This window comes from Carassius carassius, chromosome 18 (genome assembly GCF_963082965.1).
Source record: "Carassius carassius chromosome 18, fCarCar2.1, whole genome shotgun sequence".
Classification (NCBI taxonomy): domain Eukaryota; kingdom Metazoa; phylum Chordata; class Actinopteri; order Cypriniformes; family Cyprinidae; genus Carassius; species Carassius carassius.
The window spans coordinates 27435066-27579244 of record NC_081772.1 but is presented as its reverse complement, the minus strand read 5'-3'; the positions used below and the strand labels follow the sequence as shown (position 1 = coordinate 27579244).

The 144179-nt window shown below is 39.2% G+C and overlaps 3 protein-coding genes, 1 long non-coding RNA gene and 14 other non-coding genes across 20 annotated transcripts; 17 read left to right on the top strand and 1 right to left on the bottom strand.

Annotated features, from left to right (window-relative positions):
• The first annotated feature begins 10718 nt into the window (after positions 1–10718).
• LOC132092766 (transcription factor Maf-like) lies at positions 10719–21173 on the top strand. Of its 2 annotated transcripts, none has more exons than XM_059499153.1 (5): positions 10719–10886; positions 12405–13154; positions 16978–17253; positions 19356–19571; positions 20725–21173. In XM_059499153.1, the coding sequence occupies exons 2-5, from the start codon at positions 12567–12569 to the stop codon at positions 20872–20874; spliced, it is 1230 nt and encodes a 409-aa protein (XP_059355136.1). In that variant the 5' UTR covers positions 10719–10886; positions 12405–12566; the 3' UTR covers positions 20875–21173. The 2 variants fall into 2 exon arrangements, with proteins under 2 accessions (XP_059355136.1, XP_059355135.1); XM_059499152.1 differs by having other exon boundaries at positions 12399–13154.
• A 7628-nt stretch (positions 21174–28801) lies between these two features.
• LOC132092761 (sentrin-specific protease 6-like) lies at positions 28802–62253 on the top strand. 2 transcript variants are annotated; one of them, XM_059499145.1, is made up of 23 exons: positions 28802–29241; positions 30473–30566; positions 31205–31268; positions 31961–32058; positions 33577–33726; positions 34230–34291; positions 34388–34473; positions 35521–35926; positions 39076–39317; positions 39604–39741; positions 48381–48414; positions 48525–48713; positions 49990–50177; positions 50266–50489; positions 54716–54832; positions 54979–55101; positions 55189–55281; positions 55402–55595; positions 55679–55752; positions 56402–56490; positions 56813–56881; positions 57059–57209; positions 61768–62253. In XM_059499145.1, exons 1-23 carry the CDS (start codon positions 29211–29213, stop codon positions 61963–61965), a joined length of 3114 nt encoding a protein of 1037 aa, XP_059355128.1. In that variant the 5' UTR covers positions 28802–29210; the 3' UTR covers positions 61966–62253. The 2 variants fall into 2 exon arrangements, with proteins under 2 accessions (XP_059355128.1, XP_059355129.1); XM_059499146.1 differs by lacking the exon at positions 30473–30566 and having other exon boundaries at positions 28803–29241.
• A 25248-nt stretch (positions 62254–87501) lies between these two features.
• LOC132092768 (uncharacterized) lies at positions 87502–88516 on the bottom strand. The gene is made up of 3 exons (XR_009422255.1): positions 88421–88516; positions 87760–87859; positions 87502–87579 (listed from the first exon to the last, which is right to left on the bottom strand). It is a non-coding gene; the product is annotated as an uncharacterized LOC132092768 (long non-coding RNA).
• An 815-nt stretch (positions 88517–89331) lies between these two features.
• Positions 89332–92541, top strand: LOC132091988 (coiled-coil domain-containing protein 106-like). Its single transcript, XM_059498036.1, has 4 exons — positions 89332–89604; positions 90339–90530; positions 91165–91347; positions 92228–92541. Exons 1-4 carry the CDS (start codon positions 89427–89429, stop codon positions 92539–92541), a joined length of 867 nt encoding a protein of 288 aa, XP_059354019.1. The 5' UTR covers positions 89332–89426.
• Positions 92542–97670: 5129 nt separating this feature from the next.
• LOC132092931 (small nucleolar RNA U3) lies at positions 97671–97881 on the top strand. The gene has a single exon (XR_009422310.1). It is a non-coding gene; the product is annotated as a small nucleolar RNA U3 (small nucleolar RNA).
• Positions 97882–99368: 1487 nt separating this feature from the next.
• On the top strand, positions 99369–99579 carry LOC132092935 (small nucleolar RNA U3). Its single transcript, XR_009422314.1, has one exon. It is a non-coding gene; the product is annotated as a small nucleolar RNA U3 (small nucleolar RNA).
• Positions 99580–101529: 1950 nt separating this feature from the next.
• On the top strand, positions 101530–101740 carry LOC132092874 (small nucleolar RNA U3). The gene has a single exon (XR_009422259.1). It is a non-coding gene; the product is annotated as a small nucleolar RNA U3 (small nucleolar RNA).
• A 1975-nt stretch (positions 101741–103715) lies between these two features.
• On the top strand, positions 103716–103926 carry LOC132092992 (small nucleolar RNA U3). The gene has a single exon (XR_009422362.1). It is a non-coding gene; the product is annotated as a small nucleolar RNA U3 (small nucleolar RNA).
• A 1950-nt stretch (positions 103927–105876) lies between these two features.
• On the top strand, positions 105877–106092 carry LOC132092939 (small nucleolar RNA U3). Its single transcript, XR_009422318.1, has one exon. It is a non-coding gene; the product is annotated as a small nucleolar RNA U3 (small nucleolar RNA).
• A 1954-nt stretch (positions 106093–108046) lies between these two features.
• Positions 108047–108257, top strand: LOC132092914 (small nucleolar RNA U3). The gene has a single exon (XR_009422295.1). It is a non-coding gene; the product is annotated as a small nucleolar RNA U3 (small nucleolar RNA).
• A 1944-nt stretch (positions 108258–110201) lies between these two features.
• Positions 110202–110412, top strand: LOC132092991 (small nucleolar RNA U3). Its single transcript, XR_009422361.1, has one exon. It is a non-coding gene; the product is annotated as a small nucleolar RNA U3 (small nucleolar RNA).
• Positions 110413–112363: 1951 nt separating this feature from the next.
• LOC132092910 (small nucleolar RNA U3) lies at positions 112364–112574 on the top strand. The gene has a single exon (XR_009422291.1). It is a non-coding gene; the product is annotated as a small nucleolar RNA U3 (small nucleolar RNA).
• A 1948-nt stretch (positions 112575–114522) lies between these two features.
• On the top strand, positions 114523–114733 carry LOC132092917 (small nucleolar RNA U3). The gene has a single exon (XR_009422298.1). It is a non-coding gene; the product is annotated as a small nucleolar RNA U3 (small nucleolar RNA).
• A 1956-nt stretch (positions 114734–116689) lies between these two features.
• Positions 116690–116901, top strand: LOC132092938 (small nucleolar RNA U3). The gene has a single exon (XR_009422317.1). It is a non-coding gene; the product is annotated as a small nucleolar RNA U3 (small nucleolar RNA).
• Positions 116902–123171: 6270 nt separating this feature from the next.
• Positions 123172–123384, top strand: LOC132092926 (small nucleolar RNA U3). Its single transcript, XR_009422306.1, has one exon. It is a non-coding gene; the product is annotated as a small nucleolar RNA U3 (small nucleolar RNA).
• A 2338-nt stretch (positions 123385–125722) lies between these two features.
• On the top strand, positions 125723–125933 carry LOC132092884 (small nucleolar RNA U3). The gene has a single exon (XR_009422268.1). It is a non-coding gene; the product is annotated as a small nucleolar RNA U3 (small nucleolar RNA).
• Positions 125934–136306: 10373 nt separating this feature from the next.
• On the top strand, positions 136307–136517 carry LOC132092918 (small nucleolar RNA U3). The gene has a single exon (XR_009422299.1). It is a non-coding gene; the product is annotated as a small nucleolar RNA U3 (small nucleolar RNA).
• Positions 136518–138460: 1943 nt separating this feature from the next.
• Positions 138461–138671, top strand: LOC132092989 (small nucleolar RNA U3). The gene has a single exon (XR_009422359.1). It is a non-coding gene; the product is annotated as a small nucleolar RNA U3 (small nucleolar RNA).
• Positions 138672–144179: the final 5508 nt, after the last annotated feature.

Sequence of the window (144179 nt, the reverse complement as noted above, 5' to 3'; positions counted from 1 at the left end):
GCAGGTACTACTGATGGTTCTTCTGACCACAGGAACATGGGGGTTGGTATCCAAGCACACACTGAAATGGGGTGAGACCAGTCGAAGAATGGCTTAACGAGTTCTGCACATACAGTACTCTGCCCATGGTAGAAACTCTGACCAATGATGCTGTTCACAACTACAGTATGACCGTAGATACCTGCAAATTTCCTGGTTCCGTCTTTCCACTTGTCCATTGGACTGAGGGTGATATCCAGATGTTAGACTGACATTGATGTCCAGTTGTCTGCAAAAGGCTTTCCATACTTGTGAAGTGAGCTGTGTTCCTCTGTCGGATACAATGTCTTCAGGTATGCCATGAACTCTGAAAACATGATGGAACAGTGCTAATGCGGTTCTCTTACGAGAGCTCTCTCGTACTGCGTCTTAGCTAAGACGCTACGGGAAAAGTCTCTTTTCACGAAATACTGAAGCAAAAAATTATCCTTAATTTTGTATTTTTGTAAAGCGCATTTGCAGCAGTACACAGCCATAGGCGAGACGGCTCGTTCGCTCATTGGCTTGTTCTGCGGCAACTGCACAGCCTATCAAGCGCGGGCTGATGCAACATCAGACCAATAAGGGCGCTTCGCGCCCTTCTTGCCACTTCCCGCCGAAACGGGTGTGGCCCAACCTATAAAAGGAGCTCGAAAAGGCTGACTCACCTGATTTTTCATCTCTTCAGCGAAGCTCACGCATCGCTGGATCACGGAGGAAGCAAGCGCCGTCTGAGAAAGCACATCAGCAGGACGAGCCATTCTGAAGCTGCTGGCATCGCCGCCTTCCATTGCCGTTCCTGCTGCGCTATCCGGCGCCTATATCCTTTCAATCCTGTTATATACAAGCTGTTCTTTATGTGTGTGTGTGTTCGCCCTGCGACACACACTAGTAAAAGAGCTCGCGTCTTTTTTAAGATGCCTTCCTGCGGCTCGTCAGAACCCCACTCAGCGAGGGAGACCGGTACGTCATCTGTGTCTCCTGCCTGGGTGAAGATCATGCAGCGCTCGCTCGCTGACGGCGGATGCCCCCACTGCGAGCTGTTGCCATGGTGACTCTGAGGACTCGCCTGGCCTTTTTCTCTGAGCCTGCATTCTCCGCTGCGCTGAGGCGCCATAAAAGCATCGCTTCCAGCGGATTCTGGAACCGTCTTCAGCTCAACCGAGCTCGCCGGTTCGCCCTGCTTCACCGGCCCCCCCTGCATCGCTTCCCGGTGGGCAGCGCCCGCTGTTTGCCGGCGCGTCGTCCGAGGAAGTCGATCTCAGGGCCGCGTCGGGGGAAGAGGACACGCGCTCTCTGCTAGCTTCGGGCAGTGAGGGCTGGGCGAGCTCCGAGGATCTTCTGCTCAGAAGCCCAGCAGACGAGCTGACATCGAGAAGGAGCCGGGGCGAAGGCTCGTGTTGGCCGCGATGAGTCTCGGCCGCGAGTGGTTTGCACCAGCGCCCCCCCCCTCTCGTTCCCGGCTGGATGGTATTTCCCTTTCGGATGAGCGTACTTCTCAAAGCCCGCCTCATTTCTTCCTGAGCTTCACGAAGAGGTGGCGAAGGCTTGGAACGCTCCATATTCAGCACGAACTCGTTCGTCTGTCTCACTAGCATTCTCCACACTGATGATGCTAAAAACAGGAACTACCACTCACTTCCGCCGGTGGAACAGGCGATAGCGACGCACCTTTGTCCGCCCTCTGCTGGACGGCGGCAAAAGCGGTGTTGCCATCTAAAGCCTCCTGTGTGACGCTGCGTCGGCACTACTAACGATGGCTGCTTCATCGAAGCGCAGGTGTACGAGTTCCGCTGTGGCCGAGCTCTCACCCAAGCGCACCGCTGTTTCAGTTCCAGGAATTGTGACTGTCTCAGCGTTTTCTGCAATGCGCAAGCCTGCACAGTTGCCCGCTTGCCTGCACACAAAAGCCGTTATCACAACAGCTTCAGCAACGCAGCTCGAGACCCCCGTTCTCGCTCTACTGGCCGTCGCCCCGCGCCGCGGGGACCGCGGCAGAGGATTACGGTGAGGCCGGGAGCCCCGAAGCCATCCTGGGAAAGCCATCTACGCATGCTGCATGACGCTGCGTCGGCACTACACACGATGGCTGCTTCATCGAAGCGCCGGTGTACGAGTTCCGCTGCGGCCGGGCTCTCACCTAAGCGCGCCGCTGTTTCAGTTTCCAGAGATTGTGACTGTTTCAGCGTTGTTTGCAATGCGCAAGCCTGTACGGTTGCCCGCTTGCCTGCACACGAAAACCGTTATCACGGCTACCCAGATATTTCCCGAAAAAGGTGTAATTCCTGGTGTCCCGGCCACGGCCGAAGGTGCTATAAATGTAGTGACGATGCCCACTGCTCAGTGCCCATCTCCGCATATAAGCACAGCCCTTCACACAGGGCTCGCGCCTATAAAAGCGACTCAAGTCGATCACGCGCACTACATAGTAGACGTGCCCACTCCTCAGTGCCCACAATCACTATGTCACACGCGTCATGTGGTTTCTGTAAAAACGAAACCCGTGCACGTTCGTCCGGCCACGGCCGATGGTGCTATAAATGTAGTGACGATGCCCACTCCTCAGTGCCCATCTCCACATGTAAGCACAGCCCTGCACACAGGGCCTGCGCCCATAATGTCGACTCAAGTCGGTCGCGCACACTGCATAGTAAACGTGCCCACCCCTCAGTGCCCACAATTACTATGTCACACGCGTCATGTGGTTTCTGTAAAAACGAAACCCGTGCATGCTCGTCCGGCCACGGCCGATGGTGCTATAAATGCAGTGACGATGCCCACTACCCAGTGCCCGTCTCCACATGTAAGCACAGCCCTGCACACAGGGCTAGCGCACATAAGATCGACACAGATCGGTCGAGCGCGCCGCATAGTAAACGTGCCCACTTCCCAGTGCCCACATACACTATGTCACATACGGCGCGGGGCTTCTGTAAAAACGAGGCCCGTGCACGTACATTCTGCACAGGCAGACAGCGAGTTGAAAGTGGTAAAAGTGCACACATGCAGCCCACGGTTACTCGCAGATATATCGAGTCCCACGGGACCCGCTCAGCCTCCCTCCAGTCGGTTAAGCGCCGGAACGGGGTCGAGGAAGAGCGATCTGCCCGCTGTGATCAGCGCGCTCCCCGCCTCAGATGCGCAGCACACTCGAGCGCCGCCGTTGCCCAGTCAACAGAGCGCGTTTCGCATCCAGCCCTTAGCCATTCATGCAGATGCATGGTCAGTGCTTCCAGGGGTTTCGGATTGGGTGCTAGGCATTATAAAGAGAGGCTACTCGCTACAGTTTTCTCGACGCCCACCGTGCTTTTCAGCGCGCGTCGAAACTACGGTCAAAACAGAAGTAGCACACATACTTCGGGTCGAAATATCAAAACTGTTGAGCAAAGGGGCTGTAGAGCCTGTGTCTCAAAGCGAGGGGGGGCTGTACAGCAGATACTTTCTGGTGCCCAAGAGAGACGGGGGTCTCCGGCCCATACTGGATCTAAGACAGCTGAACAGGCATTGATGAAACGCAGTTTCAAAATGCTCACGACCAGGAAGCTCCTCGCGCAAATTCGCAGAGGGGACTGGTTCATGTCAATAGATCTGAAGGACGCGTATTTTCAAATACAGATAGCGTCAAACCACAGGCGATATTTGAGATTCGCCTTCGAGGGCCAGGCATACCAGTTTGCAGTCCTGCCATTCGGCTTGTCCGTAGCTCCTCGTACGCTTACGAGGTGCATGGATGCAGCGCTCGCTCCTCTTAGACTCAGAGGCACACGAGTGCTGAATTATTTGGACGACTGGCTGGTTCTGGCCCGATCATGAGCGGAGCTCATGGACCACAGAGCCGTTTTACTCGATCACCTCGAGAAGCTCGGCCTCAGTGTCAATTGGGTGAAGAGTTCGCTGAACCCCAGTCAGACGATCCTGTTTCTGGGTATAGTTCTGAAATCGTGTTCCATGACGGCGCGGCTGTCACCACAGCGCGCGATGGGCATTCAGCGTGCAGCGAGTTCTTTCCGCTGTGGCGCGACTGTGGCGCTCAAACACTGTCAAAAGATGCTGGGTTTCATGGCCTCAGCATCTCCGGTTCTGCGGCTGGGCCTGCTCCGCATGCGCCCCCTGCAGTTCTGGCTGAAGGCTCGGGTGCCGCGCAGAGCGTGGGCGTCTGGCCGGCTGCATTTCAAGGTCAATCAGAGCTGTGTTGCGGCTCTAGCACCTTGGACAGCGAACGGCTGGTACCGATCAGGTGTAAGCCTGGGGACTTCCCCGAGTGTGAAAATGGTGTCGACGGACGCCTCCACTTCGGGATGGGGAGCGCTGCTCGAAGGCAGACCGTCCTTTGGCCTATGGTCAGAACGGGAAAAGCTCCATCATATCAACTGCCTGGAAATGCTGGCAGTGGAGAACGCACTGACGCGCTTTTGTCCCCATATCAAGGATCACCACGTCATAGTCCGTTCGGACAACATGTCCGTGGTGTCCTACATAAAACGCCAGGTCGGTCTCGGGTCCCGAAACCTGTGCAGGCTGACGGAACGCCTCCTGATTTGGGCTCAGCGCAACGTGCGCTCGCTGAGAGCAGTGCATGTGCCTGGACTGCAGAATCTGGGTCCAGACAGGCTGTCCAGAGGCAATGTTCCTACGGGCGAATGGTCTCTACACCCGCAAACAGTCCGGCTGTTGTGGGAGAGATTTGGCATGGCGGAGGTGGACCTCTTTGTGTCCCACGAAAACGCTCACTGCCCCGCGTTCTTTTCCAAGAACGAAAGCGCGCTGTCACGGAGATGGCCGTGCTGCCCGCTTTATGCGTTCCCTCCCGTCTCCCTCCTTCCGCAGGTGATAGAACGGGTGAGAGAAACGAGATGTTCAATACTGCTTGTAGCACCTCTTTGGAAGAACCAACCATGGTTCCCAGATTTGATGCAGTTAGCAGATGTCGCCCCGTGGCCGGTACCGTTGAGGAGAGACCTCCTCTCGCAGGCCAGGGGCTCGATTTGGCACCCTCAACCGGAGTTGTGGTCCCTCTATGTATGGGCACTCAATGGTTACCCGCTGATCTCGCAGTGGGAGTGCTAAATACCATCACTCAGGCTAGAGCTCCGTCGACACGACGTCTGTATGCCTCGAAGTGGTCGGTGTTCTCCAGCTGGTGCACAGCTCGAGGTTATTCACCCCTTAGTTGTGAGGTGACGGAGGTCCTCTCCTTCCTTCAGGAGCTGTTGAATAAGGGCAGAGCCCCATCCACGCTCAAAGTTTATGTGGCTGCCATCGCGGCGTTTTCTGAAACGGCGTCCGGTCAGTCAATAGGAAGGAATGATTTAGTCATCCGGTTCCTCAGAGGAGCTAGGAGGCTGAATCCTCCCAGACCTCCGTCAGTCCCTATGTGGGACCTCGCGGCGGTTTTGGAGGCCTTGAAAGGTCCCCCTTTCAAGCCTATCCAATCGATTAGCCTTCAGCATCTGTCGTTCAAGACAGTATTCTTGTTGGCTCTCGCTTCTGTGAAGCGTGTGGGTGATTTGCACGCGCTCTCGGTGAGCCAGTCGTGCTTGGAGTTTGGGCCCAATGACTCAAGAGTCATACTCAAACCTAGGCACGGTTATGTGCCGAAATCCCTCAACACACCGTTTCGGGCTCAGGTTAGTGCCCTGTCTGCCCTGCCGGTGTCAGGGGAGGATGGAGACTCGAGTCTTCTTTGCCCTGTCAGGGTTTTAAGAGCTTATGTGTCTCGTTCTGCTGCCTTTCGGCAGACGGAGCAGCTATGTGTCTCGTTCGGTGGGCGTTCCAAGGGAATGGCTGTTTTGAGACAGACTCTATCCAGATGGATAGTTGACGCCATAGCGTTAGCTTACGCTTCCAGGGGCCTTCAGTGCCCGTTGGGCGTCAGAGCACACTCCACAAGAGGCATCGCCTCGTCGTGGGCGTGGTCTACTGGGATCTCCTTGCAGGATATATGTATGGCGGCAGGTTGGGCCTCGCCGTCTACATTTATCAGGTTCTATAACCTGGAGGTTCCCACCTTGCAAGCAAGGCTGCTGTCGGTATAGGCGAATCAGGGCCCTGAGGGGAATTCTGAGTTCACGAGCGCTATGCGCTGCCGACTGTTATATGGGCAGTATTGCGTAAGACCCGCATTGCCACATTGGTCAGGCCTTGCCTCGGCTGTGTGACGTCATATTGCCGCATCTACGGATGCTGCTAGATATGGGACGGAGGGCTTTTTCCCTTTTCTGTCCTGGACTCTCTGTGAGTCCCTCAGGTGACTGTGCACTGTAAATCCTGGGCGTTGCTTCAGGTTTATTGGTGTGTGATCCCTGCGCGCACGGCGTTTTACATTGGGTTCCCGTAGCGTCTTAGCTAAGACGCAGTACGAGAGAGCTCTCGTAAGAGAACGTACTCGGTTACTAAACGTAACCTCGGTTCTCTCTAGAAGAGCGAACGAGTACTGCGTTCTCTGCCGTGCGCACGATTCACTCTGGTTCGCTTCGGCGATGAAATAAATCAGGTGAGTCAGCCTTTTCGAGCTCCTTTTATAGGTTGGGCCACACCCGTTTCGGCGGGAAGTGAAGTGACATTGGTCTGATGTTGCATTAGCCCGTGCTCGATAGGCTGTGCAGTTGCCGCAGAACAAGCCAATGAGCGAACGAGCCGTCTCGCCTATGGCTGTGTACTGCTGCAAATGCGCTTTACAAAAATACAAAATTAAGGATAATTTTTTGCTTCAGTATTTCGTGAAAAGAGACTTTTCCCGTAGCGTCTTAGCTAAGACGCAGTACTCGTTCGCTCTTCTAGAGAGAACCGAGGTTACGTTTAGTAACCGAGTACGTTTCCATGGCCGTGGGGAGGGCTTTCAATGGGATGAGATGGCAGGCATTAGAGAAGCGATCAATAATAACTAGAATTGTAGTGAATTCATTAGACATAGGTAGATCAGTGACAAAGTCTATTGAAAGGTGTGACCAAGGGCGTTGTGGAATGGGCAAAGGCTGTAGCAAACCAGAGGGTAACTCTTTGGGTGTTTTGGACAGGACACAGACTGAGCAGGACTTTACATAGTTAGCCACATCTTTAATCATTGATGGCCACCAGAACGAGTTGAGATGGAGAGTTCTTGAGATACCTGGGTGGCCAGAGCAAAGCAATGTATGGACCCATTGCATGACTCTAAACTTAAGATTTCCAGGTATGTAGTGCTTGTTGGGGGGACAACCTTGTGGTGTTGGTTCATTCTGTTGCTCTCTTTGTATCTCATCCATCAGGTCCCATAAAATGGGCGCAAAAATTACCAATGGGGGTAAGATGGATTCTGGCTGGGATTCTGTTTGAGGATGATCATGTCATCTAGAAAGTGCATCGGCCTTACTGTTTTTACTGCCTGGTCTGTATGTGACTGTAAACTGGAATCTTGCACCCAGCGTGCTTGACGAGGGTTCAGTCGCTTTGCATTCTTGATGTACTCAAGATCTTTATGGTCTGTGATTACCTGGAAAGGGTGAGTGGAACCCTCCGGCAATGTCTCCATTCTTCAATGGCAGCCTTCATGGATAAGAGCTCCTTGTTGCCGACATCATAGTTGCGTTCTGCATCAGTAAGTTTTCTCGAGTAGTAGGCATATGGGTAAAGCTTCCCTGGCTGTACATGGCATTGAGAGAGCACAGCACCAATTCCTCTATCTGAAGCATCAACTTCTATGACAAAAGGCAGGTTGGGATCAGGATGCTTGAGAATGGGCGCAGTAGTTAAACTTTCTTTGAGTTTGGTGAAGGCTAGAGTGGCACTTCCAGACCATTGTAACTTTGAAGGTTTACCTTTCAGCAGGGGTTTCAGTGGAGCAGCAATCATGCTATAATTATGGATAAAGCGGCGATAGAAGTTGGCAAATCCTAAGAAGCACTGAAATTCGTTGATTGTGGTAGGTTGGGGCCATTCATCGACTGCCAAAATCTTTGAACCATCAATTTCCACACCTTGAAGGCTGATGTTATACCCCAGGAAGGAAGTTTGCTTGACATGGAACTCACACTTCTCAGCTTTAACAAATAGTTGGTTCTTTAACAGTCTGGATAGCACAGTCTTGACATGATCTTGATGTTCCTCCTTTGGCTTGGAGTAGATAAGTATATCATCAATATATGCAATGACATACTTGTTCAAGATGTCTCTGAAGATCTCATTGATGAAGGATTGAAATACAGCTGGAGCATTTGCTAACCCATACTGCATGACCTGGTATTCATAGTGCCCCCTAGTGGACACAAAGGCTGTTTTCCATTCATCACCCTCTCTGATTCTGATGAGGTTATAGGCACTCTGGAAGTCTAGCTTGGTGTAAATTGTGGCTTCACGGAGTTGATGTAGAGCAGCGGGCACAAGGGGGAGTGGATAGCGGAATTTAACTGCGACATTGTTTAAACCACGGTAGTCTTTGCAAGGCCGAAGTCCTCCAACCTTCCTTTACACAAAAAAGAAGCCAGCTGCTGCTGCAGAAGTTGATGGGTGGTTGAAACCAGAACTGAGAGCTTCTTCTATGTATTCCTCCATTACCTGAGCTTTTGGGTGTGATAAGGGGTAGATCTGACTCTTGGGGGGCATCACGTTGGGTAGGAGATCTATGGCGCAATCACAGGAACGATGAAGCAGAAGCTGGGTGGCTTTAATCTTGCTGAAGACTTCTTGATACTCCTGGTAGCACAATGGAATGGTGATTGATTTCGCATCTGGGCTTTCAATACTTGTAGAGAGACAAGACTTGGTAACTTTGGGGCGCAGTAGGAAAAGCAGAATTGTGACCGTTGTGTAATCTCACCATGATGCCAAAAGACGGATGGGTCGTAAACAGACAACCATGGGTAACCTAGGATTACTTTATGGCGTGGGGAATCAATCACAAAGAAATAGATGGTTTCTATGTGAAACAGTCCTACTTGCAATTGTATAGGCAGGGTTTGCTGGATGATACCACTTCCAATAGGTTTGTTGTTAACAGCATGAACTCTGTGTAGCGGATCACAAGGTTGCGTGGGAATGTTGAGTTTTTTGATGAGGTCTTGATGGATCAGGTTCAGTGCAGATCTAGAGTCAATCAATGCTGTGAAATCAAAATAATTATTTTCAATGGTAATCTTGACTCTGACAGTGAGAGATTTCATAATAGGGAGAGAAAGATTGTCAACACTCACCCGGTTGGTCATTTTGGTGGTCCTCCAAATTTATCAGGTAGAGCAAAATTTACCTTCTTAGGCATGGTGGGCGGTAGCGGATGTACTGTGTAAGATAGTCTTTAGCAGCTTGTAGTTTCCCCAGCTGTTCCTGATATCCTTTGAGAATGTTGCTTTTGTACGCAAATGCCGCTTGCAAATTGGAAACTTCCGCTGGATCCATCGGGGCAAAGTGTTATGTAATGAGGCTGAGGCCGTGTTTGGATCCATGTGCAGATGTTTATTAAAATCAACAGCGACCAAATCCAAATCAGTAGGCAGAAAGTTTCAGATGTTTCCACTGAACATAGTATAATAATTTTCAGTCCCTTTTACTGATTGATGTGCTGTTATGTATATAAAAAAACATATAAACTGTTAGATATATAATTTTATTGTAATGTCTGTTTTAAAAATTCCAAGATCCACTGAGAAATTCTCACATGTACGCTTGTGTCTAATGTGTGTGTCAGAGAGATTACATTTATCACGGTATTACTCCCAATGTCTAAATCAGAATTACTCAGACATTATTACTGTGTTGATTCCTCAACGAGACATTATTACGACATCAGATTAACAACTTTAGCCCCCCAGGATCCCTAAAAGTGCTAGTTTGGCAATTTTTGCCCACCACTTAACCTCTGCAATTACACTGAGTTTAACACACCAAGCCACAAGACAATGTATTATTACTGTATCTAAATTACTGTGAATTTCAGGGTACTTTCTGATGTATATATAATTCCACAAAATTACTAAAAATAATAATAATAATTCTGCAATAGGCAGAATTTGTAATTATATTACAATAAAGTCTTGCTACAGGACAGTTTTAAAATCCTGAATGATTTCCTTTTGGGTATTGTTCTAAAAGATCTAGTTATATAATATACAATAAGAAAATCTAAATCATTTTTCTACTATTACAATTTTTGCATACTTTTACTGACCCTTTATCTAATTTTTCCTGACCATCATTTTGAAAAGTCAAGAGTTGATGTTTCAGTCACTGCACTAGGTGGCAGCATGTAATGACTCTTTGATTGCTGTGAACCAAAGGAGCTCATCAGTCTGTCTGTTGGCTCTATGAATATTATAATAAAACCTGGTCTTGTCAGACATATGTGTATATACATGCAGGTGTGATGGGTCATGTGGTTACTCCAAAGCACCTGTAAATTCATGTATACATTTCCGTTTTCAAATAAATTTTCTTTGTTTTAAGTTTTGTATGTCAACTTTTTAAATCCTAAAGTAATGGATTTGTAAAAGTACTTGTCTGCTTTATTGAAAAACTTTTTCTATTGGTAGTTTTATAATTAGATTTCTTATTTTATCATTTTACAGGAGTAAATTTTAGATTTTTTAGTATAAGTTGATTGGTGGAAAAACTACAGGAGAGAGAGAGAGAGATCTATAGATAGATATAGAGATAGATAGATGGGATGGATGGATGGATGGATGGGGATTTAGAGCGGGGGGTCAGAGGGGGAGGGCTGGGGCACTGTTAGTGGCAATCAGCACCAAAGTGGCTCACACACATTCACACCAAACATATGCTCTCACATTGACACACACACACACACACACGAACACACACACTCATATACACACACTGGCAGGAATCAATCTGTCAGTCAATACCTCAGGATGTGTATGAGCTGTCTACATGAACACACGGTAAGAAACATGGACATATTAAAACAAACGTTTTCTTCTGTTGTCTCTCCATTTCTCCCTCTGTCTCTCTCTAGTCATGCTAGTTTTATCCTGACACTCTTTTTTATTCTCTTTTGTTCTCTTTTGTATTCCACTCTCAAATCCTCTCTTTTCCCACTTCATCTTCTCTTATATTCTTCCTATAAAATTTAAGAAAAAACAATTGAAGATTAACTGTTCTCTCAGCTAAAATAATTATTTGAATAATGATTGTTAAGACTTAAAAACTATTTTATAAGCTTAATGACAGGCATTTTAATGCTAAGATGTCAGTTAAAGTTGGAGTTATAAATGAATGTTTAATAATACAATGATTTTAATCTATTAAAACTAAACACTTTATATTCAAGTCTGTAGATTTTTAGTAATTAGCAGTGTTAGTAGATTTTAATATAGCCTCTTAAGTTAAGGTTGTCTACTTGGCTTAATATTAAGTGAAACCGATTTTTTCATTATTTAAATTTCAGTACATATTCATTTCAAATAATTCATGAACGTTATCAGTTATTAAAATTAATTCCCGCCTAATCTCATGATGTTACTGTCTTTTCTTTTTAAATTTTTTTGTTATTTTTTATTATTTATTTTAATGACAAGATGTTAAATTGTTTAACATAAACCTTGGCAATATTGGAATTTAAATTTGGAATTATTTGAAGTTGTAATTACTTGAAACCTAAAATCTTTCTTTATTATTTTATCTTCATATTTATACTTTTTAGTAGATTGAGTTTATGGTCTAACCATTTAGGTGTGTCTCATTGCTTGCTACCATATGAAGAATATGTAATAAGAATTTTTATTTTATTTTATTTTTTTATTTCAACATACGTATTCTCAGTTCCTAAATATGTAAACTGTGTTGTCTCATGATGCATAGTCTTAATTTTTTAACACAAAATTATTTGAATGTTTCCTTTTTTGGGTAAATAAAACGTGTTTATTTTTGCCAGTGTCTTTAGTGAATACTTTGATCTGTATTTCATCAGTCCTAACATTAAATATTATTTGAGTCATACATTATAACACTTATGTTAAGGAGCAATTGTTCAGTGGAATAACTGGATTGATGGTTTAAGGTTATGGGATTGGATTTAGGCATTTCCACTATTAATCTGAAACTGTTTGCAACCCATAAATCAATGGAATACATAACTAGCCAATAAATGAACAGCCGTTTATCACAAATGTGCTGTAATGTTACATAAAAATGTATGTGTTACATTGTTTATTTTATGTATTAATTATTTAACAAAGGTGTCGTTATCAGCCTTTGCTGTAATATCAGGCCAGTCTTTGGAATCTTCATGTCTAATGTGGCATAACCTTCTAGTTCCTAGTATGTTAGTCATTACCTGCTAATGTAGTCCCACTGTTATTGGTTGCAGATTACCATACAGTATATATACTGTATTGCTGGAGAAGACTGTGGATGCCTAATCACTATTTTTTCTCTCTCTTTCTCTTTGCCAGTTTCAGATGATAAAACTGGAAGCCTTCAGTTCAAAGAAATAGGAATTTTAACAACAGAGTCTAATCTGGCACATTATTGTTTTCATCTCTGTTTAAAAACTGAAGTCTGTTGTTGTTCGCCTTGAAAACTCAAAGACAACAGCTTCCATACTTCCTGTCGACACAGCAATGTCTTCATCTCTTCCGCTACCCTCTTTGCCCCCAAGCCCCCTGGCCATGGAGTATCTCAATGACTTCGACCTTCTCAAGTTTGAAGTGAAGCCTGACACACCTCCAACCTGCCTATACCCCAAACCAGGCATCCATCAAGAGTCGACCGGTTCTCCGTATGCTCCTCGCCCTCCTCCTTACTCCAGCCTCAGCTCCAGTCCCTACACCTCCCTTCCTCCATCACCCACGCTCAGTGACGGACACCCACCACCATCTGCATCCTCCTCTTCATCCTCTCTCTCTTTTCCGTTGTCCATCTCCACCGGGTACATGTCAGGCCAGAGCTCCGGCTCTCAAGAAAACCTGGACGAAAGCCCAGCCACTGGAGGCCCCACGGCGTGTTCAAACCCGACCTCCTTGGAGGATCTGCTCTGGTTGGCTGCATTGCAGCAGCAGTTCGGTGGGGAGCCCGGAGGTGCCGCGTCTCTGCTGGGAGCTCTTGGAGGAGTGCAGGATCGAGGGGACCGGGATCGAGGAGGGTTCCTGGGTTGTGAGGATGCAGTGGAGGCTCTTCTAAACTCTGCTGCGGCCGCCGTAACTTCACAGGTAAGATATTTGGAGCATGTATTTGTTTGTGTTAGGCCCAATCAATTGAACACTAAGACTCAATTTTATACACCATTGCAATTTTAAAAGTTGTTGAAAAACACAATTCACTATGTGAGAACATGTTGCATTCTTAGCATACAGTCAAATGTGTAGACTTTCGAAGTAGGGTTGCACGATTAATTGCATGTGATTGCCATGCGTGTCTCATAAAGCTGGTTCTGTGATTATCAGCAAATGTCTATCATCTGCTTTCAAATGGAGCGGCACTTACTACACAGAGCCGTAGTTCACTGACAAGCTAAGCAATATCGCATCATAATCGCAGATGATTCCTATTCGGTTATGAACACAATATTGAATAGCTTGTCAGCAAACTATGGCTCTGTGTAGTAAATGCTGCTCCATTTAAAAGCAGGTGATAGACATTAACTGCTAGTCACAGAACCGGCTTTACTGACGAGACATGCATGACAATCACATGTGTGCCCGAATGCAGGCGGTCCACATATGCACTCTAGACAGGCTCATCTTAGTTCAGTGTCCGCACTATTATTCTTCAGAAGTTTCGTTTAGGATTATTCACAGATGAAAATGTTTTTGTATTATTTTAAACTAAAGTTGAAGCCCTAACACAAGCGCTTGTCAAAGCAGGTGTCTATTGTTGTTGCAGTCTCTGGTATTTTGTTGTTGATGTTGCTTTGTCTTTTTAGTTTTGGCCCAGGTCAGTGTTACCATCTTGTGAAATAAATGATTAGTGCTAAACAAGTCCAATGTGCATGTGCAACTTGTGCGTACAGTGAGTGTATGTATGGTTATGAAATGGTGACGAAATCTGCGTCGTGTACACTGTACGCGGAAGTATGATTTGGGCTTTAGCATTAAATTAGCATTAATCATCTTCTTTGGTCCAACTTCTTAGTAGGGTAATATACTGTTATGGCAGAGCAACAGTTTGAAAAGAATCTTTCAGATACACCCCACTGTGCAAAGTTACGTCCAGTGGACGTCTTTTTATGTCTTTGCAGATGTTGAAAAGACGTCCACTGAGGAGCCAGAATGAAAGTTTTTATGACGTCTTTTTTTGACGTCTTCTGTACGTCCGATTTAGACGTTCACAGAACCTCCTTACAAGGTTAAAAACTAGTTCAAAAGTGGTCAGCGGAAATATTTCAAACATCATTTAAGGTTCATTTAGGCATAATTTATACTGTTTCTGGACCAAATCAACACTCTCAGGATGCGTTAGATTTAGATGTTATTTCAATGTAATTTCCAGACACTGTGTTTGTCCTAAAATCAAGAAAATAAAATAATCTTCATGAAATAATGAAATAACTGATGATTGAGACATTAAATCTCTGAAGATCTCAGCAGAGGAGGATCAATTTACATCATTTACATCAACATCATTTGAAGTCACCATTGTGGTGGACAGTGTTTGGTTTAGTTGGGATCTTGGTCCTCATACTTCTTGTGTTAGCTTGTCTTTGGCTGTTGTAACTGTGTGTTATAAAACACTCTTATTGTGGCAGATAGCAGTGAGCTCAAATGCTAACATCTTGCTTTTAATGGTAATTAAACTATAGCACAATAAGTTATTAATGTTTTGTTGCAACTATGTATTTATTTTCATGGACAGACACCTTGTAGAAATAAAGAATGTACTTATTTAAAAAAAAACACATCATGTAGTCACACAAAGACATCAAGATTGTGGATATGCATCACATCAATGGTGACAATTAATACAAAAAAGTCTGGAAAATAAGGATGAGTTTGTGCTATGAAGCCGTTTTGATTGTCACCGTTGTTGTGATGCATATGCTAAATCTAGAAGTCTGTGTGTGTGAGTACATGATGCTTTTGCTCAAAATATTTCAAACGCATGCATTTGGTCTAACTTCAAAATAAGCATTTTGCTCTTGGTGACTGTACTGTAGAGTCAAAAGGTTTAGGAGATATATACAAACAAAACAACACTTATTTCATAACCTCAGATACTTGAAATGTGATGACTTTATCATTACCAGCAAAGAGCTGATAATACCTGAGCTCTCTTAAATTTGTCTTTCTTTGCTACAACAACAGTGTTTCACAAACACACAGTTATAACAGCCAGAAACAAGCTAACACAAGAAGTATGAGGACCAAGATCCCAACTAAACCAAACACTGATCACCACAATGGTGACATCAAATGAATCAAATATCAACATTTAAACCTCTGTTAATTCTCAATAAGAGCTTCTCTAGATGTCTCACAGAAATAAAGTCAATCTAATGATTCCATGTTTGTGGAGATGTTTGATCCTCCTCTGCTGAGATCTTCAGAGATGTAATATCTTTGATTTGCAGTTGATTTTACCACATGCTCAATCATCAGTTATTCCATTATTTCATGAAGATTATTTTATTTTCTTGATTTTAGGACAAACACAGTGTCTGGAAATTACATTGAAATAACACGAGTCTAAATCTAATGCATCCTGAGAGTGTTGATTTGGTCCAGAAACAGTATAAATGATGTCTAAATGAACCTTAAATGATGTTGAAATATTTCCACTGACCACTTTTGAACTAGTTTTTAACCTTGTAAGGAGGTTCTTTAAACGTCTAAATCAGACGTACAGAAGACGTCAAAAAAGACGTCATAAAAACTTTCATTCTGGCTCCTCAGTGGATGTCTTTTTAACGTCTGCAAAGACATAAAAAGACGTCCACAAGACGTCAACTGGACATAACTTTGCCCAGTGGGACAAGCTTCTCTGTCTCCCCACTGAATATAGAGGTTTGTCGCCTCTACAGCAATGAAAAAGGAAGTATTTAGTAGCTGTGTACAACAAGGCAGTGTGTCTTCAAGGCATTCCTGTTGCATTATGTAAATCCTGCAGTTTTCAGTTCCAACACACCTGACTGAATTTTTAAGTACTCCTGAAGACCATGTATACATATAGAGTTTGCTATAGAGCTTAGCACTAACCAAGCAAGCACACTTTAACCAGTTAATCATAATCTGCCGATCATAAGGTATGTTTCCATCCAAAGCTGTGAATTTAACCTTTGTAAAAAAAAATTTAATTAGCATAACAATTTGTAAATAAAGGACCATATCCATCCCATGTTTTCATGTGTGAAACTGGCTCAGAGTATTAACAATAAAAATGTAAGTGCAACCAGTAAAGCATGTCGCTATTTTTTTTCTACATAGTGAATTACTTGCGCCTCAGACGAAAGTGTGCAGATGAAACACAATAACAAACTGTGTCATGTTATCTTGTGTTTGGAGGCAGATGATGTTTGGGAATGCAATCTTTGTGAGACAGTTCTGGAAGGCAATTATACAAAATCATTTTGATATTAAAAGAACATTTGTGATGAGATTGGTCTACTGGTTCATCCACGCATTCAATCACATGATCTGTTAATGCAAATCACATGAGTTTTTTCTTCCACATCAAGGAACTTATTCTGTAAATGTATTTCCATCGTAGGTAATGTGCATGTTTTCTTATCTTATAAACCAGTGGTTCTCAATCATGGTTCTGGAGCAATAGCACACTGGTCATTTTGAATGGTCTCATTTATCTCACACCAATTTCAAGTCTTGGCGTTTCTACTAATGAGTTAATGACCTGTATCAGGTATTTTTGAATAGGCTAATATACAAAATGTGCAGTTTTTTTCTCTAGGAACAGGGTTGAGAACCACTGGCCACAAGAACCACTGGCCAAAGTATTTTGCCTAAATGTGCCATTTTCATTGCAATTTCCTTCAAATGTGCTCTTTTGTAATCTCTTTGTATCTCCTCCGCTCTTTCACAGTTCCCAGTTTTGTCTCAGAGTTCAAGCAGCAGTCACATGGGTGACTCCAGCAGTGACAGCGGTGCTGATGTTGTTCTTAACAAGCCGTCAGACATGTGTCACCACCCGATACTAGTCGTTTCTTCCACCCCTCAATCTCTCTCCAATGTCAACACATCGACCAGTCCCTTTTCACAACCCCTCAGTCCACAGAGCCGCCTCCATCACCCACACCATCCAATGCAAGGCCATTATCATCATCATCTTCATCATCATCATCATCTGCAAGTCACCCAGGTACTTGGCCATGAACATGGCCATGAATGTGTATTTACTTTATTTACACTTAAGTGGCCTTTTATTTCATTAATGGTGTAATTCACCCAAAAATTACAAATATGTCATCATTTACTTATCCTTAATTTGTTCCAAACCCTAGTTTCTTTCTTCTGTTGAACACAAAAGAAGATATTTTGAAAATCTTGGTTTTCAAACAATTGCTGGTAGCCAAATATACAAAAAAATGCTATGGAAGTCAATGGGCTATACCAGCAACTGGTTACTAACATTCTTCAAAATCTTTAAGAAAGATATTAATTAACATCAGGGTAAGAAAATTATGAAAATGTTTTCATTTTTGGGTGAACTGTACCTTTTTAATTTTACATTATCCGCATTTTTTTTTTCTTTAAACATAATTTGAAAATATGAATACATTTCAGCACACTTTTTCTCCATAAAAGTTTGCATAAATTCAGTAAGAATGCCTTGTTTCACATTTTGATCTACAAATGATTAGTAAAGTTGTTTTGAAGCATGTTGAAAGCAATTTGATGGATGCCTATTTCTAAATGTGGAGCAGTACGATCAGATTATGGTAATATCTACTATTATTGTGATGTAATCCTGATCACTGTCACTTACACTCAGTCAGATTATGCTGTATGAAAATGTACTGTCAAAATCACTCAAACTTACACAATCACACACACACACACACACACTCAAGCACACAGTACACCTCTAACATAGGCTAATCTACAAATTACACACAAAGCTCATACGTTTTTTGATTTATTATTATATTATCCAACGTGTTATGTCATGAGAAGAAACAGAACAGTCATAAAGAAATGTTAATTATTTAGTTGCAAATACTTAGTGTAGTATTATGAAGCTTTATGACTTTTGTGTCACTACTGGAATTGTGTTCAAACCACTTGATATCAACAACATGTACAAATTCATATGTATGTATTTTCAGTGAAGTAGTGTTGGTTGCAATTGAAATTGTCAGGAATTTACAAGATTAAAGAGTATAACTTTATAAGAAGTTACTGTTGTCAGAAATTTACTGTGAAATCAATGCATGCTGGGTCATTTTCTCACAAATGACTGTGAATGAATGGCAGAATGATGCTAACATCATAGTAATTTACTGCTCTTGTTTTACTGTGAATTCACATTAAAAAGTTATAAAACCACTGTGAGAAATGTAAATGTACTACTGTAATTGTTTTGAAGTCACCATAATGGTGATTAGTCATTAGAATTTGTTTGTGCTCTTTGGCCTTGCATATTCAAATTTCTGATCTAGTCATGTCAGAAGTGTGACAAATGAAAACATTTGTTAAAATGATGATAAACTTCAATATGAAATAAGACAATTTCCTGACTCTAAGATAGTCTAACTTTACTAAGCAAGAACATGAAGATTATTATAAAATAACCAACACAAACTGCTACCAAACCAAAAACAAGTTTAATATCGCAAATAAAACTAAGAATTAAAAACTCAAACAGACAAAGCTTATAAGCAGAAGAACACCAACTCCATGGTCAAACACCAGTCCTGTTATGGGGGTGCTTTTTCTGTTACAGGAAGTGGACATTTTGCACCAAATACGACTTTTGGGGTTGAATAATTTTGAACATGAATGTTTAGTTTTTTTTTTCTTCTACAATATCAGAATCACTCAAATGGATATATTAGTAAACATTCTCTAATAGTTTATTGATGCCTTTGTTGAATCGCTTTAATAAAATATTGTTATTTTGCAGAATAATTTTGATTGCAACTGTATATCTGATCATATATCTGTTGTTGATATCAGCTGGTTTGAACACATGCCTAGTAGCACCAAAACAACAACAACAACAAAAAAGCCATGGGGCAAGACAAACTACACGGACAAACAAACAAACTAAATTAATCATACTTCTACATGACTGTGGTGTTTTCATCTCACTGTACAATACATCAGACATTTCAACTGCTGTGTACTAATCATTTACCCATTTCATACATGTGTGTTTGATGTAGCTTTGATTATCATGAACACAGGTAGGGTCCATTCTGTGACAAATCTCTCAGACTTATCTTTTATTGTCTCTTTCAGTGTGGGGTGGATGAGCGTTTTTCAGATGAGCAGTTGGTAAATCTGTCAGTCCGAGAGCTGAACAGACATTTGCGTGGGGTAAGCAAAGATGAGGTGGTCCGTTTGAAACAGAAAAGACGGACGCTGAAGAATCGCGGTTACGCCCAGTCCTGCCGTTACAAACGACTCCAGCACCGACACGCGCTTGAGTCCGAGAAACACATTCTCACACAACAGGTACACTACACACACACACATATATCAGGAACTGAAATTAGACAAATACAACAACAAACAACAAAAGTCAATTATAACCAGTGCTGGGGAAAGTTATTTTGGTAACACTTTATTCTGATGGTCCCTTTTGAACATTCCGTTGACAATAAATAACATTGCACCTACATGTCTACTAACTCTCATCAGAGTATTAGTAGACTGCTTAATATCTGCTAAATCTTTAGTGTCATGTTCTCCCAACAGATATTCTACTAACTATAAGTAAATTTGCAAGTACATGTCAACTTATTCTAACCCTAACCCTATCAGTCTGCTAATACTCTAAAGTGACATGTAGGTGCTACGTTACTTATAGTCAACAGAATGTGTTAAAGGGACCATCAAAATAAAGTGAACCCATTACTTTTAAAAGTAATGGATTACAATATTACGTTACTCCCTAAAAAAAAGTAACTAATTGCATAAATTTTTTACTATTTATGGAAAGTAATGCACTGTTTTACATTTGCGTTCCTTTTTTTTTGTTGTTCATCTGGTCTGGGCTTGCTTGTTTATTTTAACATAAAAAAGTAAACATTTTGGCAATTGTAAATGCTCTTTGACACCAAAAGTGAAATTAATAAAAAGCTCAAAAAAAGATTCTGGATTGCATGTAGAATAGGACACTAGAGAAGAACGTTCTAAAGAATAAACACAAATGCGATGTTTATCCAAAGAAATGTTTGCTTAATAGTATAGTTGAATTGGATCATACATGTTTTGGTTCTATTGCCCGTTTTTGTTTTCTGATTAACTAGTCATCACCTGTTCATCATTTGACTTCTATCACCCTGTGTATCGTTCAGTTGGTTTCTGGTATTGTTTGTGTGTAAACACGCTGTTATGTTGCCTTCTCGTATTCGAATTCGAAAAGTAATCTGATTACATAACTCAGAATTCTTTTAATGCGTAACTATAATAGTTACTAGATTGCTGTATGTAACTCATGTTTCTTTTAATGCGTTACCCCCAGCACTGATTATAATACAGTAAACAGTTATAACAGAACTGTCTTCCAAAACCTAGTGGACAGCATTTCCAGACATTATTTGTAGTAATCAAATAGTTTTTAGTATTTCAAACCTGTGATTTCTCTCTGTTTTGGTTCCTCTAGCTGGAGCAGCTGCAGTGTGAGCTGTCTCGTGTGTTGAGAGAGCGAGACACATACAAAGCCCGTTACGAGAAGCTCATCAGTTCAAACGAGACTCAGCCTTCTCATCCCAACACCTCGCCTTCTCCTACTCCTCCGGATTACTTGTTGTGACAAAATGAACATTGGACAGAAGAGAATTGAAGGAGAGCTGATTATTGTGATGGGTGAACGTAAATTCAAAAGAGCTGTGGCTACAACTCAACTTAAAATAAGCTATTTACCAAAGCGGGTTGATTGTGAGGTGGACCTGGATTGTGAAATAATGGCTCTGTGTCGTGCTACTGCTGATGGGATTGCGTTTTTGCCCATTGTGAGCTTGTATAGCACCAACATGGTTTCATTAGCATTCATAGGTATTCATACCTAAAGGGCTTCTAACACATTTATGTACATTTAGATAGACACTGAAATACAAAAAGCATTTTACATATGTACAATGAATTATTTGAAGATCATAGAATATTGAATTAAAGGACTGAGTAGGGTTGTTTTATAATAAATAAGATTTATTAAATATGTTGGCTGTTTATTTATTTAACACGTTTACAGTTTTTTTGGTGATCAACTTTTTTTATTGTTTTTGATTCAACAAAACCACATTCATTCAAACAAACAGAACAAGGAGCAACAGACATATCAATATTTGTACAATCTGAAATAAAACAAAACCGTGTACAGTTCTTGAAATTATAATGGTTTCATTCTGTTCTCTATGAATCAATAAATAAGTAGCATTAAATACTTGTTTATCTTTGATGATTCAGCCACGGAAAGCCTGCATATGACTTAAAGGGCCATCATTCTTAAACATATATTCTTTTGTATTCAGAAGAACATACAGGTTTAAAACAACTTCATGGCGAGTTAATGATGACAGAATTTCTATTTTTGGGTGAAATATCCCTTTAAGAGTTAGGATTACTTTTATTACAGATTTCGCCCATACAGATTTCGTTTACGGATTCATTTGACATGAAAAAGGGATTTTCCTTCATTTACCAGTATGTAAAAGTCAATGACTATAAAACTTTTTTCCTATGAAGGTTTTTCCAAAGGGAAAAAAAAACATTTACATTCTAGATGCTGTTAATATTGATATTGTACAGCTTTGGTGTCTAAACGCACAAAAAAAGTATGTGTGAGCATTTTTTGCTAATACCTATGAATACGAATGAGATCACCCACAGTAACACAAAAGGCTCGCTTTCTCACTGTTTGTCATGATGATTTTAGTTCTTACAACAGTTTCATTAGCACATTTATTTGGCATTCACCAAAATGACTGTTAGAGATATAAATCTAAAACTGCTGATGTTTTGAGCAAGAGCGTAACACATATGGAATCTCTGATTATGTGTATAAGCCATATTTGCACTGAGTTCTGGGTTCATAGTAGCCTCTGCAACTCACTGCAAGACAACGCAAACAACATCCAAACACAGACCAAGTGGAAATCATCGCAGAATTTTGAGTGACTGTGTCTTTGGAAGTTGCATTTAATGATCAAGTTAAAGTCAAGGGTGTAATTTAATTGTGACTTCCAATTCATTTAGCAATTCACAGAGCTGGTCACTGTGGGTGTTAGTAGACGCCTATTCAGATGCAGACTTTTCTAGGTTTACTTGGCTCGCCATACTGTACAGGTAATCTGGCTATTTTGCTTATTTATTTTATAGTATTTATTCATTGTTTGTAATGTGATCATTCATCATTCATATTTTCTAGCAGAGTAAATATAAGAAAGATTATATTCCTTGTGATCTGTAGTGGTTTCTTATGAAATAAACATACTTTTACGATTGCACAATTTGTCGATTGTACAACTAACTCATTCATGATGTGTCATACTATTTATTTATTCATTTATCTGTTTCTCCTGAGGTCCACTTATAATGTTCATAAAGTTGTTTGCACCAGTAAAACATAAATTAAGAAGACAATACCATTTTGAACCCTGTAGAGGCCGCTTATCTTTTAAAGGAAGAGTACACCCAAAAATGGTAAATGTAGTCACCCTCAGGCCACCTGAGGTGTACAGGAGTTTGTTTCTCATGGGACCATATTTAGAGAGATGCAGCATTAAATCACTGTGTCATCAATGGATGCTCTGGAGTGAATGGGTGTCAGGTATAAATAGTAGTTGATCTGTTAATATTTCTCTCCTGATTCAGATGAGACCACTTTTTCACTGAACAACACACAATATAATGGATAGAGGACTCGGAAGCAACAGTTTGAAGTTAAAAATGTCTTAACGATGGATTAGTTTCCTACAAACATGCAGCTTTTGGCTTCGGAAGACAGCAAGAATTCAGAGTATAAATTATACATTTCATAATATGGTGCTGGTTGCACTCTTATGGAAAGACTGTGTTAATTATGACTATTGATTGATTTTAAATAACCCTGAACCCTTAACAGAAATGATGTAGAAATTATTAAATTGTGAACTATGATTGATTATAATCTGAATTTCTCTGGCAATGTGGATTTTATCTGTAAGAAAGCAAATCGGAGGTTATATCTGCGAAGGAATCCGAGAGAATTTTCTGTTAGCCAATGTGTTTTACAAAGTGTTTTATGGTATAATATAACAGCTTGGTTTGGGCAAATAACGTCTGTAAATAAAGTAAAATTAAACAGGATCATAAGGATGGCAGGCAAAATCCTAGAGACAAAAATCAGTTGATCAGCTGTATGATATAGCAGTTAGGAGGAAAGCTTTGGCTATAAGTGGAGACTGAATTATAGGACACTAAAGCAATATATAAACTAACCTTTGTGCCATAGTTTTCTTCAATAAAGGGTAGGACTGCAGTGTTTTAGGAGAGGTGAATATATTAAATATTTATCTGATTGTGTAATGTGAATATATTGCATTGTCTTTTGTATGTAAAGCAAAGCCAAAGACCAATTTTCAGTCAAGGTTGATCAATAAAGTTTAACTAAACTAAACTATAAAACATTAACTGATGGACTGGATTGGTGTGGATTATTGTGATGTTCTTATCAGCTGTCTGGACTCTCATTCTGACGGCACCCATTCACTGCAGAGGATACGTTGGCGTGTCCAAATCTGATGAAGAAACAAACTGTACTGGGTGAAAACCTACTCACGTTGCTCAGTGTATAAAAACTTTTTGTACTTTTTTACAAACACACACACACACACCACCTTGTTGCACTTTCAAGAGTTCCAATTCAAAAATTACTGGCCTACATAAAAAATAAAATTAAAAAAAGTTTGTAAATCTTATTAAGAAATATTTTTACCAAATACTGTATTCAGTCTTTCTATTAGCTAGCACAGATATTTCTTTCTTTTTGGAACTGACTGTAGGCTTCATGCACCTCGGTCTTTGAGTGAGCATCTCCCCAAAAAAATAATTTATTTACTTATTTATTTGTCTGTTTGCATGCTTGTTTAAAATGTGCTTGTGAATCTCTTATTATGCTTTATTATCATGAAATATTGGATTCAAACATTTTATTATCATGTTTTCTTTCATTTAGGACAGGTAGGATTTATTTTTGGAACTTTTTGGCCCACTGTTTGTGGGACAATTTGATCTAAGATTTTGAGTAAAATAAAATTAAATTAAAAGGAAAGTCATTTTTGATCAAGAACACCAGGTAAAGGATGTTCAGCACAGCACAGCACAACATTATTCCCGTAACAAGTACTCATTTTAAGGTACGCTATAGTGAACCTCGTTTTCACAAGGGATAAGCTGACAGCTCTCAAAAGAAAAACTACATGAAACCAGCTCTGCTCGGTTCCATCTCTCCTGTGTTAAAGAGGTGCTCTTAACCTTCTTAAAGAGACGCTAATCAGATTAACTGCGGCCATAACATGTTTACACTAAGAGATAGATTCAATAAATTCATAAAAATGAGTAAAGAAGAAAATAGTTTAAGCAAATCAGAAATACTTTATTAAATTAATTAATTAATTAGGAACCTTAAACGATTCTTATCTTGTCAACTATTTCTACTTGTGAGCAATGCAACATGAACAAAGCACCCGGACCAACCAAGAACACACTAGCATTATGGTCCAACAAGCACATTCATATATATATATATATATATATATATTGTGTGTGTGTGTGTGTGTGTGTGTGCGTGTGTGTGTGTAAAAATGTAGTTTCAGTTGGCCCCAGTTTCTGAAAGCTTTATTTCCTGTCCAACTCTTGCGTTTGAATTGAGTCTCTGTGATTGTTTCTCTTCCACCAATCTCTCTTTGTGTCTCTCTCTGTGAATCTGACCCTGGATGAGAGTTGTTTAGGATGAGCTCACGTTTGTCCCTCCTCCCTCGTTCTCTCGTTCTGTCTCTCTCGCTCTCTCTCTCGGCAGAGCACAAAGCCACGGGGATTATGGGTATAATAGAGCGCAGGCCGCTCTCTGCCGGGCCTCATTGTCTATGAGAGGTGTATTGTGGACAGGACATACACACACTCACCCCACTGCTGTGCTACACACACACACACACACACACACACACACACACACAGACACACACACACACATATCTAAACAACCACGCACAAACACAATTTTTCAATAATTATATTTACATCTACATTAATAATACATAGCAAGATCTATTTTTAGTAAGCTTACAATAGCTTGTATGCTGTACAGAAAAAAATGGTAGAAAGCTGGGGAAGTACCCTTAGGTACAAAAGCTAAAAGGTACATCTTCGTTCCCAATTTACCCCTAAATGGTGCATGTTAGTAACTTAAAGGTAAATATCAGTACTTTGAGACATTTGTGAAATTTCAGCCTCCAAATAAACAGGAGAGTTTTAGGATTTTGAAAAAGGTAAAACGAACATGAACTATTTCGGGGCCCTTTTTTTTTTTTTTTTGCAATAAAGGTCGGATTTCCTTGCATAATTTGAACTGATATCAGATTAACAATCTGAGTGAAAAATATTTCAGAATTTCTTGATTTTTCTATTTTATTTAATTAGTATTTGTTCAAATCCTTTCATTATCACAGCACCCACTTGAGCTGACTGAAGCTGATGATCATGTTATCCAGCATGCAAGGAAATCTGATATTTTGTTCAAAAGACTTACAGTTAATGACACAATATGAATCAGTGACCAAGAGCTGTTTTTGTATTGAGCATATCATATTATTAGAGGTGTTCGAACAATATAATAAAATATATAATTTATTACAATAATTATGCTAATTATTATTTTTAAATTGATATTTTTAGCTAGGACACATTCAGCTGATCTAAAACGACAGTGCATGCTGTAAATATTTCTGTCAAATAGGTCTAAATGGTGTTCTTCAAACTTTGCTCATCCACTGTATTGTGGCTTCATTAAGCAGCACAACCATTTTCAACATTGATAACAAGAACTGTTTCTTGAGCAGCAAATCAGCATATTATGATTTCGAAGGATCATGTGACACAGTAATGGTGCTGAAAATTACATTTAAATTAGGCTACTTAAATTACATTTTACAATATAGTCAAATAGAAATCTTTAACTTACTGTAGTTGACTCTGTTTATCTCCAGATTGGCAGCGCCCTCTGCTGGAATGTCTAATAATGTCCTTCTTAACCAATAGTGTAATGGAAGAATAGGGGATGAATTGGGGATCTAAGCACCGAAGGTAGGCTACTGGACCCCATCATATTCGTATTGTTTTACATTACAAGATTAGATTAAAGATTGCTGTGAATACATGTAGGGTGAGTGTGAATGTGTGGTGTATATAGTATTCTAGTAAGTTACAAAATAATATTACTATGTTAATTATATCATAATTTGATTTTGCTGGAATTGTAATAAGGCACAGTATGGGTCTGGATGGAAAGAGACACCTGTTAGGTGCACAACAGCAAAAACATTTAAAAAAATAATTAATACTGGTGAAGAGGAGAAAAAGGTGGAAACGGATAGCATCAATAAGAAGCTGCGGACAAGAAGCTGGATCCAGCCTCCTGGGAAAATTAAGAAAACATCAATTACAAATTAGACACAATCAGAATAAACAAAGCATTGGCTGTGAATATTAACAGCTAATGATGACTGTGATCAAAAGAGTAATTAGTAATGAGTGAAGCTGGTAAAGCTGTTTGAGTTGTTTCATCCTCCTCTGCTGAGATCTTCTTATATCTTCAGGCTGTGACTGAAGTCAGTTTGTGTTTTTATTACTCTTTCTTTCAGCGCGTGTGAAGAGCAGGTGTGCACTGTAAACATGTTCCTTCACACTGAGGCCCAGAATCACTTTCCAGGACCTTCACCCTCTCTGTTCCTCTACAGTGGAATGAGATACTAACCTAAACCTGAACTGCTGAACCCATCACAGCTTGCTTCAGCAACTTAAAAAATTCTCAAGTTATTTATCAGTGTGAACAACATTTTAATAATCTAAAGAATCTTTTGTGGTCTGGAAAGATTCTGTGGATGTTAAAGGCACCACTGATACAAATAAAGAAACTTGTAAAGAAAATAAAGAAAGTGTAATATTTGGCCAACTAATTGTTATTTTTGATTATGTATCCATTTGATGTAAAATGGAGAAAAGTAAGATCGCATACATAATTATTTGCCCCAGTTTATAAACTGAAAATTAATCTTATAATTAAAGCACTTTTTTATTATTTTTTACCTTTTTTTAAACAATAATGATACGTATTAAATAATCAAAGCAATCTCTTAACAGTTTAACAATTTTTTTTAATTATTATTATTATTTGCAGTGTGCACAGAACTATATATATATATATATATATATTTATGTATATATATTTACAAAAATATTTTTTTTTAAATTACAAAAGTATTTAAAGATTAATAACAAAATAATAATAATAAAAAAAACAACACTACTATTTTGCATATGATCCTTAAAAAATGGCATGTAAGACAGGAGTTTTGAGAATAATGTGTCTTAAATCATAGCTGGCTGTTAAGCAAGCCTTTGGTAAATAGAAATATGCATTCACGATTTACAGGTTAATATTCCCCCTAATTTCAGTTTGTTTTCTACTTTGTGTCAATTCTTGAAATAGTCTTATCACATATGTTTATGAATAGTGACTTATCTATTTCTGTAATTTTGCTGCAACTTGGACTTTTAAGGTTAAGTTTTATATAAATCACCATAGCTATCCCCAATATTATATATGACATGGACTTATTTATTAACCCACATGGAAAGAACCTATATGCTGCATATATGCCACATATAGGCAAAATTGAGGTCCATATATGTGCATATACAGGAAATATAGGTCTCCTGTATTGCTTCTTCATATCCAAATATAAGCCCTATACATACAAGATATGTCTTCTATATAGCTAATGGCAGGATCTGGTCATTTTGTAGCTCATATCTCATTTTTGACTGTCATACATGATGCCTAGCTCATATTTTTTGTTTTGTACTATTTGATTGATCTTGAGTAAATAAATGATGTACATTTCTACATTTTGGACTTTTATTTATGTTGCCTAGCAGCTATGGATTTTAATTTTACTATTATAGGTGAGCATATAGGTGCATATATACGTGCATATATGTACCTATATAGGTATATGTATGCACAAATTACACATATGTGTAAAGATATGTGTGCATATATGTATACACACACACACACACACACACACACATATATATATATGTGTGTGTGTGTGTGTGTGTGTATATATATATACATATATGCACACATATCTTTACACATATGTATATATGTGTGTGTGTGTGTGTGTGTGTGTGTGTGTGTGTGTGTGTACATAGATATATATGTACATATATGTACATATAATATAGGAAAATGGCCAATTTTATATATGTCACATATATTAAAAACCTATATCAAAACCTATATTGAAACATATATGTTTATATAGGTTTTTCCATGTGGGAACAGGGTCGTTCACACCATATGATGTTTATACTGTAGATAAATACTTACATTTAAGCAGAATATGCGCTAGCAAATAGATTATTACATTTAGGGCATTTGACAAATATTGCACAAAAGTCTTTGACGGAAGTGACTCAATAGCGCTTCTTGTTCTTGCTGCAGAATAATGCACTTGTTTTAACCGCTCAGAGTTTGACAAAATCTGTAAAAATTTCATGTTTTATTACATGCACTTTAGTCTCCCACACTGATCGCGTAATTATCTGCGCGAGAGTAACGATAATCATCTCTCATCCCCGCAGACAGACAGAAGACGAGATTTGACTTCGGTCCTGTTTTCAGAGGGATTCCTGACTGAACAAGAAGGACTGAAAAACACAAAGCGACATCATTTTACATAGATTGAACTTGAGTTCCATTGGGATGTGAACTCTTGAAATCAGATGTGAATTGTTATAGTTGTTCTGGGTGTTGTGTTGAAGTGACAGAAGTCGCTTAAGTACAGTGCGCGAGGTTAAACTCGTTTGAAGGGATGGACCAATATGAATCATAAAAAGAGTCTGTTTTTTGAAGGTAAGACACGAGCGTTTGCCTTTAATGCGCTGTTTGCCTTGTGTTAGTGTGTAAATGTGAATATGCATGTAATCCGTCAGATTTCATCGCGTGTGTGTTAGCGCGCGTGCTAACCGAGCAGCAGCATGCACGCTGCAAAAATAGAAACATCTGAGCCGATTAAACTCTAAATATACTATAAATATATATATATATATATATATATATATATATATATATATATATATCAAAGTGCATTGTATTACACGTGTGTAGTTTGAAGGTCTGTCCCCTTGTTAAAATATCTGTTTCCGTGTATGGATGCTAAAGCAGGCTGAGGCCTGATGCTACGCGATATAAACAAACTTCAGAAATCATTGATTTTTTGTTAGTTTTAAATCTTAAATCGCCCTAAATTTACTCATTATGCCTTGTCATGAACAATAAACAATAAAACTATCTATGAAGTCATCACCGCTGACTTGAGATTTTTTAGCTGGGTTTCTCCTTGATTCATCGTGGGCCCTTCAACCTCATCCAGTAATATCAGAAAATACGTACAAATATTATTTTCCAATCTTTTACGAATGAATATATTCGCATGTTTTCATCAGCAGCATTATCATATTGCCATGAAAATACATAAAAGACATGAATGAAATGTTCACATTCATGTCGACTGTACTTGCAGAATATCCTAATTCAAATGGGATCACATGTTATTGTTTCTAATCTATATGCAAAATGTTGATGTTGCTTTAACAAAGGCTGAAAAAATGGACAAGTCACCTTTCTGAATTTATATGAAGTGCTTTATACAATAGTGTTTTTACAGAGATAGTTAAATGGGTAAATGCAGAGACTGATAGGTAGAGCTGTAAATTAGAAAGAAATGTACACTTTTGTCCATCAATCTAGCATTTAATTGATCAAAACTAATAATAAATAAAACATTAATGTGTTATTAGTTTTTAATAGAAAAAAAAATGTTTTCCATTTTCAAAAATCTAAGGATCGTTTGCTTTGTTCTGAAACAGGCATTAAAATTATTAAAATGTTGCATTTTTGGTTTGGTTTGGTTTCACTAGGCAACAATTGAAACATACCAACAATCTTTTTCTTTTTTTTTTTCTTTTTTTTTTGAGTAAAAATGTCCTCTCATTTGTCAGAGTACAAAAATGTATACAATCAAATGGATATGATGAGAGTTCCTTATGATATTCCTTGTGGCCATGTTCTGATGTGTTGATAGCTCTGGGTGAATGTGAGGGCAGGAGAGATGGAGGCTTTAAGCAGACCTGGAGGTGTTCTCTCTCAGATGATAGTGAAGACCACCGCAGACATGAGTAAGATCACTGAGCTCAGAGCAGCTTACAGCCCACTCAAGCATCTCTGCATTCTAACATGTGCTTTGAGTCGAATGTTATTATCACCGTTTACAGAGGAACATTTAGGCCAAAAAGAAGTTACAGAAATGAACGGTGCTCCAATCAGTATTTTTTTGGCCGATCACTGATTGTCGATCACAGGAAGCACTATCTGCCGATACCGATATTTTAGAAGCGTTGCTTTTATCATCTACAATTATTTATAGCCAGGATTTTTACAGATATTAATTCAGGGCCTGGATTTCATTTTTGAAAATGGGTGGATTATTTATTTTTTCTGAAATATAGAATTATCTCACCTAAATGTTTGATAGTGCAGTGTGTATGCAGTCCATTGAGACGGTGGCGCTGCATGCCATGTAAATACTTTCTAGATGGATATCATAGATCATTGCACTTGCATCTTTTGTCTTGCGTCTGGCATGCCATTCTAAAAATGTGCTCCTCAAGTTAAAAGTTGTTCAATTAAAAAAAAAAAAAAAAAAACTTCAAGACCTTGGATTTTTCCCCCATTCAAATGCTCAATTCTGGGGTTTTTCACAGTAAAGGATGTTCTGAGTGAATGGGCTCTAAGTGTCTTTCTCCTGTTCCACTAGCGCTGCTCTTGTGACCATGGAGCGAGTGAGTGGCCAGCAGGAGCTTTCCCCCGAGGGAATGAAGGTATCCGCAATCTTTCTGCCTCTCTCATCTGCTCCATTATCTTTCATTTTCTTTTATTATCTCTCAGTGATTGAGTCTCTCTCCTCCCTGTTCCGGTCTGGGTTTATACTGTAACAAAGATGTATACCTTGATTATGTCTCATGGTGCAGTAGCAGCTATCATGTAGTATTATGAGACAACTCCATGTGGCCCATGATTCCAGTGCGAGTTATGCACTCTCGCCAAATCTCCTGTTATAGTGACTGAAGATGTCTACAATGCAAAACGAATAATGAGAGCATTTACAAAAGTGCAGAATTCAGTCAGTAAGTGCATGCACTTATAATAAACACCTCTGATTGGCCATTGCATTCATTAGCTCAAAAGAAACATGATTGGTTTCCAGCGTTGGCATCTAATTTGTGCTAATTGTCATAAATCTTTTTAGCTTACTTACACAACAATGCATTTTTTTAAAAAAAGCACACCGTTTTCTAGAATTTCGTTGTGTGATGCAACATTTAAAAATGACTTAAGTAGACAAACATTTAATTAAAATGCAAATGGTATCATACCACATACTTCTGGCCATATAGAGTAACTGTGGTCAGTTGCATGTTAATGAACTCCTGTTTGATGGTTGTTATGGCTGGTCTGCTGTTATGTTGAGCTGTGATCTTCTAACCTGAGCACTCTGATCTGTCTTTGGCAGACTCCATCCATGAAGCGCTTCAGTGCTAATGGGTCTATGGAGACTCATGAGCGACGTCCAAATCAATTAAGGCAACTCAACAGAGCTGGCAAGCTTAGGTATTGAAATTGTATTGTTTGCGTATTTATATGTATGTATTAGGGCTGCACAATTAATTTCCACTTCTCTCAGTTATTTACGCATAATCATGTGAGATATGGTATATTCCCACTTCTTATTTTTACTGAAAATAATTCCCTTAAATTTTGTTATCTTACATTAGTAACAAGCTTCCACTGGCTTTCATGCTTGCGTTGCCAGATTTCAAGAGTTTACATCCCTCAACCATTGCTTTTCTCTTAACCTGATGAACTGTAATAAATGTAATAAGTGATTCTGTTATTTTATATTGTTTGCGCTTGTGGTTTCTTAATATAGCAGTTCATCTTGGTTGTTGTTTTAATAGAAAAAATAGGGCTGGGCAAGTTAACGCATTCATTGATTAATGCTGATAATTATTTTATGTGTTTTTTTATTATTATGAAAGTCCGTGGCTCACTGGCTCTGAATACACATACAGACAAATCATGTGTCACAGGAGGGGATGCTCCCGATCAAATTATTAAGGCAAAGCATCAACATTCACAAACTACTGTCCACTGTTATTTTTAACAGAAAAGAATGCAACGAGCGCATAATCATGACTTCATAAATGGGAAATAGGATAGCATCATCACGTGTTGTCCCGCACCGCACTCTGCTGCGATGGGTCCCGCGATCGTGCAGGACTCATAGGAAGATGCCTGTTGTAATGTTATGATCGAGGCTCTGGACTCTGAGCATAACTTTTTTTTTTCTATAAAAAATGTTTTTAACTATAAAATATTTTCTGTAAAAACGTTTGTCCTGGCAGTGACAAATAGCTTGTTTTATATTTCATTTAATTATGTTAAGATTTACAATAAATATATTAACTGCTATTATGTAAAAGGAATACTGCTGTAAAAAAGCACCTTATTTCTTTAGTGTTTGCAAACCAAATGTTAGTGCACTTTTGTTCATATAGCAGTACTTTTAAATGAAAAAGGGCACAATCAACTACTTTTGAATGCACTATTAGTTTTTTGCATAACAATGCAATTAATTACAGACAATAATCAGATTAATTGCAATTATTAAAAAAAAAAAAGTATCGTTGCCCAGCACAAAACAAAAAACAAAAAATTTAACATTATTTGTAGTTGTTGGAGGAATTATTGTTAATATTAGAAATTTTACTGGTTTAGCTATTCATAGAAGCTTCTTGTATTAATTGTAATGTTAAGAGCATATTCATTTATATAATAAATATTATACATCAGGAAACTAGATGAGGTAAAAAAAAAAAAATTATGCAAGTTGTTCTCTCGATTTGAAAGTGCAATAATTCTGCTATAATTCTAATATCGAATCATAATTAATAATTGTGATTGCAGTTCAAGCTAAATAATCATGTTTGTCATTCAGCATAGGAATTCACCCCTTTTTTTTTATCAAATTAGTATTATTATATATATTTTTTTGTCTTTCTAAATGGTCTAAATGCCTGTATTTGGATTGAATGTATATGCTCACTGTTGTTGTTGATGGTCTCCCAGTGAGGCAGCTCATTCAGTGAGTGCGTCTCCGCTCCCCAATCGAACCAGCTTTCTGATAATGAGTCCAGCGCCGTCCCAAGGAGTTATGGTTCAGGGGCGGCTCTTCCAGCACGCACAGTTCGCTGCTCCAATCAGAACGCTGGAGCAAAGGTATGGCACTGCATGAGCTGACTTCACCAAATAAAAAGTGTCCGATTTAACTTCAGATGTTTGATGTCAAGTAAATCGAGTAGAAACATGAGCATTGAGAGTAATACTGCCTTGAACTTTAGCCTTAGCTGTGTTTATGTCTATAGTTTAGGTCAAATAAGCTACATTGACATTTTTGGCTGCTCAAAAAAACTTTGAAATCAGACGCGCTCGACCTTCCTTTTACTAAAACTTCACCCAATTCTATTCTGAAATGCATTGTGTGGCTTATTGTATGCCACATACAGTGTTGCCCACATTGTTGGTGTGATGAAATGTTTACCAAGTTAAGCTCTATCTACAGCATTTATGGCATAAAGTGATAACTGCAGAAAACATTTTTTCTTTTCAAGATGATTATAAATAATGCCTAATTTTCACTGAACATCAGCTGTGACATTTTTTGAGCGGCTCTGATGCGTTTCATAATTCTTATGCTGTCTGAAAATGTGTCTCTCCTGCAGATCCAATATGGTCCAAAGAGTCGAGCTGGACAGCATTCTTCTCACCTGTCCCGAGAGTCCAGGTAAGCAGATGGAGCAGAACCAATGAGTTTAATCATTTTCAGAATTTACAGAAAGCGGAGATATCTAATGGTTGTTGTTCTACTGTGCGTCACTAGATTCAGCCAACAGTGTTAAGAGACGTGTCCATCAGAAACGGCGGCCGATGAACGATAGTCCTGCTCCTGTGGGCAAACCAGTTGAGGTGAGACATACCCTGTACTTCTGTGTTACCCCAGTCTAAATACAGTCAAATGAGGGTCTTAAAAAGATCTTCAATCCGATCAGAATGTCTTATATACATGGCATTACATGTTGCACGCATTGCAAATCTTCCTCAGTATTTTTGTCTTGCTTTTTAAAACAAATATCCAAATGTCCTTAAAGGGGACATTAGATGTCCATTTTCCACAAGTTGGTATGATTCTTTAGGGTATTCATGAAATGTCTGTAACATACTTAGGTTAAAATTCCTTATTGGTCTTTTAAAATAACACCCATTTCACCTTGTCAAAAAGAGCTCTGTTCACAGTGAGCCGTTTCGATGCATGTCTCTTTAAATGATAATGAGCTACTGCCAACACAATACACGTGAATATATCTGTATATGGCTCAGAGGTGATTTAAATAGCTAGTTATCTACATAGAAACCAGCTGCAAATTGAAACCGCTCTCTGGATGACAGAGTTTCAGACTCGGACAGCACATAACAAACTGGCTGCACGTTTTCTTTTCAGTTTTTCCGAGCTGGCAGATATCCAGAAACCTAATAAATTGAAAAAATAAGTGAACATTTAATCTGATGTCCTCTTTAAATTAAGATCCATTTACCTAAGAGAATGAAGTAATGAAGTCTTGTTTTCTGAGAAATTGAAGAAAATGAGTGTAAGTGAGCTTATACTTTGAAACAAGAACAAATAAATGTTGAGGGTTTTTTGCACAGTCGTTAACCAGAAATATAAAAAACAGTTAACGGTTGCCGACCCCTGCTGTGAGGGATTGACTTGAAGTCTTTACAATGACGTGCACTGTGTAAAAGTCCTAGATCATGTAACTTTCAAAACTGTTTTATGGTGTTTTTGTCTATTGAATTTTTTTCTGAAAATGATTTTGTCAGGTGAACAATCATCAGTCCGTTTAACGCACTGAACTTCAGTTCCTCACAGTCTTATTTTTATACCCGTCAATAATTAGATATGGTTCTACCCTGACCAAGGTGTTTGAAGTGTTTTTCTGGCTTTCCCGCACCCAGCAGCCCCTTCAGCCTGATGATTACCTCACAGTTTGTGGTAAATGTAGACAGCCAAGTGAGGACCATGTAAGATGTGACCACTGTGGATATATCCTTCCTGCTGAGACTCTGCCCCTTCCTGCTGTGACATCAGCGTTGCCCCCTCGCCCGTCCATTCGCTCGCAGCCGCCCCCTGCGCCGCCCAGCCTTCAGATAAGCAAAGGCTTTTACGAATCCACCTCTGGGGGCTGCTCTCAACAGATAGATGTGGTCATGAGCCCATCGGTGCGGATCCCACATGGAGGTTTGCTGCTCCCGCACAATGGGAGACTCGTTGCCACTTCGGGAAGCTCAGCGTGTAATGGACTCAAGCAAGCTGGAGGCAAGAAACAGCGGATCACCAAACCATGTCAATTAAATGACCCCAGTAAGTACACTACACTTCACACTTTTACATCAGATTGCAAATGATCAGCACGTCAAACATTTGTTGGCTAGTTTTCAGTTGGACTGCCCCATTAGCAATACCTTATTAACAAGGACTGAAAGGCACAGTAGAAGAAATTCATGACTCGCTGGCCACTTTATTAGGTGCACCTTTCTAGTATTGGTTTGGACCACGTTTGCCTTCAGAACTGCTTAATTCTTCATGGCATAGTGTCAGCAAGGTGGTGTAAGCATTCATCCAAATTTCATGTTGTCCATATTGACATCATAGCGTCTCACAGTTAATGCAGATTTGCAGATTTGCTCCCGTTCCACCACATCCCAAAGATGCTGGACTGGGATCGGGTGATTGTGGAGGCCGTTTGAGTTTAGTGGTTTGTTAGAAACCAGTTTGAGATGATTTGAGCTGTGTGACATGTTGTGTAATATTGCTGGAAGTAGCCATCACACTGGTACACTGTGGTCATAAAGGGATGCACATAGGGCTGGGTAATAGGTCCAAAAAAATTATCACAATCACATATTGATCTTCATATCAATAATTAGCACGATAAATGTCACATTTTTTTTTCAAGTTTAATATGTATGTCACTCCTATTTTCTTTCTCTGCTAATGTCTCCACTGCTAAAATGACATACTACCATAACAAAATTAACAATTCGTCTAACTCTCGCTTGCTTTTTAAACCATTTTCCTCACTTCTTTGTCTTCCTCCTCCCCCTCCTGCTTCATCTCTAATAGCTGACGACTTTGCAACGTTTTTCATTAATAAAATTTAACACATTAGTGCACAATTTTCCACACCACAATCAGTCAAGCTCATATCACCAGCAAACTTACACTCATTTACATCCTTCTCTTCACTCTCTGAGGCAGAAGTCTCAAAACTCATCCTTTCTAATCACCCTACAACTTGCCCGCTTGATCCTATTCCATCTCATCTCCTTCAAGCCATTTCTCCTCCAGTTGTACCTGCACTCACTCACATCATCAACACATCCCTACACACTGGTGTTTTTCCCTCATCATTTAGACAGGCACGTATAACTCCACTACTTAAGAAACCTAACCTCAACCCATCTCTTTTAGAGAACTACAGACCAGTTTCCCTTCTTCCTTTCATTGCAAAAACACTTAAGGGGCGGTGTTCAACCAAGTCTCTACACTTCTCACACACAACAACCTCCTTGACAGCAACCAATCTGGCTTCAGAAGTGGACATTCAACTGAGACTGTCTTGTTCTCCGTTGTTGAAGCTCTAAGACTGACAAGAGCGGAATCCAAATCTTCAGTACTTATCCTGCTTGATCTGTCCGCTGCTTTTGACACGGTTAACCACCAGATCCTCCTATCAACCCTACTTGCAAAAGGCATCTCAGGAACCACACTTCAATGGTTTGAGACTTACCTATCAGATAGGTCCTTCAAAGTATCTTGGAGAGGTGAGGTGTCCAAGTCACAACATCTAACTACTGGGGTGCCTCAGGGCTCAGTTCTTGGACCACTTCTCTTCTCTCTCTTCATGGCATCATTAGGTTCTGTCATTCAGAAACATGTCTTTTCATACCACTGCTATGCTGATGACACTCAACTCTTCCTCTCATTCCATCCTGATGATCCGACGGTAGCTATTCGCATCTCAGCTTGTCTAGCAGACATCTTCCATTCTTTCTGGATGATGGACCATTACCTTCAACTCAACCTTGCCAAGACGGAACTGCTTGTGATTCCAGCAAACCCATCGTTTCATCACAATTTCACCATCAAGTTAGGCACATCAACCATAACTCCTTCAAAAACAACTAGAAGCCTTGGAGTTATGATTGATGATCAGCTGACTTTCTCAGACCACATTGCTAAAACTGTCCGATCCTGCAGATTTGCTTTATTCAACATCAAGAAGATCAAGCCCTTTCTTTCGGAACATGCTGCACAACTCCTTGTTCAAGCTCTTGTTCTGTCCAGGCTGGATTATTGCAATGCCCTCTTGGGAGGTCTTCCAGCCAATTCTATCAAACCTTTACAATTAATTCAGAACGCGGCAGCAGGATTAATTTTTAATGAGCCAAAAAGAATACGTCACACCTCTGTTTATCAATTTGCACTGGCTTCCAATAGCTGCTCGTATAAAATTCAAGGCATTGATGTTTGCCTACAAAACTACCACTGGCTCTGCACCCCTTTACCTAAATTTGTTACTTCAGACTTATGTGCCCTCTAGAAGCTTGCGTTCTCCAAGTGAACGTCGCTTGATTGTGCCATCCCAAAGAAGCACAAAGTCACTTTTACGGATTTATAAATTAAATGTTCCCTCCTGGTGGAATGACCTACCCAACTCAATCTGAGCAGCTGAGTCCTTAGCCATCTTCAAGAATCTGCTTAAAACCCATCTCTTCCATCTTTATTTGACTCTCTAACTTTAACACTCACTATTCTAATTATATTCTTAAAAAAAATCTAACTACCTTTCTAATCTTTTTGTATTCTATTTTCTTTTCATTAATTATGCAATTGTATGTGTGTGTATGTGTAAAGACCTCTAACACTAGCTTGCTCTATTCTTTTTTTTTATTCTATCTGTTTTCTTTATATTATATTATTTAAAATCCCATGCTACGTGTACTGTGTTAACCTAACTGAGACTTGTTATAGCACTTATATATCATTGCTCTTTTTGCTGTTTTTGATTGCTTCCACTGTCCTCATCTGTAAGTCGCTTTGGATAAAAGCGTCTGCTAAATGAATAAATGTAAATGTATTGGATAACATATCTTCACTGTATTTGTCTTTAGTCTTCAGTTTGTTTCATTGTTTGTGGGACAACACAAGTCATGATTTATTGTTTGATATAAAATCAAATCTGGCTTTTTGTCTGAGTAATTGAGGATATAATCAACACAATGATCGATTCATTGAAATAATGGAAGGGAGCTTCATGATGCATAACAAAAGAAGAGGAGCATACTATAATGTTACTAATATGATTAAGCATCACAACACAAATATACCAAATGAACATCACAGAATTAAAAAGCATTTTTGATCAGGCTTAACCAAGAACTGAGGGATACTAGGTGACAGCAGTAATTCAGATGCATGTGTCATGTACGTGTTTTGATGAAATGCAGTTGTGCTGTCCAGCGATGAGGATGAAGAAAGTGATGATGTCAGCAGCACAGGGACCGGTAACCGCTTGGACAGCGTGTCGCCGCGGCCCGCCGACTCTGCCCACTCGTCTCCTGCTCCCTCCGGTGGACGGGTGGAAGCGGCCGTTAAAGCAGCTGGTGAACATGAGGACCCCAGCAGTGACTTTTTCACACAGACAAGCCAGAGAAACCTGCTGCCCAGAAGGAATCGCATGAGAGATCCAGTAAGCAGTGTTTTTGTTGTACTGTTGCTACATTTAAAAATCAAGTAAAATCAAGACTCAGTATTTCATATTTTCGCCAACATTTTACTGACCAGCATTTATTTTGTGAAATGTTTTTTTCAAACATTGGACAAATGTGAAAATCAGCAGAATTTTCAACAATGTACAATATTTTTTTCCTGAAGAATTGAGAATCAGTTTGAATGAATGAATCTGTTCACTAGAGAGTTTGTTGTATTTGGAGTGTGTAAGTTTTTTTGTTGTTGTTGTCATTTTTCTCATGTAGTTTGGGAACCCCGTGTGTGAAGATCCGTCTCCTAAGAAGAGGAAAATGGTTCAGGTGCAGAAGTTGGGCAGCATTATTCTGGACTGCAGGAGCGTAAGGATTGGCACTTTACGCAGGATGGTCACCAAGCCTGTTGTGGTGAGATCAACCAAAAACCTGACTAATATCACCTTCAGGGTTTAGGAATTGAGATTTTTATTATGATTTATTATGATTTTTTTTTATTTAAATGCTTCATTTGAATGATGGCGTTCAGTTCTGTTAGTTCTTGAATAGGGCTGCTCATTTTAACCGTTTAACCATTAACCAAAAGTTATATATATATTGATTAATACTATGTTTAAACCGTTTAAAAGTATTTTTCTCCTCTAAGTATTTCAAGTAAGTTTGCTGGTTGGTGAAAGAAAAATATGCTTTACATATGTTTACCCACGTGTAAAAAATAAACCCAGGGCATCGGTTTAAAAGTATTCCGATTCTGTGGAAAAAAAACATGGACTTTGCAAACCTGCATCCAAACCCGAGCTTGACTGATCACGGGTCGAGAGTAGGATAGATGACTGACAGTATTTGCTGCTCAGCAGGTCCTGAACTCACTGACAAATATCTGATCTTGTGAGATTAGATGTGCTCCTTTACACGGAGTGCGTGTGATCGCAAAATCTAAGTTAAAGTGAGCAGTGAGCGCAATTCAAAAGCGATTTCAATACCCGCTTATTGATGGAGCAAAAATTATAGTCAATATAAGAATGTTTGCAGGAGCGGCCACAAAACACACACATTTCACTAGGGCTGTAGCTATCGAATATTTTAGTAATAGAGTATTCTACCAAAAATTCCACCGATCAATCGAGTAATCGGATAAAATGTGTTTTTGCTTAAAGTGCAATATTAATTATGCAAGAGAAAATAAGACTCCTGGGTCTCTTAAAATGAACAACTAAGTTTCTTTTTTTTTTTTTTTTTAAATGCGTAGAATGCAATGCATACATCAAAAATAAACATTTAATTATAACCCATTGTTTCTCTGTCTGTACTTGTACTGTGAACAATGTCAATAAAGTTGACAGATGTGTTAAGTGCATTTAAGTGCCATTCGGTTGGGGTTTTAAATAAAGCATTTTCTGAGATGCACATTAAACATTAAACATATAAAACATTAATTTAATTCATCTTTTAATTATTGAAAATTAAGCAAACTTAACTTTTTGGTAAACAAAGGAGATTTACTATTAAAAATAAAACATGGAAGAAATGTTGTGTGATTAAACCTTAAAATAAATAATGTTAGATTTGTTTTTGTAGTAGGCTTAGGCATGTGACGGTATCAGATTTCCATGCTGCGATTAATTAAGGTTTTGTCACGATATACGGTATTATCACAGTATTCAATTATATGAGAAATAAAGGTTAAAAATATAAACCAAATTCAGTTCTGTCCTTTTAACAACAACTTTAATTACTTTATATTTACTTGTTTAATGTTTGAGGTACTCTTTATTATTTAAAGAAAGCAAACAGTAATGATGTATAAAGTGAGCAATTGTATCAGACAAAGTGCAAAAACAGCAACAGAACAACTTTTGTAAACTGCTTTTAAATATATTTATATGTAAAAGAACTATAAAGTGTCAACAGTAAACATTTTCTATCGATTCCTGGTATCTTCTGGGAATTCCTTCTGTTCTTTTATGTTTTAGTCCTTCAGATTAAAGTGCAAAAATGTGAGCATGTTCACTTTTTCTGGCTTGAGCTTTGCATGGTGAGGTGAGAGGATTGTGTCCACTGGCACTAAATACCCTCTCTGAAGGAACACTTGTATGCAGAGAAACTTCTGAGCAATGGTAGCTAGATGAGGTAACTCTTCAGCATGGAGACTCCACCACTGCAATGGATCTGCCTCTGATTTTATTACTGGCACAGAAAGATACACTTTTACCTCTGCTTCAATCTTTGACTTCAGGCTCAGGGTGCTGCTGCCTTCACCCTCCTCTGCCCTCTGTTGCCTTGTGGAGGTGATTTTGTTGAGGAGGGTGGCCAAGCTTTGGCACTGTTTTTCAGAGGGTATTGGGGAGGTTGTGCTGGTTTGCTCTGTCTGGGCAGCTCGCTCACTCAGTGTTGTCATCTCTGTCAGTTTTGAAGCTTCCTCAGTGCAGAAGTTGACTGTGGCTTCAACGTCATCAGAAAAGCTTCCCTTAAACCGTGGATCAACAAAGCTTATCAAGTCCACCGCCTTCTTTGCATCATCAGTGTACCTGGACTCGAGATCTGTCTTCATTAACCTCTTCAGGTTTTTGGTAAGGGCACCGTCTTCATTTTTCACATCAAGAATGTCTGAGATGATGTGACATAACACTGGCTTCAGGGCTGACAGGCTTACTCTGCTCTCTGAAGCCAAAGCATTAGTGAAAGCACTGAGTGGATCAAGGATTTTTAAGACTTGTTCAATGACTGCAATATCTGCATCCTTTGGCATCAGATGCCATGCCCCTCTCTCAGTTGCCAGTACAGCACAGACTGCCTGCTGTTGTTCAATAAACCTCTGCAGCATTTTCTGAGTCGATCCCCATCGAGTGACTACATCATGGATGAGCGACCTCTGAGGGATGTTTAAGGCCTCTTGTTTATTTCTGAGCTCTCTTCTTCTCTTCCAGCTTCTTGAAAATCCCTGCACCAAATGTCGACAAGCTCTGATTGCTGTGTGATTTTTCAGAGCTTTTGTAATGGCTAGATTCAAGTTGTGGCCAAAACATCCAGGGCAAGGTGGTGTCACTCTCAAAGGCCTTTTTCATATTTGTAGCATTATCAGTTGTAACACTGACAAGATGCTCTTTGTTGATGCCCCCCTCTTGCAACATGTTATCAAAAAACTCTGATATTGCCAGCAGTGTGGTCTTCTGGAAAGAACTGTGTTTCCAGGCAATTTGATTGAAGTTTCCAGTCTAAGAGGTAGTGGATGGTGAAGCTGATGTATGGATGTCCGCTTCCTCCACTGCTGGTCCACAGGTCAGTGGTTGCTGCATACCATTTTCCCCGGGTTATACGCTTGCCAACTTCCTCTTTTAGACTGTTGTACATTCTGGAAAATTCTGTTTTTGAGAAAAACTTCTCTGAGGGAATTTATGTAAAGAAATGTAAAAAATGTAAAAAAAAAAAAATTGTGTAAAGTGGAACTGTGGTCTTCATCAGTTTCTGAAATCCTGGTTTTGATACAGTGTGAATTGGTATCATGTCCTTAGCAATATAATTTGCTATGGCATGATTGATTTCTTTGGCCCGGTGAGATGAGGGTCCATATGAAGCCTGACGCTGGAATGCCTCTTTGACTGTTGGCTGAACAACGGCTTCAGCTGAAGATGAACCAGCACTGCTAGATGCATGACTACTCTGTAAATAGAGAAATACAGGGGAAAAAAGAAAATGGAGAAGAAAAACATTACTTTATAACAATAACATTTGAACATGTCTTGACATTTAAATGGGCATTCTTGATGCATAGTAACTTGTCTGTACAATAGTACTAAAATTCATTTTATTATTATTATTGTCTGAATAACAAGCCAAGCCAGTGTTTTTATAGATATCTAACCATTTATATACGGCAAGTTGACTCGCACTTTGTAACAGTGTACGTATTTATTTTATTCCATCAACGTATAATTAAAATAATTATTCTGGCACACTGTCATTTTTTAATTACTCAGCTTACTTTTAGCTTTAACTTTTAGCATAGCTAGCCTAGTAGAGCTCTAGCTTACTCGTAAACTACATTAAAACAAGCTAACATTACATGCAAATGAAAATAGTCTGTGTATCTGTGGCATCTTGTCAAATAATAGTTTTTATGTGGTATTCAACACGGAAATGAGACTAAGTTTTATAAACGTACCTTTATCTCTCTGAATTGGACTGAATGGTTGTCACTGAGATTAGCGAATATGTTAGACGTGTTCCCGTGTTTCGCTGCCACTTTCCATCCACATGTCTTACACAAAGAGAAACTGTCTTCAACCAGCAATCCCTCTTCATTTTTTTTGGAACCCAAAATATTTCCAAACCTCTGACTTCACCCTTTTAGAAGTGGGATAGATCGTCGGCAGCGTTCCTCCTTCCGCCATGGTTCCTCTCCATTCGGGTACTGTTTACATCGGAGTGCGCACACGTCTTTGGCTCTGCAGCGCACACACACAAACACACATACACTGCATCTCCACGTGGGGAATGGGATTGTTTAGATCAGAGTGCGCAACTGCGCATGCCTACGCAGCATACACGCAGTTTACTTTTATCTAGTTGATGGAAAAACAAACTAATGCACATTCTAAAAATCTAAATTTTGATTTATATTTTTCCCCGGTATTTTAAATACTGTGTATATTCATAACCATGATTTATCGCATTACCGATTTATCACATCTCTTAAGTAGGCTATGTACATTCTGCTGAACAATAGTAATACATATCTGGCAAATACTTGTCTTTAAACTAAACCGGACTTTTATTTTGACGGGTTGACTTACCTTTACAGTTCTGTGTTTGGGATACTACAGTCTATGATGTGATATATGATGCTAGTTTTACTCAAATCAAGCGGTCAAATGCTCATGAAGTGACCGTCAGAGCAGTTCTGGAGATGTTCATGTGTTCACGTCCTTATTTAGTGAGGCAGCAGACGCTGAAAACTGTAAATTCCGTTTTTATGACTGGATTCCACGATTCCCTCCGTTTTCTGCATCGCGGAAATCATAGGGCCCTAGTTGTGGTATGCCAGCTCTATCTTGCAATGGACACATGCCACGACGTTCTCTTTTTTACGTTTGCCCACGCCCTCAAATCAAAACACTGCTGACTCCTTGCAGTATGCGATTTCGGACGCAGCGCTTGTGTCTCCTTCCGCTTTGTGGGTGACGTAAACGCGTTGTTTCACATTAAAAAAATAATTGCGAAAGAACCTGACATGAGATTTAAAATAAATTAAAAGAGGCTTCGAGGCAGAGGTGTTTGCCTCGTTTCATCCCTACATTTCACTTTAATTCTCTAGCACTGGCTAAACCGAACAAAAACTAAGTTAAAATAATGCAGAACTTTATTATATGAACAATAATGATGTAGCCATGGGTTGTAACTAAATGAAAGTAAATACAGAATTTTAAATATATACATAAATACAGCATTCTTGAGGACATTTCCAATACAGTATGTTCATGGCAGATGGACACAAGCCAAAGGTGAGTGACACTATGCATTTAGCTGCTTTTTTCTGCATCATCATTAACTAGCACCAGAGATAAACAGCTGCAGCTTTGATGGCAGGAACTAGGGCTGTGCAATTAATCGAAAATGAATCAAAATCGCGATTTGAGACGTTGAGATTTGCTTATCGCAAAAGCCTGCGATGTGACGCGATATTACTCCGTTTCAGGGCATATGCATGACTGCCAGCCTTGAGTGACAGTCTTACTAAGCAATAGAGTGAGCGCACCTCCGTTCTCCCCAATCAGCTCTGTTCTAGCCAACTGCATAAACGCCCACAATTTAAAAAAAAAATTAAATAAAAAAAAAACGAAGTAGGATTATGGCGTCTAAAGGGTCAGGTCAATAGTTAGGCAAATTAAAACTAAAGAAAAACGTTATGTAACTTAAGCTTCGAAAAGACAGGCAACAAACACAAAAGATAATTTGCAAGAGCTGCATCACAATGCATATCAAGAGCATCTCTTATTGCATGTTCGCTATTCCCAATTCAGAAGAGTGCACACACAGCCTGGTTGCATCTCTGAATGCTTCTCACACTCGCTCCTCTCTTCCCCACGCGGCGCGAATCCTTCATCACAGACGAGCCGTTCACACTCGCTGCACTCATGCAGCCTGTTTCGTAACGCTCAGTTATATTCTCGCACGGCCTGACAGCGCATCTGTCAGTATGGATGAGGCTTGACGCACGCGGGCAACCTGCGTCGACTCGCGCCTGGCTCCGCATTTAAAATGCATGAAATGAAATATTTAGCACATTTTCCACTTGTTCTTAAAATCCCAGATACAATGTACCATGAGTTACTTTAATAACTGACTAAATAAATATATATTTTTTTAATATAAAAAATACATATTTCCAGTCAAATTCATTAAGATAATTCTGTAAAAGTACTTATACCATTATAGTCTTGTCTGCTGAGAAAAAACAAAAAACCCTTCCAAAATACAATTGAAAATTGAATGGATTTCATTTATAATGGGAATTGTATTGGTTTTAATGTAAACAATAATGGTGTCTATTTGATAGATTCTAATGTAATCTGGCAGATGGCAATCAATAGAACAACAGTAATTCCTATTGGAATAATGCCAAAAACAAAAATAATTTTTGTAATAGTTTAATGGAAACTGCAACTGAAACGTTTTTTTTTCAGCAGGGTAATTATACTCATATGCCGCGTTTCCACCGAAATTACCCGGAACATTTGTACCAGGAACTTTTTTTCCCCCCAGACCTGTTGCTTTCTGCGTTTCCACCGCGGTGTAAAGTACCGGGAAGATTAGGCAAATAGACTGGTGATGTAGCTCTGCGCGCGTTTCTCCATACAAAGTACGCTGATTTTGGATGTGCATCCTCGGTAGTTCAGACTTTGTGCATTCGTCTCGGGATTGTGATGTCCGCGACGAGCAAGTTCGGTAAATCTGTAAACAGCAGTGTACTTGATAACTTCAGTCAGCTGACAATGGCTAGTACTGCATTTTTCCTCTATGTATATTTACAATAAAAAGAAATAGGATATCAAATACCACTGCCTCCTTTCGTTTTCATTTTAACACAAGAACAGCTGCAGAAATGTACTTAGTTCAGGGATATGTGTATACATATATATACAGCCATTACAATGAAACGAAATATTATATAAATTTGCCTTTATTTTCATTTTAACATATAGATAAATTGAATACAGACCAAAGAAAACCTGTTAGATTTACCCCGCAGCTGAATTATATTTTATGTTTAACCACTAAAGAGACATCCGATCCAGCGGCACACATCAGAAGGTCTAGCCGAGGTGAGGCTGCTTCTCGGCGGATACATGATGACGGAGCTCCCGCTGATCGCGTGGAGCTCACCGTCTCTGAGATCGGCGAAACACATTTTTAAATAGGCACTGTCTTTATAAATAAACCACAGATTTGAGTTTTAAACAACTACATTCTCGCCTGAAATACTTTTAAAATTACATTTCATGACACAATAACACTAATATTTTGAAAATGATCCGAATAAATGCTTCTTGAACTCAGCTGACCATGGCTACTGCAATTTTCCTCTCAGTATATTTACAATAAAACGAAATAGGATATCGAATACCACTGCCTCCTTTCGTTTTCATTTAAACATAATAACAGCTGCAGAAATGTACTTAGTTCAGGGATACGTGTACGTTATATACAGCCATTACAATGAAACGAAATGTTATATAGATTCGACTTTTTTATTTTCATTTTAGCATATAGATAAATTGAATACAGACCAAAGATAACCTGTTAGATTTACCCAAAACGAATTATATTTTATTTTAACCACTAAAGAGACATCAGAGCCAGCGGCACATATCAGAAGGTCTAGCCGAGGTGAGGCTGCTTCTCGGCGGATACATGATGACGGAGCTCCCACTGATCGCATGGAGCTCACCGTCTCTGAGATCGGCAAAACACATTTTTAAATAGGCGCTGTCCTTATAAATAAACCACAGATTTGAGTTTTAAAACAACTACATTTTGCCTGAAATACTTTTAAAATTACATTTCATGACACAATAACAGTAATATTTTGAAAATGTTGATCCGAATAAATGGTGGTTGAACTCAACCAATGCTGCGTGAACTCAACCAATCAGGATGTTTAGCGCCCAAGCCCCGCCCCCGAAAGTTCCAGAACTTTGAAAAAGTACCACCTCGCCAGCAGGGACTTTCTGAGGGGCATTTTTTTTACCCGGAACTTTATTTAATTCCTGGTTCCTGCGGTGGAAAAACACAGAGTACCAGGCCAAAGTCCCTAGTTCCTGGGTAAAGTTCCTGCGGTGGAAACGGGGCAATACTGCGCATTATTGACAATATTGAGCCGAAGCTTGACTGCAAGTTTAAAATTGTGAATCAAATCTCAATCGCAATGTGTCAAAAAAAATTGCAATTAGATATTTTTCCCATATCGGACAGCCCTAGCAGGAACGTACCAAACAAATACAAACAGACCCAAAAAATATAGTATAGGGGTAAAGAAAGCAATTGTAGTATGGTTCAAACCAAGCAATTGAATCAAGTGTGAAAGCACCCTTAAATACTTGGGTCTGTATAAGCCAGTGCTGGCCACAGAGAAACAGAGGATTATTACAAAGAAAAACTAGGTGTGTATGATAAATATCGGCCGATAATTAATGCACATCTGGTCAGTAAAGCCGGTTATCTAATCAGCGGTAAATTCCATCAGGTGCGTGATGAAGCAGCTGTTAATACACAGAGCCGTTAACTGACAAGCTGTGCAAATCCACATTCCTTATCTATGCATTAATTATCGGCCGATATTTATCTTGCACCCCTAAGAAAAACCTTTGCAAACTATTGCTGTGGATTTTATTGTCTCCCCTCTGATATCCGGTAGTTGCTTTTGTTTGAGATTAATCCGTAAAACCAGTATGTCAGTTGACCTCTACCATAAATGTATATTAAATCTAGAGTATGTTTTGTTTGTGAGAATTTTTGTGCTCGTTTTTGATTGTGGTATTTTTTTTTCTTAGTTTTCAGTGGAGAACATATTGCTGGAGACAGAAGGTAAGATGCTGTAGAAAGCAATGTATTATATATTGTTCATTCAGGCACCATTATGACTTTCCGGGAAAATAAGACTTGTAAGATCTGTAATTTCTTTGTTGTGATTGAAGGCCCTGATGTGAATGTGTTGGAGAGCGTTTATTTGCAGTCGTCAGAGCTGACCAGATGTGAGTGGTGTACCGTCAAGAAGCTGCCGGTCCTTTTTCTGCAGACCACTGATGAAGAGTGCCAGCGATTACAGACTCAGCTGCAGATGTCTCCGGACGAAGAAGGAATATGGTACGACTGCAGCGGCAACAGTGAGTATTAGAAATCCCATTACGCTCCTTACAACATCTCTTTAAAAACAAGTATGCAGTTTCTGCACTACTAGTGTAATCTAGCAGTAGGGGTGGGTGAAATAACCTAAAAATGATATCACAATATTTCAAGAATATTTGCGATAACCATATTTATGAAAATATAGAAAAAAGTCAAGTTAAGCTTTATTGTCAATTCTGCCACATGTACAGCACATAAATACAGAGAATTTAAATTGTGTTACTCTCAGACCCTTGGTGCATACAGATAACACTAACAGTAAAGCAGGGGTCAGCAACCTTTTCGGCATGACGTGCCATTTTTAATTTTTCTAGTTAACCACTGTGCCAACACAACCCCAAAAATGTGAATAACAGATACACAGTGTGCCGTATGTGTGTGTGAGACAAGGCCAATGCATTAAAACAGTTCCGTTTAATCACCGTTAATGCACTGCTTTAATTGAATTGATGCTTATTTAAGCCTTACTAAAATAAGGCTTTGTCTTATATAGTGTTTATATAGTGTTATATGGTATTATATAGTATTATATGTGAATTTCACAAAGAAATGTGCAGCATTTTGCCAGGCAATTATAAAAGATCTTCACAAATCAGTTTCACTAAACTGAAGTCAAATCATTCAGTTTTTCCCTTAAATTGAATCTAATTTAGATTAAAAAACTGCTCATGTTGCATGTATGCAGCATCTTTGGATCATGATTAAATGGTCAGTGGTTGCCTCTAATTTTCAGACAAAAGACAAAGCCTTATATTTGTATGAAGAGATTTATTTGATTTGTGTTATTTATTTTATTTGGGGCTTGTTTTAAAATTTCAATTTATTTTTGTTATTTACATTTATATAAAAATGTTGTCATTTAGGAGACACCTATCCAAAGCGTACAAATGAAAACAATAGAAGCACTCAAAACTAACAAAATAGCTATAATATGCAAGTGCTATATTGGTATAATAATAATATAGTGTTATATTTTAGTTTCACAAAGAAACGTGCAGCATTTTTTCCATGCAATAATACAAACTCTTAAAACTGATGATACTTCCTTAGTGTCACTTAATGAAGCATAACAGATTTTTAGATCTAAATTATTTACTTATTGCACTGTCCAAAACTCTCTTTTCAAAACTGGTAGTGATTTTGTTTCAGGGCCACTTTATGCTCTTGGTTTCGTGTTTGTTGTTGATGTTACTGCTCATATTTGGACTAGATCTGACCTCTTACTCCTCTCCTCCTTCTGTCTATGCTCTCCAGATGATGAGAAGTATATTGTATTGATTTTTGAGAGCGGCCCCACTTTGCAAGAACAGATGATTCTGGAGGATATCCTTGCTGAAATCGGCAGAAACAACAATCTACCAGATTTCCCTAAGAAGATCAATTTTGATGAAGCCAACGGTCGACTGGTTGAGTACAATAATTCCTCCAAAGGAAAAGAAAAGGTGATTTATGTTGTGCTCAAACATGATAATTAGGACTTGATATGTTCATCTGTGTATTAAAGGTGCCAGTATTTGTTCTTCCTCTCAGGTTAAAGAGGTGAAAGCTGTAGTATCAACAACACCTTCATCTTCAACCGTATCCGCCTCAGCATCACTTTCGGTTGTGACAGTTACAGTGGCAACAGCAAATACAGTCCCAGCATCCCCTGTGACGAGTGTGCAAACACGCATGTCTGCTCGGCTCCAGGAGTACTGTGAAGAGGACGACGAGATGGCAGAGCTGCAGCCAACCTTCACTGGTCCTGTCATAAAGTAAGACTCTAACCAGAAACATACATTTGGCAATGTTGTTGGGTATAGGGCTAAAAAAAAAAAGAAAGAGAAAAAATATTGCCTTCAGAAGTATGCATTTCTTCTAATGATTTTTAAAATAATTAGACCTCAAAAATGTATTTACGTTTTCTGTATTTTCAATCCATTTTGTTGTCCAAAAAACACTTTGTTATTGCCTACAGTGATTAACAAATTTATTAAAACACATTTATGTAAGGTTTTTAACCAATGTTCTAAGGTTGTGCCACTGCTGCTCTTAACTAACAGTATTGGTAATTACCAAAATCATTTTTTAGCTTTCTGTATTGGTTAGTCCTCCAATATACATAAGCTTTTTAGATACAGAAGTGGCCCATTTCTAATGCTACAATATAATCATTGCTGTTATCTATGAAAGAAAAGCAGAAAAAATAGTTGTGCTTTTTTTTTGTTTTTTAGACACACAATTGGTTAAGTACACAATGCCGATTTTTTTTTAAATCAGATTAATCGATTAATTCGAAAAACAAATCGGCCAACTAATCGATTATCAAAATAATGGTTAGTTGCACCTTGAGTAATCTGTGAAGGTTACATTTCTCTCTGAAGGCGAATCCAGTCTACTGTGGAGACGAGAGCCAGCATCGTGATTTCATTTTGCAGCCGACAAGAAAACATTAGTATATTAATAAATAATTAAAATGTCTCCTTTACATAATTATTAGGCTATACTTCTGCCTGTGCTTGTGGCAAACTTAATGCGTGTGCTTGCGCACGGAATATATTAAGGCTCATTTTGGATTAGTAGACTTAATATAATATAAAAGTGTGATTAGTTGAATAAAGATATAAACGAACTAAAAGTTTTTAAAGCATTTTGTACGCATTGACATAAATTCTGCTTTCAGAACGGTCACGTCAGTAACGGAGAAATGTCACATCCATAACAATTTTCCTCTGAAACACAAAAACAGAACTTTAAATAAAATTGATATTTTGTGTTTTTCCATTCTGCAGTTATTGTTGCTTCTGGTTTGTTCATTGTAAATCACAGAAAGTCTACAGAATCCTCCCAAAAAATGTCTCCTAAAACCTCAGGTGTTTTTTTGTCGCGTCCGTGAGATTTCCCAAATCTAAAATAGGCCTATAAAACACGTTCATTGACGGATATTTTTCTGGACTCTGTTTTCAGGGGTTTAGAAAAATATAAAGAGATGGTTCAATATATTGTTAAATTATACATTCTCTGAGAATTTATATTTCAGGTTTTGACTGCTAAAGTCAGACCATAACACTGGAATTGCCCAATAATGAAACTAAAAATGATTAGGCCTACATGAAGTCTCTACATGAAGTTTCTTATTACTGCAATATATTTTTACATTTGTATTGCCAAAATAACCGTTTTGCTGCCAAAAGTGTTGCTGCCAAAACAATGCAAAACTGAAAATGGTACAATGCAGCAAATAAATTAAGAACAAAAGTTTGTGTCTTTCTGGAAGATGCTCATCTCTCACATAGAATCTGCATCTGCTGAGATATTTTTACAAAATCGGTTTTCTTTTTAACATCCTCCGACCGTCCACTCAGGACTCCCGTAGTTCTGAAGGGGCTCAACCCTCCCTCTCTCAAAAGTTATGTCTAGCCACCAATAGCATGTCTTTTTTATCAATCTGTCATCCCTGATATACAGTGCAATGCAATACAAGAAGAGCTATCATTCTTTGTCATTTACCAGTGAAATTTGTAACTGAGACGAAATGATAAAAAAAAAAAAAAACAACAGGATTACATTTAATTCTGGAGAGAATTAAGTATTTTATATATATGTATACTAGCCCATCATGCATCTTACCATCCAAAGTGCACACACCGCATTAAGAGCTGGTAAGATTAAAATTGGCAACTCCTGACAAGTGTAAATATATTTCCTAGTCTATATTTCCATCTTGTAATGCCTGTATGCATGTCAATTATTTGTAAATGGAGCAGATACTGTCTTAACTGTGTCGTGCCCCGCTGCGCTAAAAGTGTCTAAACTTGATGACATCACACTACAGTTGCAGATCATCTGAACGTAGTGTTAGTACATTTCGTCGAACGAGCATCAGTTCACTGATGGGGATCGTGTACAGTGTATCCATCACTGGGTTCTGTTGTCTTTTCAGGGGTGTGATTCTTCCGGAAAAATCCGGAAATCCGGCTTTTCCGACCTGAAAATGATGCTCTCGTAAATCATGCAAAAAAAAAAAAAAAGTGCGGGTGGGGAGAGGGGGGTTTTAGGGGTGTAGGCGGTTGCGATGGGTTGGGTATTGGTAAACATAATGATCGCTCACCGCTGTCAACGTTTTTTGTATTTTTGTAACGTCAATTGCCTTTGAATCATGTCGTCATGTCACACTCCGCAAGTAGTCCAATAATTTGTCACGATTGAAGTTCAAAGTGTACGCGCACCATTATGAATGCGCGCTCACCCAACCATCTACTCACGTGAACAGCTTCAATTGACTGACGAAGACCGTGAACACGGGTGATTCATGTAAGCAAATCCAATATATTGTCTTTCATTTTTATATGCAGGTCTAGTAAAATGTAACCAATCAATTGATCGCTTTTGTCATGCTTCCATAACATTAATGTTAAACGATTCTGGGCTAACTTAGCAAAGTAACGGCATGTTGGTTATTGCTTACTTCTAGCTAGAAAGTTTAGCAGCTTCTACAAGGCTCGAAATTGCCAACATTTTTGTCGCATATGCTCCTGAAATTTAATCTGTGCGACCTAAAAATATATTTGGTATAATATAATGTTATATGCGCGGAGCATATGAGCATATCTGTCCACTAATGACTCGTCCGATTTGCGAACTAATGACTCCTTTGAACCGATTCACTTTAATGAATGCTTAAATCTGATCTGGGTCGAGTTTCCCAATAACAATGTATCTTAGCTCTGAAGAGCGCTCTCAACGTGCAAGGTTATAAACGCTCGCCGCAATTCCACGCGCTTTTCCCAAAAACGTTACTTGACATGAACGCGTTCTACGTGCTACTTAAGAGTCGCTGTCCATTCGCGAAATTCGTGCTGAAATATAACCTATGGAATCGTATTCTGAACGTTCAACCTAAATCATCGTCTTCTGTTGTGACTTAGCATTCATAGAAGTCTATAATAAAGCACTGACAAAATGGCTAAACAAAAACACAAGAAAAGATACCTTTCAAAAATATAAAGGCAAGTAGAGATGTTATTTTTAATAGATGTAAAGGACACCATAGAAATAAGTGCACTGTATAGTTTGCTTCTTTTTTTTTCCTTGTCGATCACACCTATGCTTTTGTCGGATCACGCCACTTTTGTCTGGTGTAGACCTGGCATGCGTTTCTTAATGGGTTATGTTACAGACTTGCTTGTTTTTAATGTTTTTATGAAATATCTGTATTGACTGCATGGTCATATCATCGTATTATTTACTGCCTTGGGAGCCACAAAAGTAAAGCTTGGCACGTCGTGCAACGAGTAACACTGCTGTAGGTTGCTTTTTTGGCGGGTGTGCTTGTGCTGCCGCGGTCTTCATTTCATAGGGTGAAACATCTCTCAATCGGCAGCATGTCTCTGTGGCAAACGCACGGTGGGAGGGTGAGCCCAATCAGAACTACGGGAGCCCTGGAAAAAAAAAAAAGATTTTCATTAAAACAACTACACATTCGAGTTAATCGATAAAATTGATTTTAAACCATAGGACCTCAACCCTGCTCCCAGGGACCCACTGTCCTGAAGAGTTCAGCTCCAACCCTAATCAGACACACCTGGAGCAGATAATTAATGTCTCAGGATCACTTGTGAAGTCACAGGCCAGGTGTACTGAAGCAGGACAGTGGGTCCCCAGGAGCAGGGTTGAAGACCTATGCACGAAACCATTCAAATGACAAGATGTGAAAATGAGCTCGTTTCTGTAAAACACATTAGTTAGTAAAGCTAGAAATTCTTTCATTGGTATTGAAATAGATTTTTGTAATTTCACTATTATCTAAAATTGTGGTGTAGTTACAGCCTTATTTATAACAATACAAGGTAGCAGCATGGGTGAAAAACTGCCCTATTTTGGCAGGCAGGTGCAAATCTGAGCCTACGAACCGACAGACAGTAGAAGAAATATTCCTTACATTTACAAGACGACGAAGACGCATTGAAGTTCTTACGGCTGTTCTTGTGTTTTTGTGTAGGTTGTTAGTTTACCCCCCGCCGCCTGCTAAAGGAGGAATCTCGGTGACCAATGAGGACCTTCACTGTCTGAACGACGGAGAGTTCCTCAACGACGTCATCATCGACTTCTACTTAAAGTCATTATCTTTCATTCAATCAATAATATCTGTTGTGACCCAATACAGTGCTTTTTAAAAAATAAATATATGTAGACCTGTTTTTTTTTTTTTGTTTTTTTTTTGCGTCTACATTTTTTCATTTTCTAATCATCGTGTGTTTCTAGATATCTGTTTTTGGAGAAGTTGAAGAAGGAGGATGCTGTCCGCAGTCATGTGTTTAGCTCATTCTTCTATAAGAGACTCAATCAGAGAGAGCGGAGAAACGCAGTCGACACGTCCAACTTACCGTGAGCTCAAACATTCGCATTTTCTTGGAGCTTAGTTACTGTGCTGTTGTTTCGTAGTCTCATATGTGACGTTCTGATGTGCTGCAGCATACAGAAGAGGAAACACAACAGAGTGAAGACATGGACACGTCACGTGGATCTCTTCCAGAAAGACTTCATCTTTGTGCCCATCAATGAGTCGTAAGGCTCTGTTTGTCTAGTTGCTTTTTTTATTGATTTATTTTGGTTAAATTGCCCTCCTTCAGATGCTTAGTGGTTCATTTTAAATCAGATGCCTAATCTGATGACCTGTCTGTCTAGTGCACACTGGTACCTCGCTATAATCTGTTTTCCGGGTCTGGAGAAGGCTCATGTTGAGCCAAACCCGCTGTACCAGCCTCAGACTCAAGCCCATAGCACTGCTGTCTCCTCCAGCCCAGCTGCTGATGGAGGTTCAGAAGAGCTGGACGCTGTCAGATCTGCGGCTGATGTGAACAGACAGCCGCAGTACACAGGTGAGCACATGCAAGCCACACGAGTGACCGGAAACAGACTGCCGCTGTGTCACTGCTTGATTTCTGCTTGGTTTCGTTTCCAGATGGTTTACACAGAATAATCGAGTGTTATGGAACAGAAGACCCCCATCACTCTGATGACCAAAGCTCGTGTCAGGCAAGTCTCCTCAGTTTGGCTGATCTGTGGCTTCCAAATTGACTTTGTAATGTTGCCGTCAAAATGAGTGCACATTGCAGGGATGTAATGATTTATTCGTTTTCTCTGTACAATGTTACAGATGATTTCTATTTTAAATAAATGCTGTTCTTTTGAATTTTCTATTTATCAAGGAATCCTAAAAGAAAATGACCTGCGTTTCCACAAAGCACAAGTGTTAGTTTGTTAGTGTTATATTGATGATAGGAAGCAAATGAAGGGAAGTAATGATGCTGAAAATTGATGGAAATGGTTTGCAAACTGCTGGAGACAAGGCAACAATGGAACTATTTGGGGAATTGTAATAAAGCTGTTCAAGAGTTCATTTTCATTTACATATAAGATTGAGGTCATTCAAAACTAACTAAAAGTAGTTTAGATACAATTCAATTTGTGATATTTGTATACTTGAATACATAATTAAATTTATTAAGAAATCCTTACTTTCGTAATGGATTATCTACAACAGTTTATTATCATGGTGTGTGTGTTGTGTATGTTAGATTTTGACTGGTAATGTGGCGTGCCATGGGTGTGTTTGGATGATGTTTGGGAGTTTTGTCGGTGTCTGTCTCACATCATATGAACATGTTGTTATCTGTGTTTTCAGGATGAGTGTAGTGAAGATGACAGTTTGGTTGATGACTGTGGGAGCTTTGTCAAAGCAGAGTGGACGTCCAAACCCACCATCTGCAAACAGTGAGCGCAGATACACTCCTCACATACTGTGAACATATCTTTGCATAGTTGATACATTATATCCAATACGGCGATTCAATTTTATATTTTAGAACGGAGTTAATGAGTTACATCAATTTAGATGAACAGGTCAAAAAAATGAACAATGTTAACATTATAATTTCATTCGTCAGCTTTCTTAACAAACATTTGCACTTCGAAAGCTACAGAAGAGTTTGTGAATTTTCAATTCCTGAATTTGAAATAAATCTGCTTTCATCTGAAGTTCTGACATGTATAATTTTTCAGCACTCACTCACTGTCATTGTGTCAAAATCCTCAGACCTTGTATTCTGATCATGGACTCGCTGCGTGGACCAACCAGGTCGACTGTTGTAAAAACGTTACGAGAGTAAGTTAGTACTTCCACACAAACTAGTGAAAGTAAAACCTTGTGAATTTCTGATCACAAATATTTTAGCATAGAGTTGTTTTTCTGTAGGTATAATGGAGAATCATGAGAGTGGCTGTAAGTTCTCACTTACGTTGGTATCTGTATTAGTGAGTGTTTGTCCCGGTGTCTGTGCAGGTATCTAGAGGTGGAGTGGGAGGTGAAGAAAGGCTCCCAGAGGAGTTTTGGGAAGGATGTGATGAAGGGTTCGAGTCCTCGTGTGCCCCAGCAGGATAACTTCAGTGACTGTGGAGTTTACGTGCTGCAGTATGTGGAGAGCTTCTTTGAGGTGAGAGGACTCATGGGAACTGTGTATCCAATGGAGGACTGGACATCATTGGTTCCCCCTCAATAAAGTCACTGACATTCTGAAAGATTTAAAAAAATATACATAAATAAGTATAATTAATGCTTCCTCATATTCTGTGCTTTCATTCACACTGCACAGAAAGCTTTGTAAAGATGAATGACTTTGCAATGTGATATTTTCACATTAAATCTCATATGCAATTTTGGTCACACTTTAGTTTGAGGACCAATTCTGCCTGTTATCTGTCTATAAACTATTACTTTTGCCTCTAAAAGTTTGCCTCAATAAAAATTAATAAAATAGAGCACTTTAAGTACATGGAAGTGTAATTTTATTATTCACCTGGGTACCAAGTAGTATCTTGATACCAAGCAAACTGAGAGATATATACATATTATATACTACATATGTATTTCACATATTTTTTTGCAACGGATTAAGAGCATTCACACTGCACACAGAGGCAGCGTGTAGCTAGAGCAGAGCAGAAGCGGCACCATAAAATCAAATAAGTGAGCTGTTCTGTGTTTCCCAACCACCACATGACATTCAGTGCTGTAGGCTCTGGAGTTTTTGCCCACATTTTAAAGGTTTGTTTAAAGGATTAAAACTAAAGCTTATATGCAGGGCCGGCACGTGCCTATAGGCAAACTAGGTGCAGGGCTCCAAACTGCGACTAAAACGGTCGCATTTGTGACCATAATTATTAAAATGCGAGTGAAGTTTTTGCTGAGGTCGCCACTGGGGACTAGGCCTATGTGTTTACATGCTATCTCTTAAAAAATATCTGCTATCTCTTTTTTCCTGATTGTTTTGCATTCACATCTTTTGTTATGTTCGCGCATTGAGAGAATGTGCATCGAAGTTTTAGTGGGAAAAAGAGTTTTAAACAGTGCTCATCTGCCGCGCAGCAGCGCTGACACACGCCTGATAAACGCGCGAGAGAGAGAAATGATGGAGACTTGAAGAGAAAGTGCAGAAAAACAGCGTCTATTTTGTTCATAACTTGAACCAGCTACAACAGGTAAAGCTGTCATCTGTGTGGATATTGGTAATATCGTTAACAGTTCTTGTTTATAATCATAAGGCTTCTTCTTAACAAGATCTCAGTCCATGCTGTGTTCTGTTAATGCATGAACTTCATTATTTGAAGTGCACTTGCCGTCCAGTAATCGCAAAAAGCTTTGTGCTTTGTTACTTTTTAATTTACAAAGTATCAGCTTTAAAATTATTCCAAATTCATAACAAAATTCAAACAATAAATACAGTTTTGGTGCTCTTTAAGGGGCCGTTCACATATCGCGCCTAAAAACGCGTGAAAAACGCTAGGCGCGCCGCTTTCTGATTTTTTTCCAAAAGTCTTCGGGCTCTTGCGCTCCTGAGGTGTCTGCCGTTGGTAAGCAACCATGACCTGTTCTCTCCATGAAGACGCGTAAATTTCAGCAAAGGATAAATGGATTTGCAGCACTAAAAATCGCTTGCAGTAGCTCTGTTACTAAATTTATTTAAAAATGTCTATCCATATACAGCTATGATCAGCTGTTCCTTCATCTTGGCTGAGCTTTCAACGTTGGTACTGGAAAGGATGAAGCTGATTGGTTGGTCCTTGTCACATGACCTGTGGTGCGCTTGCGGGATTCTGAAAAGTTGATGTTTTTAACTCGATGCGGTGCGAGCGCGCCTGGAAAAAACGAGCGCGTCGCTTCCATTATGAGCACGCACGCATACCGTGCGCCTACATCTGAAATAACGAACTTGAGCGCACAAAAGACGCGACATGCGGCAGGCGCGATCGCGAGTTGTGCCTCAGTTCAAGCAGCACGTGAACCTATCATACCTTGCTCTTTACTACTAGAGTACATAGTGAACATGAATTAACATCAAAAGGTAGGCTATTTTATAAGAGATTCTACGGTACAACACTTTCAAACTGCGGAAAACGTGTAAAGCTTGTAAACATTGCAATGTAATATTAACCTCAGTAACCTTTCGGTGTCCATAAGCTCATCAGTCAGCTAGAAAAATAACTATAAAGAGGAGCATTTTGCTATATTTATGAGCTATTGAATTTTAATATTTTTACTTAACCTGTTGTCTACATGATTCAACTCCTCCTATAAAATTTAATTTTACTAATTAAGAAAAACAGACTGAAAGTGTGAAAGACATGCACTCTTAAAAATAAAGGAGCTTAAAAGGTTCTTCACCGAACAATTTTGGTTCCACAAAGAACCATTCAGTCAAAGGCTCTTTGAAGAACAATCTCTTTCTGACCTTTTCATAATCTGTTATTGTCTTCAAATGTTAAAGGTTCTTTATGAAACCATTTAGACAGGAAAAAAGTTTCTTCTATGGTATCATGAAGCACCTTTATTTTTAAGAGAGTATGAGAACATTTACAGGATGCATTGAGGATGACGCCAAACTATACTCAGGGGCCAAGTGATGCTTATGGTCCATGATATTGGTACAGATTTTGTGTAATAAACAACGCATGACCGTATGTTTCAAGTTGGAAAAGACATTTAGCTTATTCCCAGGTCAACTACAAGATGGATTAAAATGCTGATAAAGCCAAAAGGTGAAAACGCATAAAACATGTTTATTCTGTGGCACCTAAAAAAAATCATTTGGCACCTAAGTTTTTTTTCTTATAGGAGCCAATGGCTCCTTACTCGATTTTTTTGTTTGGAGCCCTGAGGTGGCCACCTAGGGCGGCAGCTCAGCCAGGGCGGCAAGAGAGAGAGAAGGCGAGAGAGAGAATTATTAATTTATTTGTTTGTTTCACATTAGGTTACAATTATCACACTTATATCAACAGAATGTTTTTAGTATAAATAAAAAAAAAACATTTACATTTCGAATAAAAATTCCCGCCCGGCGGCGCCCTATTAGTAGGTCTATATGCATGCAAAATACTTTAATGTATATTCAAAAATGTCGAAACGAATAAAATTATCTGGTCATGAGTAGGCCTACAATCGCCTCTCCATGGAAGAGCGCTTTTCGCTGCTTAGACAATGGGCGCGTATTTGGATTTTTATATGACATCGCATCTCTCAAAGAAACGGAGAATACAATAGTTTTTCAGGATTGCTTAGGACTGGAAAAGGCCATGACCCATGGAGACTCGTGGGATGTTGATGGGCATGAATTGTTTAAAGAGCGGAATGCTTTGGGCTGTGAAAAAGGGATGGAATAAATTTCTGCTTTTAGATCTTTAGGAGACGATCCTGGCGCTTGCTGGACTTTCTTGGACGCCCTGAAGCCTTCTTTACAAGAATTTAACCTCTTTCCTTGAAGTTCTTGATGATCCTATAAATTGTTGATTTAGGTGCAATCTTAGTAGCCACAATATCCTTGCCTGTGAAGCCATTTTTATGCAACGCAATGATTGCTGCACGCGTTTCTTTGCAGGTCACCATGGTTAACAATGGAAGAACAATGATTTCAAGCATCACCCTCCTTTTAACATTTCAAGTCTGCCATTCTAACCCAATCAGCCTGACATAATGATCTCCAGCCTTGTGCTCGTCAACATTCTCACCTGAGTTAAGACGATTACTGAAATGATCTCAGCAGGTCCTTTAATGACAGCAATGAAATGCAGTGGAAAGGTTTTTTTGGGATTAAGTTAATTTTCATGGCAAATAAGGATTATGCAATTCATCTGATCACTCTTCATAATATTCTGGAGTATATGCAAATTGCTATTATAAAAACTTAAGCAGCAACTTTTCTAATTTCCAATATTTATGTAATTCTCAAAACTTTTGGCCACGACTGTACATGCCACAGTTAAGCTGTGCGTGACAAACGCTGCCAGTGTGGAAGCACAATGGCCGTGTGCTGTTCCCGCTCTGCATATACACTGGTTCTGCGCTGCCTCCGATCTGTTTGCACAGTCAGTTTGAAACCAGCATAAGGCGCAAATTCTACACAGCATTTTGCAACCCTTGAGGGCAACAGGACAAAAAAAATTTTTTTTTAATTATGTGCAGGCACAAGTGTTCAAACATTTTAGCAACTGCCCCACAAACTTAACACACATTTACGGTAGAACTGTAATTATGATACTACCGTTTAAAAAAATAAAGTGGCACAACCAGTATTTTGGAGCCTTAGTATCGCGATACTACCGTAGTACCAGTAAACCGTGCAACCCTAGACTGCACTACATCCTCCCACATCTGTGGACTTAAGCTCCGCTTTCAACACCATCATCCTGGATATCCTTTTGAATAAACTGACCCAGCTCTCTGTACCCACCTCCATCTGTCAGTGGAAAACCAGCTTCCAGACAGACAGGCGGCAGCTAGTGAGGCTGGGCAAACTCACATCCGACACCTGCATCATCAGCACTGGCGCCCCTCAGGGATATGTGCTCTCTCCACTGCTCTTCTCTCTCTACACAAATGACTTCACCTCTAAAGATCCCGATATTTGCAGATGACACTACCATCATCTAAACTGTTGTGTTTAGACTTTGTAACTAATGCAGTAACTGATGCTGAATATTTATCTATTATTATTTCAGAATCCTCTTCCAAGCTTTCATCTCCCGATGAATTTATTGGATTGGTTTCCCCAGCGACGGATGAAAACCAAGCGGGACGAGATCAAGGAGCTCATTCTGAAGCTTCAGACTCAACAGCAGCTCAATCTGGAGAGCTGCCACAGCCCCTCTAAGGATACCTTGGAGTCAGCTGATCTCATTCCTCCAATCAGCTCCTGAGCTCCGCCCATGCTGCTACGCTTCATCACATGACTTATAAACACTAAAAGCCAATCAGGGCCTTGAGTGATTGTACGCTGCTGGACAACTCTGCCGTTATTTCTTATGATCTTATAGTTTTGATGAAATGAAATTTGAAGAGAGTGGTTTGTTTTTTATTTGTATCGAATACATTGTGTACATAAGCTAGGCTTCTTTTCTGTTTTGTGCTTCATTTTCATCTCATTTATTGTTGATTCGTCATTTGTTTTGCACCATCTGTAAAATAAAAGTTTGTGTTCATCTTGATTTATTTACTAAAATGTGCCTAGAGGGTTATATACAGTACTGTTCAGTATTCTGTTTGAATTTCATGCCTCTGAAGGAAATTAAAACATTTTTTTGTATAATTAGTATCTAAGCAAAGAAATCATTTTTCAATGTTCTGCTAATTTCCATTCAGGAGTGCACATTTGCCTTGGTACAGTCTAATACAACAACATGAAGTGTCAAAAACTTTGCTTCTTTGTGGGTATCTTGTTTTCATATTTGAATTGGTTCACCATATTTGGAGCCTCAAGGCACTTTCACATGATTTGTGTTTTCATTCCATAAAGCATAAAGTCGAGAAGGTGTGGTAATGCAAAGCTCTTAAGACCCGTCCGATGTCATTGTGACTGTTTGCTGTAGACTTTTTGAACTGTATCCAGTGGAGCTCAAAGCGTTGCATGATGTGTTGAAGCCCTTACTAGAGTCATGTGAGTTTATTTATTTATGGGTTTATTTTAGGCATCACTTCTTTTCTACGTATTTTTGTCCATGTAGTCATCATCCGTTTTGCAAAATTGCATATTTACTCCAAAGGGATAAATATCAAAATTGGTTTACACATAAAAGGCCATTTTACAATTTTAACAAGCTTTCAAAATGGAATACGACAAAGGTTGAAACATATAGCATGTGTGTGAACATCACCTAGAATCATTAAGTCATTTTGATGTATTGCTTTTATCAGTTCTTGTTGTTTGATGGCAGCTTGGCAGTAAACAAACACATGCCATATGAACAGCGCTTTAGACATGAGGGAGCACTGAGGAATGATAGCAGTGTTTTGTAGAATTTGAGCTCACTTGTTTTTTACATTCTGTGGCCCTTAACAATATTTAGGCTTTGGTGCTAATTAGCAGCCACAAATACAGCAGTTCTCAGCTGTACAAAGATCAGTCTCCTAAAATGCCAATAAGAACCTCATCAAGTGAGTGTTTTTAAGCATTTTTACATTTATTCCAAAATAATAACTCAAGGCAGTAACAATATATTTTATTTGTGAACTCATGTTCAGCTATTCTTTTTAACTCAGCCGGAAGCTACCGGAGCCTTATGCCAGTCCCAAATGTGAATAAATGAGGATTCTTTTTCATAGTTAACTTTTCTATCTCACAGTTCTGTTTTCTTGCAAATGTAAGTTTATATCTCCCAGTTTTGACCTTATTGTGAGAAATCTGGAATTGCAAGAAAAGATCTGATTTTTGAATTATAAACTCAAAATGACCTTTTTTATTCTTTATTTATGGCTACCGTAGACTGCTACTTGCCACCAGATAAGATCCGCACACACACTGTATACCCTCTATGCATATATACACAGAGCTGAGTAGATTACTTACAGATTGTAATCCGTTACTGATTCCAAATTACATGACAAAAACTGTAGTTAGTAACATAATTCATTACATGAAACATATAATCTGATTTACTTTTAGATTACTTTTGACCTAACGTGTTTATCACATTGATTTAAATATGATTAACAGGTAGCATATTGTAGCACATATATATAAAAAATACAAAGAGAAAGAATAATATGTAAAATATATTCAATTCGTTAAAGTGCATTAAACATGATTGTCAACGTTTCCCACACTTTAAAAAAATTGTGCCATTAAATAACAGTAATTAACTGGCAGCAGGGTTGCTGTCACACATCATAAGAAGAATGGCATCTACGATAAATTTCAGAGCCAGTCTACGGAGAGCCTACCCACTCCTATTGTACCGAATTTTGGTTGCAGTTCCACCATCGCCATGAGTGCAAAATGAATGGGAGTCTATGGGGCTAGACGGCTAAATTTGTCCCTTTTACCCGATTGCCGTTGAGAAATCTCAGATCTGATTAAAGGTTTTGCAAGTTCAACATGGGTTATAGGTCAGAAGTTGAATGAATGAGTACTTAAGTCCTTTCGATTTCTTACAGGTTGAGTTGTTGTTGCCCATAACACGATAGCTTTCTGCTAATGAACGCTGATTGGTCAGTGAAGGACTGATTACGACCAGAGATACCGCTTGATGGCATCAGAATGTTAAAGGTCCCGTTCTTCGTGATCCCATGTTTTAAACTTTAGTTAGTGTGTAATGTTGTTGTTAGAGTATAAATAATATCTGTAAAATTCTAAAGCTCAAAGTTCAATGCCAAGTGACATTTTATTTAACAGAATTCGCCTACAAAAAACGACTCGTTTGGACTACATCCCTCTAGTTCCTGCAGGGATGACGTAACACAGTTTTTTGACTAATCTCCGCCCACATCAATACCAAAGTCCTTTCAGGCAAGTCGTGCCACTCATGAAATATACTATTTCAGAATAACAAGACCAGCTCCTATCTAAATGAATGGGCAGAGAGTCAGAACTGCACTTTCACTGGTCACCGAGACATAAAAACAGCTTGTATAGAAACAGCAGTGAAATATGATAAAAATCGCTGAAAATTTTTGATGACTTTGCCCCAAAATAAGTTATAAAACGCCTTTTCCCCCACAGGTTATACCTTTACTACACATGCGCAAGGGTTCCTCAACTGTGCGCATACGTCAGTGGAACCAGAGGATAGGCTTAAACGTTTTCCCGGCTTGACTGTTAAAAGCAGATGTGACGAGTGGGGCGGGGCCGAGGGACGTGGGAGCGAGGTCGGTGGAGTGATTGGAAATGAACTACACCTGTTCGACCCGCCGGTCTCGAGGCCCACGGAGGAGATGGAAGGATATAAAACTGGAGCGACGACAGTGAAGGACGAGAGAGGACCAGGCCTGGGCTTTTAGTTGTGTTTTGGTTTTTATTTGAGCGCACCAGTCGTCCGTGAGGGGCTGGTGCGCTGTTTTGTGTTTATTTTGTATTATTAAAATGTTATTTGATTGTCCGCCGGTTCCCGCCTCCTTCTTCCGGATGAATACGAAGTTTTTATCATTACAGCAGATGATTGGCTTTCCAGCGGGAGGAGCGGGACATGTGCACACAACTGCCATCTTTGCCGTTACGGGTTTTCCTTATATAGTTGTATTGAGTATTGAGGATGTGGCATGTCTCTTATAAACTGTCTCTGTCAATACACAAAAAGGGGGGCGTGGCCTTGCGCTCCGACAGAGAAGAGGAAGAGCTGCGTTTGTGTTTGTCGTCGAAACGCTGTTATTCTCATCTCGGAGTCCAATCATCTTTGTTTGGCCTTCTCAGGGACGCTGTACTTAGAGACTAATGGTTACAATTTATGTTTAACTCGGTCAATCAGTTTAATGCTGGATTCGCACAAAGATTATTCTTGAAAGATGGAGCAGTTCCCTCTTTGTCTGGAGAAAGCATTGTTTATGGACCACAACTGGTAAGTGTATTTTATTATTTAAGTTGGTGCGTTTAACAGTTTCTGTAACTTATTACACAAAGGGCAACACTGTTTAGCTTTGTTAACTAGATAGTAGGGCTGTGCAAAAAAAATCTAATGCGATTGTCATGCACATCTCGTCAGTGATTATAAGTACATCTCCAGCAGTTTTCAAAACAAATCCTGCCCACTTGCTTCTCAAAACTAGTCCAATCGCGTTTCCAGGAGGGCAGTGAGGGTCCGTGTACCTTCGTATAATTCATTTTTTAATTTAATATTGAAATCTGAAAAATGAAAAAACTGCATACTTTTCATTTTTCATTCTTCTAAACAAAACGAAAAATCAAGAAATCTGCTTAATTTTTTCGTTTTTACGTTCAGGGACAGAAAACTAATAAACAACTTGAATATTCGATCTCTACACGTGGGCGGGAATGAAACGCCCCTCTCCGCTGATTGGTCAGCCGAACATTAAAACATAATAATAGTCAGTCCTAAAACATAATAAGAGTCCTACGCTTCCACGGATTCTAAACGTGTTTATTTCTACTACATTTTCTCTTTCTCTTCATTAAACATCCAGGGCCGGGTTTCACAAAAGCTTCATAAGCCTGAGAAGCTCGTAAAAATGATCGTACGACTGATCTTAATATTACGGTCTGTTTCCCAAAAGCATTGTAGCTTAAGTAGCACTTCAAAATCATTGTAGATCTACGAGTGCTCTGGAGTAATCGTTAAGCCCATAATGCATCGTAAGAAAACAGATTTATGTGATCACCTGCAGGACAATCGGCAGATTACACCTTTAACTCGATTCAAGTGGAATGTGATTATAATATAAGGATTTGATTGTGCTTTATTGTATACTTTGACTCATTTTCTTATTTTTGTTTCATTAATTTATAAATTAAATAATTAAAAAGGGCAGAAATATCGAAATACACATTTAAATTAAATGGCTGAAAAAAAAAATAAGTAGGCTAATGTAGGAAATGTTTCAAAGAAAATGTCAATGACTTGCTGAAGTGTACGAAAACCAGCTATGTATTTGATCCGAGATAACATTTCACTCTCTCTATACTGTGTATAAATAAATTAATTTAAATAATTTTATGCATTTACCAGACGCTTTTATCCAAAGCGACTTACAGTGCATACAGGCTAACATTTTTTTACCTAACATAATATATAAATATAGAAAGTATATTATATATTATTATGTAAAGTATAATATTATAGACTATAATATAATATAATATAATATAATATAATATAATATAATATTGTATTGTGTTATAGTTATTATATCCAAGTTGTCTGTCTGGAACACAGCATTAGGTTAACGTAGTTTACTACAATTAAGAGGCATTCTATAAGGTGAAATTTCAGCACTTGACATACATCGTAAATAGCACTTAAAGCACAGCTACGTGCAACTGTGTTAAGTTAATTGTTGTGAAACGCACGTCGAACATTAACGAACGATCGCAAAATTACTCGTAGAAAACGCTCCCGTAACGATTGATCTTATCGTTTAAGAGCGTTTTCTGCGAGTCATTTTGCGATCATTTGCTATTGTTTCTCGTGCATTTCCCAACAATGCACTTAACATAATCGCACGTAGCCATGCTTTAAGTGCTACTTGGGAGTTGCTATCCATTTGTCAAGTGCTGAAATATCACCTTAGAATAGTTCGTAGTACACGCTCGGTTACTAAAATGTTTACCTAATGCTGTGTTCCAGACAACTCGGATGTAATATATATATATATATTATAGAGAGAGAGACATTATTTCGGGGTCCAGTAGGTTGCTGGTTTCCGTGCAAGTCAGCAAGTAATTGACAGATTATCAATGTATAATTTTGAAGTATATTTCCTACATTATTTTATTCATTTTGTTTTTTGTCCAATCATTTAATTTAGATGTGTATTTCTTTTTAAATTATTCTTCATTTATAAATTTCAAACAACAACAAAAACGAGTAAAAAAAAAGTAAAATAAAGTACAATCAAATCCTTATATTATAATCACATTGCACTTGAATAAAATTAAAGGTTTAATCTGCTGATTGTCCTGCAGGTGACTGCCTAAATCTGTCTTCTTACGATGCACGCTATTACTCTTTATATATATATATATATATATATATATATATATATATATATATATATATATATATATATATATATAAATTAAATAATTATAAAAAAGGCAGAAAAAAAAATAGAAATACGTCTAAATTACATGACTGAACAACAAAAAAAAAATTAAAATAAGTAATGTAGGAAATATGCTTCAAAGACTGGGAGGAAAAAAATTGTCAATAACTTGCTGACGTGCACGAATACCAGCCATGTACTGGAAATCACGTCTCTTTCTCTATATATATTATTGTAATGTAAAGTATAATATTATACACTATAATATAATATAATATATTATATAATTGTTATTATTATCCGCGTTGTCTGCAGAATTATTAGGTTAATATTTCAATAAACGATCGTGTTACGAGCCATTCTATAAGGTTATATTTCAGCACTTGACAAACGGATAGTGACTCCTAAGTAGCATTTAAAGCAAGGCTACGTGCGACTGTTTTAAGTGCATTTTTGGGAAAGGCACGTGAAACAATAAAGAACGACGTAAAATGACTCGTAGAAAAGCCCTGGTCTAAGAATATTAATAGTTATCGAGAAACGCAGTGCAAATTAACGAATGTCTTGACACAAACCGTACCGAGGCAGAGCCTACAGGGCCGGGTTTCCCGATAATGATTAAATTTAAAAAATAAAAATAAAACCTGAAAATCAGGTGCCCCTTATGGGAAAGATAATTTCTGACACTGATCTATTGTTTATTGTTCGAAGTGTTATTTCAGGGTTTTGATATGTTCTTATAACTCAAAGGAGTTTACCTTCAAATCATGACGTCGAATTCACATTTCACTAAATTCAATCACTGAAACAAGCACTCTGAAGAACCATTAGTCCCATGCTAGTGGGATAACAACATATGATTTCCGAAATTTGCATAAAAAAGTGCTCTATGAATAAAACTCAAAATAGAAAAGTAATAAATAATAGATGTGCTTATTTCTTTTCATATCTGTCATTTTTAAGTTCCTCCATAGTTCAAAATGCAGCATATTGTCTAAAACAAAAGTTATGACTACATGTTCACATAAATTGATATGCGCTACGCTACAATATGCTACAATCTCCCTGCGCTGCAGTGCGTCGCGCAGCTTTGCCAGACAGATTTTAATAAGTGGATACTTTAATAAAACAGGCGGTGTGCCAAAAGACCAAAAGTCTCTGCTTCTGTATGGTTTGTGTCAAGCTATTCTTTAATCTGGCAGTTTGATGAATAGAAAGAGATAAAATGTAGTACAACCCGAATTCCGGAAAAGTTGGGACGTTTTTTAAATTTTAATAAAATGAAAACTAAAAGACTTTCAAATCACATGAGCCAATATTTTATTCACAATAGAACATAGATAACATAGCGAATGTTTAAACTGAGAAAGTTTACAATTTTATGCACAAAATGAGCTCATTTCAATTTTGATTTCTGCTACAGGTCTCAAAATAGTTGGGACGGGGCATGTTTACCATGGTGTAGCATCTCCTTTTCTTTTCAAAACAGTTTGAAGACGTCTGGGCATTGAGGCTATGAGTTGCTGGAGTTTTGCTGTTGGAATTTGGTCCCATTCTTGCCTTATATAGATTTCCAGCTGCTGAAGAGTTTGTGGTCGTCTTTGACGTATTTTTCGTTTAATAATGCGCCAAATGTTCTCTATAGGTGAAAGATCGGTTAGCACCCGGACTCTTCTACGACGAAGCCATGCTGTTGTTATAGCTGCAGTATGTGGTTTTGCATTGTCCTGCTGAAATAAACAAGGCCTTCCCTGAAATAGACGTTGTTTGGAGGGAAGCATATGTTGCTCTAAAACCTTTATATACCTTTCAGCATTCACAGAGCCTTCCAAAACATGCAAGCTGCCCATACCGTATGCACTTATGCACCCCCATACCATCAGAGATGCTGGCTTTTGAACTGAACGCTGATAACATGCTGGAAGGTCTCCCTCCTCTTTAGCCCGGAGGACACGGCGTCCGTGATTTCCAACAAGAATGTCAAATTTGGACTCGTCTGACCATAAAACACTATTCCACTTTGAAATAGTCCATTTTAAATGAGCCTTGGCCCACAGGACACGACGGCGCTTCTGGACCATGTTCACATATGGCTTCCTTTTTGCATGATAGAGCTTTAGTTGGCATCTGCTGATGGCACGGCGGATTGTGTTTACCGACAGTGGTTTCTGAAAGTATTCCTGGGCCCATTTAGTAATGTCATTGACACAATCATGCCGATGAGTGATGCAGTGTCGTCTGAGAGCCCGAAGACCACGGGCATCCAATAAAGGTCTCCGGCCTTGTCCCTTACGCACAGAGATTTCTCCAGTTTCTCTGAATCTTTTGATGATGTTATGCACTGTAGAGGATGAGATTTGCAAAGCCTTTGCAATTTGACGTTGAGGAACATTGTTTTTAAAGTTTCCACAATTTTTTTACGCAGTCTTTCACAGATTGGAGAGCCTCTGCCCATCTTTACTTCTGAGAGACTCTGCTTCTCTAAGACAAAGCTTTTATAGCTAATCATGTTACAGACCTGATATCAATTAACTTAACTAATCACTAGATGTTCTCCCAGCTGAATCTTTTCAAAACTGCTTGCTTTTTTAGCCATTTGTTGCCCCCGTGCCAACTTTTTTGAGACCTGTAGCAGGCATTAAATTTTAAATGAGCTAATTAAGTGGATAAAAGTATAAAATTTCTCAGTTTAAACATTTGCTACGTTATCTATGTTCTATTGTGAATAAAATATTGGCTCATGTGATTTGAAATTCCTTTAGTTTTCATTTTATTAAAATTTAAAAAACGTCCCAACTTTTCCGGAATTCGGGTTGTAGAAATAAACACATTAAGAATCCGTGGAAGCGTAGGACTCTTATTATGTTTTAGAACTATTATTATGTTGTAATGTTCGGTTGACCAATCAGCGGAGAGGGGTGTTTCATTCCCGCCCACGTGTAGAGATCGAATATTCAAGTTGTTTATTCTTTTTCTGTCTCCGAACGTAAAAACTAAAAAATGAAGCCGATTTCTTGATTTTTTGGTTTGTTTGGAACGAATTATACGAAGGTACACGGACCCAGTGAGCTAAGCTGGTGTCGAATCACAACACAGGAACCACTGGCACAATCAGAGCTCGTTACGTATTTCTGAAGGAAGGGACTTTATAGAACAATTAAGTCATCAGCCCGTTTTTATGACAGTGAAAACAGCGGTATACAGATAGGTGAATTGTGTGAAAAATACTGTTTTATTTACACGCGAAACACGAACACATGTTATATAGCACACTCAGTGTTGGGGAGTAACTAGTTACATATAATGGCGTTACGTAATTTAATTGCAAAATAAATTTAACTGTAATCAGTTACAGTTACTAAGAAAAAATGAGTAATTAAATTAAAGTTACTTATGAAAATTTTAAAGATTACAAAGAGGATTACATTTGAATATACACACATCCACATACAGATTATTTCTTTCCCAAATTGCACTGAGACATACAGTGAATAATCTCCGCGATGCGGAAAACACAGTCTGGTTCGTAATCCAGTCATAAAAATGGAATTCACCTTAACGCAGACGGAATATGCCACATTTTGGACGAATAAATCAAAAGTAGGTCAGTACACTTGAATCAAAAAGCAATATGGGAGTGTGTGTGAATATTAAGATGAAAAATGACAATCTATGACGTTCTGCGTGTCTGTGGAAACCAGGCGCTGACTGGTCGGGGGACCACTGCGGGTGGCCAGCAGACGATTTTGTCCTCTGTTTTAATATTGTTATTGTATAATTGCATGCCGAATGTACTAAAGCGATTATTTCCGAATCCGCCATTCGATAATTAAATCTCTAATAAATCATGAATCGGTTAGTCGTGACTGGCAATGGTTGGGCTGGCACACTCTCCACGCCTCCGCCAAACAGTTTGGATCAGACTCAGAGTAATCAATGCGAGACTCGAGAGAGTGGAGAGGGCTGGAAGCGCAGAGCTGGAGCAGAGAAGCGACAATTCTGTTCAGGGTTCAGGTGCAGGTCAGTTTCATCTGTAAATATGCTATTGTAGTTTTGTCTTCGTTTACTTAGTCAAGCAGCAGCAGCACATTGCTCACACTCACTCAAAATATTGTATAAACGACATGTTACAGTAGTAATTAAGCAGACAAATAATCATATTTTATCATAGGTTTAGGGAGAGCTAGTGCAGACATAAACACAACCCTTAGGAAAATTAATGTAGCCTATGCTATGGCACTAAGTTTAACCATGGAATTTGTAGTAAAAATAAATACAAGTGGTAATTAATTTGCCAAAAAAACAAAAATGCACTTACAAAACATGGTAAAAGTCAAATAAAAATCTAAGTCATGAGAGGATGGATGGATAATGAAAGTGAAGGAGCAGTTCAGGAGAGAACTCTTAATTATGTTGCATGTCCCCAACCTAAGGATTTAAATCTTTATCATGTCAGATCCATACAGGGGGGTGGCCACTGCCACCCCTGTATAAACTCTGGCCACCCCTGTGGCCACTCCTAGGATGATTTGCAGTGGGTACTATTAATTTAAATGCAGAATGTAAATTCACCATAGTTTAAGAAGTGAAAAAAACGTGCAGCACCCGCTGCAGCCACTGTTTTGCGTATCTGAGCAACATTAAAGTGTTTCGTTACTGAATGAATCAACCGTTTAAATGATTCGGTTCAATCGCAATGACTCACTTATTAACAGTGACTTGCTGCCACCTACTGGCGGTTTTAATTTCACATTTAAGGTACCTTTTCATTTTTTAAATAATTTCAAACATCAGTTTTCAATGTTTTTTCTTTAAAATATCAAAACATTATTTATCCATTTGTAACTGCAGGTTAAAGTATCCCATGTTACACAGGGCTTTATTAAACAGTGTGTAAAAACATCTAAATGGCACTTCAGATTCAGCTTCAATTTTGTAGATAATGATTGCATTTGCTTGGTAACAGCCCAAATCAAAGCCCAAGTATTTGACCTAAAAGATGGTGCACACTTTTAGGAAAAAATGGTGTAAAGGTAGAAAAAAAAAATCAGAAGTCAGCTGTCAGCACAATTAGAAATAAGACAGCAGCACAATAACACTCAGCAAAATATTCTAAATATCGTTATCGATAAAATCCCAGAAATCACAGAGATATAACTTTTTTGTCAATATTGCAATCCCCTTAATTTTTCTTCTTTATTTTAATGTGCCACCCCAAGATTTACTGTGGCCTCATCTGGCCACCCCTGTTAAAACTTTCTGGGGGCGCCACTGGGTCCATACACAAAATAGGGTTGTCCATGTTTCAGAATGTGTTGTGGGTGTATGAGTCCCACATAGCAACATTGTGTCGGGCCAGATCCGGCCCACATCTGGCACCCGTGGAAAGATGATCTGGCCCACATGTAGCGTGGAATGATGGCACTTGGGCGGACCGCTCCTGTTTGCCAGATTTGAGCCACAAGCAGGCCATAGCAATGCCACATGTCAGCCAAGAGTAAAGAAATTAACCAGAACTGGACCTTATCTGAGCCACAAAATCTGTTTATATATTAAATATGAATTTCAGCCTTAATAAGCCTGTTAACAAGCAGAATCACTGAAGTAAAGAAAATAACAGAGAAAGAGATAAGCAGAAACACAAGAACTACAACTGACTTCAGCCACAACCTTAGATGAAATCAATTGAAGATAAAAGAAGACATTAAATCTCTGGAGGAGGATTAAACAACTCCACAAACTGCATTAACAGCTTCACTTATTACTAACCAGACTGACTTTATTTCTGTTGGACATCTACAAAAGTTTTATTGAGAATTAAGAAAGGTTTAACTCTAATGTGTGTCACCATAACAGTGATTAGTGTTTCCATTAGTTGCACTCTTAACTCTTATTTTATCTTTAGTCTTTTTTAGTTTTTGTGATGGTGTGTTTGTTAAACGCATTTGCGGCATCAAAGAAAGCTAAAGAGAATTGAGGTCAGGTGATGGCGGTTATCTGTTGATGATTTTATAATCCTCATGAAACATGCTGATTTGCTATTTTTTTTTTTTTAAATCTAACAATTATTTCATTAATATATTCACATCACAAACCATGTGTTTCTCCAACATGAGGTCAAGCAATATCAGAATCAGTTAGAAGTTTTTAACGATTATAAAGAATTCATTCTATGATGCCACACACAGACATCAACAATCAGCACATGAATCTCAACAATGGTGACAATCAAATGTACCTTGCTGCAATGCATGCTGGGTATTAGCATAGTACAAAACTCCCAGCATGCATTGCAACATGAATAAATTATGCAGCTGAATTGTCCTATTATTTTGTTTAATTCTAAATATTTGCTTATATTTTGCTGTTGTTTTTGTTGTGACAGAAGCTTTTCAGTGAAGTTCTGAATTGATCAGTTTATCTAAATATTTTTGACTGTAACCATTATTGAGATTCATGTGTTGATTGTTTATATCTGTGTGTGTCAGCATAGGTTAAGTTTTTTAAACTCATGTTTGTTAAAAGATTTTAACTGATTGTTTTAATACTGCTGGATCTCATGCGGCAGAAACACAGGGTTTGTAATATGAATGTATTACTGGAATAACATAATTGTTCGATTAAAAAAAAAACATCAATGAACCAGTGTACTTCATGATGATTAAAAAACCATCAACAGATAACAGCCGACACTTGATATCATGTCACTCTAGCTTTCTTTGAAGCTGCAAATGTGTTTAACAAACACACTGTCACAGCAGCCAAAAAAGACAAACTATATAATAAGAGTTAAGAGACCAACTAATGGAAACACTAATCACTGTTATGGTGAAACACATTAGAGTTAAACCTCTGTTAATTCTCAATAAAAAACTTTTGTAGATGTCTAACATAAATAAAGTCAATCTGGTTAGTAATAAGAGAAGCTGGTAAAGCTGTTTGTGGAGTAGTTTAATCCTCCTATGCTGAGATCTTGAGAGATTTCATGTCTTCTTTTATCTTCAGTTGATTTCATCTAAGGTTGTGGCTGAAGTCAGTTGTAGTTCTTGTGTTTCTGCTCTTCTGTTTTTCTGTTCTCTTCTTTCCTTCAGTGATTCTGCTTGTTAACAGGCTTATTAAGGCTGAAATTCATATTTAATATATAAACAGATTTTGTGGCTCAGATAAGGTCCAGTTCTGGTTAATTTCTTTACTCTTGGCTGAAATATGGCATTGCTATGGCCTGACTGTGGCTCAGTTCTGGCAAACAGGAGCGGTCCGCCCAAGTGCCATCATTCCACGCTACATGTGGGCCAGATCATCTTTCCACGGGTGCCAGATGTGGGCCGGATCTGGGCCGACACAATGTTGCTATCTGGGGTGTGAGATTTCCCAGTCCGCCCCTCATGGAAATTAATGGCGCAGACATGCAGTTTAATTTACTACACATAGGCCTAATGAAGCTTGCAGTGTTTTCAGCCTCTGCCACCTCAATATATGAGTACCTGAACACAAACATAATCTCTAGAACTGCTGTGAGTCACTTCATGAGCATTTTACTTATTTTGAGAAACTATCATCATATCATATGCAAAGAGACAGCAGTTTAAAAAAGACACCAATGTTTCAGGAGTTTAGTACACAGAATAGGGCACATGCTTATTAGATAACCGTATTTGAGTTGATGTATATGCTTTTATTTTTTATTAACTATTTCCTCCCCAAACTGTTAGATGCAGTGTTTCCTGTAGTTATGCAAAGATTTGGTTTCAAAAAAAGTATCTATAAACAATTTCTTTTGATTTTAAATCTGCATTGAACTTAAGATCAGTCTCAAAGTAAAAGGCAGTACTAAAGTCTAATGTGGATGTGTTCAAATGTGATCATCTTAATTCAAGTGATGAAGGATGGTGAAAGTCTGACAGTATTGAGCACTACTTTAAGGCTAAACCTGAATGGTGTAAATGTTTGAAAATGATTAACAGTTGCCAATAAACATTCATTGGAAATTTAGAAAAGTAATCAAAAAGTACTCAAAAGTAATTACATTATTAAAGTAATTAAAAAAGTTACACTACTATTACATTTTAAATAGGGTAACTTGTAATCTGTAACCTATTACATTTCCAAAGTAACCTTCCCAACACTGTGCACCACTGTAAACACAATCAAAGCTTCAAAAAAGCACGAAAAACGGGACCTTTAAGGTGGACTTTTTCGCCCAAGTTTTTATTTTCAACGCAGCAACTTTTTTTGCTGCCACTTTTGACCGCTGGCACTTTTATCTGCATATTGTTATGTATGTACTGTGAAATTTTCACGGAAAATAAATTGAATTTGAGTACTTGTTGTGTTATTTGTGTGTTAAGAAATACCGGATACATATGGTATAGTATTGCCACCTTAAAAAAAACACAAACAAATGTCATCCTCAATAGTGCTAAATATCAATAAAAATTGAAAACGGAAAAAAAAAATGTCTCGCAGGTATGCAATGATCAGTGCCGCTGCTAGCCATTTTGGTGCCCTAAGCATAATTCCTTTATGATGCCCCCCACCCCGACCCCGAAAAAAAAAAAACGTTCGCCCGCCCGAACAACCGGAACCGACCATCCGGGGGGGGTACTTTCTAGACTAGACTAGAGCAATTATTAAATATCTTTCTTGTTCCCCCTTTTTTGTTACATATACATGGCTAAAATGTGGCTAATATTTCTATAGGCTAATGAAATAATACTGGCATTTAAAAAAAAAAAATCATTAGGCTATTTTTGGTGCCCCCTCAGCACTTGGTGCCCTACGCACAGTGCGTGATGCGCGTGGTGGGAGCGGCGGCGCTGGCAATGATAAATTGTTCTAATAGTGGGCAAGGGTTGTCCTATTTCTCATTTCCCAAGGAGGAAAAACAACAACAACAAAAAAACCCTCTAGCACGTGTATTTACGCGTGTCAGCTGTGTTGTCGATGCATCACGAGAAAAGAAAGTGCAGAGCACGAAAGCACCAGAGCCGTTAAATAATAAATTTTTCAACGGCTCTGGAAAGCACCATAGACATTCTCTGAAAGCACCAAAGTGACTGAAGGATTGCCGTAAAGCAGTATCTCTGGTCGTACGATGTGTATGACGTCATTGACATTTTAAAAGACTTTTTAAAGCAAATAAGTGACTCTAAAAAATCAAACACCCAGCAATGTGTAATTTCTTTGCGTCTCCTTTCGAAATACAACATTCAAGTTTACTAGACAAAAAATGATATCCGAAAAGTGGATTTTGAGGGGCATACCGCCATTGACTTCCATTCATTTTGCAGTCGTCCTGTGAGCGCCCTCATATGGAATCAGAGTGGAACTGCAACCAGTTCAGAAGCCGGAAGTGTAGTGAGAGTGAAACTTCTCGCCATATTAGACATTCTCTGATTAATTTCAGGGGGGACCACTCCCCAATGAAGACCTTGTCTCCTAGATGGCAATTCGGACAAGACCACGGAACCAGATGACAATCTAACTTTGCTGCAGCATAGATCAACCTCCTGGGTCGTCTGGCTGGAGAAGAACTGGCCTCCCGAATGAACCTGGTTTCTCCCACAGCTTGGGCTCCATTCTGTCACCGATGGAGTTTTGGCTCCTCGCCGCTGCCGCCTCTCGCTTGCTTAGTTGGGGACACTTCATTTCCAGCGATATCATCGACTTGATTTCAATGATGAACTGCCTTTTAACTGAAAACTGAATGTTTACTATTGTCCTTTTTCATTGACACACTATTTTCCAATTTTGATACTGAGAAGCTGCTTTGACCAAATCTGTACTGTTAAAAGCGCTATATACAAAGAGGTGACTTGACTGAACCAATTGCCTGGTAAAAGGGTTCGCTGTTACGCACAGCTCTAAAGGGCCACACTCTGTTGAAGTGTGCTGGTCAGAGTGGTTTAATTGCAACTAAAATCAGCTCAAACTTGTCTAAAAACACCTTTTGCAAACCAGTGGTGAATGTTTTGCTGGAATTATAATCTTTAAAAAAATTCCCAATACCATTAAATAATAAGTGTCTGTATAATATATATATATATATATATATATATATATATATATTTACCTAAACAGAGCTTGATTCATGATTAATAATAAGATTAATAACTACAACTCCTTTTTTTATAGTTTTTTTATAGATTTCATTGAATCTACAGTCGTGGCCAAAAGTTTTGAGAATTACATAAATATTGGAAATTGGAAAAGTTGCTGCTTAAGTTTTTATATCAATTTGCATATACTCCAGAATGTTATGAAGAGTGATCAGATGAATTGCATAATCCTTCTTTGCCATGAAAATTAACTTAATCCCAAAAAAACCTTTCCACTGCATTTCATTGCTGTCATTAAAGGACCTGCTGAGATCATTTCAGTAATCGTCTTGTTAACTCAGGTGAGAATGTTGACGAGCACAAGGCTGGAGATCATTATATCAGGCTGATTGGGTTAGAATGGCAGACTTGACATGTTAAAAGGAGGGTGATGCTTGAAATCATTGTTCTTCCATTGTTAACCATGGTGACCTGCAAAGAAACGCGTGCAGCAATCATTGCGTTGCATAAAAATGGCTTCACAGGCAAGGATATTGTGGCTACTAAGATTGCACCTAAGTCAACATCAAGAACATCATCAAGAACTTCAAGGAAAGAGGTTCAATTCTTGTAAAGAAGGCTTCAGGGCGTCCAAGAAAGTCCAGCAAGTGCCAGGATCATCTCCTAAAGAGGATTCAGCTGCGGGATCGGAGTGCCACCAGTGCAGAGCTGTCTCAGGAATGGCAGCAGGCAGGTGTGAGCGCATCTGCACGCACAGTGAGGACAAGACTTCTGGAAGATGGCCTGGTGTCAAGAAGGGCAGCAAAGAAGCCACTTCTCTCCAAAAAAAACATCAGGGATAGATTGATCTTGTGTAGAAAGTATAGTGAATGGACTGCTGAGGACTGGGGCAAAGTCATATTCTCCGATTAAGCCCCTTTCCGATTGTTTGGGGCATCTGGAAAAAGGCTTGTCCTGAGAAGAAAAGGTGAGCGCTACCATCAGTCCTGTGTCATGCCAACAGTAAAGCATCCTGACACCATTCATGTGTGGGGTTGCTTCTCATCCAAGGGAGTGGCCTCACTCACAATTCTGCCCAAAAACACAGCCATGAATAAAGAATGGTACCAAAACACCCTCCAACAGCAACTTCTTCCAACAATCCAACAACAGTTTGGTGAAGAACAATGCATTTTCCAGCACGATGGAGCACCGTGCCATAAGGCAAAAGTGATAACTAAGTGGCTCGGGGACCAGAATGTTGAAATTTTGGGGCCATGGCCTGGAAACTCCCCAGATCTTAATCCCATTGAGAACTTGTGGTCAATCCTCAAGAGGCGGGTTGACAAACAAAAACCCACTAATTCTGACAAAATCCAAGAAGTGATTATGAAAGAGTGGGTTGCTATCAGTCAGGATTTGGCCCAGAAGTTGATTGAGAGCATGCCCAGTCGAATTGCAGAGGTCCTGAAAAAGAAGGGCCAACACTGCAAATACTGACTCTTTGCATAAATGTCATGGAATTGTCGATAAAAGCCTTTGAAACGTATGAAGTGCTTGTAATAATATTTCAGTTCATCACAGAAACAACTGAAACAAAGATCTAAAAGCAGTTTAGCAGCAAACTTTTTGAAAACTAATATTTATGTAATTCTCAAAACTTTTGGCCACGACTGTAGAGGTCAGAAAGTAAAAGTCCTGCCATGTTTATTCCACCCATGAACCCACGAAGGAGGAACAAAGTAATTCCTTTCAAGTCACAAGCAAGTCTCAAATAAAATCCCAAGTCCTCAAAGAGTAAATGTTAATGAGATAATTAAGTGACTAATTAAATGATGATTGTGCATTAGTGATGAACATCTGCTGTTAACAATCAACATCACTGAAGAAAAAAAAACGCAAGAACTACAACTGACTTCAGCTACAGCCTTGCCTGGAATCAACTGAAAAAAAAAGCTTCTTGACCCTTTTAGTAAATCAAAGTGGATTGTTTCTAAACAATTGCAATATTGTTTCACAGCAAACATTTGTGCATTGCTGATTCAAAAGCTAGAAGTAGCAGATTAACTTATGATGAATGAACATTATAAAGTGGTCTCTTTCTTTGGTTTGTTAACAGACATTCAGCTATTACAAAACAGCAAAAAAGTCCTATGAAACAGATGCCATCGTAATGTTTCAGTATTGAACAAATAGAAAGATCTTTATTGGCTCAGGCTTTTAGACATGAACACTTATTATACAGTGGTGACAATATTTTTTTTTTTCATACTACAGTGCATGATGGGAGTTTTTACTATTCCAGCAAACATGCCCACGCGGGCCCTCTGCAGGTTTTTTGTGGGACAGTTTGGGCAGAGCAAACCCACACTAAACCCACATGGGCCCCATGTGGGTTAGCCCATGCGGGCCCACAGCGGGTTTGCCCTTTTTGGCCCCCATGATGGTTTTCTGTAGGCAAGCCCACAGTGGGCTTGCCCACACGAAACCCACTTGGGGCCCCTTGTGGGTTAGCACATGCGGGGCCCTAAGCAGTTTGGTCATTTGGGGCCCTATGAGGATTTTCTGTGGGCACCCTGGGTTTTTAATTTTTTATAATATATGTGTGTGTTAAGTGTATATTTATTATGTATATATAAATATACACACATGCATGTATTTAAGAAAAAATTTAATGTTTTTATATTAAATATATTTATATATATAAATGTTAAAATATTATGTAAACAAAAACATTTAGTTTGTATGCGATTAATTGTTTTACAGCAGTAATAGCCATTAATTGTATATATTTTTAAAAATTATATACATTTTTGTTTACATAATATATGTATGTGTAGTGTGTATTTTAAATATATATATATATATATATATATAGAAATGCACACACATACAGTATATATTTATATATTTGATATATTTTTACTGTAGGCCTATGTATTCACATGTGTATATACGTTTTTATATTTACATTCTTATATTTTATATATACATATATTTAATATATAAACATAACATATTTTTCTTAAATATATACATGCATGTGTTTGTATTTATATCCATTTACATTTAGTTGTTTAGCAGACGCTTTTATCCAAAGCGACTCACAAATGAGGACAATGGAAGCAATCAAATCTAACAAAACAGCAATGGAATATAAGTGCAATAACAAGTCTCAGTTAGCTTAAATGCAGTGCACATAGCTTTGTTTTAATTGTAAATTAATTGTTTTAATTGTTTAATTGCACATACATTGTTTTAATGTAATCTTTGTTTAACCTGAATTGCTTAACTCATTTAAACTCTATTCTCTAAGTAAAACTTTCATTATTGATTGTAACAGCTTTGATTCCACAATGAAAGAGTCTATATTCTCTATACATTGTTTTGTAGGCATCTTTTGCAAGTGACTCTGATCCTTTTTTTTTAATTAAAATTTTTGATTTTAGGCACACAAAGATAACAAGAATCAGCATATGAATCTCAACAACGGTGACAAACAGCATTTTTGTCATGCTGTTTGTTTTGACAGGGGGAAGTCGTGGCCTAATGGTTAGAGAGTCGGACTCCCAATCGAAAGGTTGTGAGTTCGAGTCTCGGGCCGGCAGGAATTGTGGGTGGGGGGAGTGCATGTACAGTTCTCTCTCCACCTTCAATACCACGACTTAGGTGCCCTTGAGCAAGGCATCGAACCCCCAACTGCTCCCCGGGCGCCGCAGCATAAATGGCTGCCCACTGCTCCGGGTGTGTGCATTTCGGATGGGTTAAATGCAGAGCACAAATTCTGAGTATAGGTCACCATACTTGGCTGAATGTCACTTCACTTTCACTTTTTTCACTTTCATTTTCAGATAAACCGATCTACTCTGGACATCACAAAACTAGATACTAAAAATTCACATAAAAACAGCAAAAATGAAATATAGTTAGAATAAAAAGTTAAAAAGACAGTTCAGATCATAATTTATTCATGCCGCAATGCATGATGGCAGCCATGGATGAGTTTTTATTGGCTACAACATGCTTTTTTGATGGTCACCATTGTTGTGATGCTCACGCTGATTTTTGATGTCTATGTGTCTAAACTCATGAATTTTTTTTTATTTTTTTCTAGAACTAACTTTTAAAAACATTTCATAATATGCCAAAAATGCTGGATTGCTTTCTTTTTTTCACTTATTTTATGTATACAGTAAAGAAACCTGAACTCAGGCGTTCAGGTCACTCCATGACAATTAGCTCAAACCACAATCAATAGCACACATGGTTGCCTTTGCTCTTGTCAGTATGTTATAATTCAGTTACCACAGCCCACAAAGTCTAAAGTAAATAACTGAAGGGTCAAAATCCCAACTAAAGCAAACACTGACCACTACAATGGTGACACACAAATTGTGATTTTCTCGTTTGGTGATTCTGTTTGTTAACATCAGGTGTCTTCAATAATGGTCAATCATAACTCAATTAACTTCTTAATTATCTCATTAACTTCAACTCTGCTTCAGTGTTACTTTTAACACTGCTTCAGAGTTTATATGAGTCCACACTCAGAGTGTTAAATTAACACTGGGGATTTTGCTGTGTATCCTTTCAAATTGCACATGAATTCTTTAAATAAATTTTTTTATGTCCATTGCGGTGTTAATTAGGTTTCATTTCCTTTTCTGTCTTTTTGTTGTTTTAATTAACGTTAATCAACAGCGAGCAGTAACGTTAGGCCTAACTTACATACCAAAATAAACGAGATTAATATACCATAATACAATACCTCGGCTACACACACTTATCAAATCTCGTTATCATTAATGTATGGCTGTTCATAACCGATAGATTTCAGTAAACTCCACGCTGACAGGTAATGTTACGTTACGACCGCTTCGCAAACAATATTCATTCGCTTAAATATTATTACAAAGATACAGTCATTTTCTGTCATGTTAATGTTACTAATAAATAATAGATTATAAATATCTTTAGGAAGAGTTGCGCGTCTCACACACTAGCTGCATGAGCACAGAGAGATAGAGAGAGATAGAGAGAGAGAAAGTAGCGTAGCCTACCCTATGTATCCATAAAGATGATTACACTGTCAGATGTAATCAGACATCAATAGTTTAGAAATCAATTATAAAAATGTATAGTGAATGTAACAATATAGCCTAGAAAATATTAAGGTAACTTATTTGTGTAATTATGTTTTCTCTTGACTGTATAGTTAATTTGTACCCAGCAGGCACAGGATGTAGACTCCAACGTCGGTTAGACGTTGGATTTTGGTTGAAAATAAAAATCGGGCTGACGTCTAAATCCAACGACTGTTTGACGTTAAGCTCCAATCTCGGGCAGATGCTGAATTTTGGCTGGAATAAACACCCAAAAAAAAAAAAAAAAAAAAAAAGCGAAATGGGTAACACTTTACTTGAAGGGGTGTGCATAAGACTAACATGACACCTTCATAATCATGCTATGACACATGTCATGAATATGAAGGAGGTTTTATGCATGTTTATGACAACTGTCATTAAGTGTCATTCGCTCAATTATGACATTTTTAATGCAAAGATGACATTGTTTGAAATGTCTTTGTTATGACACCTTGACATAAACCAATACATCATAACGTGGGTTAACAGTACATTAAACTGTCATGTGGTTGGTTTTGACTGTCATGAGGCCGGGATTATAATTGTGTCAAGAATTTATGACCAGTTTTTTTTTCTTCAGTGGTACAAATTGAATTTGTCATTAAAATGTCATTAAGTGTAAATAATCTGTCAAATAGTTTTATAACGGTGTCATGAATATATTTACACGGTGTCATGAATACATTTCTTGACCTCAAGTAAAGTGGTACACATTAAATTTGTCATTAAAATGTCATTAAGTGTTAATAATCAGTCAAATAGTTTTATAACGGTGTCATGAATATATTTACACGGTGTCATGAATAAATTTCTTGACCTCAAGTAAAGTGGTACACATTAAATTTGTCATTAAAATGTCATTAAGTGTTAATAATCAGTCAAATAGTTTTATAACGGTGTCATGAATATATTTACACGGTGTCATGAATAAATTTCTTGACCTCAAGTAAAGTGGTACACATTTAATTTGTCATTAAAATGTCATTAAGTGTTAATAGTCTGTCAAATAGCTTTATAACAGCGTCATGAATATTTTTCATTTCATGTTTATTTTTTAGATAATAGACAATTTCAGATGTCTTAAAGAAGATGAATAGGTGTTAGAGAAATGAAATCAATCATCCAATAATAATAATTAAAATTGATAAAATTATATTTTATTGCATTTGGAGAATGATTCACCCAAAATTGAATTAAAACAGTGCAATGGTGGGGGTTAAGCAATGCAGCATTTGGTCCATATCACTGCAAAAACAGTTAATTACAGCATCCCACACATTTATATTGTCTTGACATGTTTTTTTACATCATGAATAAGTCTACCTAAGACACCATCATAATGGCGTACACCTAACCAGTGGTGCCACTCTATCATTTTGAGGTGAGTTTTCAGGGACTCAGGAGTACGATTTCCTCTACGACGCCATATTTCCAACTTGTAATTCTGCCATGCACGCTCAATATGCTGAGTATGAGCACCAGTCCCTGGATCAACAAAGTGTCTTTTATGGCAGACAGAATACTGACGATATCCGTACTGGGAAAGCTGTCTGTTGTAGGCACGCCATTCATCCGTAAAGATAGATGTTCTAGGTCTGATATGTCGTTGAATTTGGCTTATAAGTGTTTGCCTTGAGCGGTCCTTGACGAGTCTCAGAATGGGTCTTCTGGAAAGGCCATCAACCTCTAGCGTTTACGCCGCCAAGTGTTGCCACATCGGCCACGATGGTACTAAAAAAAGAAATAAAACAAGATAAATTCTTTAATAAGGGTTGTGCTGTATTTTTTTTTTTCAATCATTGGAATCCAGTCCTTTTGGACAGTTAATAGACTGATCCTTCTTACCTGGCTTGATAACAAATAATTGCCCAACAGGTGCAAATGCATTTTTATTTCTTAAATGTTTCCATTTTCATAATTTCATTTCCTTAAAACAAAATATTGTTTCACTTCCATATTTTTCTGTACAAAAGCTTTCATATAGTACAACATAAAAAATATTTTGGATTGTATTTCTTTTTAATGGAACATACTGTAGATTAGCGGAATGCCATCCTAACCTGATTTCAATATATTTTGTATACAGACTTATTGTCTGATTTTAAATGAAGGGTATATTTATTTCTTACTATATTGTATGTTTTCAAACTAAATAAGATATACACATTTTTGCATTGCAATCTCAACACAGAAGACTGATGAGTTTTGTCTTATAAGGACATACACAGCAGCCATAGACTGTAATACAGTATCAGCCTTGGCGCCTGTTTCCAGGCATTAGCGTTCTCTAACGTCTCTACAGCGCTACAAAACTTTTCTAATATTAACGCAGGTTTTATTACTTGTCTGATCGTAACACTTCATTTTCTAGTTATTTTCCTCCGACCTTTTTGTCTTTTGTACACTGTAAAAAATTAACTGTAGAACTTACAGCAACTTACTGGCAATTTTGGTTGTCTGTAAATTTAACAAGAGTACTGTAAATCATAAACTACAATTATACTGTAAAATTATACAGCACACCTGTAAAAGCTACAAAACAAGAGCAGCTGTGAATTTACAGTTCTTTACTGTAATCTTTACAGTATGTTACTGTTATTAATAATGTACTGAATAAAAACCTGATAACTCATTTCATTTGAGGAAATTGATTGGTCAATTGCCATTAAATATTTATACTGTGAGATTATTTCATTTGAATCCACAAAGAAAAAGACTTTATGAGTTAACTAGAAACATCAATTTAACTAAATCCTACTAGTGATCATCATCACACATGAACAAGTTGAAAAACTTAAAAACATCATCAATGCATCAGCAACTACACAGTCACTGTCTTTAAATAAAGCAACATGCAGCATAACATCAGTGTTTTTCTGCTCATCCTGGACTGAAGCACAGGCTCTACTCTTCAACACAATGGTGACACACAAAACTTAACAGAAACCCTTTAAATCCCAACAGAACATTAAACACTAACAACATATCTCCACTATAGCATTATGTGCAAAAACACATATAATCACACAAAGCAAAGCACAGAATTGTACTTTTTTGTTCAGTAAATTTTACAGTGAGATTTTACTGTAAACAACTGACTTAAGCCACAGCTTTAGATGAAATCAACTGAAGAGAAAAGAAGACTTACTTTATTTCTGTCATAATCAGACTTAATGAGAAATAACGGCGTTTAGATGTTGATGATGTATTGACATTTCATTTGAAGTTACCATGATCGTGATTAGTGCTTTCTTTAGTTGGGCTCTCGACTCTTTATTTCTTTAACATGTCTTTGTACATGCTTGTTATGGCAATAAAAGCCAAGAAACAATATACTCTGGTATTAATGGTTGTGTTTTGATGATGGGGTATCAATGTCTAGTGGGTGATTTACTGATGTTGACTAGAGTCTGTTCTCTGAATATGAAGAATTGGTTGTAATAGTAGTATGATACTACAACGTGATGTCATAAGATCAGATCATTTGTGTTTTACATATTTACGAATTACAAAACTTTTAAATTTACAGGAACACACACACATATATCAAGAGTCAGCATATGAACCTCAACAATGGTGACAAACAAAATATTCTGATAACAGATAAACTCTAAACATCACAAATCAAGCTACTAAAAAGTCACATCAAAAAACAACAAAAATAAAAGCACATGGTAAAAATAAAAGAAAATAATACAATTCAGCTACATAATTTCTGCATGCAGCAATGCATTCTGGGAATTATGTACTATGGTGGTACCCAGCATACATTGCAACATGAAGCTTTTCATTTGAATGTCACCATTGTTGAGATTCATACACCGATTGTTGATGTCTGTGTGTGAGAAAATAACTTGGCATTTTTAAAACTTTCTATGCATTATATATTATTAAACTGTTCAAATTATAACAATGCTTTTTGATATCATATGTGTATGATTAATAGTCAATCATATGAAATGACCCACATGATTGCTTGAGAACAGATTAACATGTGAATAAAATAGTACAGCCTTGTAAACTCAATTGATGACATCATCAATACAATGCCATAAACGCCAGATCACTTTTTTCTCAGCATTTTTTGCTATAGCTGTTGTGCCTTATAAACACACATGTAAAGCAGCCAGAAAAAAACTAATGTTCAAATGTCAAGGGCAAGAGCACAGCAAAAGCCAACACTCATCACCATCATGGTAAGTACACAATAAACAAACCATCAACATCTAAACCTCCGTTAATTCTCAAAAAGACCCTCTGATTATGACAGAAATAAAGTCAGTGTGGCTAGTAATAAGTGAAGCTGGTAATGGTGTTTGTGGAGTTGTTTAATCCTCCTCTGCTGAGATCTTCAGAGATTTAATGTCTTCTTTTCTCTTCAGTTGATTTTATCTAAAGCGGCTTAAGTCAGTTGTTTACAGTAAAATCTCCCGTCATCTCTCTTTACATAATCCCAGACTGGCACTGCACTAACATGACAAAACTGATACATGTCAAGTAAAGTTTAAGTAGGGCTTCATACAAATAAACAGCCTACCTTTCGTTTGTGAGCAAATTTGCTCTTGTCAATAACAACAAATCGATGTTGACCACCAATTCTCATTCCTCTGATCCTCAGTCTCTTGAGGGCAGCAATGCACACCTTCAAATATAGAAATAACACATCACAAGTTGACTGTTACAATGTCTTTGTATGGAAGTTGAGTGCATCAAATAAGTATGTAGCAATGCTGAATCCAGTTGTCTACAGTGGGTTTGGACACTGAAATAAAATTTTTCACATTTTACTTTTTTTTTTACAACTAATAAGTAATGCAACAACCTTTCTGAGTACTTTTGTCATTCTTGTCAGTGTCTTTGAGCTTCCTGCTATACCGTCATTGATCATGGCAAGCTGCTTCAACTGCAAACCTTGTGCAAACCTGTAGGGAAGGAACAAATATTAAAACACCTAATTAGAGTCACTTAAAATTGTACTGTTTTTGCATTGATGGCCTGGCCTGCATAATTTCCTGTCACTGAACTGGGTAAAAGCAAACAACCCTTTGCGAAACAAAACTAGCCCCCTCTTTTTTTGATTCAAATAGTATAATATGACATTGGTGTAAAAACTTTTCTACCACTGTTTGACACATCAACAACATTTTTTCTGGTGAATTCTGAAAATGGAGTCTGTGTATTGCAATATGCAGGGCTGAGTTGATGTTGATAAATACACAAGTATAATTCACACACTACAAATCTTTAATGTATTTGTATTTAAGCCGTAAAAACTGTAATATTTTAAATTTTAAATGTTCCATTTTAAGTTTATAATAAGCTTAGGTTTTACATGGTTATATATATATATATATATTTAAAAAAAATGGTGTCATTATCTCCAAGGATTACAGATGAAAAATATTCGTGTTGGCTAATTCTGACACATTTACAGTATTTATTATTTTTGTGCACTTTACTTGTCAAATAAATAAATACTGTACCTGTACATAAACTCAAGCCATTTCACCAAAGGGGTGTGAGAATTGGTGAATATTGAGCCATTGCGCACAGAGAGTGGTGAACTTTTGTGATGCTTAGACCCTACAGAAAAAGAAGGCAAAATGCAAAAAAGTATAACACATGAAAATATCAAATATCATACGGATAAAACATATTGTAAACATTTCACATAATAATGCTAATTTCAGACTTCCGGGCCATTAATACAATACAGGTGGACTTCATCCAGACAGGTCCACTTCAATTGTGCAAAATATAATAATAATAAATACTGTATATATATATATATATATATATATATATATATATATATATATATATATATATATAACTTGTACACAGCTGTTTTCAACATTGATAATAATAATGTCTAGTTTCAAATAAGATAGCAATTTCACTTCATTAAATTCTTTATGTATTTACAGACAGACAGACTGGCTTACCATCGTAACCCATCGCTGCGATCGCATTTTTCAAGGCGCATGCTTCGATTGCATTTTGGACACTGCATCCTACTTTTCAGGATACCCCATTTCTGCATCCATCTAACTATTCTTCTTTTTTTCGTGTTATCATAACTTCTAATATTTTTTAGGAGTTCTTGCAATAACCGCGTCATCTGTAACTGCTTTCTAAGCCAACAACCCAACCAGCCTCTGTCCTGTTCCACATTCAAATGTCGTGCCACATTAAATTTTGGCGCCTACTGGATGCGCGCGACGTGCGTAACGTTACCTGACTGTCCCGCGCGTTTATAATTGTCGTAAAACATACCACACGGACAACATACAGGAGCGTCAAAGAAACGAAGTACCCACGAAGTTCTCTATTTGAGGTAAGCTAAGCATGAAACATTTGTATTTATTTAGGAACATTGACATCATAAGTCTTTACTGTTCTAGCCAAAGTTGTACAGAACTGGTAGTTTACGAATGTAGCTGACATGACATGGTGTTTGTGTTCTTTGCTTTGCGCAACTTTATTTAGATGAAAACTCGTTTCAGCAAAAGAGCACATGGTGGAGTGATGGAGGCCAAGGAAGGTAAAGAAGAAGTACAAGTTGTGGATGATGCGATTGCGAATGAGGGCCTACAACAAGATGTGGATGATGTCCCTGTTGGCCCAAAGAGAAAGAAGACAGTCAAACATTCCCCGAGGAAATTATGTAAGTCATTTTTGTGTTAATACTTTAACAATCAGTGCTTAATTAAAACCTGTAGCTTAGTGTTCTAGCCACTTTGTCAGCAGATTGCCAGCATTTTTTCAATCTGTATTTGGCTGATTGTGGCACATTATATTTCCTATTTTTATTATTTTGTTTATATTGTATTTTTTGGTAATTGTAGCATAATAGTGTTGTCCCAATAGTAAAATTGCAACCAGTCCAAATACAAGTAATTTAACAAAGTTCTCCATACCAAAATAAACATGTTTATTTTATTTTATTTTTTTTAAATTCTGTCTAATAATAATAATACATATTATTTATGTTTTTTTTTTGTTATTGCATCGTGGATTTTATATATATATATATATAGCCAAGTACTTGGCTTTTATTTTGCAACATGCATTTAAATTGATGCACTCTGTTTTAAGAACACGAGGACATATGCTTTTAAAGGAAAAACCTAAAAAATTAAATTTGCTGATAAATGACTCCAGTGCAATACAATTGGAGAAATGTAGTTTTCGTTGAAAAGTAAGCAGCAACAAAAATAATCCTCACAATTTTAGCTGATACACTGAGGTCTTATTAAGTGGAAGAATCGTTCTGTTTAAAAATTACATGTTATTTACAACTTAATGATTGACAACATTGCTAGGCTCCGAGCAAGGAACATTCTTGGGATGGGAGAATATATATACAAAAACATTTGTTTATTTAAAAAAAATGTGCAGTGTCACCAACAGGAATGTTGGAGTTGGCCAAACTAAAAGAACAGACCAAGATGGATCGACAGAAGATTGAACACCTCGAGGACCGCATTAAATACCTGGAAGAGGCCAACAGTGAGCTAAAAAACGACAAGGATTTCCTGCTTTCACAAATTAAGGGAGCCCCCAGTGCACCTGCATCTACTGGAAAGTCAGGTATATTAGGAACACAATTACCATTATTCATGGAGTTTTAAATGTTTGTGAAAGGACAGAGACACTGTGATAGAACCATTATCAACTTTCGTCACAGCAAACAGAACGAAAGTGTAGCTGTTTATTTGTAAGTGCAAGCTCACTGAAGGGCCATGCAGCAGTAGTCATGTTTATTAAATGCAGTATATAAATGATTAATCACATTATTACATAAGGATCAAAACAATTGTAATGTAAATGTAAAGCATTAATACTATATTATAGACATTTTCATAGGCACTTTGTGACTTTTGTAAAGCTGCTTTAAAACGATTTGTATTATGAAAAGTGCTATACAAATAAATTTGATTTGATTATATCCAATGACAAGCACTTACAATAGCTCTTTGCTCTGGTTTCAAAAACAAGACTTTACAGAAAGTTCCTTTAATCATCAACTACAATGAGAGCATTATAGAAGTTATCTAATAAAACAAATCCTGTTATGTGTGTTCTTCTGTGATACAGTTCTCTGCTTTCAGATGGAACCCAAAATTGGGCCTATTGAGAAATGTAACTTTTTAGATTTTGGGGCTTTGGTTATTTATACATTATTCTGCTTGTCCACCTGCCCCATTCCCCTTTTTCCCTACAGGTTTCAGAAAGACTGCTCACATTCCTTCTTCATCTTCACCTTCAATGTCTCCACCCCCCTCCTCTTCATCCTCAGACTTCAGCTCCTCATCATCCTCAGAAGAGGAGCAGCAGAAGAAGAAAAAGAAGAAGAAGGAGAAGAAAAAGTCAAAAAAATACACTGACTCACACAGCCGTTCAAGAAGTAAGCACAGGCTTTGATTCATAATGAGATGGTTTCTTACATTAAAGTTGCCCATTACTGAAGTTTAAGCCAACATTTATATTCTGTCATAATTTTCTCTCATTCATGATGTTCTAAACCTGTGTGACTTTCTTTTTTTCTGGATATAAAATATTTTGAGAAATGTTTGTAAACAAAGAGTTTTGGCTGCCATTAACTTCCATATGGACTAAAAACAAAAACATTTCTCAAAATATCTTCTTTTGTGTTTCACAGAAAAAAGAAATTCATACAGATTTTGCATGAAATGAGGATGGGTAAATGAAAACAAAATGTTTCATAATAAATAATCCTATATTTAGCCTTTAAAGCAGACTAGAACAGATAGTAATTTCCACGCTGATTCAGTGTGCATCCTCCATCCAGGCTGGTTATGTTTGATTTAGGCTGTCAGATATGAAAGGACACAGCTTACTGTGCTGGTTCTTGTAAATTGAAAGGAGAATGCACAGTGAACCAGCAGGTTAAGTATAATTCTTTCATATCTGCTGTTGCCTGAAAAGAAGCTGACACGGTTAATCGCATTTGCTATTACATATCTGTAACAATGACAGACAATTGCCAGGAATTCCCAAAACTCACATTTCCGCTTCGCCACCTCAAACATCTCCCAGAAGACACGTGTTACTCACCATTTTACAGAAGCTTCTCAGGCATACCATTTGTCCCAGAACCTCCCGCATTTCGATAGCGTTTCCCGGATGCTGAGAAATCGCAGAGTGGGATGTCTGGCATCTTAAAGAACATTAGCTGAGATTAAACCTACTTCTAATACTGCAAGGATGACTGCAAGTGTCTCTTTAATATTTGTATTAATTAGGACTGTCTGTTTTTTGTTCAGTGACCACAACGGATGGAATCATCCGCCGCTACAAGAATGCCCTTAAGAGATTCACCAAGTTTGGATCCATGAAAAAGGCCTTTGCCAAAATTAATGTTGACCGCAACACAATTGCAAGAACAGCTATAATTGCTGAGCTAGCAATCACATATCCTGATACATTTCAGGAGCTGCTCCCTACAGATGAAGTCAATGAGAAGATCTCAGAATTTGCAGGGCGCTGCAAGAGGGCTATGACAAAAGAGATGGCTGAAACGATCACAGCAAAGAAAAAAAGTGGACAACTCCTCCCAATAATGTACAAGTACACCTAATTTTTTTTCTTCTCCTAAACAAGTGATCCTGTTGATTTCCCTCCAAAACACTAAATATATGTGTTGAGATTATTTTGTAACCCTCTGTTTGAGGAAGCACAGGTAATAATTATTATTATTATTATTTTTTTTTTTTCATTCAATGTCAGAAAATGTCAGAACCCTCTGTGTGAGGAAGAGCAAGTTCTGCTACTTGTCAGTTTTTATGTATTGTGCACATACATAAAGTTAAGTCAAATCTTTTGACGTGTCTGTTGCATTTTGTTAAGGTATTTAACTTTATTTGACCATATAGGAATACCACTTAACATTTAATGACAAGTTAAACTCGTACCACTGCAGAAAAATATTCATGACACCGTTATAAAACTATTTGACAGATTATTAACACTTAATGACATTTTAATGACAAATTAAATGTGTACCACTTTACTTGAGGTCAAGAAATGTATTAATGACACCGTTATAAAACTATTTGACAGATTATTAACACTTAATGACATTTTAATGACAAATTAAATGTGTACCACTTTACTTGAGGTCAAGAAATGTATTAATGACACCGTGTAAATATATTCATGACACCGTTATAAAACTATTTGACAGATTATTAACACTTAATGACATTTTAATGACAAATTAAATGTGTACCACTTTACTTGAGGTCAAGAAATGTATTAATGACACCGTGTAAATATATTCATGACACCGTTATAAAACTATTTGACAGATTATTAACACTTAATGACATTTTAATGACAAATTAAATGTGTACCACTTTACTTGAGGTCAAGAAATGTATTAATGACACCGTGTAAATATATTCATGACACCGTTATAAAACTATTTGACAGATTATTAACACTTAATGACATTTTAATGACAAATTAAATGTGTACCACTTTACTTGAGGTCAAGAAATGTATTAATGACACCGTGTAAATATATTCATGACACCGTTATAAAACTATTTGACTGATTATTAACACTTAATGACATTTTAATGACAAATTTAATGTGTACCACTTTACTTGAGGTCAAGAAATTTATTCATGACACCGTGTAAATATATTCATGACACCGTTATAAAACTATTTGACTGATTATTAACACTTAATGACATTTTAATGACAAATTTAATGTGTACCACTTTACTTGAGGTCAAGAAATGTATTAATGACACCGTGTAAATATATTCATGACACCGTTATAAAACTATTTGACAGATTATTAACACTTAATGACATTTTAATGACAAATTCAATTTGTACCACTGAAGAAAAAAAAACTGGTCATAAATTCTTGACACAATTATAATCCCGGCCTCATGACAGTCAAAACCAACCACATGACAGTTTAATGTACTGGTAACACATAAAGCTAAGTAGTTTCTTAAATTTGATAATTAATCTGCTATGTCATACTTTATAACAGATTTATGACAGGTTATGTTTTCTTGGTAATGTCAAGTTGTCATTACCAGGACACTGACAAGTTGTGTTGTCTTGGTAATGTCAAGATGTCATGACAAAGACACTGACACGTTATGATGTATTGGTTTATGTCAAGGTGTCATAACAAAGACATTTCAAACAATGTCATCTTTGCATTAAAAATGTCATAATTGAGCGAATGACACTTAATGACAGTTGTCATAAACATGCATAAAACCTCCTTCATATTCATGACATGTGTCATAGCATGATTATGAAGGTGTCATGTTAGTCTTATGCACACCTCTTCAAGTAAAGTGTTACCGCGAAATGCATGGCAGTACACGTATTACCAGCTTCACTTATTACTAACCAGTTTTACTTTATTTCTGTTTTACGTCTACAGAAGTTCTTTTTGAGAATTAATAGAGGTTTAGATGTTTTATTTGAAAACATTTGATCACCATTATTGTGATCAGTGTTTGCTTTAGTTGGGTAGTTTGACTCTTGGCTTAGAGAGCTTGTGGTTCTTGTAATAGTGTTTACCAAAATGCATAATTTATTATAAGGGGCCATAAACGAAGATAAAGGTGCTATAGTTTTCATCGTCATGAAGAAAGATGTTTGAGGAAAGTTATTTTTTTTGTTATTGACCCAAAGTGGTTATTTTTTGTATTAATGAACAATATTCAAGAAACAATACTTTCTTCTCTCAGATCAAACTTTATGAATTTTTATTTTTAAATACATTTTGGAAGAAAAATCTTTCTAGCCACATAGACATCAACAATCAGTATATGAATCTCAACAATGGTGACATGCTTCATGCAGCAATGCATGCTGGGAGCCACCATAGTATAAAACTCATGGCTCCCAGCATGCATTGCTGCATGAATCATATCACCATTGTTGAGATTCATATGCTGATTGTTGATGTCTGTGTGTGTCGGCATAGTTTAAATGTTTTGAGCTCATGTTTTTTAAAAGATTTTGACTGATTATGATACCACTGGATCTCATGTGGCAGAAACACAGGGTTTGTAATATGAATGTACTAACAGAACAACCTAATTGTTGAATTAAAAACATCAGTGAATCAGGTTATTTCATGATGACTATAATACCATTAACAGATAGCATCAATCACCTGATCTCATATCACTTTAGCTTTTTTGATGCTGCAAATGTGCTTGACAAACAAACTGTCACAGCTGCCACAAAAGGTATGATAAGTGTTAAGAGACCAACTAATGGAAACACTAATCACTGTTATGGTGTTTAACGGTTATGCTGTTATGGAAATTAAACACATAAGAGTTAAAACCCTGTTAATTTTCAATAAGAGCTTTTGAAGACATCTGACAGAAATAAAGTCAGTCTGGCTAGTAATAAGTGAAGTTGGTAATGCTGTTTGTGGAGTTGTTTAATCCTCCTCTGCTGAGATCTTGAGATATTTAATGTGCTGCCGTGTATTTCACCCTTTGTTGCAGTGTGGTGCTTATTCCAACCAAAATTCAATGTCTGTCTGATGTCGGAGTTTGAAGTCAAACAAAGTTGGGTTTAGACGTCAACCTGACTTTCATTTTCAACCAAAATATGACATCTAACTGACGTTGGATTAGTTGGAGTACAAACTCTCTGAAAAAGCACAAAAAAACACTCGACAGAGTACTTTGACATAATACAAATCAAAAACAAGGATGAAACAGTGGTACATATCTGATAAAGCACTGGGATTTATGTCTTGGGTCGCTAGGCCATGTCCTGGTAAAATCAATCCGGACACAGATTACAGCCAACGGATCGATCATTTATATTCTGTATATTAAGTAAATAATTATATAGTTCATAAAGATAGTTTGCACAATTTCTTTCTGTTGCACTGTTTTTGCACTGTATTGTTGAAGACAATTTGTGCACTTATTTGTAATATATGCTGCATAGTTTGTGTTTTTATTGTTCATACTCAGATTGAAAATATATTTCTCAGAAGAAGAAAAAAAAGTTTGTTTGGATTTGTTTTCATATAACACTCTTTCCATTTTCTTTACCAATTAAAATGTTTTTGGACACATCTCTGTTGTTAGTTAACGATATAGGCCTGTTTTTCACTTAAAAGCGTCGATAACAATATTGTAATAAATGGCTATAACTTGCTTGGGGAATGGTACATGTAAACTAAATTTTATTTGAAAGTGTAAAAAACCCAGGCACAACTTTCTAAAGAAAATATCCAAACTTTATGATTTTCTGTTTGAGTGCACAGTAAAAAAACACCCAACTGTTGCTTGCATTTTTCTTAAAATTCAGTAATTTCATTAATTCTTAGAGAAAACAAAAGAGAAATTGAGACTTTAAGTTAGTTAAACTTAAACTGTAAGTTCTCCTGTTTATAACTATATATGGCACTTGATGCTGATTTCTAGAATAGGTCTGAAAAACAAAGAAAAGTGCAGGTGTGTCAGGCACCCCAAAAATGTTCTAGGTCTTTAAGGGTTAAATATTAAGTGTCTGTATAATTTATATTTCTAACCTATACAGAGCTTGATTCATGAGGCCAATAAGAGACTATTAACAACAACTCCTTTTTGATAGTTCAAATATGTAATTGAAACGCGGACAAAATTTGTCAATTTATCCGAGATCAGGTAAAGGACACTGGTTCATATGTTTATCGAAATCAACTACACAAACCATCAGAGAGGAGGCGGTGCTTCAGAATGGAATTTCATATCAGCCGTGTTCTGTCAACACAGCACTGGCATCCTATTAAACAGTGTATTTTAAATTTTAAAATCCTATTAATTGCTTATAAAGCTCTTAATAGTTTAGCATCTCAGTACATGAATGAACTCTTATTGTACTATAGTTATCCACATCTGCTGCACTCTCAAAACTCTGGCTATTTGATAATACCTAGAATATCAAAATCAACTGTGGGAGGCAGATCCTTTTCCTCTTTAGAGCCCAAACTCTGGAATAATCTACCTAACACTGTTCAGGAGGCACACACACTCTGTCATTTTAAATCTAGATCAAAGAACCATCTCTTTAAGATAGCTTCCACATAACATACAAATTTCTGTCAGTCAAATCCGTTAAATGACTGTTAGGCTGCAGTAAATAGGTAAACCGGAACTGGGAACACTTCCAATAACACACAATGTACTTGTTACATCATAAGAAGAATGGCATCTATGCTAGTTTCTCCCACAGCTTGGTCACCATTCTGTCACCGATGGAGTTTTGGTTCCTTGCTGCTGCCGCCTCTCGTTAGCTTAGTTGGGGACACTTAATTTCCAGTGATATCATCAACTTGATTTCTCAGGTACTACTTAAAGTGAACTGAGCTGAACAATGACGTTGCATAATTCAATGATGAACTGCCTTTTAAATGAAAACTGAATGTTTACTATTGTCCTTTTGCTGGAGAACAACTGCCCCTCCCCCAACTGAACCTGGTTTCTCCCACAGCTCGGTCTCCATCCTGTCACCAATGGAGTTTTGGTTCCTTGCCGCTGCTGCCTCTCACTCGCTTGGTTGGGGACACTTAATTTCCAGCGATATCATCGACTTGATTTCACAGATACTATTTAAACTGAACTGAACAATGATATCGTGTAATTCAATGATGAACTGCCTTTAAACTGAAAACTGAATTTGCTTCAGAATGGAGTTTGAACGACATTCGAAGTTAACAATATATTTTCAGGGATCATTTCTATAGTTTTTAACTTGGAAATGTGTTTTGAAAGTGTTTGTCTCCCAACCCACGATGATGAGCTGTAATACTCTTTTCTGAGAGCGAACTGAGGCTAGAACTATGACTTTGATCATAAGTTCTGTCATTGATGAGTGTTCATATTTCTTTTGGCAATGTTGAAGAAAGGAGTATTATCTGAGTGGTGTTGAGGTGATATGATATTGGAGGATTTTTGAAAGGGGTGTATTTTCTACAGAGTGCATGTTGAATAAATCAGATTTAGCTTTTTTCGGGAAGATGTAGTAGAGTGTTCTGTTTGAAACATCAAATTTCAAAAAACAGGTCACGAACGGTGTTGTTCCACAATTTGAGGTTGGCCAACACACTTTATGAAAGTGGTGACGAGAGAATGAACTTTATTTTGGTATTTTGAATTGACTGACTATGTTCTCAAAGTCAAACGCAGAAATATTAATTCATCAGTTCATGACCTCAAAGTTAGATTATTGTTATGCTTTATTGGGTGGTTGTTCTACATGCTTAATGACGATGTCCAGCTGGTCCAAAATGCAGCAGCAAGAGTTCTCACTAGAACCAGGATTTATGACCATATCAGCCCGGTTCTGTCAACACAGCACTGGTTCCCCATTAAACAGTGTATAGATTTTAAAATCCTACTAATTACTTATAAAGCTCTGAATGGTTTAGCACCTCAGTAGTCCTCCACGTCCGCTGCACTCTCAAAACTCTGGCTATTTGACAATATCTAGAATATCAAAATCGACTGCGGGAGGCAGATCCTTTTCCTATTTACGCCCAAACTCTGGAATAATCTACCTAACACTGTTCAGGAGGCAGACACTCCTGGGTCGTCTGGCCAGAGAAGAACTGGCCCCCCGACTGAGCCTGGTTTCTCCCACAGCTTGGTCTCCATTCTGTCACCGATGGAGTTTTGGTTCCTTGCTGCTGCCGCCTCTCACTCGCTTAGTTGTGGGCACTTAATTTCCAGCGATATCATCGACTTGATTTCACAGATACTATTCAAACCGAACTGAGCTGAACGATGACATCGTTTAATTCAAAGATGAACTGCCTTTAAACTGAAAACTTTATGTTTGCTATTGTCCTTTGGCACTGACCCACTATTTTCCTATCTTGATACTGAGAAGCTGCTTTGACCAAATATGTACTGTTAAAAGCGCTATATACAAAGAGGTGACTTGACTGAACCAATTGCCTGGTAAAAGGTTTCACTGTTTCGCAGAGCTCCAAAGGGCCACACTCTTTTGAAGTGTGCTGGTCAGAGTGGTTTAATTGCAACTAAAAATCAGCTCAAACTTGTCCAAAAACACCTTTTGCAAACCAGTGGTGAATGTTTTATTGGAAGTGTAATCTATTGAATGCAATTAACAAATCGTACAATACCATTAAATATTAAGTGTCTGTACAATATATATTTCTAACCTAAACAGAGCTTGATTCATGAGGCCAATAAGAGACTAATAATTACAACTCCTTTTTGATAGTTCAAATATGTCATTGAAACGCGGACAAAGTTAGTCAATTTATCCGAGATCAGGTAAAGCCCATATGGACACTAGTTCATAGATTTATAGAAATCAACTACGCAAACCATCTGAGAGGAGGCAGTGCTTCAGAATGGAATTCCATTTGAGTTGAGATATGAAGTTAAGACTATATTTTCAGGGATCATTTTTATAGTTTTTTATTTGGAAATGTGTTTTGAAAGTGTTTGTTTCCCAACCCACGATGATGAGCTGTAATACTCTTTTCTGAGAGCGAATTGAGGATAGAACTATGACTTTGATCACAAGTTCTGTCATTGATGAGTGTTCATATTGCTTTTGGCAATGTTGAAGAAAGGAGTATGATCTGAGTGGTGTTGAGGTGATATCATATTGGTGGATTTTTGAAAGGGGTGTATTTTCTACAGAGTGCATGTTGAATAAATCAGATTTAGCTTTTTTCGGGAAGATGTAGTAGAGTGTTCTGTTTGAAACATCAAATTTAAAAAAACAGGTCACGAACAGTGTTCTTCCACAATTTGAGGTCGGCCAACACACATTATGAAAGTGGTGACGAAAGATTGAACTTTTTTTTGGAATTTTGAATTGACTGACTATGTTGTCAATGTCAAATGCAGAAATGTTAATTCATCAGATCATGACCTCAAAGTTAGATTATTGTTATGCTTTATTGGGTGGTTGTTCTACATGCTTAATGACGATGTCCAGCTGGTCCAAAATGCAGCAGCAAGAATTCTAACTAGAACCAGGATTTATGACCATATCAGCCCGGTTCTGTCAACACAGCACTGGCTCCCCATTAAACAGTGTATAGATTTTAAAATCCTACTAATTGCTTATAAAGCTCTGAATGGTTTAGCACCTCAGTAGATGAGCAAACTCTTATTGTATTATAGTCCTCCACGTCCGCTGCACTCTCAAAGCTCTGGCTATTTGATAATATCTAGAATATCAAAATCGACTGCGGGAGGCAGATCCTTTTCCTATTTAACGCCCAAACTCTGGAATAATCTACCTAACACTGTTCAGGAGGCAGACACACTCTGTCATTTAAATCTAGATCAAAGAACCATCTCTTTAAGATGGCTTACACATAACATACTTACTCATTTCTGTCAGTAAAATCTGTTAAATGACTGTTAGGCTGCAGTAAATAGGTAGACCGGAACTGGGAACACTTTCAATAACACACAATTTACTTGTTACATCATAAGAAAAATGGCATCTACGCTAATATTAGTCTGTTTCTTTCTTATTCCCAGGTTACCGTAGCCACCAGATCCAGTCCGTATCCAGCTCAGATTGTGAGTCAGCACCTAGAGACGACCTCTACAGTCCTGAATTCCAGGGGTGACCAGGAAAACTATATGAGCCCCAGAGGCAGATCCCCAGTGAAGACCTTGTCTCGTAGATGGCCATTGGGACAAGACCACGGAACCAGATGACAATCTAAATTTGCTGCAGCATGGATCAACCTCCTGGGTCATCTGGCCAGAGAAGAACTGGCCCCCCGACTGAGTCTGGTTTCTCCCACAGCTTGGTCTCCATTCTGTCACCGACGGAGTTTTGGTTCCTTGCTGCTGCCGCCTCTCACTCGCTTAGTTGGGGACACTTAATTTCCAGTGATATCATCGACTTGATTTCACAGATACTATTTAAACCGAACTGAGCTGAATGATGACATCGTGTAATTCAAAGATGAACTGTCTTTAAACTGAAAACTGTATGTTTGCTATTGTCCTTTGGCACTGACCCACTATTTTCCTATTTTGATACTGAGAAGCTGCTTTGACCAAATATGTACTGTTAAATGCGCTATATACAAAGAGGTGACTTGACTGAACCAATTGCCTGGTAAAAGGTTTCACTGTTTCGCAGAGCTCCAAAGGGCCACACTCTGTTGAAGTGTGCTGGTCAGAGTGGTTTAATTGCAACTAAAAATCAGCTCAAACTTGTCTAAAAACACCTTTTGCAAACCAGTGGTGAATGTTTTGTGGGAAGTGTAATCTATTGAATGCAATTAACAAATCATACAATACCATTAAATATTAAGTGTCTGTACAATATATATTTCTAACCTATACAGAGCTTGATTCATGAGGCCAATAAGAGACTAATAATTACAACTCATTTTTGATAGTTCAAACATGTCATTAAAACGGGGACAAAATTAGTAAATTTATCCGAGATCAGGTAAAGCCCATATGGACACTAGTTCATAGGTTTATAGAAATCAACTATGCAAACCATCTGAGAGGAGGCGGTGCTTCAGAACAGAATTCCATTTGAGTTGAGATATGAAGTTAAGACTATATTTTCAGGGATCATTTCTATAGTTTTTTACTTGGAAATGTGTTTTGAAAGTGTTTGTTTCCCAACCCACGATGATGAGCTGTAATACTCTTTTCTGAGAGCGAATTGAGGATAGAACTATGACTTTGATCACAAGTTCTGTCATTGATGAGTGTTCATATTGCTTTTGGCAATGTTGAAGAAAGGAGTATGATCTGAGTGGTGTTGAGGTGATATGATATTGGTGGATTTTTGACAGGGGTGTATTTTCTACAGAGTGCATGTTGAAGAAATCAGATTTAGATTTTTTCAGGAAGATGTAGTAGAGTGTTCTGTTTGAAACATCAAATTTCAAAAAACAGGTCACAAACAGTGTTCTTCCACAATTTGAGGTCGGTAAACACACGTTATGAAAGTGGTGATGAGAGAATGAACTTTTGTTTGGAATTTTGAATTGACTGACTATGTTCTCAATGTCAAATGCAGAAATGTTAATTCATCAGTTCATGACCTCAAAGTTAGATTATTGTTATGCTTTATTGGGTGGTTGTTCTACATGCTTAATGACGATGTCCAGCTGGTCCAAAATGCAGCAGCAAGAGTTCTCACTAGAACCAGGATTTATGACCATATCAGCCCGGTTCTGTCAACACAGCACTGGCTCCCCATTAAACAGTGTATAGATTTTAAAATCCTACTAATTACTTATAAAGCTCTGAATGGTTTAGCACCTCAGTAGATGAGCAAACTCTTATTGTATGATAGTCCTCCACGTCCGCTGCACTCTCAAAACTCTGGCTATTTGATAATAACTAGAATATCAAAATCGACTGCGGGTGGCAGATCCTTTTCCTATTTACGCCCAAACTCTGGAATAATCTACCTAACACTGTTCAGGAGGCAGACACAGTCTGTCATTTTAAATCTAGATCAAAGAACCATCTCCTCTCTTTAAGATGGCTTACACATAACATACTTACTCATTTCTTTCAGTAAAATCTGTTAAATGACTGTTAGGCTGCAGTAAATAGGTAGACCGGAACTGGGAACACTTTCAATAACACACAATTTACTTGTTACATCATAAGAAGAATGGCATCTACGCTAATATTAGTCTGTTTCTTTCTTATTCCCAGGTTACCGTAGCCACCAGATCCAGTCCGTATCCAGCTCAGATTATGAGTCAGCACCTAGAGACGACCTTTACAGTCCTGAATTCCAGGGGTGACCAGGAAAACTATATGAGCCCCAGAGACAGATCCCCAGTGAAGACCTTGTCTCCTAGATGGCCATTGGGACAAGACCATGGAACCAGATGACAATCTAAATTTGCTGCAGCATGGATCAACCTCCTGGGTCGTCTGGCCAGAGCCAGACGACCCAGATGAGAGAATGACTGGCCCCCCGACTGAGCCTGGTTTCTCCCACAGCTTGGTCTCCATTCTGTCACCGACGGAGTTTTGGTTCCTTGCTGCTGCCGCCTCTCACTCGCTTAGTTGGGGACACTTAATTTCCAGTGATATCATCGACTTGATTTCACAGATACTATTTAAACCGAACTGAGCTGAATGATGACATCGTGTAATTCAAAGATGAACTGTCTTTAAACTGAAAACTGTATGTTTGCTATTGTCCTTTGGCACTGACCCACTATTTTCCTATTTTGATACTGAGAAGCTGCTTTGACCAAATATGTACTGTTAAATGCGCTATATACAAAGAGGTGACTTGACTGAACCAATTGCCTGGTAAAAGGTTTCACTGTTTCGCAGAGCTCCAAAGGGCCACACTCTGTTGAAGTGTGCTGGTCAGAGTGGTTTAATTGCAACTAAAAATCAGCTCAAACTTGTCTAAAAACACCTTTTGCAAACCAGTGGTGAATGTTTTGTGGGAAGTGTAATCTATTGAATGCAATTAACAAATCATACAATACCATTAAATATTAAGTGTCTGTACAATATATATTTCTAACCTATACAGAGCTTGATTCATGAGGCCAATAAGAGACTAATAATTACAACTCATTTTTGATAGTTCAAACATGTCATTAAAACGGGGACAAAATTAGTAAATTTATCCGAGATCAGGTAAAGCCCATATGGACACTAGTTCATAGGTTTATAGAAATCAACTATGCAAACCATCTGAGAGGAGGCGGTGCTTCAGAACAGAATTCCATTTGAGTTGAGATATGAAGTTAAGACTATATTTTCAGGGATCATTTCTATAGTTTTTTACTTGGAAATGTGTTTTGAAAGTGTTTGTTTCCCAACCCACGATGATGAGCTGTAATACTCTTTTCTGAGAGCGAATTGAGGATAGAACTATGACTTTGATCACAAGTTCTGTCATTGATGAGTGTTCATATTGCTTTTGGCAATGTTGAAGAAAGGAGTATGATCTGAGTGGTGTTGAGGTGATATGATATTGGTGGATTTTTGACAGGGGTGTATTTTCTACAGAGTGCATGTTGAAGAAATCAGATTTAGATTTTTTCAGGAAGATGTAGTAGAGTGTTCTGTTTGAAACATCAAATTTCAAAAAACAGGTCACAAACAGTGTTCTTCCACAATTTGAGGTCGGTAAACACACGTTATGAAAGTGGTGATGAGAGAATGAACTTTTGTTTGGAATTTTGAATTGACTGACTATGTTCTCAATGTCAAATGCAGAAATGTTAATTCATCAGTTCATGACCTCAAAGTTAGATTATTGTTATGCTTTATTGGGTGGTTGTTCTACATGCTTAATGACGATGTCCAGCTGGTCCAAAATGCAGCAGCAAGAGTTCTCACTAGAACCAGGATTTATGACCATATCAGCCCGGTTCTGTCAACACAGTACTGGCTCCCCATTAAACAGTGTATAGATTTTAAAATCCTACTAATTACTTATAAAGCTCTGAATGGTTTAGCACCTCAGTAGATGAGCAAACTCTTATTGTATGATAGTCCTCCACGTCCGCTGCACTCTCAAAACTCTGGCTATTTGATAATAACTAGAATATCAAAATCGACTGCGGGTGGCAGATCCTTTTCCTATTTACGCCCAAACTCTGGAATAATCTACCTAACACTGTTCAGGAGGCAGACACAGTCTGTCATTTTAAATCTAGATCAAAGAACCATCTCCTCTCTTTAAGATGGCTTACACATAACATACTTACTCATTTCTTTCAGTAAAATCTGTTAAATGACTGTTAGGCTGCAGTAAATAGGTAGACCGGAACTGGGAACACTTTCAATAACACACAATTTACTTGTTACATCATAAGAAGAATGGCATCTACGCTAATATTAGTCTGTTTCTTTCTTATTCCCAGGTTACCGTAGCCACCAGATCCAGTCCGTATCCAGCTCAGATTATGAGTCAGCACCTAGAGACGACCTTTACAGTCCTGAATTCCAGGGGTGACCAGGATAACTATATGAGCCCCAGAGGCAGATCCCCAGTGAAGACCTTGTCTCGTAGATGGCCATTGGGACAAGACCACGGAACCAGATGACAATCTAAATTTGCTGCAGCTTGGATCAACCTCCTGGGTCGTCTGGCCAGAGAAAAACTGGCCCCCCGACTGAGCCTGGTTTCTCCCACAGCTTGGTCTCCATTCTGTCACCGACGGAGTTTTGGTTCCTTGCTGCTGCCGCCTCTCACTCGCTTAGTTGGGGACACTTAATTTCCAGTGATATCATCGACTTGATTTCACAGATACTATTTAAACCAAACTGAGCTGAATGATGACATCGTGTAATTCAAAGATGAACTGCCTTTAAACTGAAAACTGTATGTTTGCTATTGTCCTTTGGCACTGACCCACTATTTTCCTATTTTGATACTGAGAAGCTGCTTTGACCAAATATGTACTGTTAAAAACGCTATATACAAAGAGGTGACTTGACTGAACCAATTGCCTGGTAAAAGGTTTCACTGTTTCGCAGAGCTCCAAAGGGCCACACTCTGTTGAAGTGTGCTGGTCAGAGTGGTTTAATTGCAACTAAAAATCAGCTCAAACTTGTCTAAAAACACCTTTTGCAAACCAGTGGTGAATGTTTTGTGTGAAGTGTAATCTATTGAATGCAATTAACAAATCATACAATACCATTAAATATTAAGTGTCTGTACAATATATATTTCTAACCTATACAGAGCTTGATTCATGAGGCCAATAAGAGACTAATAATTACATCTCCTTTTTGATAGTTCAAACATGTCATTAAAACGGGGACAAAATTAGTCAATTTATCCGAGATCAGGTAAAGCCCATATGGACACTAGTTCATAGATTTATAGAAATCAACTACGCAAACCATCTGAGAGGAGGCAGTGCTTCAGAATGGAATTCCATTTGAGTTGAGATATGAAGTTAAAACTATATTTTCAGGGATCATTTCTATAGTTTTTTACTTGGAAATGTGTTTTGAAAGTGTTTGTTTCCCAACCCACCATGATGAGCTGTAATACTCTTTTCTGAGAGCGAATTGAGGATAGAACTATGACTTTGATCACAAGTTCTGTCATTGATGAGTGTTCATATTTCTTTTGGCAATGTTGAAGAAAGGAGTATGATCTGAGTGGTGTTGAGGTGATATCATATTGGTGGATTTTTGAAAGGGGTGTATTTTCTACAGAGTGCATGTTGAATAAATCAGATTTAGCTTTTTTCGGGAAGATGTAGTAGAGTGTTCTGTTTGAAACATCAAATTTAAAAAAACAGGTCACGAACGGTGTTCTTCCACAATTTGAGGTTGGCCAACACACATTATGAAAGTGGTGACGAAAGATTGAACTTTTTTTTGGAATTTTGAATTGACTGACTATGTTGTCAATGTCAAATGCAGAAATGTTAATTCATCAGATCATGACCTCAAAGTTAGATTATTGTTATGCTTTATTGGGTGGTTGTTCTACATGCTTAATGACGATGTCCAGCTGCTCCAAAATGCAGCAGCAAGAGTTCTCACTAGAACCAGGATTTATGACCATATCAGCCCGGTTCTGTCAACACAGCACTGGCTCCCCATTAAACAGTGTATAGATTTTAAAATCCTACTAATTACTTATAAAGCTCTGAATGGTTTAGCACCTCAGTAGATGAGCAAACTCTTATTGTATGATAGTCCTCCACGTCCGCTGCACTCTCAAAACTCTGGCTATTTGATAATAACTAGAATGTCAAAATCGACTGCGGGTGGCAGATCCTTTTCCTATTTACGCCCAAACTCTGGAATAATCTACCTAACACTGTTCAGGAGGCAGACACAGTCTGTCATTTAAATCTAGATCAAAGAACCATCTCCTCTCTTTAAGATGGCTTACACATAACATACTTACTCATTTCTTTCTGTAAAATCTGTTAAATGACTGTTAGGCTGCATTAAATAGGTAGACCGGAACTGGGAACACTTTCAATAACACACAATTTACTTGTTACATCATAAGAAGAATGGCATCTACGCTAATATTAGTCTGTTTCTTTCTTATTCCCAGGTTACCGTAGCCACCAGATCCAGTCCGTATCCAGCTCAGATTATGAGTCAGCACCTAGAGACGACCTTTACAGTCCTGAATTCCAAGGGTGACCAGGAAAACTATATGAGCCCCAGAGACAGATCCCCAGTGAAGACCTTGTCTCCTAGATGGCCATTGGGACAAGACCACGGAACCAGATGACAATCTAAATTTGCTGCAGCATGGATCAACCTCCTGGGTCGTCTGGCCAGAGAAGAACTGGCCCCCCGACTGAGCCTGGTTTCTCCCACAGCTTGGTCTCCATTCTGTCACCGACGGAGTTTTGGTTCCTTGCTGCTGCCGCCTCTCACTCGCTTAGTTGGGGACACTTAATTTTCAGTGATATCATCGACTTGATTTCACAGATACTATTTAAACCGAACTGAGCTGAATGATGACATCGTGTAATTCAAAGATGAACTGTCTTTAAACTGAAAACTGTATGTTTGCTATTGTCCTTTGGCACTGACCCACTATTTTCCTATTTTGATACCGAGAAGCTGCTTTGACCAAATATGTACTGTTAAAAGCCCTATATACAAAGAGGTGACTTGACTGAACCAATTGCCTGGTAAAAGGTTTCACTGTTTCGGAGAGCTCCAAAGGGCCACACTCTTTTGAAGTGTGCTGGTCAGAGTGGTTTAATTGCAACTAAAAATCAGCTCAAACTTGTCTAAAAACACCTTTTGCAAACCAGTGGTGAATGTTTTGTGGGAAGTGTAATCTATTGAATGCAATTAACTAATCATACAATACCATTAAATATTAAGTGTCTGTACAATATATATTTCTAACCTATACAGAGCTTGATTCATGAGGCCAATAAGAGACTAATAATTACAACTCATTTTTGATAGTTCAAACATGTCATTAAAACGGGGACAAAATTAATCAATTTATCTGAGATCAGGTAAAGCCCATATGGACACTAGTTCATAGGTTTATAGAAATCAACTATGCAAACCATCTGAGAGGAGGCGGTGCTTCAGAACAGAATTCCATTTGAGTTGAGATATGAAGTTAAGACTATATTTTCAGGGATCATTTCTATAGTTTTTTACTTGGAAATGTGTTTTGAAAGTGTTTGTTTCCCAACCCACCATGATGAGCTGTAATACTCTTTTCTGAGAGCGAATTGAGGATAGAACTATGACTTTAATCACAAGTTCTGTCATTGATGAGTGTTCATATTGCTTTTGGCAATGTTGAAGAAAGGAGTATGATCTGAGTGGTGTTGAGGTGATATCATATTGGTGGATTTTTGAAAGGGGTGTATTTTCTACAGAGTGCATGTTGAATAAATCAGATTTAGCTTTTTTCGGGAAGATGTAGTAGAGTCTTCTGTTTGAAACATCAAATTTAAAAAAACAGGTCACGAACGGTGTTCTTCCACAATTTGAGGTCGGCCAACACACATTATGAAAGTGGTGAAGAAAGATTGAACTTTTTTTTGGAATTTTGAATTGACTATGTTCTCAATGTCAAATGCAGAAATGTTAATTCATCAGTTCATGACCTCAAAGTTAGATTATTGTTATGCTTTATTGGGTGGTTGTTCTACATGCTTAATGACGATGTCCAGCTGGTCCAAAATGCTGCAGCATGGGTTCTCACTAGAACCAGGATTTATGACCATATCAGCCCGGTTCTGTCAACACAGCACTGGCTCCCCATTAAACAGTGTATAGATTTTAAAATCCTACTAATTACTTATAAAGCTCTGAATGGTTTAGCACCTCAGTAGATGAGCAAACTCTTATTGTATGATAGTCCTCCATGTCCGCTGCACTAAAAACTCTGGCTATTTGATGATAACTAGAATATCAAAATCGACTGCGGGAGGCAGATCCTTTTCCTATTTACGCCCAAACTCTGGAATAATCTACCTAACACTGTTCAGGAGGCAGACACACTCTGTCATTTTAAATCTAGATCAAAGAACCATCTCTTTAAGATGGCTTACACATAACATACTTACTCATTTCTGTCAGTAAAATCTGTTAAATGACTGTTAGGCTGCAGTAAATAGGTAGACCGGAACTGGGAACACTTTCAATAACACACAATTTACTTGTTACATCATAAGAAGAATGGCATCTACGCTAATATTAGTCTGTTTCTTTCTTATTCCCAGGTTACCGTAGCCACCAGATCCAGTCCGTATCCAGCTCAGATTATGAGTCAGCACCTAGAGACGACCTTTACAGTCCTGAATTCCAGGGGTGACCAGGAAAACTATATGAGCCCCAGAGACAGATCCCCAGTGAAGACCTTGTCTCCTAGATGGCCATTGGGACAAGACCACGGAACCAGATGACAATCTAAATTTGCTGCAGCATGGATCAACCTCCTGGGTCGTCTGGCCAGAGAAGAACTGGCCCCCCGACTGAGCCTGGTTTCTCCCACAGCTTGGTCTCCATTCTGTCACCGACGGAGTTTTGGTTCCTTGCTGCTGCCGCCTCTCACTCGCTTAGTTGGGGACACTTAATTTCCAGTGATATCATCGACTTGATTTCACAGATACTATTTAAACCGAACTGAGCTGAATGATGACATCGTGTAATTCAAAGATGAACTGTCTTTAAACTGAAAACTGTATGTTTGCTATTGTCCTTTGGCACTGACCCACTATTTTCCTATTTTGATACTGAGAAGCTGCTTTGACCAAATATGTACTGTTAAAAGCGCTATATACAAAGAGGTGACTTGACTGAACCAATTGCCTGGTAAAAGGTTTCACTGTTTCGCAGAGCTCCAAAGGGCCACACTCTGTTGAAGTGTGCTGGTCAGAGTGGTTTAATTGCAACTAAAAATCAGCTCAAACTTGTCTAAAAACACCTTTTGCAAACCAGTGGTGAATGTTTTGTGGGAAGTGTAATCTATTGAATGCAATTAACAAATCATACAATACCATTAAATATTAAGTGTCTGTACAATATATATTTCTAACCTATACAGAGCTTGATTCATGAGGCCAATAAGAGACTAATAATTACAACTCATTTTTGATAGTTCAAACATGTCATTAAAACGGGGACAAAATTAATCAATTTATCCGAGATCAGGTAAAGCCCATATGGACACTAGTTCATAGGTTTATAGAAATCAACTATGCAAACCATCTGAGAGGAGGCGGTGCTTCAGAACAGAATTCCATTTGAGTTGAGATATGAAGTTAAGACTATATTTTCAGGGATCATTTCTATAGTTTTTTACTTGGAAATGTGTTTTGAAAGTGTTTGTTTCCCAACCCACGATGATGAGCTGTAATACTCTTTTCTGAGAGCGAATTGAGGATAGAACTATGACTTTGATCACAAGTTCTGTCATTGATGAGTGTTCATATTGCTTTTGGCAATGTTGAAGAAAGGAGTATGATCTGAGTGGTGTTGAGGTGATATCTTATTGGTGGATTTTTGAAAGGGGTGTATTTTCTACAGAGTGCATGTTGAATAAATCAGATTTACCTTTTTTCGGGAAGATGTAGTAGAGTCTTCTGTTTGAAACATCAAATTTAAAAAAACAGGTCACGAACGGTGTTCTTCCACAATTTGAGGTCGGTCAACACACGTTATGAAAGTGGTGATGAGAGAATGAACTTTTGTTTGGAATTTTGAATTGACTATGTTCTCAATGTCAAATGCAGAAAGGTTAATTCATCAGTTCATGACCTCAAAGTTAGATTATTGTTATGCTTTATTGGGTGGTTGTTCTACATGCTTAATGACGATGTCCAGCTGGTCCAAAATGCAGCAGCAAGAGTTCTCACTAGAACCAGGATTTATGACCATATCAGCCCGGTTCTGTCAACACAGCACTGGCTCCCCATTAAACAGTGTATAGATTTTAAAATCCTACTAATTACTTATAAAGCTCTGAATGGTTTAGCACCTCAGTAGATGAGCAAACTCTTATTGTATGATAGTCCTCCATGTCCGCTGCACTCTCAAAACTCTGGCTATTTGATAATAACTAGAATATCAAAATCGACTGCGGGAGGCAGATCCTTTTCCTATTTACGCCCAAACTCTGGAATAATCTACCTAACACTGTTCAGGAGGCAGACACAGTCTGTCATTTTAAATCTAGATCAAAGAACCATCTCATCTCTTTAAGATGGCTTACACATAACATACTTACTCATTTCTGTCAGTAAAATCTCTTAAATGACTGTTAGGCTGCAGTAAATAGGTAGACCGGAACTGGGAACACTTTCAATAACACACAATTTACTTGTTACATCATAAGAAGAATGGCATCTACGCTAATATTAGTCTGTTTCTTTCTTATTCCCAGGTTACCGTAGCCACCAGATCCAGTCCGTATCCAGCTCAGATTATGAGTCAGCACCTAGAGACGACCTTTACAGTCCTGAATTCCAGGGGTGACCAGGATAACTATATGAGCCCCAGAGGCAGATCCCCAGTGAAGACCTTGTCTCGTAGATGGCCATTGGGACAAGACCACGGAACCAGATGACAATCTAAATTTGCTGCAGCTTGGATCAACCTCCTGGGTCGTCTGGCCAGAGAAGAACTGGCCCCCCGACTGAGCCTGGTTTCTCCCACAGCTTGGTCTCCATTCTGTCACCGACGGAGTTTTGGTTCCTTGCTGCTGCCGCCTCTCACTCGCTTAGTTGGGGACACTTAATTTCCAGTGATATCATCGACTTGATTTCACAGATACTATTTAAACCAAACTGAGCTGAATGATGACATCGTGTAATTCAAAGATGAACTGCCTTTAAACTGAAAACTGTATGTTTGCTATTGTCCTTTGGCACTGACCCACTATTTTCCTATTTTGATACTGAGAAGCTGCTTTGACCAAATATGTACTGTTAAAAACGCTACATACAAAGAGGTGACTTGACTGAACCAATTGCCTGGTAAAAGGTTTCACTGTTTCGCAGAGCTCCAAAGGGCCACACTCTGTTGAAGTGTGCTGGTCAGAGTGGTTTAATTGCAACTAAAAATCAGCTCAAACTTGTCTAAAAACACCTTTTGCAAACCAGTGGTGAATGTTTTGTGTGAAGTGTAATCTATTGAATGCAATTAACAAATCATACAATACCATTAAATATTAAGTGTCTGTACAATATATATTTCTAACCTATACAGAGCTTGATTCATGAGGCCAATAAGAGACTAATAATTACATCTCCTTTTTGATAGTTCAAACATGTCATTAAAACGGGGACAAAATTAGTCAATTTATCCGAGATCAGGTAAAGCCCATATGGACACTAGTTCATAGATTTATAGAAATCAACTACGCAAACCATCTGAGAGGAGGCAGTGCTTCAGAATGGAATTCCATTTGAGTTGAGATATGAAGTTAAGACTATATTTTCAGGGATCATTTCTATAGTTTTTTACTTGGAAATGTGTTTTGAAAGTGTTTGTTTCCCAACCCACGATGATGAGCTGTAATACTCTTTTCTGAGAGCGAATTGAGGATAGAACTATGACTTTGATCACAAGTTCTGTCATTGATGAGTGTTCATATTTCTTTTGGCAATGTTGAAGAAAGGAGTATGATCTGAGTGGTGTTGAGGTGATATCATATTGGTGGATTTTTGAAAGGGGTGTATTTTCTACAGAGTGCATGTTGAATAAATCAGATTTAGCTTTTTTCGGGAAGGTGTAGTAGAGTGTTCTGTTTGAAACATCAAATTTAAAAAAACAGGTCACGAACGGTGTTCTTCCACAATTTGAGGTTGGCCAACACACATTATGAAAGTGGTGACGAAAGATTGAACTTTTTTTTGGAATTTTGAATTGACTGACTATGTTGTCAATGTCAAATGCAGAAATGTTAATTCATCAGATCATGACCTCAAAGTTAGATTATTGTTATGCTTTATTGGGTGGTTGTTCTACATGCTTAATGACGATGTCCAGCTGGTCCAAAATGCAGCAGCAAGAATTCTCACTAGAACCAGGATTTATGACCATATCAGCCCGGTTCTGTCAACACAGCACTGGCTCCCCATTAAACAGTGTATAGATTTTAAAATCCTACTAATTACTTATAAAGCTCTGAATGGTTTAGCACCTCAGTAGATGAGCAAACTCTTATTGTATGATAGTCCTCCATGTCCGCTGCACTCAAAACTCTGGCTATTTGATGATAACTAGAATATCAAAATCGACTGCGGGAGGCAGATCCTTTTCCTATTTACGCCCAAACTCTGGAATAATCTACCTAACACTGTTCAGGAGGCAGACACAGTCTGTCATTTTAAATCTAGATCAAAGAACCATCTCTTTAAGATGGCTTACACATAACATACTTACTCATTTCTGTCAGTAAAATCTGTTAAATGACTGTTAGGCTGCAGTAAATAGGTAGACCGGAACTGGGAACACTTTCAATAACACACAATTTACTTGTTACATCATAAGAAGAATGGCATCTACGCTAATATTAGTCTGTTTCTTTCTTATTCCCAGGTTACCGTAGCCACCAGATCCAGTCCGTATCCAGCTCAGATTATGAGTCAGCACCTAGAGACGACCTTTACAGTCCTGAATTCCAGGGGTGACCAGGAAAACTATATGAGCCCCAGAGACAGATCCCCAGTGAAGACCTTGTCTCCTAGATGGCCATTGGGACAAGACCACGGAACCAGATGACAATCTAAATTTGCTGCAGCATGGATCAACCTCCTGGGTCGTCTGGCCAGAGAAGAACTGGCCCCCCGACTGAGCCTGGTTTCTCCCACAGCTTGGTCTCCATTCTGTCACCGACGGAGTTTTGGTTCCTTGCTGCTGCCGCCTCTCACTCGCTTAGTTGGGGACACTTAATTTCCAGTGATATCATCGACTTGATTTCACAGATACTATTTAAACCAAACTGAGCTGAATGATGACATCGTGTAATTCAAAGATGAACTGCCTTTAAACTGAAAACTGTATGTTTGCTATTGTCCTTTGGCACTGACCCACTATTTTCCTATTTTGATACTGAGAAGCTGCTTTGACCAAATATGTACTGTTAAAAACGCTATATACAAAGAGGTGACTTGACTGAACCAATTGCCTGGTAAAAGGTTTCACTGTTTCGCAGAGCTCCAAAGGGCCACACTCTGTTGAAGTGTGCTGGTCGGAGTGGTTTAATTGCAACTAAAAATCAGCTCAAACTTGTCTAAAAACACCTTTTGCAAACCAGTGGTGAATGTTTTGTGTGAAGTGTAATCTATTGAATGCAATTAACAAATCATACAATACCATTTAATATTAAGTGTCTGTACAATATATATTTCTAACCTATACAGAGCTTGATTCATGAGGCCAATAAGAGACTAATAATTACATCTCCTTTTTGATAGTTCAAACATGTCATTAAAACGGGGACAAAATTAGTCAATTTATCCGAGATCAGGTAAAGCCCATATGGACACTAGTTCATAGATTTATAGAAATCAACTACGCAAACCATCTGAGAGGAGGCAGTGCTTCAGAATGGAATTCCATTTGAGTTGAGATATGAAGTTAAGACTATATTTTCAGGGATCATTTCTATAGTTTTTTATTTGGAAATGTGTTTTGAAAGTGTTTGTTTCCCCACCCACGATGATGAGCTGTAATACTCTTTTCTGAGAGCGAATTGAGGATAGAACTATGACTTTGATCACAAGTTCTGTCATTGATGACTGTTCATATTTCTTTTGGCAATGTTGAAGAAAGGAGTATGATCTGAGTGGTGATGAGGTGATATCATATTGGTGGATTTTTGAAAGGGGTGTATTTTCTACAGAGTGCATGTTGAATAAATCAGATTTAGCTTTTTTCGGGAAGATGTAGTAGAGTGTTCTGTTTGAAACATCAAATTTAAAAAAACAGGTCACGAACGGTGTTCTTCCACAATTTGAGGTTGGCCAACACACATTATGAAAGTGGTGACGAAAGATTGAACTTTTTTTTGGAATTTTGAATTGACTGACTATGTTGTCAATGTCAAATGCAGAAATGTTAATTCATCAGATCATGACCTCAAAGTTAGATTATTGTTATGCTTTATTGGGTGGTTGTTCTACATGCTTAATGACGATGTCCAGCTGGTCCAAAATGCAGCAGCAAGAATTCTCACTAGAACCAGGATTTATGACCATATCAGCCCGGTTCTGTCAACACAGCACTGGCTCCCCATTAAACAGTGTATAGATTTTAAAATCCTACTAATTACTTATAAAGCTCTGAATGGTTTAGCACCTCAGTAGATGAGCAAACTCTTATTGTATTATAGTCCTCCACGTCCGCTGCACTCTCAAAGCTTTGGCTATTTGATAATATCTAGAATATCAAAATCGACTGCGGGAGGCAGATCCTTTTCCTATTTAACGCCCAAACTCTGGAATAATCTACCTAACACTGTTCAGGAGGCAGACACACTCTGTCATTTTAAATCTAGATCAAAGAACCATCTCCTCTCTTTAAGATGGCTTACACATAACATACTTACTCATTTCTTTCAGTAAAATCTGTTAAATGACTGTTAGGCTGCAGTAAATAGGTAGACCGGAACTGGGAACACTTTCAATAACACACAATTTACTTGTTACATCATAAGAAGAATGGCATCTACGCTAATATTAGTCTGTTTCTTTCTTATTCCCAGGTTACCGTAGCCACCAGATCCAGTCCGTATCCAGCTCAGATTATGAGTCAGCACCTAGAGACGACCTTTACAGTCCTGAATTCCAAGGGTGACCAGGAAAACTATATGAGCCCCAGAGACAGATCCCCAGTGAAGACCTTGTCTCCTAGATGGCCATTGGGACAAGACCACGGAACCAGATGACAATCTAAATTTGCTGCAGCATGGATCAACCTCCTGGGTCGTCTGGCCAGAGAAGAACTGGCCCCCCGACTGAGCCTGGTTTCTCCCACAGCTTGTTCTCCATTCTGTCACCGACGGAGTTTTGGTTCCTTGCTGCTGCCGCCTCTCACTCGCTTAGTTGGGGACACTTAATTTCCAGTGATATCATCGACTTGATTTCACAGATACTATTTAAACCGAACTGAGCTGAATGATGACATCGTGTAATTTAAAGATGAACTGTCTTTAAACTGAAAACTGTATGTTTGCTATTGTCCTTTGGCACTGACCCACTATTTTCCTATTTTGATACCGAGAAGCTGCTTTGACCAAATATGTACTGTTAAAAGCCCTATATACAAAGAGGTGACTTGACTGAACCAATTGCCTGGTAAAAGGTTTCACTGTTTCGGAGAGCTCCAAAGGGCCACACTCTGTTGAAGTGTGCTGGTCAGAGTGGTTTAATTGCAACTAAAAATCAGCTTAAACTTGTCTAAAAACACTTTTTGCAAACCAGTGGTGAATGTTTTGTGGGAAGTGTAATCTATTGAATGCAATTAACATATCATACAATACCATTAAATATTAAGTGTCTGTACAATATATATTTCTAACCTATACAGAGCTTGATTCATGAGGCCAATAAGAGACTAATAATTACAACTCATTTTTGATAGTTCAAACATGTCATTAAAACGGGGACAAAATTAATCAATTTATCTGAGATCAGGTAAAGCCCATATGGACACTAGTTCATAGGTTTATAGAAATCAACTATGCAAACCATCTGAGAGGAGGCGGTGCTTCAGAACAGAATTCCATTTGAGTTGAGATATGAAGTTAAGACTATATTTTCAGGGATTATTTCTATAGTTTTTTTACTTGGAAATGTGTTTTGAAAGTGTTTGTTTCCCAACCCACGATGATGAGCTGTAATACTCTTTTCTGAGAGTGAATTGAGGATAGAACTATGACTTTGATCACAAGTTTTGTCATTGATGAGTGTTCATATTGCTTTTGGCAATGTTGAAGAAAGGAGTATGATCTGAGTGGTGTTGAGGTGATATCATATTGGTGGATTTTTGAAAGGGGTGTGTTTTCTACAGAGTGCATGTTGAATAAATCAGATTTAGCTTTTTTCGGGAAGATGTAGTAGAGTGTTCTGTTTGAAACATCAAATTTAAAAAAACAGGTCACGAACGGTGTTCTTCCACAATTTGAGGTCGGCCAACACACATTATGAAAGTGGTGACGAAAGATTGAACTATTTTTTGGAATTTTGAATTGACTGACTATGTTGTCAATGTCAAATGCAGAAATGTTAATTCATCAGATCATGACCTCAAAGTTAGATTATTGTTATGCTTTATTGGGTGGTTGTTCTACATGCTTAATGACGATGTCCAGCTGGTCCAAAATGCAGCAGCAAGAGTTCTCAGTAGAACCAGGATTTATGACCATATCAGCCCGGTTCTGTCAACACAGCACTGGCTCCCCATTAAACAGTGTATAGATTTTAAAATCCTACTAATTACTTATAAAGCTCTGAATGGTTTAGCACCTCAGTAGATGAGCAAACTCTTATTGTATTATAGTCCTCCACGTCCGCTGCACTCTCAAAGCTCTGGCTATTTGATAATATCTAGAATATCAAAATCGACTGCGGGAGGCAGATCCTTTTCCTATTTAACGCCCAAACTCTGGAATAATCTACCTAACACTGTTCAGGAGGCAGACACACTCTGTCATTTTAAATCTAGATCAAAGCACCATCTCTTTAAGATGGCTTACACATAACATACTTACTCATTTCTGTCAGTAAAATCTGTTAAATGACTGTTAGGCTGCAGTAAATAGGTAGACCGGAACTGGGAACAGTTTCAATAACACACAATTTACTTGTTACATCATAAGAAATATGGCATCTACGCTAATATTAGTCTGTTTCTTTCTTATTCCCAGGTTACCGTAGCCACCAGATCCAGTCCGTATCCAGCTCAGATTATGAGTCAGCACCTAGAGACGACCTTTACAGTCCTGAATTCCAGGGGTGACCAGGAAAACTATATGAGCCCCAGAGACAGATCCCCAGTGAAGACCTTGTCTCCTAGTTGGCCATTGGGACAAGACCACGGAACCAGATGACAATCTAAATTTGCTGCAGCATGGATCAACCTCCTGGGTCGTCTGGCCAGAGAAGAACTGCCCCCCCGACTGAGCCTGGTTTCTCCCACAGCTTGGTCTCCATTCTGTCACCGATGGAGTTTTGGTTCCTTGCTGCTGATGCTTTATGAGCCCAACAAGGATCCTTTCTCTTAATCCATATCCACTGGCTGCTTCTTCGGCCGCTTCAGAGACGGATCTAATTGTCTGTCGCAGAGCCTGTCCATGGATGCCAAGGTCTTTCTGCAGTCTGATGGTAGATGAAGCCACAAAACCTCTGCAACCCACTTCAACCGGATAGACTTTCGCTTCCCATCCCCTTTGTTGAGCGTCTGCTGCTAGCTCTGTATAGCGCAGTTTCTTGCGTTCCTAGGCCTCATCCGTTGAATTCTCCCATGGGACTGTGAGCTCAGTGATGTAAACAGACTTCAATGAAGGGGACCAGAGAACCAAGTCTGGCCTAAGTGTGGTGACTGCAATCTCAGCTGGAAAGATTAGTTGCTGCCCAATATCGACAAGCATCTTCCAGTCCCGGGCCATGGCTAGCTGTCCAGCCTCTGATTTAATAGGGGGATGTTTGGGCTTCTTCTGTCCCTCTCGGATGAAGGTTTGGGCCGTGATGGAATTGATTGCTCTCAGGGGCAAGGAGTTTGTAGTATTCCTCTGGCTCTCAAGAGCTGCTGCTAGACTCTTGAGGACCTGGTTGTGTCTCCAGGTGTAACGACCTTGTGTGAGGCTGGTTTTACAACCAGCCAAGATGTGCTCAAGAGTCCCTGGAGTTGGGCAGAGGGCACAGGTTGGGTCCTCTCCATACCACTGGTGGAGGTTTTTTGGAGATGGGAGCACATCATAGGTGGCTCTTATGATGAAGCTGATGTTACTTGCCTCCATTTCCCAGAGCTCCCTCCAGCTAAGCTTTCTCCTCTCCAGGCCTTCCCACCTCATCCATTGTCCCTGCTTGGCAAGAGAGACAGCCTTTGCACTTCTTTCCGCCTCCTCCTGACGGCGCACCTCCTCGACCACCATTTTCCTCCTCTCTGATGTTGAGGCCTTACGCCAAGTTGGCTTACTTGCGGTAAGGCCGAGGCCTCCTCTCCCCAACTGGACGTGCCCTACAATGTCGCTGTGCCTCAGGGCTGACATAGCTTGCTGGACCGCCTCGGATGGTTTCCATTTCCGTCCAGTTAACAGAGGTGGAACGGCATTGCTGATGGTCTGGTCCCTGGAGTCCTTCAAAGTCATCTGGAGTCTCACTTTAGAGCACTTGTACTCCTCGGTGAGGCTCGTTATAGGCAGTTCAAGGACCCCTTTGCCGTAGAGGCTGATGTTAGTCAGACAGCGTGGGACGCCGAGCCATTTCTTCACGTATGAAGTCACGGTTCGCTCCATCTTTTCCACAGTTGTTATTGGGAGCTCATAGATAGTGAGTGGCCATATTACCCGAGGGAGAAGTCCAAATTGCAGACACCAGAGTTTGAGCTTCCCTGGCAGTAGGGTACTGTTGATAGTTTCCAGACTGTTGGTAATGTCCTGCCTTACTTGCTGAACTTGGTCTTTGTCCCCAAGGCTAGCGTTGTACCATCTACCCAGGCTTTTGACAGGTTGCTCAGACACTGTTGGTATTGGGTCATCACCAATGCAGAACTTCACATCTTTAAGCTGTCCCTTAACTATTGAGATGCTTCGTGACTTGTTCGGTTTGATTTTCATCCGAGCCCACTTGATGTTCTCCTGCAGTTTTCCAAGTAGCCGCCTGGTACATGCTGCAGTAGTGGTCAAGGTGGTCATGTCATCCATGTATGCTCGGATAGGTGGAAGGCGGATCCCGTTCTTAGTTCGCTCACCCCCCACCACCCATCTTGAGGCCCTGATGATGACCTCTATGGCCATTGTGAATGCCAGAGGGGATATTGTACAGCCTGCCATGATGCCTACTTCTACGCGCTGCCATGATGTTGTAAAGTCGGTTGTTGTAAAGCACAGTTGCAGGTCTTCGAAGTAGGCTTTTACTAGACTAGTGACAGATGATGGAACGTGGAAGAAGTTGAAGGATTCCCAGAGTAGGTTATGGGGAACTGAACCAAAGGCATTGGCCAGGTCAAGGAAGATGACATGGATATCTCTCTTGTCTTTCTTCACGCTTGGATCTGGTGCCAGATCATGCTGTTATGCTCCAAGCAACCAGAGAACCCAGGAATGCCGGCCTTCTGTACGAATGTGTAAATGTACTTGTTCTTCTCCAGGAAGGTGGACAACCGCCGTGCTATCACACTGAAAAAGATTTTTCCCTCAACGTTGAGAAGGCAGATTGGCCGAAATTGACTGATGTCTGCCGCATCCTTCTCCTTGGGAATTAGCACCCCTCCAGCCCTTCGCCACACCTTAGGTATTATTCCCTTCTGCCACACTATCCTCATGAGCCTCCAAAGATAGCGTAGAACTTCAGATGCGTTCTTGTAGAGCTTATATGGTACTCCATTCGGCCCAGGGGCTGATGCTGATCTTGCACGCCGTACTGTACTCTCTACTTCCTTCCATTTTGGAGGGCCAGTCTCCAGATTGAATTCGGGAGGTTGAATAGGTGGGATGTCATGTGGGATAACCATTTGTTCGTGCCTTTTTGGGTCATAGTTGACCTTTTCTAGATGTTCTTCCAGTTCCTGCTTTGGAATTTTCAGGATTCCGCTTCTTTCCTTAGCAAAGAGATCTTTAACGAACTTGAAGGGATTTTTATAGAACCTTGTTCTTGTGTGTTCCTTCTTCTTGCGAAGTTTCCTTAGGTTCTCTGCTCTTCGCAAGGTTGCCAACCGACACTTAATGTCCCCCTGGAGTAGCATGAGACCCTCTCTCTCTGCATCAGAGGCCTTCTTCCACTGCTTTCTCAGCTGCCTTCTCTCTCTGACCAGCATATCGATCTCTTGCTGCCTCCTGGATCTGGCTGGTACTGGTATTGCTTTGTCACTTATCCTTGTGTTTACTCCAAAGCGCTCTTCTCCGTAGTGGTAGATTATGTCACCCATCCTTTCCAGCTTTTTTTCCACTGTGCCCACTTGTTGCTCCAGGATTTTTGTCAGGTCGTTGTTGACTATTTCCCACTCTCTCTTTTCAACAGCTTTGGGCCACTTCACACTCGGTCTGTGCCCTTTGATCTTCTCCTCCTTGGGAGGTCTCTGTGGTTGAGTGGGTTCCTCCACCGGCATTTCTGTGCTTGTATTATCCTCCTCAGTAACAATGGTGCTGATGCTCTGCGAACTTTGGTTTTTTTCCCGTCGCTGTGCTTCAATCGACTGATTTGACTGGTTACTTCGTAGGAAGTACTGGTCAATGCGAGGCCCTTGTTTCTGCTCTCTCAAGCACCCTCTCTTTCCTTGGTGTGTCCTCAACCCCCTGTATGATGTTATTTTCGCCCAGCCACAGGTGCACACTTGAAGAGAGTGTCCAGCTGCTGCTGTGGTTGTCTCATGTGCCGTGTTCTTGCTCGTAATCATGTCCGTTCCTAGGTCTGTAACCATGCTGTCAGTCATTGGGCCATCTTGCGCCCCCGCTCTCGCAGGCTCTGGGGGTATGTTCCTTTGTTCACTTTCTGTAGCATTTGGCGGGTGTCTCCAACAAACTGAAACAGCGTTGGAGACTGCCGCCATGGGTAGCTAGCCCATGACCGCCCCAGTGGGGACTATTCCCTCCAGTCAGCTGTCTCTCCAAGCTGTCACACAGACTTTCCTATGTTGTCAGCTGTCCTTTCACAGCGGTCACTGGACAAGTCCAGATACTCAGAATCATAAACATGGGACGTGATGGTAAACTGTCCATTGTGCCAATGGATGGTATGCACATGCACATGGTTTGCCTTGATGTTGAGAGTGGCGTGGGAGCTGTACCTCAGTCATGGGAAAGATGTAAATTTCAGGACACATCATCAGTAATGTACCTTTGAATCAGGGGGTGTTTCGGCCTTTCAACACTAGACACCCTCATCAAAGGTGGCCAGCTACAGGGTGATCAAACCTGAGCTTGTGTCCCATGACCAATCATGAAAATTTGGTTGTTTACATGGCACAGCCCACGGGACTATGCAAGGCAGGAGGCGTCCTCTTCCCTGAGTCAAGCCTAGAGCTGACCGCATACCTTGTTCACCCTCCTCATGGAGGGTTGTGCCCTGGGTTCTCAAGTGGGTTATAGGGTGGGGGGATTAGTGAGTGGGTCGATAAGTGAGTGGGTCATGTTGATGCTCTATGAGCCCAACAAGGATCCTTTCTCTTAATCCATATCCACTGGCTGCTTCTTTCGGCCGCTTCAGAGACGGATCTAATTGTCTGTCGCAGAGCCTGTCCATGGATGCCAAGGTCTTTCAGCAGTCTGATGGTAGATGAAGCCACAAAACCTCTGCAACCCACTTCAACCGGATAGACTTTCGCTTTCCATCCCCTTTGTTGAGCGTCTGCTGCTAGTTCTGTATAGCGCAGTTTCTTGCGTTCATAGGCCTCATCCGTTGAATTCTCCCATGGGACTGTGAGCTCAGTGATGTAAACAGACATCAATGAAGGGTACCAGAGAACCAATTCTGGCCTAAGTGTGGTGACTGCAATCTCAGCTGGAAAGATTAGTTGCTGCCCAATATCGACAAGCATCTTCCAGTCCCGGGCCATGGCTAGCTGTCCAGCCTCTGATTTAATAGGGGGATGTTTAATAGGGGACTGAACCAATTGCCTGGTAAAAGGTTTCACTGTTTCGCAGAGCTCCAAAGGGCCACACTCTGTTGAAGTGTGCTGGTCAGAGTGGTTTAATTGCAACTAAAAATCAGCTCAAACTTGTCCAAAAACACCTTTTGCAAACCAGTGGTGAATGATTTGTGGGAAGTGTAATCTATTGAATGCAATTAACAAATCATACAATACCATTAAATATTAAGTGTCTGTACAATATATATTTCTAACCTATACAGAGCTTGATTCATGAGGCCAATAAGAGACTAATAATTACAACTCCTTTTTAATAGTTCAAACATGTCATTAAAACGGGGACAAAATTAGTTAATTTATCCGAGATCAGGTAAAGCCCATATGGACACTAGTTCATAGGTTTATAGAAATCAACTACGCAAACCATCTGAGAGGAGGAGGTGCTTCAGAATGGAATTCCATTTGAGTTGAGATGTGAAGTTAAGACTATATTTTCAGGGATCATTTCTATAGTTTTTTTTACTTGGAAATGTGTTTTGAAAGTGTTTGTTTCCCAACCCACGATGATGAGCTGTAATACTCTTTTCTGAGAGCGAATTGAGGATAGGACTATGACTTTGATCACAAGTTCTGTCATTGATGAGTGTTCATATTGCTTTTGGCAATGTTGAAGAAAGGAGTATGATCTGAGTGGTGTTGAGGTGATATCATATTGGTGGATTTTTGAAAGGGGTGTATTTTCTACAGAGTGCATGTTGAATAAATCAGATTTAGCTTTTTTCGGGAAGATGTAGTAGAGTCTTCTGTTTGAAACATCAAATTTCAAAAAACGGTCACGAACGGTGTTCTTCCACAATTTGAGGTCGGTCAACACACGTTATGAAAGTGGTGATGAGAGAATGAACTTTTGTTTGGAATTTTGAATTGACTATGTTCTCAATGTCAAATGCAGAAATGTTAATTCATCAGTTCATGACCTCAAAGTTAGATTGTTGTTATGCTTTATTGGGTGGTTGTTCTACATGCTTAATGACGATGTCCAGCTGGTCCAAAATGCAGCAGCAAGAGTTCTCACTAGAACCAGGATTTATGACCATATCAGCCCGGTTCTGTCAACACAGCACTGGCTCCCCATTAAACAGTGTATAGATTTTAAAATCCTACTAATTACTTATAAAGCTCTGAATGGTTTAGCACCTCAGTAGATGAGCAAACTCTTATTGTATTATAGTCCTCCACGTCCGCTGCACTCTCAGAACTCTGGCTATTTGATAATATCTAGAATATCAAAATCGACTGCGGGAGGCAGATCCTTTTCCTATTTATGCCCAAACTCTGGAATAATCTACCTAACACTGTTCAGGAGGCAGACACAGTCTGTCATTTTAAATAAAGTGAAAGTGAAAGTGAAGTGATATTCAGCCAAGTATGGTGACCCATACTCAGAATTTGTGCTCTGCATTTAACCCATCCAAGGTGCACACACACAGAGCAGTGAACACACACACACACACACACACACACACACACTGTGAGCACACACCCGGAGCAGTGGGCAGCCATTTATGCTGCGGCGCCCGGGGAGCAGTTGGGGGTTCAATGCCTTGCTCAAGGGCACCTAAGTCGTGGTATTGAAGGTGGAGAGAGAACTGTACATGCACTCCCCCCACCCACAATTCCTGCCGGCCCGGGACTCGAACTCACAACCTTTCGATTGGGAGTCCGACTCTCTAACCATTAGGCCACAACTTCCCTTATAGATCATAGATTATAGATCATAGATTATAGATCAAAGAACCATCTCTTTAAGATGGCTTACACATAACATACTTACTCATTTCTGTCAGTAAAATCTGTTAAATGACTGTTAGGCTGCAGTAAATAGGTAGACCGGAACTGGGAACACTTTCAATAACACACAATTTACTTGTTACATCATAAGAAGAATGGCATCTACGCTAATATTAGTCTGTTTCTTTCTTATTCCCAGGTTACCGTAGCCACCAGATCCAGTCCGTATCCAGCTCAGATTATGAGTCAGCACCTAGAGACGACCTTTACAGTCCTGAATTCCAGGGGTGACCAGGAAAACTATATGAGCCCCAGAGACAGATCCCCAGTGAAGACCTTGTCTCCTAGATGGCCATTGGGACAAGACCACGGAACCAGATTACAATCTAAATTTGCTGCAGCATGGATCAACCTCCTGGGTCGTCTGGCCAGAGAAGAACTGGCCCCCCGACTGAGCCTGGTTTCTCCCACAGCTTGGTCTCCATTCTGTCACCGACAGAGTTTTGGTTCCTTGCTGCTGCCGCCTCTCACTCGCTTAGTTGGGGACACTTAATTTCCAGTGATATCATCGACTTGATTTCACAGATACTATTTAAACCGAACTGAGCTGAATGATGACATAGTGCAATTCAAAGATGAACTGCCTTTAAACTGAAAACTGTATGTTTGCTATTGTCCTTTGGCACTGACCCACTATTTTCCTATTTTGATACTGAGAAGCTGCTTTGACCAAATATGTACTGTTAAAAACGCTATATACAAAGAGGTGACTTGACTGAACCAATTGCCTGGTAAAAGGTTTCACTGTTTCGCAGAGCTCCAAAGGGCCACACTCTGTTGAAGTGTGCTGGTCAGAGTGGTTTAATTGCAACTAAAAATCAGCTCAAACTTGTCTAAAAACACCTTTTGCAAACCAGTGGTGAATGTTTTGTGGGAAGTGTAATCTATTGAATGCAATTAACAAATCATACAATACCATTAAATATTAAGTGTCTGTACAATATATATTTCTAACCTATACAGAGCTTGATTCATGAGGCCAATAAGAGACTAATAATTACATCTCCTTTTTGATAATTCAAACATGTCATTAAAACGGGGACAAAATTAGTCAATTTATCCGAGATCAGGTAAAGCCCATATGGACACTAGTTCATAGATTTATAGAAATCAACTACGCAAACCATCTGAGAGGAGGCAGTGCTTCAGAATGGAATTCCACTTGAGTTGAGATATGAAGTTAAGACTATATTTTCAGGGATCATTTCTATAGTTTTTTACTTGGAAATGTGTTTTGAAAGTGTTTGTTTCCTAACCCACGATGATGAGCTGTAATACTCTTTTCTGAGAGTGAATTGAGGATAGAACTATGACTTTGATCACAAGTTCTGTCATTGATGAGTGTTCATATTGCTTTTGGCAATGTTGAAGAAAGGAGTATGATCTGAGTGGTGTTGAGGTGATATCATATTGGTGGATTTTTGAAAGGGGTGTGTTTTCTACAGAGTGCATGTTGAATAAATCAGATTTAGCTTTTTTCGGGAAGATGTAGTAGAGTGTTCTGTTTGAAACATCAAATTTAAAAAAACAGGTCACGAACGGTGTTCTTCCACAATTTGAGGTCGGCCAACACACATTATGAAAGTGGTGACGAAAGATTGAACTATTTTTTGGAATTTTGAATTGACTGACTATGTTGTCAATGTCAAATGCAGAAATGTTAATTCATCAGATCATGACCTCAAACTTAGATTATTGTTATGCTTTATTGGGTGGTTGTTCTACATGCTTAATGACGATGTCCAGCTGGTCCAAAATGCAGCAGCAAGAGTTCTCAGTAGAACCAGGATTTATGACCATATCAGCCCGGTTCTGTCAACACAGCACTGGCTCCCCATTAAACAGTGTATAGATTTTAAAATCCTACTAATTACTTATAAAGCTCTGAATGGTTTAGCACCTCAGTAGATGAGCAAACTCTTATTGTATTATAGTCCTCCACGTCCGCTGCACTCTCAAAGCTCTGGCTATTTGATAATATCTAGAATATCAAAATCGACTGCGGGAGGCAGATCCTTTTCCTATTTAACGCCCAAACTCTGGAATAATCTACCTAACACTGTTCAGGAGGCAGACACACTCTGTCATTTTAAATCTAGATCAAAGAACCATCTCTTTAAGATGGCTTACACATAACATACTTACTCATTTCTGTCAGTAAAATCTGTTAAATGACTGTTAGGCTGCAGTAAATAGGTAGACCGGAACTGGGAACACTTTCAATAACACACAATTTACTTGTTACATCATAAGAAAAATGGCATCTACGCTAATATTAGTCTGTTTCTTTCTTATTCCCAGGTTACCGTAGCCACCAGATCCAGTCCGTATCCAGCTCAGATTGTGAGTCAGCACCTAGAGACGACCTCTACAGTCCTGAATTCCAGGGGTGACCAGGAAAACTATATGAGCCCCAGAGAGAGATCCCCAGTGAAGACCTTGTCTCGTAGATGGCCATTGGGACACGACCACGGAACCAGATGACAATCTAAATTTGCTGCAGCATGGATCAACCTCCTGGGTCATTTGGCCAGAGAAAAACTGGCCCCCCGACTGAGTCTGGTTTCTCCCACAGCTTGGTCTCCATTCTGTCACCGATGGAGTTTTGGTTCCTTGCTGCTGCCGCCTCTCACTCGCTTAGTTGGGGACACATGAAAAAGGAAGTTGTTGTAACTTAGACATACAATGTCCAATCTGCCCCAAACTTCACATATTGGATAAGCCATTTGACCTGAACAGATCTAAATGCCAATATTCAGTTATAGCCATAGCGGAACCTGCTGGCAACAGGAAGTGACATGTTTTACGTTGTAACAAACTACTCCTAGAAATTTAATGACATCAACATTTTATTTTGGTCAGTCTAATCTAAAGGTCTTTGCAATGTTAAATTGTGGAGATCTTGAATTTTTGTTTAAGGGCGTGTCCATGGCGCCATGACAAAATTTGATGTCTCGCCACAGCAAGCGAAGTTGTTGTAACTCAGGCATAAAATGTTCAATCTTCCCCAAACCTCACATGATTGATAAGAGTCCTGGCCTGAACACATCTGAAGGCCAATATTCCATTATAATGATAGCGCCACCTGCTGGCAATATGAAGATTGGCACATATTAATGACTTTGACATATTGCAATTATGTTTATGACATGAAATGCATATTTCTCACCGTTCATCTTTTTACTAAATCAACACGCTGGTGGTGAGCCCGGGTGCGAGGGCCCGTTCATCGCTGCTTGCAGCTTTAATTATTATTATTATTATTATTATTATTATTATTATTATTAGGGCCCGAGCACCGATGGTGTGAGGACCCTCTTGGAATTGCTCCATTTATTATTATTATTATTATTATTATTATTATTATTATTATGGCCCGAGCACCGATGGTGTGAGGACCCTCTTGGAATTGCTCCGTTTATTATTATTATTATTATTATTATTATTAGGGCCCGAGCACCGATGGTGTGAGGACCCTCTTGGAATTGCTCCGTTTATTATTATTATTATTATTATTATTATTATTCTCTAAGATGAATCGCATTTTTGAGAGCCTAAACATGCTCGAAAAGTCATGAAATTTTGCACACACCTCAGAACTGGTGAAAATTTACGTCTGATATGGGCTTCAGAAGTGGGTGTGGCAAAATGGCTAAACAGCGCCACCTATACACGTTCAACGGTGTGCGCCTCGAGCTACGTTTCACGTACATGTATGAAAATTGGTATACACATGTATCTCTCCAATACCTACAAAAAAGTCTCTTGGAGCAAAATCCGAAACCCAACAGGAAGTCGGTTATTTTTAATTTTATGAGCAAATTTTGTGTCATTTTTGTCATTTCCATGAATTGTATTTTAACGAACTCCTCCTAGAGATTAATTCAGATCAACACCAAAGTTGGTATGCCTAATCTAAAGGCCTTTGCGATGTTAAATTGCAAAGATTTTGAGTTTTCGTTAAAGGGCGTGTCCGTGGCGGCCTGGCGAATTTCGATGATTCGCCATGAAAAATGAAGTTGCTATAACTCACACATACAATGTCCAATGTGTCCAAAACTTCACATGTTTAATAAGACTCCTGACCTGAACAGATTGACATGCCCATATTCAGTTATTGTCATAGCGCCACCTATAGGCAACAGGAAGTGACATATTTTACACTGCGACTAACTTCTCCTAGAAATTTTATGACATCAATGTCTTTTTTGTGGTCAGTCTAATCTAAAGGCCTGTGCGATGTTAAATTGTGAAGATCTTGAGTTTTCGTTAAAAGGCGTGTCCATGGCGCCATGACGAAGTTCGATGTCTCGCCATGGGAATAAAAGATGTTATAACTCAGGCATAAAATGTCCGATCTTCCCCAAACTTCACATGTTTGATAAAAGTCCTGGCCTGAACAGATCTGAAGGCCAATATTCCATCGGGTGTGGCAAAATGGCTCGATAGCGCCACCTATACACTTTCAACGGATTGCGCCTCGATCTATGTTTCACGTACATGTACAAAAATTGGTACACACATGTAACACACCAATACCTACAAAAAAGTCTCTTGGTTCGAAATCCTAATCCTAACAGGAAGTCGATTATTTTGAATTTTCCCTGCAAAATTGGTGTTGTTTTTGCCATTTTCAGGGGTTGTACTTTAACGAACTCCTCCTAGAGATTTATTCAGATGAACACCAAACTTGGTCAGTGTAATCTAAAGCCCTTTGCGATGTTAAATTGCGAAGGACTTGAGGTTTCGTTAAAGGGCGTGTCCATGGCGGCCTGACAAATTTCGATGTTTCGCCATGAAAAAGGAAGTTGCTGTAACTCAGACATACAATGTCCAATCTGCCCCAAACTTCACATGTTGGATAAGACTCTTGACCTGAACAGATCTACATGCCAATATTCAGTTATAGTCATAGCGCCACCTATTGGCAACAGGAAGTGAAATATTTTAAACTGCGACAAACTACTCCTAGAAATTTTAAGACATTAAAAACTTCCTGGCAACAGGAAGTGACATATTTTACGCTGAGACAAACTACTCCTAGAGATTTTTTGACATTAATGTATTTTTGTGGTCAGTCTAATCTAAAGGCCTGTGTAATGTTAAATTGTGGCAATCTTGAGTTTTTGTTAAAGAGCGTGTCCATGGCAAAAATGACAAAATTTGATGTCTCTCCACAGCAAAAGAAGTTGTTGTAACTCAGGCATAAAATGTTTGATCTTCCCCAAACTTCACATGTTCGATAAGAGTGCAGCCCTGAACACATCTGAAGGCCAATATTCCATTATAATGATAGCGCCACCTGCTGGCAACAGAAAGATTGGCACATATATGGAATAAACTTTGATATATTCCACTTATATTTATGAGTTTAAATGCATATTTCTCACCGTTCACCTATTTACTAAAGCCACTCGCTGCCGGTGAGCCCGGGTGCGAGGGCCCGTTCATCGCTGCTTGCAGCTTTAATTATTATTATTATTATTATTCTCCAGAATGAATCGCATTTTTGAGGGCCTAAACATACTCAAAAAGTCATGAAACTTTGCACACACCTCAGAACCGGCGAAAATGTACATCTGATATGGGTTTCAGAAGTGGGTGTGGCAAAATGGCTCGACAGCGCCACCTATACATTTTCAACGGTGTGCGCCTCGAGCTATGTTTCACGTACATGTATGAAAATCGGTACACACATGTAACTCTCCAATACCTACAAAAAGTCTCTTAGAGCAAAATTCTAAACCCAACAGGAAGTCGGTTATTTTTAATATTATGAGCAAATTTTGTGTCATTTTTGCCATTTCCATGCGTTGTATTTTAATGAACTCCTCCTAGAGATTTCTTCAAATCAACACCAAATTTGGTATGCCTAATCTAAAGGCCTTTGCGATGTTAAATTGCGAAGATTTTGAGTTTTCGTTAAAGGGCGTGTCCGTGGCGGCCTGGCAAATTTCGATGATTCGCCATGAAAAATGAAGTTGCTATAACTCAGACATACAATGTCCAATGTGCCCAAAACTTCACATGTTTAATAAGACTTCTGACCTGAACATATTTACATGCCCATATTCAGTTATAGTCATAGCGCCACCTATAGGCAACAGGAAGTGACATATTTTACACTTCGACAGACTACTCCTAGAAATTTTTTGACATCAATGTCTTTTTTATGGTCAGTATAATCTAAAGGCCTGTGCAATGTTAAATTGTGAAGATCTTGAGTTTTCGTTAAGGGGCGTGTCCATGGCGCCGTGACAAAATTCAAAGTCTCGCCATGGGAATAAAAGATGTTATAACTCAGGCATAAAATGTCCGATCTTCCCAAAACTTCACATGTGTGATAAGAGTCCTGGCCTGAACACATCTGTAGGCCAATATTCCATCGGGTGTGGCAAAATGGCTCGATAGCGCCACCTATACACTTTCAACATAGCGCGCCTCGAGCTCCGTTTAACGTACATGTACAAAAATTGGTACACACATGTAACACACCAATACCTACAAAAAAGTCTCTTGGTACGAAATCCGAAACCCAACAGAAAGTTGGTTATTTTTAATATTATGAGCAAATTTTGTGTCATTTTTGTCATTCCCATGCGTTGTATTTTAACGAACTCCTCCTAGAGATTCATTCAGATCAACACCAAAGTTGGTATGCCTAATCTAAAGGCCTTTGCGATGTTAAATTGCGAAGGACTTGAGGTTTTGTTAAAGGGCGTGTCCATGGCGGCCTGACAAATTTCGATGTTTCGCCATGAAAAAGGAAGTTGCTATAACTCAGACATACAATGTCCAATGTGTCCAAAACTTCACATGTTTAATAAGACCCCTGACTTGAACATATTTATATGCCCATATTCAGTTATAGTCATAGCGCCACCTATTGGCAACAGGAAGTGAAATATTTTACACTGCGACAAACTACTCCTAGAAATTTTATGACATCAATGTTATTTTTGTGGTCAGTCTAATCTAAAGACCTGTGTGATGTTTAGTTGTGAAGATCTTAAGTTTTCGTTAAAAGGCGTGTCCATGGCGTCGTGACGAAGTTTGATGTGTCGCCATGGGAATAAAAGATGTTATAACTCAGGCATAAAATGTCCGATCTTGCCCAAACTTCACATGTGTGATAAGGGTCCTGGCCTGAACAGATCTGAAGGCCAATATTCCATTGGGTGTGGCAAAATGGCTCGATAGCGCTACCTATACATTTTCAACAGAGTGCATATACACTTTTAACGGAGTGCGCCTCAAGCTATGTTTCACGTACATGTACAAAAATCGGTACACACATGTAACACACCAATATCTACGAAAAAGTCTCTTGGTACAAAATCCGAATCCAAACAGGAAGTCAGTTATTTAGAATTTTCTCTGCAAAATTGGTGTTGTTTTTGACATTTTCAGGGGTTGTACTTTAACGAACTCCTCCTAGAGATTCATTCAGATCAATACCAAAGTTGGTATGCCTAATCTAAAGGCCTTTGTGATGTTAAATTGCAAAGGACTTGAGGTTTCGTTAAAGTGCATGTCCATGGCGGCCTGACAAATTTCGATGTTTCGCCATGAAAAAGGAAGTTGTTGTAACTTAGACATACAATGTCCAAACTGCCCCAAACTTCACATGTTGGATAAGACTTTTGACCTGAACAGATCTACATGCCAATATTCAGTTATAGCCATAGCGCCACCTGCTGGCAACAGGAAGTGACATGTTTTACGTTGTAACAAACTACTCCTAGAAATTTAATGACATCAACATTTTATTTTGGTCAGTCTAATCTAAAGGTCTTTGCAATGTTAAATTGTGGAGATCTTGAATTTTTGTTTAAGGGCGTGTCCATGGCGCCATGACAAAATTTGATGTCTCGCCACAGCAAGAGAAGTTGTTGTAACTCAGGCATAAAATGTTCAATCTTCCCCAAACTTCACATGATTGATAAGAGTCCTGGCCTGAACACATCTGAAGGCCAATATTCCATTATAATGATAGCGCCACCTGCTGGCAATATGAAGATTGGCACATATTAATGACTTTGACATATTGCAATTATGTTTATGACATGAAATGCATATTTCTCACCGTTCATCTTTTTACTAAATCAACACGCTGGTGGTGAGCCCGGGTGCGAGGGCCCGTTCATCGCTGCTTGCAGCTTTAATTATTATTAGGGCCCGAGCACCGATGGTTTGAGGACCCTCTTGGAATTGCTCCGTTTATTATTATTATTATTATTATTATTATTATTATTATTATTATTATTATTATTATTATTATTATTATTATTATTATTATTATTATTATTCTCTAAGATGAATCGCATTTTTGAGAGCCTAAACATGCTCGAAAAGTCATGAAACTTTGCACACACCTCAGAACTGGCGAAAATTTACGTCTGATATGGGTTTCAGAAGTGGGTGTGGCAAAATGGCTCGACAGCGCCACCTATACACGTTCAACGGTGTGCGCCTCGAGCTACGTTTCACGTACATGTATGAAAATTGGTATACCCATGTATCTCTCCAATAACTACAAAAAAGTCTCTTGGAGCAAAATCCGAAACCCAACAGGAAGTCAGTTATTTTTAATTTTATGAGACAATTTTGTGTCATTTTTGTCATTTCCATGCGTTGTATTTTAACGAACTCCTCCTAGAGATTAATTCAGATCAACACCAAAGTTGGTATGCCTAATCTAAAGGCCTTTGCGATGTTAAATTGCGAAGATTTTGAGTTTTCGTTAAAGGGCGTGTCCGTGGCGGCCTGGCAAATTTCGATGATTCGCCATGAAAAATGAAGTTGCTATAACTCAGACATACAATGTCCAATCTGCCCCACACTTCACATGTTTGATGAGACTCCGAACCTGAACATATTTACATGCCCATATTCAGTTATAGTCATAGCGCCACCTATAGGCAACAGGAAGTGACATATTTTACACTTCGACACACTACTCCTAGAAATTTTTTGAGATCAATGTCTTTTTTGTGGTCAGTCTAATCTAAAGGCCTGTGCGATGTTAAGTTGTGAAGATCTTGAGTTTTCGTTAAGGGGCGTGTCCATGGCGCCGTGACAAAATTCAAAGTCTCGCCATGGGAATAAAAGATGTTATAACTCAGGCATAAAATGTCCGATCTTCCCCAAACTTCACATGTTTGATAAAAGTCCTGGCCTGAACAGATCTGTAGGCCAATATTCCATCGGGTGTGGCAAAATGGCTCGATAGCGCCATCTATACACTTTCAACGGTGTGCGCCTCGAGCTACGTTTCATGTACATGTATGAAAATCAGTATACACATGTATCTCTCCAATACCTACAAAAAAGTCTCTTGGAGCAAAATCCAAAACCCAACAGGAAGTCGGTTATTTTTAATTTTATGAGCAAATGTCCAATCTGCCCCAAACTTCACATGTTAGATAAGACTTCTGCCCTTAACAGATCTACATGCCCATATTCAGTTATAGTCATAGCGCCACCTGCTGGCAACAGGAAGTGACATGTTTTACGCTGCGACAAACTACTCCTTGAAATTTTATGACATCAATGTTATTTTTGTGGTCAGTCTAATCTAAAGACCTGTGTGATGTTTAGTTGTGAAGATCTTGAGTGTTCGTTAAAAGGCGTGTCCATGGCGCCGTGACGAAGTTCGATGTGTCGCCATGGGAATAAAAGATGTTATAACTCAGGCATAAAATGTCCGATCTTGCCCAAACTTCACATGTGTGATAAGGGTCTTGGCCTGAACAGATCTGAAGGCCAATATTCCATTGGGTGTGGCAAAATGGCTCGATAGCGCCACCTAAACACTTTCAACTGAGTGCATATACACTTTCAACGGAGTGCGCCTCGATCTATGTTTCACGTACATGTACAAAAATTGGTACACACATGTAACACACCAATACCTACAAAAAAGTCTCTTGGTACGAAATCCTAATCCCAACAGGAAGTCGGTTATTTTGAATTTTCCCTGCAAAATTGGTGTTGTTTTTGCCATTTTCAGGGGTTGTACTTTAACGAACTCCTCCTAGAGATTTATTCAGATGAACACCAAACTTGGTCAGTGTAATCTAAAGCCCTTTGCGATGTTAAATTGCGAAGGACTTGAGGTTTCGTTAAAGGGCGTGTCCATGGCGGCCTGACAAATTTCGATGTTTCGCCATGAAAAAGGAAGTTGCTTTAACTCAGACATACAATGTCCAATCTGCCCCAAACTTCACATGTTGGATAAGACTCTTGACCTGAACAGATCTACATGCCAAAATTCAGTTATAGTCATAGCGCCACCTATTGGCAACAGGAAGTGAAATATTTTACACTGCGACAAACTACTCCTAGAAATTTTATGACATCAATGTTATTTTTGTGGTCAGTCTAATCTAAAGACCTGTGTGATGTTTAGTTGTGAAGATCTTGAGTTTTCGTTAAAAGGCGTGTCCATGGCGCCGTGACGAAGTTCAATGTGTCGCCATGGGAATAAAAGATGTTATAACTCAGGCATAAAATGTCCGATCTTGCCCAAACTTCACATGTGTGATAAGGGTCCTGGCCTGAACAGATCTGAAGGCCAAAATTCCATTGGGTGTGGCAAAATGGCTCGATAGCGCCACCTATACACTTTCAACTGAGTGAATATACACTTTCAACGGAGTGACCCTCAAGCAATGTTTCACGTACATGTACAAAAATCGGTACACACATAACACACCAATATCTACGAAAAAGTCTCTTGGTACGAAATCCGAATCCAAACAGGAAGTCAGTTATTTAGAATGTTCTCTGCAAAATTGGTGTTGTTTTTGGCATTTTCAGGGGTTGTACTTTAACGAACTCCTCCTAGAGATTTATTCAGATCAACATCAAACTTGGTCAGTTAAATCTAAAGGCCTTTGCGAAGTTAAATTGGGAAGATCTTGAGATTTCTTTAAGGGAGTGTCCATGGCGGCCTGACAAATTTTGATGTTTCGCCATGAAAAAGGAAGTTGCTGTAACTCAGACATACAATGTCCAATCTGCCCCAAACTTTGCATGTTAGATAAGACTTCTTCCCTTAACAGATCTACATGCCCATATTCAATTATTATCATAGTGCCACCTGCTGGCAACAGGAAGTGACATATTTTACGCTGTGACAAACTACTCCTAGAAATTTTATGACATCAATGTTATTTTTGTGGTCAGTCTAATCTAAAGGCCTGTGTAATGTTAAATTGTGGCAATCTTGAGTTTTTGTTAAAGAGCGTGTCCATGGCAAAAATGACAAAATTTGATGTGTCGCCACAGCAAGAGAAGTTGTTGTAACTCAGGCATAAAATGTTTGATCTTCCCCAAACGTCACATGTTCGATAAGAGTGCAGCCCTGAACACATCTGGAGGCCAATTTTCCATTATAATGATAGCGCCACCTGCTGGCAACAGAAAGATTGGCACATATATGGAATAAACTTTGATATATTCCACTTATATTTATGAGTTTAAATGCATATTTCTCACCGTTCACCTATTTACTAAAGCCACTCGCTGCCGGTGAGCCCGGGTGCGAGGGCCCGTTCATCGCTGCTTGCAGCTTTAATTACAACTCCTTTTTGATAGTTCAAACATGTCATTAAAACGGAGACAAAATTAGTCAATTTATCCTAGATCAGGTAAAGCCCATATGGACACTAGTTCATGCGTTTATAGAAATCAACTACACAAACCATCTGAGAGGAGGCGGTCCTTCAGAATGAAATTCCATTTGAGTTGAGATATGAAGTTAAGACTATATTTTCAGGGATCATTTCTATAGTTTTTTATTTGGAAATGTGTTTTGAAAGTGTTTGTCTCCCAACCCACGGTGATGAGCTTTAATACTCTTTTCTGAGGGCGAATTGAGGATAGAACTATGACTTTGATCACAAGTTCTGTCATTGATGAGTGTTCATATTGCTTTTGGCAATGTTGAAGAAAAGAGTATGATCTGAGTGGTATTGAGGTGATATGATTTTGGAGGATTTTTGAAAGGGGTGTATTTTCTACAGAGTGCATGTTGAATAAATCAGATTTAGCTTTTTCGGGAAGATGTAGTAGTGTTCTATTTGAAACATCAAATTTAAAAAAACAGGTCACGAACGGTGTTCTTCCACAATTTGAGGTCGGTAAACACACGTTATGAAAATGGTGATGAGAGAATGAACTTTTGTTTGGAATTTTGAATTGACTATGTTCTCAATGTCAAATGCAGAAATGTTAATTCATCAGTTCATGACCTCAAAGTTAGATTATTGTTATGCTTTATTGGGTGGTTGTTCTACATGCTTAATGACGATGTCCAGCTGGTCCAAAATGCAGCAGCAAGAGTTCTCACTAGAACCAGGATTCATGACCATATCAGCCCGGTTCTGTCAACACAGCACTGGCTCCCCATTAAACAGTGTATAGATTTTAAAATCCTACTAATTACTTATAAAGCTCTGAATGGTTTAGCACCTCAGTAGATGAGCAAACTCTTATTGTATGATAGTCCTCCACGTCCGCTGCACTCTCAAAACTCTGGCTATTTGATAATAACTAGAATATCAAAATCGACTGCGGGAGGCAGATCCTTTTCCTATTTACGCCCAAACTCTGGAATAATCTACCTAACACTGTTCAGGAGGCAGACACAGTCTGTCATTTTAAATCTAGATCAAAGAACCATCTCTTTAAGATGGCTTACACATAACATACTTACTCATTTCTGTCAGTAAAATCTGTTAAATGACTGTTAGGCTGCAGTAAATAGGTAGACCAGAACTGGAAACACTTTCAATAACACACAATTTACTTGTTACATCATAAGAAGAATGGCATCTACGCTAATATTAGTCTGTTTCTTTCTTATTCCCAGGTTACTGTAGCCACCAGATCCAGTCCGTATCCAGCTCAGATTATGAGTCAGCACCTAGAGACGACCTCTACAGTCCTGAATTCCAGGGGTGACCAGGAAAACTATATGAGCCCCAGAGACAGATCCCCAGTGAAGACCTTGTCTCCTAGATGGCCATTGGGACAAGACCACGGAACCAGATGACAATCTAAATTTGCTGCAGCATGGATCAACCTCCTGGGTCGTCTGGCCAGAGAAGACCTGGCCCCCCGACTGAGCCTGGTTTTTCCCACAGCTTGGTCTCCATTCTGTCACCGACGGAATTTTGGATCCTTGCTGCTGCCGCCTCTCACTCGCTTAGTTGGGGACACTTAATTTCCAGTGATATCATCGACTTGATTTCACAGATACTATTTAAACCGAACTGAGCTGAACGATGACATCGTGTAATTCAAAGATGAACTGCCTTTAAACTGAAAACTGTATGTTTGCTATTGTCCTTTGGCACTGACCCACTATTTTCCTATTTTGTTACTGAGAAGCTGCTTTGACCAAATATGTACTGTTAAAAGCGCTATATACAAAGAGGTGACTTGACTGAACCAATTGCCTGGTAAAAGGTTTCACTGTTTCGCAGAACTCCAAAGGGCCACACTCTGTTGAAGTTTGCTGGTCAGAGTGGTTTAATTGCAACTAAAAATCAACTCAAACTTGTCTAAAAACACCTTTTGCAAACCAGTGGTGAATGTTTTGTGGGAAGTGTAATCTATTGAATGCAATTAACAAATCGTACAATACCATTAAATATTAAGTGTCTGTACAGTATATATTTCTAACCTATACAGAGCTTGATTCATGAGGCCAATAAGAGACTAATAATTACAACAACTTTTTGATAGTTCAAACATGTCATTAAAACGGGGACAAAATTAGTCAATTTATCCGAGATCAGGTAAATCCCATATGGACACTAGTTCATAGGTTTATAGAAATCAACTACGCAAACCATCTGAGAGGAGGAGGTGCTTCAGAATGGAATTCCATTTGAGTTGAGATGTGAAGTTAAGACTATATTTTCAGGGATCATTTCTATAGTTTTTTACTTGGAAATGTGTTTTGAAAGTGTTTGTCTCCCAACCCACGATGATGAGCTGTAATACTCTTTTCTGAGAGCGAATTGAGGATAGAGCTATGACTTTGATCACAAGTTCTGTCATTGATGAGTGTTCATATTGCTTTTGGCAATGTTGAAGAAAGGAGTATGATCTGAGTGGTGTTGAGGTAATATCATATTGGTGGATTTTTGAAAGGGGTGTATTTTCTACAGAGTGCATGTTGAATAAATCAGATTTAGCTTTTTTCGGGAAGATGTAGTAGAGTGTTCTGTTTGAAACATCAAATTTCAAAAAACATGTCACGAACGGTGTTCTTCCACAATTTGAGGTCGGTCAACACACGTTATGAAAGTGGTGATGAGAGAATGAACTTTTGTTTGGAATTTTGAATTGACTATGTTCTCAATGTCAAATGCAGAAATGTTAATTCATCAGTTCATGACCTCAAAGTTAGATTATTGTTATGCTTTATTGGGTGGTTGTTCTACATGCTTAATGACAATGTCCAGCTGGTCCAAAATGCAGCAGCAAGAGTTCTCACTAGAACCAGGATTTATGACCATATCAGCCCGGTTCTGTCAACACAGCACTGGCTCCCCATTAAACAGTGTATAGATTTTAAAATCCTACTAATTACTTATAAAGCTCTGAATTGATGAGTGTTCATATTGCTTTTGGCAATGTTGAAGAAAGGAGTATTGTCACGGAGTGACTTTGCAAGGGCGGAACTAAAAGAATGGAGATTGGTTCCGCCCGGACCATAATCCTCAAACACCGGTTACTTCCGGGAACTCCGGGGAAGGAAATTAAGGTTTCATTAATCGCAGGGGGCTAGATGAACGGGGCGATCGCGGATTGGGCAGTGTGGAGAGTGGGGGGAGTATAAAGAGGGCCTCAGAAACTGCAGAGAGAAGTTGTTTTTATTCCAGCCGATACGGCGAGTGAGTTGGCGTTTTTGGGCAAGGGCAGCGGAAAGAAGGTGGAGGAATATTGTTGGCTGGGTGAAGACGGAGACAAGGGTTTGGCAGAAACAGAAACCGGGCTGAGTATATTGGGATGTCTATCTAACTGTGAAATGCTCTATGGACATGTGTAACAAATTCTGAGTGGTTGAGAACAGGAAGACTCACCGGAAATATCGCTGAAGGAGGCCCTTTTTGGACAGGTCACTTGGCAGCAGGAGAAGTATCCAGGAGCTGGAAAGAAGAGGGAAAAGAGACCTCGTGTTAGTAACGGTGTGAGTACTCCAAACCATCGTACAGCAGCATTATTATCTGGAGTGAACTATCTGTGAGCCTTTTTGTGAGTTTTTGTAAGTGAGTAAGTGAGCGGCCCCACTGTGGAGGAGGATTGTGGGTGAGCCGGGACCAGGAGTGAGAAAAGATGTTGGGGTGTCGTGGCGGCGACGTTCAAATCTGAATATTCTTTGCATCAGTGTTCTCACGATTTCCAGGACGAGTCTTTGGTCAGAGGGGGGGTTTGACCCTAAATTCACCAAGAGTGTGTGGAGTGCAGTGGGTGAGCCTTTGTCCTTTGCTGTGAGTGTATACACTTGAAAATTGCAGTGTTGTGCTGTATTTGTGTCGTCAAAAACCACCCTTTCAGGCCCGACGAAATCCTGTGGAGGAAGTAAGTACTGAGGCGGGCGAAGAAAACAACATCTCTAATTAGATGCCGTCGATAACATCCTGACCCTTCTACCCCACGTAACGGAGGTGGGAAACAAATTCAAGTAAGAACAGTGTGGATATAGTGGGAAGTATTAATGGTGAGGAGTTTGCTGCTGGAGGAGGAAATCAGCTGTGCGTGTATTATTACCTGCTGTGGAGTTCTTCAAAGGTTCGTCCCTGTCTAGAAGACTCACCCTGTTGGTTGGCAGAAAGGAGAGGGAAGCGTCCGACCCACCCAGTGTAGCACACCCTGGGTGAAACAACTTACCTGTGTGTGACATCAGCGGAGGCCGTGTTCGGCCCAACGCAGCAGCAGCTTTCGACCCGCATTTCTATCAGCAGTTGGTAAACCACAGAAAAGGAACGCCTGACGTCTATTTCCCCAAAAGGTGTGAGTAACATCCCTTTCTGCTTCCCTGTATATTCACCGTAAGCTCTTGCCTAAAGCTAAAGCCAGCATATTGTGTTGTACATTCGCCTGTAGGCCCAGAGTGAAGTCCCAGCTACCTTTGATGTACTTCCCTTATGCCCAAAGCTAAAGCCACCATATTGTGTTGTACATTCGCCTGTAGGCCCAGAGTGAAGTCCCAGCTACCTTTGATGTACTTACCTTATGCCCAAAGCTAAAGCCAGCATATCGTGTTGTACGTTCGCCTGTATGCCCAAGTGAAGCCTCAGTTGTCTTTCCTACAGACTTACCTGTGCCCCGAGCGAAGAGCCATTGGCCCCTCTGTCCACCGTCCATGTCCAGTCCTGTCATACTGACTAGTATGTTCTTGTGCAGATCTAGCAGGTCCCTTTGAAGTGTCTCCCTGCACGTCGACCCGTTACTCAGGATACAGAAACCGCAAACGCCTCCCGTACACTTACCAGTACGGTCTCAGTCGGGTCCCGACAGCCATTGTGCAGCTCCACCAGCATCCGGACGACTGGGAGTCCAACCTGCTGGGCCGCCTTGGAGTTCGCCACGGGAAGCAGCAGGTATCCACCGTGCATTCAAACTCTAAATACTTACCACTTGTATCTGATACTTCCAGGAAAAGGAGAGGGCCCCGGGCAGCTGTCCTGCAAGCTAGAACAAAGGGGCACTTGTGAATAAGCTGATTGTCGTCACATAGCCAGAAGGAAAGAGGAGTGAAGGACTTACCGAGATCTCCCGTGACGGAGTATAAGAGACTCGAGACTGATCCTCCCCCAATTGGAGAGTTGGATTTTAGCCTCCCTTCCCTATACCTTTTTTAGTAATTTAATAAAGCTGTATTAATACTGACTGTCTCTCGTGTGTCTGGTCATTGGGGTGTTCTTGGGACCTCCTCGAGGCGGAAACTAGGGAGGGGCGTGACTCACGACATCTGTGGTCCGCTCCGACCTGTGACAGATTTTGGCGTAGTCGGCAGGGTTTTACCTCGGGTTGAGTGACCAAGTTTCCCCAATGGCTGACAACGAGCTACCAGAGGCCCTACCCCGAGTCATGCCAGTGTTTATGGGGAACCCCTGGATCCAGAAGTACGGCGGAACTGAGTCTGAAGTACGATTAGCCGAATGGAAAGCTCAGATCGAATATTTGGCCGGGATTCAAGGGTTGAGTGCGGCACAGCAGCTGCAATTTGTTCTTAATTCTCTAGAGGGGGAAGCATGGCGGGAAGTCCAGGCCGCCCCAGAAACCGTCCGAGCCACCGCTCAAACCGTCTTCCAGTTCTTGACGGAACAATATGGCGATACCACCCCAGTAGCTGTCCTTAGAGCACAGTTCTTTAACTGTAAACAAGGCCCCCGACAACCTATCAGAGCTTTTGCACTGCGACTGCGAGAGCAGTTTACGAGGCTACAAGGACGTCAAAATCATGGTCTTGGGGACGGAGAGGCCTTGTTGAGAGACAAATTTCTGCTGGGATTGAGAGAAGGCCCAGTACGACAGAGCCTGCGAGTGCAGTTCCGAAGAGATCCTGAGCTTACATTCAAGGCCCTGAAGAAGGAGGCGGTGGCTCTGGAGATCGATCAGGCTGAAGTAAAAGACCCCCCTGTATGTGCGGCCGTAAGTGGCACTGCAACGGCTGTTCCAGAAGCAGCAGACTGGAAACAGGCCCTGAAGTTGGAACTCCTCAAAGATGTCCATGAACAAATGATGGAGTTATCTAAGACCCTTTTGGAGGAACTGTGACGCGGCACTTCGAGGCAAGAGGTAAGGTCTGCCCCCCGAGACCATGTGTATTCAGATGGTGGCCGAGACCCAGGAAGGCGACCTAGCCGGCCTACCCGCCCTCGATTCGAGTGGGATGAACAGGGGCGACCGATTTGTAACCGTTGCGGAGAACCGGGCCACTACAGTCGACAGTGTGGTCCCCGAAGAGGCTCGGAGGGGGATTTTTAGGTCGACCGGCCACAGTGGGTGGACAAAATTAGGACAAGATGATTGGGCATAGCCCTGTGGTGGAGGTCCAAGTGTGTGGCATCAAGGTACGTTGTCTCGTTGACACTGGATCACAAGTCACCCTATTTTCTGAGAGTCTGTCACAAGAGTTGTTTGGGAAACAGAACGTGCAAGGAACAGAGGCCCCCTGGCTCACCCTGAAGGGAGCAAATGGGTTAGACATCCCCTATATTGGCTACAGACTAGCGGACTTGGAAATTCACGGAGTTGTCGTGCCCCAGAAAGGAGTGATTATCGTCCAAGACCACTGCTTGGGAACTCATAGAGCCCTCCTAGGTCTGAACGTCCTCTCGGAGTGTTGGGAGGAATTATTTCGGGCTAAGCCCGTTCAGAAAATACCGCCTGCAGAACGACAAGAATGGGAACGTGTTGTGGCTGATTGTCGCCGGGTCCAGATGGCCAGGGTCCGGAGGGGCCGGGAAGAGACTGGTCGAGTAGCTTGCCGCTATGCACTGTCCGTACCAGCCCGAAGTGAGGCCATAGTATGGGTAAGGGTCCCCCAACAAGAACACGGGCCAGAAGGCTGGGTACTGGTAGAGCCCCATCTGGATTGTCAGGATGTGGAAGTGGCCCGAGGGCTTGCGGTGGTCCGCCGAGGACGAGTTCCGGTAAAGGTACGAAATGAGAAGCCCTGTGCCATACATCTACACAAACACCAACGTTTGGCAAGAGTGACGATGGTGGAGCCCCATCAAGTGCGAGAAGAAAGGGACGCGAGTTTCCGCCAGGTATGCCCTACAGTGGTCGAAGTGGGCCTGACTCAAGTAGACTCGCCCGCCAGGACGGCTGGGGAAGTAGTGCCCGGCCATCTATTGGGCGAATCCCTACGAGGAGAGGAATTGGAGCAGACTCAGACACGTAAGCTACAGGAACTTCTAAGGAAGTGGCAGCATGTCTTCTCTGCCCATGATGAAGATTACGGATGTACGAACATAGTGAAACATCGGATCCCCACGGGAGAAGCCGGACCCAGTCGTGAGAGATATCGCCCGATACCACCTACCTTATATACCGAGGTTCGGACTCTGCTGCAAGGTATGCTCGACCAAGGGATCGTTCGAGAAAGCAGCAGCCCGTGGGCGGCTCCTATTGTACTGGTGCAGAAGAAGACCGGGGCCTGGAGGTTCTGTGTCGACTACCGAAAACTGAACCAAGTGACTAAGAAGGATGCCTTTCCATTACCTAGGATTGAAGACTCACTCGCCGGCTTAACAAAATCAGCTTGGTACTCCACGTTGGATTTGGCCAGCGGATATTGGCAGGTGCAGGTGGAAGAGGTAGACCGGGAAAAGACCGCCTTCACGACCCCGTTTGGTCTTTTTGAATGGGACCGGATGCCCTTCGGCCTTTGTAACGCCCCAGCCACGTTCCAGCGGCTCATGCAACGGTGTTTGGGAGGTCAGTTGATGGAGTCCACACTCGTATATCTTGATGATGTGATTGTCTATTCCCCAGACTTTGAATCCCATCTGCAACATCTGGAGAAGGTCTTTCAGGCGATGGAGAAGTATGGGTTGAAGCTCCAACCAGACAAGTGCCACCTGCTGCGGAGGGAGGTCAAGTTTTT

Excerpts from the sequence above, each read along its gene's own strand:
- LOC132092766 (XM_059499153.1), top strand. The coding sequence starts at position 12,567 with ATGTCTTCATCTCTTCCGCTACCCTCTTTGCCCCCAAGCCCCCTGGCC. Across the intron at positions 17,254-19,355 it reads ATCATCTGCAAGTCACCCAG|TGTGGGGTGGATGAGCGTTT; the intron begins GTACTTGGCCAT and ends TGTCTCTTTCAG. Across the intron at positions 19,572-20,724 it reads AACACATTCTCACACAACAG|CTGGAGCAGCTGCAGTGTGA; the intron begins GTACACTACACA and ends TGGTTCCTCTAG.
- LOC132092761 (XM_059499145.1), top strand. The coding sequence starts at position 29,211 with ATGAATCATAAAAAGAGTCTGTTTTTTGAAG. Across the intron at positions 50,178-50,265 it reads CCTCCAAAGGAAAAGAAAAG|GTTAAAGAGGTGAAAGCTGT; the intron begins GTGATTTATGTT and ends TCTTCCTCTCAG. Across the intron at positions 55,282-55,401 it reads TTTGTGCCCATCAATGAGTC|TGCACACTGGTACCTCGCTA; the intron begins GTAAGGCTCTGT and ends CTGTCTGTCTAG.
- LOC132091988 (XM_059498036.1), top strand. The coding sequence starts at position 89,427 with ATGAAAACTCGTTTCAGCAAAAGAGCACATGGTGGAGTGATGGAGGCC. Across the intron at positions 89,605-90,338 it reads ACATTCCCCGAGGAAATTAT|TGTCACCAACAGGAATGTTG; the intron begins GTAAGTCATTTT and ends AAAAATGTGCAG. Across the intron at positions 90,531-91,164 it reads TGCATCTACTGGAAAGTCAG|GTTTCAGAAAGACTGCTCAC; the intron begins GTATATTAGGAA and ends TTTTCCCTACAG.